General features: G+C 40.8%; 4 protein-coding genes across 13 annotated transcripts; 3 read left to right on the top strand and 1 right to left on the bottom strand.

The window, feature by feature from the left end:
• Positions 1–9,619: 9,619 nt before the first annotated feature.
• MED31 (mediator complex subunit 31) lies at positions 9,620–15,314 on the top strand. Of its 4 annotated transcripts, XR_011049443.1 has the most exons (6): positions 9,620–9,685; positions 11,081–11,158; positions 11,816–11,912; positions 12,274–12,542; positions 13,394–13,615; positions 15,195–15,314. XR_011049443.1 is itself a non-coding variant. In XM_068415424.1 (4 exons), exons 1-4 carry the CDS (start codon positions 9,676–9,678, stop codon positions 12,464–12,466), a joined length of 378 nt encoding a protein of 125 aa, XP_068271525.1. In that variant the 5' UTR covers positions 9,620–9,675; the 3' UTR covers positions 12,467–12,778. The 4 variants fall into 4 exon arrangements, 1 of the variants encoding a protein (XP_068271525.1); XR_011049444.1 differs by lacking the exon at positions 15,195–15,314 and having other exon boundaries at positions 12,274–12,558; positions 13,394–13,633; XR_011049442.1 differs by lacking the exon at positions 15,195–15,314 and having other exon boundaries at positions 13,394–13,633.
• TXNDC17 (thioredoxin domain containing 17) lies at positions 13,702–16,327 on the bottom strand. The gene is made up of 4 exons (XM_068415425.1): positions 16,137–16,327; positions 15,001–15,082; positions 14,636–14,711; positions 13,702–13,992 (listed from the first exon to the last, which is right to left on the bottom strand). The coding sequence occupies exons 1-4, from the start codon at positions 16,276–16,278 to the stop codon at positions 13,924–13,926; spliced, it is 369 nt and encodes a 122-aa protein (XP_068271526.1). The 5' UTR covers positions 16,279–16,327; the 3' UTR covers positions 13,702–13,923.
• A 42-nt stretch (positions 16,328–16,369) lies between these two features.
• KIAA0753 (KIAA0753 ortholog) lies at positions 16,370–34,322 on the top strand. 7 transcript variants are annotated; one of them, XM_068415421.1, is made up of 17 exons: positions 16,370–16,413; positions 16,819–16,899; positions 17,342–17,485; positions 19,101–19,713; positions 21,050–21,156; positions 21,447–21,509; positions 22,348–22,563; positions 23,737–23,947; positions 24,360–24,559; positions 25,568–25,737; positions 26,532–26,621; positions 26,783–26,870; positions 27,411–27,584; positions 28,395–28,476; positions 29,936–30,056; positions 30,228–30,452; positions 32,738–34,322. In XM_068415421.1, exons 3-17 carry the CDS (start codon positions 17,396–17,398, stop codon positions 32,853–32,855), a joined length of 2,568 nt encoding a protein of 855 aa, XP_068271522.1. In that variant the 5' UTR covers positions 16,370–16,413; positions 16,819–16,899; positions 17,342–17,395; the 3' UTR covers positions 32,856–34,322. The 7 variants fall into 7 exon arrangements, with proteins under 7 accessions (XP_068271522.1, XP_068271517.1, XP_068271520.1 ...); XM_068415416.1 differs by lacking the exon at positions 32,738–34,322 and having other exon boundaries at positions 30,228–30,713; XM_068415419.1 differs by lacking the exon at positions 32,738–34,322 and having other exon boundaries at positions 27,414–27,584; positions 30,228–30,713.
• A 9,383-nt stretch (positions 34,323–43,705) lies between these two features.
• PITPNM3 (PITPNM family member 3) lies at positions 43,706–108,201 on the top strand. Its single transcript, XM_068415616.1, has 20 exons — positions 43,706–43,727; positions 52,816–52,911; positions 57,129–57,236; positions 73,449–73,496; positions 78,172–78,248; positions 80,923–81,158; positions 86,889–87,078; positions 88,356–88,475; positions 93,296–93,477; positions 96,013–96,182; positions 97,367–97,537; positions 100,536–100,730; positions 101,467–101,615; positions 102,911–103,027; positions 103,367–103,483; positions 104,569–104,717; positions 105,522–105,671; positions 106,368–106,551; positions 106,956–107,084; positions 107,471–108,201. Exons 1-20 carry the CDS (start codon positions 43,706–43,708, stop codon positions 107,777–107,779), a joined length of 2,919 nt encoding a protein of 972 aa, XP_068271717.1. The 3' UTR covers positions 107,780–108,201.
• The last annotated feature ends 5,539 nt before the right edge of the window (positions 108,202–113,740 follow it).

Genomic DNA, 113,740 nt, shown 5'->3' on the forward strand with positions numbered 1-113,740 from the left:
TGGGAGCATCCTCCTCACACACACAATTGTCTTTGATGCCTCATTTCAGAGCTCACCTTTGACTGTTTTCATTCATATCTGTCTACAGATGCAAGTCTGATACAGAGCAGATCTGAATGTGTCACCCTAGGATACTGAAAATACGCAAGTTAAAATCAACCCTCTGGGGGCTCATATTGAGGAATAATTTCACCCTTGTTTGAAGGGTGGTCAAATAAGTAAATCTTGAATTTTTTGGCAGGTGATCTTGCCCCAGCTCTTTGGGTAGTGGTGGTTTTTTTTTTTATTTTGGGGTGACTTAAATTGATAATGACCAACATTCTGGGAGTTAATTAGGTGCAGGTGTCCTTCATTAAACACCTCTCAGATCTTTGCTAATTTATATGTCTCACTGCAGCAGGCATCCTACCTGTGTGGATTTCTTCTGTTCCACTGCAGTGCACTTGAAGTGATCCATTGATAGGTTGGAGTCTGCACAATAAATTAAGCTCAGGGAGAAGGTCAGGATTTTCTGCCTCCTGAGCAACATTTAAGGAACAGAAACTACAAAAGGTAAGAGGAATCCAGAGACAGCGATAACAAGGCAGCATCCACCCCATGATCAGAGTTCTGTCCCCTTCTGGTCCCTACAGCAGACCAGTGGAAACACAGCATTTGCAGTTACGCTGCCAGTGTATGTGTCCAAATGTTTCCAGAACCTGCTGGCTAATTTTAGTCTAGTTTCCTGGATGAGGAGAGACTCTTGGGGTAATATGTACCTGGTGAGAAGAAAGAGACCTGGGTACACCCTAGCAATGGGGAAAAACCTCAGAGAAACTCCACAAGAGAATTTTGATTACGCAGAAATAGCAACTAGAAATTTTGCTTATAGGAAATCTGCTTATTTAGTTCTAGTGCTCCCAGAATTACACTTCAAATAAAGTTATTGGTATTTACTGTTCAAAATACTAGTCTTCAGAGGAGATGCACAGATGTTGCTGGTGCAAAGGACCTAGGAAAAATGCTGTGAAGACACTGGATGGCTAGAGAGACGTTCCTAGAAAAGCAGGAGCTATAATACATAACACTGAGGTATCTTAGAGGGCAGTGGGTTTACCCTTGTGTGGGGATAAGGACAAGAAAGAAAAGTAAGCAATACCCTGCAAGATCACCAAGATATTCAGCTGGATATAAAATCAAGATGTGCGTCTCCAGCGAAACAAATGGTGCTCCGTGAGTAGGTGTCTATTAATATCCATCACAGGGCGTTCGTTATGGAGATCATTGCTGCTTAGGGTCAAATAGTGCTTATGCTAAGAGCCTCTCTTCTTTTTGTGTCTTGCTAACTTTAATGCTCACACTGCGTTAACATAGCATCTTCCAGTAATAATGTGGTAATTGTTCACCTGCTTAGAGATTAAAAAGAGCAGCACTGAATCGATTCAGCCAGATGATTAATCCATTACATGGATTGAAAGGTGTGACTCTAGAATCCAGCTGAGCACTTATTCGATGTGTACCCCTTTTCCCTTTCTTTTTTTTAAAATTACCTCAGCCTCCTGGCGAAAAAGGATGAAGCTGATTGATCAAAATTATATGTATTGAGAATTACTGGGCTGAATTTTCTTTCCAACGCCACCAGATCTTTGTGTCTGCAACAGCACTGAAACCAGTGCAGATACGCATATACTAGCTGAAAAGAAGGGTATCTTTCTGTTTGGAAGGATCCTGGTGAAGGGAAAGTGTATTAGGTGATCATCCCAGGACACTCGTCTTGCACAAAAACTTTCAGCTTTTCCCTCTTGAATTTCCAAAGCAAATCTTAGAGTTGGGGTGATGATTCACCCAAAGCCCAGTTAAGGAAATGGAAAGTATTATATTGTTCTCAATATGCTCACGAGAAAACAAAAATAACCTAGGGTCAGATCCTGAGACTTTTTTTTCCCCTTTTCTTTTTGCAATGGTTAAACTGGAGGACTGCAAGATCAGGCACCTCAGAAATTATAATTACAGTGAGAGTTATAGTTTTGCATTTTTCTTAGTTGTGGTGTTCTATATAAAACTGTACATTAAAAAAAAACAGTTTTTTTATTTATTGAGGTTCTTTGTTTGGGGGTGGTTATTGTTTTTTGACACATAAAGTGGCCTAGGAAAAGGAATAGATTGAAAAAACAATGGAGTCTTTTCACTGAGCCAGGAAAAACAGTTAAAGAACAGAGATATTATTAACTGTAAGATATGGGTAAGGAACCAAAAGAGCTTGAAGAAACCATCACAGAGACATTGTGTTTTTATGGCAATTAATCTCAAAATACTTTAATTAAAATTTGAACTTTGAAATACTGAAAAAAATTTGAATGTAATGCAAGTAACATGTCAAGGTGTGCTTTATACTGTTGTGTAATTACTCATAAGGTCTAGGTTACTTCCTATTACTTAAGTTTACGTGTTAGACATAATTCAAACATATGCTACTATAGGCCTGGCATTCAAAAGTTATGGGCCTTGCCTACAAGAGGTATATTTAGATTTGCTTCCTAAGGAATTCAGCACTTTTGTTTGCCTGAATGCTGTATAATCTTGACTATAAGCACTGAGAGGCTGGCTAGCATGCAGCTAAAGAGAGGTTTTATATTCTTGCCAAATATTTATGTAGGCATCCCTGAAACTGTAACTATTTGTGCACCACTTTGCAATGACCAAGAATTAAAGTTATTTTCATCATGAGTGGGTGAGGTTGTGGGTGAGTGTACAGGATATTTAGAGTTTTACTTGCCAGCAGGAAGGACTCTCACTAATCATATTTTCATTATTGGAGACCATGCATTTCCAGCTCTTTTTTCTTAATCTATAAAAGTAACTGCAGTGCTATTTCTAGTATAGTTAGCTGATCCTGTGCAAGAATAGGAGAATGTGATTTCTGTGCTGCGCCCCCACCCTGCCTATTCTCTTAAGTCAGGCAGTTGAGATGGCATTGTAAAAACTAGAAATAAATTGTGTTTTTTCTATTTAGCCCCAATGATTTAATTAACATTACTCATTTTTATCCGAATTTTAATTGCTGGGATATCATAGCTTTGATCCTTAGCTGACATGAAGTGGCAGGTTTGTATAAACTTCAGCTGCTCATCCAGTTATACATGGGGAAGTTAGTCTTGAGTCTGAATCAGTAGTGTACATCAGTACATATTTCCATGCTCTGTTATCGCTAGCATTAAAGCAGCACCTACAAGCCCAACATTTTGAAGTCTGGCTCTCCACGTAATTAGTACTACTTGGTTTTGAGAACTGTGATTTGCCAAGGCCTCAGGTAAGTCTATAGCCCCTTCAGATCTGAGCTTGCAGCTCAGCTTCCAGCAGTTTGGCCCATTCAGCATTTTAGGAATGAGCATGTTGAATGCTCTTGCTTGTCTACCATCAGCTTTCTTTCTCTAGACCATCATGCCAGCCCCCCCTTTCAAAATGTCTGGAAAGACCTGAGGTTTTGACCTCATTCACTACACAAGAACTCTGTCTCTGAGCTGTCAGAGAAGCTCTGCGCCATAACCCACTGCTCATTTCTGTTGTTCATGTTTGGAAATAGCAAAAACAGACAAATAAAAAAAACAACCCCAAAAAACCCTGCAGCATTAACATTTGTGTCAGTTACAAAACATACAAAAAAAACACCCCTACCTGCTAGTCTGGTATAGACAAATCCAAACAAACTAAACCTAGACATCCAAAATCTCCATTTACTCACAGTATCTCTCTGTGTGGCTCATCTGGTTCTTGAGCTTTTAGACTATACTGGAGGAAAGGGTCACATTCTTAAGCCTCTGTTCTCAGCTGTAGTGCCAGAAGCTTCCTTATTTTTTTTTAAATTAAAAAGTACATTCTCGTGTAAGGAATATGTTGCCATGCCAGTTGGCAGAGCTGTTGGTCTGTTCTTGTGATTATTAAGAAAAATGCCTTCACCTGTAGTCTATGTGAGCATACCTATTGGTTTCAGCACCGAATTAACTATTTGTTTCTTGCTGAACACAGTCAAAACATAATCTAAAATAAAGGGGATACATTTTTCATTAATTCCAAATTCATGCAAATGATTTCCTTAGTTTTATACGTAATTCTTCCTGGTGTTTTCCCTACACCCTTATGGTCAGCAGAAGAGCCTAAAAATGAAATGGCACAGAAAATAGATCAAACTACATCATTATTGGACTATTACTGGAAAATTAAATAACTGCCATGGTAATCCAAAATATAATGGAAAATAAGTGAAATTATTCATATTTGCAACCATTATAAAATAGATAACATTCAGTTTATTGTTCTGCAAACTTGCCTATGGATCTCAGATTTGGGAAGTTTTACATTCCTTCGTTACTAGGGAATGAGTTTGTTTCTGGCCTGTTTGGCATTCAATAGGATAAGGGTTCCTGCAGATCAGGCCCCATATATCCTGGCTCACTTCAGAATTCTTTCCTTATAGCACCTTAAGAAGGGCTTCAAACGCCAAGCAATACCTTTGTGAAGATGTTCCTTGCAGACCATTGTTCTCAGGTCCAATGTATATTGCTCCTGGCAAATGGCTGACCTCAAGTTCCTCTGCCTTCCAGATGTCCTAAGAATAGAAGACTGATGTATCTTTAACCAACTAATTAAAGAAAAACATAAAATGGTTTCTGACATTTGACATTTAATCTTGAATTTATCTTTGTTTCTAATGGTTGCCTGAAACTAGAGGAGTATCATAGCCACAGAAGTACACGATCCAGCATCTGTAATAAGCCACAATCTTTTAAGTCTTTTTACACCATTTCATCAAATTTACAGCTTCATTGAATGGTGTTTAACAGTCTTCAGATGAAGATTGTTCTACTATGACTGTCATAGGCTGGCTTTTGAAATGCACATCATCTGCCAATTTCCTGACCTCAAAAAATAGAACTCTGTGAACAGTTAAGCCTTTAATTAAATATGTTCTGACAATTGTTTCAGTCCCTGATAACTATGATCTTGTTTCTATTGAATTACAATTATAACATTGGACTAAAAAAATTGCAGACTTTGTACTGGCTTGTTATAAATATAACATAATGCATACTGTGTTCTCTGTTATTTAACCATATTTGAAGCAGGATACTCTGCAGACTGCAGAATTCTGTCTTGCATTCTATGAGTAAAATCCTTTAAGATGTCATTAGCCATGTCAATACAAGTTTGCACTCTATTCTAAAGCAGATGGGTAAATGTATGAACAAAAGGGGATGTCTTGGGTTCCAAGCACTGGGTATAAAATACTTACTGTTCCACTTGATCAGTTTTCAGTCATGAAGCCTTGCTGGATCTTCTTTTCTTTCTGATGCAAATGCACTACACTATGATGTCAGAGATAAACCCTTTGCAACATCTCACTTCCTCAGTGTCCACCTTCAAAATCTAAGGTCTAAAGACAAGACTTTATTTTCTCCTGTGTCTAATGGAGTTTTGGTGCCTTCACGTCCCAGAAGTGGCTCCATTTAACGGCTGTGTCTCTATGCCAGTCTAATGATGTTATATTGTACTTGTCGCCATAAACCATTCCACTTTCTAAAAAGCATCATTGCCAGGGCAGGACTAATCATCATGACTAAAAATGCTAGAACCTAGCCTATAGCTTCTAATATTCTCTGAAACCCATGAGTGTGAAATTTAAGCTTAAATAAGTAGAAGGCATATCTAGCTAAAAATTATATTTTTGTCAGTTACAAGTATCCATACAAGTGGAAAACACTACAGCATGAGAGATCTTTATTTACAGGAGATACTTTGCCAATTTGAAATGGAATCTCCAAGTCCTCCAAAGAATCAAGTGCCGTTATAATATCTCAAATATTAAAGGAGAGATCTTTTTTGGTAAGATGGAAGATACTTCATTTAATATTAAAAAAAAAATCCAAAGTTGTGTATGGTAGTCAGGAAAAAAAGGTTGAAATTCAGACATTGAGATCAAAAAATTGGTGTTAGTAGAAACATTATGTTACTTCATGGACCTGGAAAGATCTTTCAATATCCTAGTGTCTGTGGTTTTCCTAAATATAGCATTTACAAAGACATGTCACAGACTTGATTTTATTGTCACTTAGCTACTATCTGTAATTACTGCTGCAGCCACGTGTCATTTTTTGAATGCAGTTTTCAACTCTCAACAGCTTAATTTGCTTAAGGTAGGAAACATGATCTCATCTATTTCTGTTTGTTAGATAATATACCTGTGTTTTGTATATACATTCACTATAATTTTAGCATACTCTGTCAAAAAGTCTCAGAAAAAAAATAAGGTTCCAGAAACAGTTTTTAGGCAGACAACAGCAGCGATGGCAGTCTAGTCCCTATAAAAGGAGAAACTGAGGCAGCGATGTTGTCCTGGTTTCACAACAATATGGAAAATTCCTGGCTCACAGTCATATATGTTAACACTTACACTCTGCAAGTTTGACTAAACTGATATTTAAAAACAGAAAAAAAAAAATCCAGCTTTCCTAGAGAATGTTCTTGGTTATTATACTACGATCCTGACTTTCAATTTTGTTCCTAGTTTTGATGGCCAAGAACTGAGATGTTTGACTTAACTCTGGCAAACCTACATAGTAATTTATTCCTGTGACCAATCCTTTTTTAGGATTCTCTCCTCTGAAGTGAGTCTTGGGAGAGAAATCACATTCCAGAATAGCAATGCAGACACGTGGGATCTGTTTGATCTCTGCTTTTAGCCCAAAGTCTGTGTTTACAGGGGAGTGACTTATGTTTTGATATAGTAATGGTAGCATTCCACAACCGCTAAAACCTTGTCTAAAAACAGCAATCCTATTTTATTAAGAAAAAACTATGCATAAATCCTTTTTAGATGGATTTTGTAACCCAATTCCCAGGGAAAAAAAAAATCACGCTGCATAGGAAAAGATAGTATTACAGAAAATTGCTAACTAAGACACTGAAAATAGTTCAACAAATGAAAATAGCAAATGACTGGAAAAAAAAAAGTCAAAAAAAAAAGTCAGTCAGGTTTCAGGTAAGTCTACATACAGTGTACTGTTGCACAAGTGCCTGATAATACAATTGTGGTAGCAGTGAACCTAAGCTAGCTTGATAGTGCTAAACCATTGGGGCTTTTGTTTCAGCCAAGTTCTGAAAGTTTAGTATGTAACACCAGGCAGAACTGCAACTTCTGGAATAAATTTACAACCTCAGAAGCTAGGCTCCTCTCCAGGGTGCTGATGCAACAGTGCAGTTCTGCTCTGTGCTCTTGGAGCTTTTGCTTATTAACTGGTTTCACTCTGATACAATTTTTTTTAAATGAATGAAGAATTAACTGCAGAGGTTGACTGAAATCTGCTTGGCTCACTGTAAAGTTGCTATGAAAAACAAAACAAAGTCCAGGCCCAAATCTCTGTTCAATCTGCAGAAAGAAAAAAAATAAATCAAAACATAGTTTAATGTTTTAGAGTTGAGTCTCTCCATTTCCTTCTGCTCTGGAAGTGTTCAACAATGGCTTGTCTAGTACAAAGTTAAAATCAATGTTCTGCAAATACAAACACAAGATCAACTTTCGTTTTACACTTCCCGGCTCAAGCATTTATCTATCTGGGGAAAAAAAAACATGACTAGAATATTGACCCCAAAACTACCTTCTAATGGAACGGGAACTGAATTGCCTATATGGTAAAATCTCCCTTACATGACAGAACAAATCATTACTCCAACATTAATTTTCTTCAAAAGGCTTACTCACATTGTACATAATTAAATATGTGATGTTAGAGCAGGAACAGTTCAGATTTGGAACACGAGGTCTTCTTGAGAAACCTGGAGGACTGATAACTCACTAATGGCAGCAATGATATAAACATAAATGCAAAGATCCGTGGCAAAAATGAGCACTTCAAGCCATGTCACTGCCTCTCAGAAGAGCAACAACAGTGCCAGGTAAGTAGAATGAAAAATTCTAGCTTTGAGATATTCGTTGCAGGTTAAGGCAGACTGCTCTCTAGGTAAAGACTCCATCTAGAGACAGACCCTCCTACACTTCCACTGAGCGGGGGCTCTAACATGAGCTCTGTTAGTTTTACACATTATAACACTTCCACAGAAAGAAGCCTCAGAAAAACAGATTTCCTAAGTTTGGTTGTTCATGGATTTACTTGGCTTAATTTAATTTCTGTTGGTACATGCCAGCTCTAATAAAGTGATTTTTAAAATCGCTTATATTGAATTCTAACTTAAAATATTTTGTACAGTTAGAAAAGCAGTGATCTCTTAATGTAGATCATAAAGAGATCAAAATGTCAAATAATCATTTCTGCCTGATGTTTAAGTACAGAGCACTTGTTTTATATTGTAAGCACCAAATGGTTTACTGAAATGAGTAGTTCTTAAGGCTTTTCCTCCAACCAACTTTGCACTGTCTCGGTCCAACTGGATTCTGCATTTACAAAAGAATTCTGCATCCATTTTATAACGAGTCCACCATTTCTGGAAGATCAGTTATGTTTAATCTACCGACCTCCTCCAGAAACCCTGTTGCTGTTGCTTTGGGGCAGTACAGAACTATGAGGAAAGCACCCTTAAAACGTCCTCCTTACTTACCCACCAGAGGGCAGGTCACATGGCTGGTTTGTAATATCCAGGTAACATCGATGAATTGCTAACCTTTCCAGCCATATTACTATTAGAAGGAATATTCTTTTTTTGGTTAGGCGAAAAGCCTATAAAATGTAGTAGTAAGGATGTTATCTTTATGCCTACACTGCATCACATCATTTCATATGTGACTCTCTGTCTAGATGGTGAAAGCTTGCAGATTTTTGGAGACTGCTGCATAAAGGTGGTAAGTGAAGTGTTCAGAGGTTCATTTGTTTTGCTTGCAAAGTTTTCAGAGCAAAGTGATTGATGTAAAACTGAACTTTGGTCGTTTAAAAAATACAATGGAGTTTGTACTTTGGTTTATGAGTACTTTGATTTTTGACTTCTGCCGCTTTGAAGTGAGCTGCAGATTGCAGGACAGCAGAGCGACCTGAAAAGGGAGGATTTTTTTTCCTTTACTGTATTCGGTCTGGGTTTTTATTTGAATATTGAAATCTATACACATTCTTTCCAGCTACAGATATTATATGCCCTGCTACTTTAAAACAAGCAAGAGATATTCCCTTACCTACAGTGGTAAATGGATGGTGCCTGTTATACTCGAAATCCAAATTCCTGTGTGTCTTATCTACATGTTTCTGTGTAATATTGATATGGGGAAAATACTCCCTCTGAGCAGTGTACGAAACTGCTCATGAAACTAATGGAACTAATTTTTTAGGAAACTGAATATTTAAAATTATCAGCATTTGTCCAAGGGATTTCGTCAGTATCTAAAAACGAATGTTTTAGGAGCGGCCTCCTCTCCCAGGCCCCCCCTGCCGCCCGCCCGCGTGCTGCCCGCCCCTCACCCGCGTGCTGCCCGCCGCTCACCCGCGTGCTGCTCGCCCGCCCCGCCCCTCGCCGCGTGCTGCCCGCCTTCCCGCCCGCCCCGCCCCGCGGGCGGTGGCACCGAGCGAGGAGCCGCGGCCCGGCCCGTTGCCGGGCAACCGCCGCCGCCTTCCCGGCGTGCCTCAGTGCTGCTTTCGGCCGGGCTTCCGCCCGCCGCCATCTTGTGCCTGGGCGAGTGGCGCAGCGCGGCGGGCCGCTATGGAGACAGGTGAGGGCTGGCGGTTGCCGCTGCCTCCTGGGCGCTCGGAGCGCTGGATCCGGCGGGACAGCACGGCGAGGGGCGGGCCGAGCGCTTGCGGCCCGGGAAGAGGCCGCCTGCGGCCCTGCCGCACAGGGACCGGCGTGGCGCGGCCCTGGCGGGAGGCAGGTGCTGGGCGGGTACTGAGCCCGCTTGCTCGGAGGAGGTGGCTCGGGGCAAGCTCCTGCTGCCCCACACGCCCGCGGGCCCTCCCGTTTGTGCCCCGGTCAGGCCGGCTCCGGCACCCCGTTCGCGCCGTTGCCGCCGTCCGTGGCGCTCCTGGAGGTGCCCGCGGCCCTCATCCCACCAGAGGCCGTGGGAGGGGAGGTGGCGGAGGGCATCAGAGGGCGCGTGCGTGGTTCTAGGGCTAAACCCCGCTTTCCCAAAACTCTTACATAGCTTTTGTCACGGATGACACCTCGACCTCATTTTTAACGTTTGCCCTTAATTCAGGAATCAGAGCTGCAAATCCGGGAGCGCAAGGCCGCCTGTCAGTCCCAGTCTGTCCTTCATCGTTATTCCTGTGGAAAGCATTGGTTTTCACAGTCCTCCACGAGCCATGGGCTAGTTGCTATGCCTGGGCAGCTTTTTAGGAGAAGGAAGATGTGTTTAGATGCAGCCTTTTAGAAGCATGTGTATCCTGGTGTTAAGGTCTGTCGATGGCTGCAGCTGGGAACTGAAAGTTGGCCTCACAGTCCTGTGAGTGAGTGGAGAGCTCTGAGGATTGAGAGCCAGTCTTCCGTTAGTAAGGGTTTGCTGTGTGTTCATTATGGTTAAGATTTATGCATTCTCCTTATCATTACCCATGTTCTCAACTTGCATTGTACTTCTCTTGCATTCTTTGTTCAAGTTTCTCATTTTTTTTAAGGACATAGCCATTTCTGCAGTATGGAAATGCTCTGAGGTATGAGATGGAGTCACTAAGGAATTAGAGACTTGTCACTAAAATATAATGGCAAATAGAATTTATCAAATTACTATCACCTAATTTTTATGTCATAAGTTTTATAAGTATTACATAAATAATTACTTGAAGTATTTTGTTTAGTCTTCATTGATGCTGTAGAAATTAAAAGAGCTAAAGGCAGTGTGGACTATTTTAAACAGATTAAAACTCATCCACCAGGATCCTTAGGTCCTTTTCTGCAACGCTGCTTTTCAGAAGGTGCCCCCCAGCCTGTACTGTTGCACGGGGTTATTCCTCCCCAGGTGCAGGACTTTGCATTTCACTTTATTGAACTTTATTATGGGGAGTTACTGCTTGTTCTCCCATTTAAACACATTATTTGTATGGCTCAAACTGAGATTACTTTCAAATCTATTGTGTGGGTGTTAATTCTTACTGTTTTTCTTGTGTATCATCAGATGATACAGGAAACCGACTTCGGTTCCAGCTGGAGTTAGAGTTTGTTCAGTGTCTGGCAAATCCAAATTACCTCAACTGTGAGTACTTAAAAGTAAATATCAGGATCCTGAGGAATGAATATAGTTTAATGGTGTTTATTATTGCTGGTAATGTTAGGGAGAGAGAGGGCTAAACAAAGAAAAGGGAGGGTCTTCCACAGCATGCAGGTAGTCTGTAAATAATTTAATTTGCCTAGATTTCTAACAGGTGTTTTTTTTAAAAAGCAAAATGTTTTATTGGTTTAAATGAAAAAAATACGCATCTATCTGGTGGAAAAAAAAATAAGTTGTTCAAGTCTGTAGTTAAAAAGTAATGTCAAGGTAACAGTATTCCTTTATCTAAAACCAGAATTTTACTAATGTCAATTATAGTTTCAGGTACTATACTTAATTCCCTGCCAATTTTGATGCTACAGTCAAAATTTCCTGTTTCAGAAAGCTGTTCTCTTCCTTGCTTTTGCATGAAAGATACATACCATAAGGGAAATGAGACTAGTTTATTATGCCTAATATGTTGATATAAAATATATTTTTCCCTGTGTTTTTTTCATTTTGAATTATCAAAATTTGATTGTTATGATAAAGTTTTAACTAAAGTGCCTCTTTGCATAGTTTTGTGAATACGTGTTCTTCAAGTTTGGCAGATTCTTTTTGTGCATCTGTAACTGACAATTTCTTACTTGTCATTTATTTCAGTTCTTGCACAAAGAGGCTACTTCAAAGACAAAGCTTTTGTAAATTATCTTAAATATTTACTTTATTGGAAAGAACCTGAATATGCAAAATACCTGAAGTAAGTATTAAAATCACTTAGGTTTCTACATTTTAGTGATTTAAAGTTTACCTTCTGCTATGTACTCTATAGCAGCGTGTCAGTAGTTGCTTTCTGCCTGTAACCTTACCTTTATCCTCCCCACTGTGTTTATATGCAGCATAAATTTTCCTGTTTCCAACAGTCCAGATGTAGCAAGAACAGACAAAATTATAAAACTTGTCTTTCATGAGTTGTGCATGGAATCTTCCTTTTGCAGCCTCTATCTGAACTTTACCATTTGTTTAGTGGTACAAAATAATGAACTGCAGAATTACTGGAGACTCCAGTTTTAGTGTACCTTGTAAAAACCTGTATTAAAGTAAGTTTATTTTTAATCCAGGTATCCTCAGTGTTTGCATATGTTAGAGCTGCTCCAATACGAACATTTCCGCAAAGAACTGGTAAATGCTCAGTGTGCTAAATTTATTGATGAGCAACAGATTCTTCACTGGCAGCACTATTCACGGAAAAGAATGCGCCTCCAGCAAGCACTTGCAGAGCAGCAGCAACAAAACAACACCTCTGTAAAATGAAAACTGCTTGGAAGAGTGATGATAAGGTGTATTTTCTGTCAGTTGAAGTATTTACAAGAGAGGAATGAACCCTTTTGTAAGTTTGGCTCTGGGTGTGTACATTTAATTTTTGATTTCTCAAGTGCTGGGGTTTTTTTTTTTCTTTCATCAACTTTTTTAAAGATACAAGACTGATGAACACCTACTTCTGCAGTTTGTTTTGTAGCATGGACAACTTTGTAAGAGCATTACTTACTGTAGTTATTGATTCCTCTTGATTTTGAAAACAAAACATAGTTTTGAGTGCACTGACATTAAAGTATCTAACAGAAAGTGTAGAAGTGTTCTTAGGAGGCATTTTCCCTGGAGAATAATGAGGTGTCTCCAAGTGTAGCTAAGAACTCCTTCATCTACTTTTTACAACTGCAGGATGAACAAAGTTGAAGTGATGGTATTGTACAAAATTTAAATCGTGGATTTTTGCCTTGAAACCGAGCTGAGCTATTACTTGTAATTTCTGTTTACCTGGTAATCATTGTTGCTGGGGGTCTTATGAGTTTTCCTTACAGCATGTTCTAGAGAGATAAATCAAAGTGTGATGAGACGAGAACTGCAGGAGTGGAGCAGACATACGTAATAATGAACTTTGCAGATACTCAACAGAAGGAAATAGGCTGTAGCTCTATCTATTCCATTGAAGTCAGCTTACTTTAATCTAATGAAATAGTGTCTGCTCTTAGGCTTCTCTACAATCAGTATGTGTAGTGAAAACAATTTGTTACAAAAAAAGGTATAAACACTTACTTGCAGTATTAGAGAAGCATTTGCCATTTATTCCTGGATAGTTTTTATGGTAAGAACACAGATCTTGGCAGCTGTCAGGGATTTAATTTTTGTATTTTAGATTGTGTTTGTGCTGTATTCATGTTATATTTCATATCCTTGTAGGAGCAAGTACTGCAACTGTTAACCGTTAACCTATGATCAGTGACACCAGCACAGCCAGCCTTCAGCTTATCGTACTTAGACTGAACAGAGAAGCCATTGAACATCTCTGGCGCTGAAAACTTACCTTAACAGCTTCAGTAGCTGTGTGAAGTCAGATTTAGGAAGAATAAGAAGGTTTTTCTGTTTCTCCTACTCCTCCGCCCCACTGATTCACTATTAAAGGTATAACTTAGCAGTTAAGTCTTACTCTTCAGTAATTGTAGGGTGCTCGCTCGGTTTGTAACATGATCTCAGCTCCTTCGAAAAGAGACTGTTTGCAAACTCAAGTTTATTTGAACATGAAAGGAAAGATACAGTTTTTTGTTGCAGGATTTTAGCGGAAGATTTGGACCTAGAATTTAATGACATTTATCTTGGCTAGTCTGAAGTAATTAACCATGGAAGTTTTAAAAAAAGTTAAGGATTCCTTGAAAGGACACTGCAAATAACTTGAGATTAACATCTTCGTAAATGATTGACTACTGGAGGATTTAGTCTTCAGTAAACAACATACGCACAAGCTCTGCTTTAAAACATTCTTCTTCAACCAGCTTCTGAGGCTGAAAGAAAAGTTTAGATGTTTTAGGGGCAATTCAAAAACCTCTTCTAGATTACAGCCATTTGTACATACTAACATTAGCCATACTCCAGCAATTGTTTTTCCAGGGAGCGAGAGGTGGAGCAAGCAAGGTTAAGAATAATTGAAAAATGCCTGAGGGTTTTCAGGCCTTGGAAGAGGCATTTCTCAGAAAGTAACTGCTAATTTAAATAATATGCACAAGTTAAAACTTGAGCTGTAGTCTGTTTGAATCAAGAGTATATTGCATATAACCTTGTTTCACTCCCATAAGTCAGCATTTGGATTTTTTTAAATTTGAGGAGCTGCAAGTCAGGAAGCTAACAATATGTTGCTAAGAATTTTCTCTACCACTCAACCGCTACATGCTATGTGTACATATTTTCTTTACTATATGTTTATTATAGACAACATTATACAGAAAGCAGAGTGGTCCTCTCTTGAGGAACTCTTTGAGCCAGGAAGAGTGCATGGGTGGGAGCAGAAGAGCTGTTCCTAATTGTTGTTCTTCTTAAAGAAGAGAGTGTATCAGAAAACATGCATGACTAATTCATTTACAGCCATAAGCTCCTGCCAGTTTCCCATTTGAATGCCTGTAGAGCCAGAACATACAATAAATCACTTACTGTTCCATATTTAAGTAGTGTAGGCACTCCTGTTAGCTTCAGATTCTTCCTGAATTCATTGTTGGGATCTTTCCAGCTGTTCGGGAAGAAAGGGTTAAGCACAGCTTGTAGAGGTGCAGTTTGCCTGTTTAAAATTCCTTCAAAAGGATGATTCAAAGGTCTTTGCCTTGCACCTCCCTAACCCACTTCTCAGAACAAGCATGCAGATAGTTCACTTCAGGGATGGTGCAGACCTCAAAACTCAAAAATATGCTTCATTCCTTGCAGAAAAGGACAGTTTGGTCAGTTGTTCCAACAGGTTAGTTAACCTCTAGTCCATGAATAGCAAAGTTATATCAGTTGTTGGCATTAAAACAGTTACTTACTAGGCTCTGTCTCCTACTAGGCAGTAGATGAATACAGACTCGTCAGGCATGTTATGAAGTTCCTTCCTCACAATTGGTTCAGCTAGAGAGTAATTTTAAAAATCTGTTAGTAGCTAATACTTTTACTGTGCTACAGAATCACACAGCTTTACTTTGACCAGCAAGGCTGCTAATTAATGTTTTGTCTGCTTCAGGTAGAACCTGTATTTTGTTCATCTGGTTATCCACAAGCTTTGCAGAATTTACATGCTCAGCATTGAAGGGACTGGTCTTTGAGTAAAGGCCAATGTCTGCTTTAACAAGTAAGAAAAATAGTCATTGTCTCCTGTCTTGTGTGAGAGCCCATCAGAACAGCGGTAAGAGTTGCCATGTGTACTCTGGCATATACGATCTATAAAGTTTAGTGCAATGTTTTCTGAGGAACTGCGTTCATATTCTACTGCCGGACACTGACTGGTAGGTCAGTTCTGCCTCTTGACATAGAAAGCAAAGATGAATTAACTGATTCACATTAGCTGTTTGCTGGGCCTCTGCACCAGTCACTGCTGAACAACATGTTACATTACATGCCATTCAGTGGAACGTGGCTAGCAAAACCAAGAGCAGCACGGACAGCTCGCTAGTGAGTCAGCGGCTGTAGCCCGCTCCTAGCCACAGCCTGTGCTGCCAGTGGGAGTCACGAGCGTGGTAACTGCAGCTGGAGCCTCAGACCCGGACCTGCCCGGTCCGCCCACCACCCTCGCTAATGGCGGCCGGGTGCGGAGGCAGGGTGTTGCGAGGCCGCTCGGCACCAGGAGCTGCTGGTGGCCCACCTTGCGCGTTCCAGGAGGGGCACCCGGGGCCTCTCCGCCTCCCTCGGGCGAACGGGAGGGAGACGGCGCGTACCCGCGGGCAGGGGCACCCCGCCGCGCAGCCGGCCCGAGACGGGGGCAGTGTGCCCGGTCCCCGCGGGGCTGAGCGCCGAGGGGGGCCCGCCACCCGGGTGGCTCCGCCGCTGCCGGGGGACCTGCGAGGGCCGAGGGAGAAGGGCGCTCCCCGCCGCCCGGGGCGCCGCCGGCCACGTCTGCCCGTGCGCCCGCCGAGGCCCTCCCCGCCCAGCGGGGAGCGGGGCGACCCACCCGCCCCGCGGGCCTCACCCGTCACGCAGTCCGGGCACCAGCTCCTGCCCTCGGCATCCTTGTCACCGCAGAAGAGCGCGAAGATGGGCCGGCCGTGGTAGCGCTGCGCGGTCTGCACGAACTCGGGGTACCCGCGGACCTGCTTCTCCTCCCACCCCATGGCGCCCGCGGAAGAGGGCGAGCTCCGCCCCTGGCCCGCGTCGGGCACCGTAATTCCGCGCCGCTGCGGCCGCCTCCCGCTTCCCGGCGGCCTCTGCGGCGGCGGATGCCCGGAGCGGGTTTGAACAGCGTCCCGGTAGGTCCCGGCCCAGGCCCGCCCTCAGTGGCAGCGGGCGGGGCGGCCGCTGGTGCCGGCCTCGCCGCCCTCGCGGGACGCCGTGAGGGGAGCGGGGAGGAGGCGGGCGGGCGGCGGGGTCGGGCCGCGGGCTGTCGCCCACAGGGCCGGGGCGCGAGGCGGGGCGGCCGGAGGGAGGTCGGGCCGCAGGGAGGTCGGGCCGCAGGGGAGGCCCCTCGCGCGGGGCCGTCGGGACCAAACGCTGCCGGCAGGCACGGCCGAGCAGGCGTCCGGACTGCGGGTCGTGTGGGGCCAGAGAGGTACGGGCAGCTGAGCTGAGGAGCAGAGCCAAGGCCTCTAGTTCAGTCGCGACAGAAAGTTTTCACAGCGTTACGCGTTACATCCTGCTCATTATTTAATTCTCAGAGGCAGATGAAGGAGACGTAAGTTTCTGGCAGTCTTCACACATCGCTGTTATTTTAAATCCTTCTCTGTGAAGAAGTTCAGGTATGAGCATGCCCTTGATGTGTTTTCCTTTGACACTAACATTTTTGTGCAGACCTGGCTGCCTTGAGCAGTGCCTTAGGCTATCTTTCTAGTCGGTTTTCTTTTCTTACCGTTGCAGTATACTACTTCTCTTTTAGGTGAGTAATAGCTGTAAAAGTTCTGCAGCAATCTTCTTATGGTTCATAGTGTGAGCCTCGTCGTCTGAAATGGTGCTCATCAGCTCTCCATGAGGGTGTGTAAAAGAAGGCTATAAATTGTAAATTTTGCCTTAAAGGGTGGGATTGTACTTTCCATTTCATGTACAACCTGTATGACTACACATGATCTGTCTTCCATTTCTGCACAACTCCTCCTCAGGTTGCTTCTCTATCTGTTATTCACATCAGACCTGGGATTGCTTTTGAGAGGCAGAAATAATGTTTGATTCTTCTTATGTTCATAGTTGTGATTGTAAGCAAAGAACAAATAACTGAATTTTCAGCATTAAGCCAATGCGATGGGACCCAGCAAGCCGACTGTGTCTGAGACTACATTTGCATTCACTACCCAGCTATACAGGAATGAAGCAAAGGCTTTACAAACACAGGTATTATTTGACTTTTGCAGCAATGATGAATTTGTTTTCATTTGTGATCGTTACAAAAAGATGATAATGACCCACTTCCTGAGATAGCCCACTAGTGAGTGTCAACTCTTCATACTTGCTTTCGTGATGCTGTCATATATAATCTTGACACTGGCCTTTTGTAAGGGTGTAGATTAGAAACTACATCTGTAAATGTTATTTGCCTGTCTATTGTGGCTTAATCCCAGTAGGCAGCTAAGCACACAGCCGTTCGCTCACTCTCCCCCAGTGGGGTGGGGAAGGGAATCAGAACAGCCTCAGGCTGCGCCAGAGGAGGTTTAGATTGGATATCACGAAAAATTTCTTCACTGACAGGGTTGTCAAACGTTGGAACAGGCTGCCCAGGAAGTGGTTGAGTCACCATCCCTGGAGGTGTTTAAAAGTTGTATAGGTGTCGCGCTTAGGGACATGGTTTAGTGGTGGACTTGGCAGTGCTAGGTTAACGGTTGGACCTGATGACCTTAAAGGTCCTTTCCAACCAAAACAATTCTATGATTATATTCTGTGGTTCTATAAGGGTAAAAGTGGGAAAACTTATGGGTTGAGATAAAGATATTTTAACAGGTAAAGCGAAAGCTGCGTGCACAAACAGAGCAAAATAAGAAGTTCATTTGCTACATCCCATCAGCAGGCAGGCGTTCAGGTTCATCATGTGCAACAGTTACTTGGGAAGACAAATGCCATCACTCCCAACGTCCCCGCCTTCCTTCTTCTTCCCCCCAGCTTTTATTGCTGAGCATGATTTCGTATGGTATGGAACATCCCTTTGATCAGTTGGGGCCAGCTATGCCAGCTGCGTCCCCTCCCAACTTCTTGCCCATCCCTAGTCTACTCACTGGTGGGTTGAGAAGCAGAAAAGGCTTTGAGTCTGTGTAAGTGCTGCTGAGCAGTAACTAAAACGCTGGTGCACTGTCAAAACTGCTTTCATCACAAATCCAAAACATAGCACCGTACAAGCTACTATGAAGAAATTTAACTCTATCCCAGTCTAAACCAATAAACTATCTTAACCTTTTCCTTTACTACATGGAAATAGAACCTAGAAACTTTGTTCTGGTACCACGTTTCACCTTTCCATTTCTCCTTCATCACACATCTCCTTCATAATTTCTTCTTCTGTTACCTTTGTAAATGTAGTAATGCCATACTAAATCAGTATGATATAATCATTCCCATTTATGTTACTAATGTTAATCGTTGTTATAGCTCATTCATTTAATTGTCAGAACTCTTAAAAAAAAATCTTTATAAGGACATTTATTGTCCATTGCCCAGTCACTTTGGAGCAGATTTTTCAATGTACGTATCCTCCCTAAGGTGCTCGCCCTAAGTTGCAGATAAGTGCCTAACGTTATTTGCAAGATGATCTAAATGCTTAATTCAGAATAATTTAATTCAGAATACTGGCATTTGTCTGAGTGGATGGAATGCCTTGCATGCATTGAAGAAGTACCATCATGACAGAATGCATTCTAATATGAAAGAAGATCCATTTTCCTCACTGTTACATACTAGAGGTACATCACCTGTGTAAAGTGTTCTTTGTAACATCGGCGCTTTTTTAATGCTTTGACAGCTCCAGTTCAATAGACATGTTCCTGCAGTTCCAGAGAACTTGGGTCTCATATTCTCTAATCCCCGTCCAATTATAATAGAAAAACTGAAGGCATCCAATGATCAGAGAAATCTAGCTGGAAGTGAGGACCCCAGCATAAGAAGCTCTGGCATGTTTTCAGTGGTATCTGAAGAGAGACTAAAATTGGCTATTCAGCTAGCCAAAAGGGACATAAAACGAAGACATCTTGAAGAGCAAGTGAAACAGCGAGTGTTTGGAGATGCTGTCAATAAACCATTGTTGGCCCATAAGTCAGAAGAGCAGAAGACTGAAGTATCTGAAAGTCCAGAAAATAAAAACGCACTGAAGTCTGAAACTCGCTTGAAATATCAGCAGAAACTCGGTCAGCCTTCCAAAGTGGAGACTACCACCTCTGGCGCTAAAGTTTATCTCTACACGTCAAATGAGGGAAGGCTAACACCGGCTGTTTTGGGCTCTCCACCTACCCGTGACACAGGACAGGGCCCCAAGCCAAAAGTAAACAAAAAAGAAGGTGAAAATATTCAGGAAGTCCGACGGCTGCAAAAGGAATTGAGGAGCTATGTCCAGAAAATTGAAGAACTGACTAAAAAAGGTGTAAGACTGAACAATAATTGTGTTATATAAATGTACACTAGTTTGTTCATTTGTTTTTCTTTCTGTTTTTTTTTGACTTGGATTAGAATCTGTATTTAGTTCTGGATTTTTGAGAACCATCTACTTTTTTCAAAAGTAGATAAAAGCTAGAATGACTAGCCAGTTTAAGGAATAGCAGGGTTTAGTATCTGTGAGTGTTTGTGGTAAGTTCCAGTCTAATCTGCAACGATCGTTAGTGGTAGGCTATTTAATAATGTGGGTGAAAAAGTTGGTGTCTGTAGGCCTATTGGCTAGATATTCAAACTGCAAAAAACAGTATCATAATTAACCACATTCTTATCAGTGATGAGAAAGGGGACAACAGCTGGTAAAATTTGATTTCACAAGTCTGACTCACCTCATTTATGGCTGCATAGTAACATGAGTAACGTGCTTTCTCACACTGTGTTGTGGGCTAACCCTGGTCAGCAGCTAAGTGCCACGTGCTTGTGCTCATTTCCCCTCTGGTGGGACAGGCGAGAGAATAGAAAGATTAAAAGCAAGAAAACTTATGGGTTGAGATGAGGATAGTTTAGTAAGGGAAGGGAAGAGGAAGAAGAAAAAGGAAAAAAAACAAGTGATGCAAAGGCAATCAGTCACTACCTCCCACAAGGACACCCAATGTCCAGCCAATCGGTGAGGAATGTCTACCTTCCCCCAAAAAAATGAATTTTTTTGCTGAGTATGGCATGGAATATCCCTTTGGTCAGTTGGGGTCAACTGTCCTGGCCATGTGCCCTCCCAGCTTCTTGCACGCCCCCAGCCTACGCGCTGGCAGGCCATAATCGAAAAAAGAGAAAGCTTTAGTGCTGTGCAAGTATGGCTTGGCGATAGCCAAAGCACTGGTGTGTTATCAACGCTGTTTTAGTCATAAATCCAGAACAGCACCATACTGGTGACTGTGAAGAAAACTGACTCCATCCCAGCCAGCCCCAGTCAGTATACACTGCACTGGTTCTTTTGTGATAACTAGCCAGAGGTTTAACCGTTCCTAACTTTGAGTGCTCTACCTGCAACTTTGTCATAAAACTAAGGGGTCATGTGATTTTGTAAGCTATAACTAATAAGCTATATTGTATACGAATGTTTAGTCAAGTTCTAAATAGAAACATGGTGTAGAGTTAAAATAACTAGCTTGCATTGCTGCTCAAGGGAGCCCTGCAAAATATATGATACATTGTGTATTGGTTCTGCATGAAAGAGGCTTATTGCTAAATTATATTTGTTATCGTGGCTTAATCGTGATTTTCACAGGTTAAATTAAGACACAATACTTTACATTTCTTGCTTTTTAGGGAGAGAGAGAGAAATTTTAGATCCTGATGAAGAGCAACGAGTTTACACTAGGAGACAGAAACAAGCTGCACGGTCAGCTCGGATGCTCTATGTACTCCAGCAACAGGTAGGAACCAGCGTTTTAAATCGGGACGTATAGTAGCTACTTTATTGTGATGAATTTGACAGAAATGAACTGAAACAAGATGGATTCAATCAGGTTATCTCTGAACTTCCATGGCATTTTAGTTTAGATCTGAATGGTGTGACTAATTTCTCTCATGACTGGACAGAGCATAACCATTGGAAAATCTGGACTTTGAGTCAGATGTTACAGTGAAGATTAATTGTTCATATATAGACAAGGAGCTATTTCTGACTGTCTTTCCCCTCTCCCCCTCCTTTCTTGATAAACAGGTAAAAGAAATTCAGGATGATTTAGAGAAACTGAGTCCTCATAAAATCAAACATACTAAAAAGGTAAGATGTAATTATCCTTCAGGCTGTGAGTAACTTATTGACAGGAAGTTTTCTAGCTAATTGGGTTTAATTGTCTCGGGTACACCTGAGCCCTCACCAGAAAAGAGATTTTCTTTGTGTCTTGCACCTTTCATCTCATTCTAACAGAAGGACGTCTCACTTGGTCTGATACTGCCTTTGCTGCTTCCCTCTTCTCCTCAATTCTTACCTGTCTACAGTAAACTGGGGAGGAGGGCTGTTGGTCTTCTGCTTTTATGTGACTTCTAATTCCTTCTAAATTCCAATTCCTTTTCTGAATAACACTGTGTTCTACTCTTGGCTACTTTTTTAAACGTCCTGTGGATGTCGCTCAATCTTATCAGCCTCCTTTCTGATTTTCTTCTCTGCCCAGCATCTTTCAGAAAGATACTACTGAGATCATGCCTCCTGTTTGGCCAGTATTGTCCTGTTGTTCTCTTGTGTTTTTCCATCATTTGTATTTTCTTCTGTAACAAAAGCTGGAGGATGGAGAATGTTCTGTTTGTGGAATAGTTTCACATTAGGGTCAAGCCCGTGACTACAGTACTCTGTTGGCATAGGTAGTAGAAACATCAGAATATGTTATGAACAGGCTATTTTATCTGAAGCTAGCATGATACTTGGTATGAGTACTGTTGTGTAGTACCTTTAGTAGGTTACTTAAATGCCTGTTTTGTTTTATCTCACAAATAACCTCATATCCATCAGAATTATCCCAAGCCTGAGTGTTTCTCCATGAAATTTTGGCAACAATTCTTTGAATAGTATCAGTGTTCGTAGAAACTATAGCTATTAAAGCATTTATTTTTCATTTTTCCAGTCTCGAGCAGTATCCAGATTGGCGGCAGCACACAGAGGAGCTGTACGAGCCTTGCAGGCATTTGCAAATCAGTTTACAGATCAAACAGAGCAGCAGATCCCTACCCACTACAAGGAACTGGGCAGTCTTATTCGACAACTGTCTCTCTGTTCTGCCAAACTAGAAGTGGATTCTTCCATTTCTGACATTATTATAGATATTTTGCTACAAGTTGAGGTAGGAAAAAACATTTTGGTTTTGCTAAGGCAGAAAAGATGTAGTGAAATATGAGACAGCAAACTATATTGTGCATTCATGAAATGGCAGAGTATCTTACTGTTGGTTTGGGGTTTTTTTTGTGTTAAAGGCCATATTTCCTAATGTATCGATATGTTTCTATTGTTCCTAAATAATGGTGGTCTAAAATAGAGTTGCATCCTAAACACAGAAGCAACTTGCTGCTGTTCTTCTTGATGCTGTTCCTGTCTTTATTGGCTCTCCTGGTAGAATGAGGACTGGTAGTGATAGTGGTAACAAAGCACCAGTTTCTGATTTGTTTGCCATTTCCAGGACTGAAAGGATGGCATTTTATCTGTTGGTGTAAGTTATGTGTTTATTGTTTTGTGATGCATGCTTTAGTCATCAGGATTAGTGATGAGCTTCTGAGCCTCACACGTGGTGGTGGGTGCGGAATTGTCCAGGCAGAAGATAAAGTTGTAGCTACAAGAGTTACTTAAGCTCTGTGCCCTTCAAATGGCTTTTGTTAGTGATATCCGATGTCTTAAAATACGTTGTTGGTATAATATAAAAGTTCTGATTCACGTTTCCTGCTGCAGTTCATACCTACAAGATGTTTTTCTTTTAAGTAAGAACCTATGTAACCTGAACTAATTTGAAACCAGTATTTAAGTAATTTGAATAAAAGCATCTGATGCAGTAGCCATAAGATGTTTTATTTTCCTTAAAATATTGTTCTCACTGTAAGAGCTGTGTTTTTATTTTTACTGTTCTGAACTGCCTATGAGAACAGCAACAGTGCTAACTGTTTGGGAACAGGAAAGGAGGTAGAATTGTTTAAGTTTGGACTTAGCTTTTGGAAGACTGTCTGTCTGTCTTACCATAGTGATGCGGGCACTTTTTTTTTTGTCTGTAGCTTTTGTATCCATTTCTTTTTGAACAAGCTGTAAGCAGATACTTTTTGTAAATACAAAAATGCAAGCCTTTTCTGTAAGATTTAAGTTAATAATATGAAGAAGCTTCTGCATGAACAAGCTATCAGGAATAATCACTACCACAAAAACCAAAACCACACCAAAAAAGTTCCAACTACTTAGAATCTCTTGAATTTGTTTCTCATTATTACATCAGGTTTACTGAGAGAGTAATTAAAATTCTAAATATTTGGTGTAGGATCTGGATTCACTGCTGGAAAAGAAACAAACACCCAAAAAAGTGAAGAAATGTATTTCAGCATCTCAGGGCAAATCTCCAAGAAACACTGAGACATTTCCAGCCAGAAAGCAGCTTTCATCTCCAAAAGGAGAAAACAAACCTCTCATCTTAAAGGGACAGCATGGACAAGAACCTAGAAAACCTCCAGCTGCCAGGAGTCTCTTGACTGGTTTGTATTTTGAATTATTAAATACATTTTTATCAGTTAACTTAACCATCTGCAGTTCAATTTTGTAGTATGTTACATACTGTTGGTCAGAAGTGTATTACAGCCCATATGTAGTTACCAGATTCACATAGCTTTGTTCTGCATTTTTTTCAGCTGTTCCCCTGGGACGATAGACTTGCAGGTTTATATGCCTCTTTATAACTATATTATCATCATCATCATATTCTTCCTACTTTTGTCCATTTCTTTTACTGTGGGCTACACTTGGACTGTTTTTTTTTTGCAGTGTACACCTAAATGGCAGTTTACAAGTTGACATTAATGGTGCATACAGAATATTTCCAAATATCTACCTAGATAACACTGTATAACTGTATTATTTATAAACATTGACATGTTGCAAATATTTCAGCAGGTCAGAAGGCAAACAGTTGTGCTCATATATTGCACGATAAATTCCAAGAAGAAAATGACCCACCTACTGCAGAGAGAAATGTCACTTTACAAGGAAGCATAGATGCATTGGTGAGAGCTAGGGCTGTAAAAAAAGATCCCATTCTTGAACGTGGCCCTTTGAAGAAGAAAGGCATGCTATTACCTGCAAAATCACAGGTATAGAGATTATGCTTTCTTCTGCTTGTCCTCTGGGATTTGTCATATAATGTAAGACACTGTCAAGCTTTGCACTTTCTCACAATTTTTTTATTCTGAGCTAGGAGGTAAACTATGTCATCTGCCTTCGTTATTTCTAGTGGTTATGACTATTTTATCAAATGTTTTTTGAAAGTAGTGTTATTGTTCCTTGTAAATGCACTGTACAACTAGAAACAGTGAATAACAGAATTAGCAAGGAAAACTTTCACCGAAACTAGTTTCATGTTTGAAATTGGCATGGTTATTTTTCAACTTGAAATTAAAGCTGAAATATTTTCCTCTTATTGATCATCCTCTGTAATGAAAAATGCACTCAGCAGTAGTGTTGTGCTAATGCTACTGTTAGTAGGAGGATATAAGTTAGGCAGATTTACTGCATTGATTACAGAAATTATAAAACTTCACGGTACAAATTCTGGTTTCTGGTAAGTCCTTCTTGCAACCAGCAAGAGGCTTCTGTAATGCAAACGGACGAGTTCTTTAAAGAATATTTTGAAGTGCCAAATTTTGCAAATAGTTTTTTTTATTAAATGCTTTTTTTCCCTTTCCTCGGAGTATCACCTTCAGCTTGAAAAATCAGATCTGATACAGTAACATAGATACACGCATACGTAACTTTTACTGCTTCCCATATCTATCTGTCAGTGAGGATTGTGAGCAGGAAGGTTAAGCATTTCAATATTTCATACTGAGGGGACTAGTCTAAGTGCCCTTGTAGCAAACACAAATATGGCAATATTATAGCTTCATGGCTGAATAAAATGTTATCTTGGAAACCTGTTTGGATTTATTAAGAGTTAACATAGAGTCTAATTCTGAAAATTTCAAAAGAAGTTTTTCCCCATGAAGAGCAACATTGAAAGCCAGCAAGCATGACAGCAGACAAATTCTGAAGCAGAATGCAATATACTTTAAAAATTCAACAACTGGAATATATGTTTCTAATATGATTGTGTTAATTTTAAGGGAATGCTGAAATCTCTAAAATCAAGACAGGCACAGCCTCAAGGAAAGCGTGCCCGATTTCAAGAGACAACTATAGCTTTCCAGCAAAAAGAGAACAAACGACTTGTTAAGGAGAGCAGAATACCCTGCGTGCCTCCAAATCCTACCTCTCCCGCTGTTTCACCTATGCGGTATGTTCACAGTCTAGTGGAACCCATCTCTACCCTGCTTTCCTATGGAAGTGCTGCTGTATCTGTACTAGTAAATAGGATGGATTTGGCCTGGCTATCAGACCATGAAGGCAAGTGGCACAGCACAGCTCGCTACCAGATAGCTGTATTCTTTTCCCACTTGGCACAAAGTGGCCTCATTCATACAGCCTGGGAAGAGCCACTGCTTTATGCTTTTTCCTAGATCTCAGGTCCAAGTATTGTCTGGGAGTCATAGGCCAAACTGTGCTAGGCAGGGCATTGACAAAACACACAGTATGCAGAATGGATATTCACACTGCATTAAGAAGGTAAATATTATCTTCCTGTTCCAGAAGAACAAAATATGTTCTTTGTCCTAGCCAATAATAGAGTGCAGGTTTATTTTAAACTATATTCAGCATCCTGTAGACCAGAGCTCCCCAAATTTAGTTTGCTTTGGGACTGCTGTTTGTGGCAGTTGAAGCAGGAGCTTCAACTGCTGATCCAGCTGCTGGATCTGTAGTAGGCAGTGTGCATGGTAAGGTAGATACGGAGCTCATCTCTCCGGGCAGTATTTGTGGATAGCCATGAAGTTGCCTGTTTGCCAGTAGCAGAAACATAATTGAAGATTCCTGGTTTTCAACACAATTTCCTGGCTCATACGGTCTTAAAGTCAGTATTTCTAAAGTTTTTTGCAAGTTTTCTAAACTAATACTCCAAATCACATTATTTCATTCTTCACTTGTTAGAATGTGCATTTTTTAACCCTCTATATTACTGTTTTATTGATGAAGACTAGCACGGCCTGAAGCAGAAACTTCAAGAAGAGTGAAGGTTCTAACTGACTTTAACAGAGGAGAAATGAAAGAAATAAAAAAGTTAAGGTAATGACTTGCTTTGAAGAGCTAATAAATGGTGTCAGATCTGATATGGTCTTCTCCCCGCTCCCACCAGTCCCCCAAAAAGTACATTTATGTTTTTTTTTAAATTATTGTTGTCATATCGAGTTTCAGAATGGCATTGTCATTTGTTCTTTTTTGTGTAGGTCACAAAGTTCTTCTCCAACCCAGTATGCAGACAAAGTTGAGAAGGCAGTACGGGAGCGTTTAGAACCTCTAGTAGATAGGACACAGGTAGTACAGTCAAGCTCATGCCACTGTTTGAAGGATGCCTTTAGAGCTGTAAAACATTTATAAAGGGGCAACACACAGTTTCTTTTCAACTTAATGCAGGTCATATTTATGTAGTCAACACAGTTTTGGACGTTTGGAGAGTGTATTTCCATTTCAGTATGTGGGTCTTGAGTTATTGTAATGAACTTTGGCAAAGCTGCATAAAATTTTTTTTTGTTAGGTTTTTGTCAAGTGGATGCATTTTGAAGTTGTTTTTTAATGGTCATAACAGTTCCACACGGAACACGACTGGACCTTATAAGATTATTTTAATAATTCTTATAATACCATATTTAATGACTAAATAAATTTGGGCTAGCAATATTCATAGAATCATAGAAGGAAAAAGTTGAAATGACAATTGGATTATTTCCATGAGCTGCTGTAAGAAATGCTTGATTTGTAAGCATTCTTTCCCCCCAGTTGTTTTTGGGTTTTCTTCTTTCTTTCTTGCATTGTCTGTGTGTGTGTTTGTTTGTTTGTTTGTTTGTTTTTTAATAGCAGGTTGCAGCAAATGCAGATATTCTGAGTGAAAAGCTATTGGATGATCTTTTGGAAGATACTGCTCAGGAACTGTGGAGTATGGAGCAGCATGAGAGACTCCAGACGGAGGCTCTGCCTATAGCTGGCACTCATAGTCTAGAGTCAATGTTGCAAAGAATGGAGGAAATTGAAGTAAGGTTTTCTCTCTTTGTTGGTCTCATTAGTCCCAATTTCTTGTTTACTGTCCATAAATTGTAACATCTGTAAGTATCTACGTTCTTAAATGAAGCAAGGTCTGACAGGATCAGTATGTAAAATGAAAGACTCGGAAAGAGTTTGCACTTCCAGCAAAACGTAGTGTAAGAATAGAAGAATGTTTACCCTAATGGTTTTATTGCTAGCTTTAGAGTTGGTAGGCCTGAGTTTGCTTCCCACCTCAAGACTTTGTGGCTTAAATAATCACATGTGAACAGGAGAATCAGTATTGCGATTATGTTGATTGTCTCACAGATTGGAAAGTATTTGAACATTTATGCATTTTTTTTTTCTTTGTGATCTAGGATCCTAGCATTCCAGTAGCATGAGCTTCTCAAGGGAGTACGCTCTGGCAATCCAAAATATTTTACAGGGCAACATGGGGAAGTCAGACAAATACATGGTTATCTGTGCCCTTATTTATCCATCTTTCTATGTAAATATTAATGAGGTTATCATTTACTTAACTTGAACTTTCTCATACATTGCTTGCTTAAAAATTTCTCTTTGATCAGCTTTTCCATAACTTTTTGTTCTGTTCCAACCTTCCTGTTCAGTGAAATTTATTGTAACTTAGAACTATTGGTTTAGTGCCGTTTACTTCTAGAGATCTATTCATATTAACTAGGCAAAATAAGCCTACTTTGACCAAGGAGGATCATGATCTGCTTTCCTATTAGGTGATAAGTAGTACAGCTGAACTGCTAAGTATGTGTTGATTGATTAATTTTGTATGTTCAAAACCAGAGGTACCAGGAGGCTGTACGCAGGAGATTCACCCAGATTGTGTACAGTGATGTGGAGTTGTGGGCCCAGGAAGACAAAATGGGTAGGTGCCTTTTTGTCTTCCCACACCCGGGGCTAAACAATAAGCAGTTGTTCTCTCACTCAATATCCCTTCCCCAACCAAGGAAGGGAGTTGGGAAAAGGAGGGAGACTCGTGGGTTAAATTTAAACAGATCTAATAAAATAAAGAAACCAATAACAATGGTAATACAAAACACACAAAATTACACTTAGCCCACAGAGTTGTGGCAAGTTGCTCCAGGAATAGCAATCATTGAGAAGGAGCAAGAGGGAGGAGAGAAGACAAGAGAGCAAAAAGAGCCCCACCCCTCCCCAGCAGTGAGCAAGCAGATACTTAATCTTCTAGTTTGCTTCTCAGATTTTCTTTCCTCTGGTTTTAATAAACTATCAGTTTAAATGGCTTAGAGTTCAAGAGTAAACGTTAGGTAAATATTGGTGTAGCGTGAATCCATGACAGTTTAAGGTTTTTCTGGCAGTACGCAGAAGATAATATCAAATCACTTAAGCTTAGAAGATTTTTCTCTTTCCTTATTCTTTTCAAGTGATGGTGATATTGTTTTTAGGTCTTGCAGCATATATGCATGTTTAATTTTTATAGCCTCAGAAAATCTGGATTTTTCTGTACAGAATTCATTATCCCATGTGATTCAGCAAAAAGTATTTAATCCTTGGAAAAAAAACAGTTTGGATGCTTCCAGTTCACACTAATCACATTTTTCCTGCTTGTTTTTATTGGATAGAAAATAAGTGAAAGAATGTAGAGTCCTTCAGATGGAAGATATAACTAACTTTTCACATCAGATTAAATTTTTAATTGAGAGGGACCTAAGTAATGTTAGTAGGAAACTGTTCACTAATGAAAGGTAGCATTCCAAACAATAGTTTGATGTTTCCCATACGTAAGTGTACATACTTTAATATTGTTTGCCACAGTGGCATGCTAGTAAGGATGACTTACGCTTGTTATTTTTCCCATTGCCCTGCTCTGTTCTTTATCCTACTATCTGATTAAGTACAACAGTGAGGCTACACTGATTTTCTAAGCTGAGTATCTGATCACATACTGACTTTAATGGAACTGTGTTGTTTTACACCAGTTGAAAAATCTCACAGTAAGACTGGTGAAGACTTAGCCCAAATCTTGATGGATTTTTTTTCCATGTCTTGGATTTACTGCCAAGATTAATAGATTACAGTAGTTTTAGAGTGGTATTTTCTCTCTCTTCTCTAGAAGTACCCACTGACACAACAAACTATTTATACTAAAGGTAGGATTTCTAAAATGCTCAGCTTTAATACACTGAGCTCTTGGAAATATGATATTGAATTTACATTTTAGGGGCTTATCACCTTCAATACTTTACTTACCTGAAGGACGTCCCCTTAAAAGAAGCAAAAGTCTTTGTGAGGACTTACCTGCAGAAAATGTAGTTTTTTCTCTTCCAAAGAAACAATTTTAAATGTTTTCTTCTTCCTCCTAGAACAACAAATTTCATCAATAGCTAAAAGACCTACATCTCCTCATCCAATTCAGATAACCAAATTAATCGGATGCACAAATCCAGAAATGGACATTTTGTCTGAAAAACTTTTTGATGGCAAGTAAGTAGAATATTTGACCCTGCACTAAACTGTGGAGCATATGAGCTGTGTGTCTTCATTATAGTGTTTTCATTACAGAAAATTATGGTTACTACTTGAAGAGATTTTCTGATCCTTCAAAAAGGTGCTTGAAAATCTAGTTCTGGCTTAATAACTGTTTTATCTTTCCAGTGATATTGACGAAAACAAAGAAGCAGAGGAGAAATTGCAGACTGAAAATTATATTCTGCAGCCCTCGACTCGAAATTCTCTACAGAAAGAGTGCTCTGTGTCTCTCTCTGTGCCAAAGCATATGCTCCAGAGCATCTTGGATTATAACAGCAGATACAAGCATCACTTAAAGCTTATTTCCCATGAGGTGGTAGGCAGTTTCAATCCATGGCAGATTGCTGAGAGGTATATGAACTCTCTTTGTGTTTTTGAAGTGAATGTATCAGCTGATGAACAGGTTTTTCTGTCCTTATTCAGGAAAGGAGTGGGGAGAAGGCTGTTTAAATTCCAAATTGAAAGCCAGAGCAGTCAGCTGTTGGACTGTTTCTCTACTGGTACTCAGTGTTCATGGATTTTTAAGGTAGTTGGATAAAACAAAAGGGTATGGGAGGAGAATATTCTGGAGGAGTGATTATTTTTCACATCTTTCTGTGGTGTTACCACAAAAACAACCGTGTGAAATATAGGGTAGCTTCAGAAGACTATCATCAACAGGTAAGTTGAAGGAAAACAAAAGTAACTTTTTTTTTTCCTGAGTGAAAAAGAAATAAAGCACTGTAAATAACTGTGCAAATTTTAATCTTTGTGATGAGGGATTATGAAGTTGATGTTTCATGGAACCATGGAACAACAGCAGATACTCTTTTAAAAAGAGTCCACTGGCCTTAGTGCAGATTTCAATGCTTCTTCTTCCACAAGTCTTCATGCTTCATTACTGTCAGAAGCGTGACATAGGTGGCTTACCATCCCTTAGTACAAATAGAAGAGGTGAAGAAGCAGTAAGTAACAGTCTCTCTGCTGTTCACTTCCTGTCAAACAAAAATTGTTTATCACACTCAATGTCTGCTAAGCAAAGCAGAGCAATGTAAGATGAAATCCCCACCCTTGAACTGAAGCTTGAAGAAGTGTTTTGATTGCTCAGTAACAGGTATAGCAACTAAATTGTATCACTGGTTGTCGTTTCCTTGCACTTCTCTTGAGTGATTGCCTACAATTGCCTAGAAATCATTTGCAATATGTATGACAGATTTCAGAAATCAGTTATTGGTCTTGTAAAGTCCCAGCCCAAAAAAAGCATGGAAATACAGGCTGAACTTGTACCTTGCTAGTCCTGTTCTATCAGAACTGAAGAAATACTGAAACAACATCAGCTGGCATAGAGGGGCTGTTAATTCCCTGCAGAGTGGAAATCAGAAGGCTTCTGACTGGGAGGAGAGAAATGAAAGAAGAAAACTCTGGAGTATTAAGAAAGAATTACAAAATCTAACCTCAGTGGTTGTAGATGGAGTGGTTTGCCATAATAGTCTGTATTGGCAGACTGGACATCAGGCTTAATTGCCAAGAGTTTTTAAACTTCTGCACACATTTGTAATGTAGTAGCATTGAAATCAGTGATACAGCTCATTTGAGTCACATTTGGCATCTGCATCAGTGTTTCCAGGAACGGGTCCTGCAATATTTGAGATGACTTGCATGCGTGAAGGTAATCATGCGTGTTGATGGTTTGCCCAACTGTGGATAAGTGGGCAAATGTTTTAATAACTGTGGTTAGACCACTGTATTTGAATCTACTGAACTAAACCACTGAAATACGCCTTGTCGGTTCTCTGTACTGTCATTCTGCCTTGTGAACTGTACTCCTTTTTATAATTGGTGTGAGGCTGGATAGTTTAAAGACTGTCACCTTCTTGGGATTGGCGGATGGATTAAATGGCAGTGAATCTGTCCTTCTGACAGCTGAATTCCACTGCTGCCACTTGCCTGATGCATGTTGTTACTTGAAATCAAACTACAAACGCGATCTGGTGTCCGGCATGCTTCATGGACTTATTCTTACCACCAGAGGGCATTACAAATCCTTTTATATAAAATAGTATCTCACAGTGTTTAATAGAAGACACACTCCCGTGCTATGCTCAAAAGGTCTTTCTAAAGACTAACTTTATGATATTTTAGAACTTACGCAAAAGTGAAGAGAAGTTTTCAATAAATTGTTTTCCCTTCTGTAACATCTGCTGTGGTCTAGAGATCACTGAAAATTGAAATTTCTCATCTCACTTTTCCTTAAACTTTATTGCTCTCAGTAAGGCCTGATTTAGTGGCAGCTAAAATCAGTAAGAAGCTTCCCATTTACTTCACTGGCTTTTGGATGAGCACCGTAGTATGTAAACTCTTATTTCCAAAGCAGGAATAAGAGTTTGAATAAAGGAGCAACTCAGATCTCTCAACACTTTTAAGCCTGAAGTATGTCCTTTGCTGTGGACAGACTGAGAAAGAATTTCTCATGTCTTGTACAACACATATCAGAACACATAGCAGATCTTTTCTTGGGTTAAGCAGTAGAAAGAATGAAAAATAATGAGTATTTGCCTTTTAAAATCAGAACATTAATATCAATGGAATGAATGATGGGAATTTGAAATCTGACTTTCTGAACCTTTTCCTTTTCTGTTTCTCTCCCGCTCCCTTAGTCTTGCAGAGCAACTAACAGAAGAAGCCCTGTGTGATGTGGCAGCAGAGCTGCAGGATGTTTGTGAAGATTATGCAGAAGCTGTGTTCACGTCAGAGTTTTTGCAGCCAGTGCAGTAAATGCTTTCAAATCTGCCCCGTTATCAAATGAAACATCAGCCTCAGTCTAACAGTCTTATCAGATGATCTCATTTTTCATGTTTTTTTAAAAGTCTCTGAGATTCTGTTCACCAAATGAATTAAGTCCATCAAGGATTCATCTCAGGTTTTTATAAAACCATTATGATAATGTTTTCCTTTTCAGACTTTATTATACTGCATTTATCAGGACTTTTTTTATTTAGTCCATGTTTCGATAGAATGAAGTAAACAGTTACAGGTAAAGTTTATATATTTTTATAGGATTAATGATCCATTTGTATACCTGCGTTACTTCATTCATTTTTATGTGTGATCTTCTTACTAGAATAGAGTACTGGGAGGACTGGGATCAAGCAGTGTCATGGACTTAGCTGTACTGTGCCTCAATTTTCTGCTTTAAAATGGAGAGAATCTGACTTACTGACCTCATAAGGGAGCTACGGGTTTTAGTTTATTCTTCTTAGTAAAATGCATTGAATATATCTGATAGTTGTGTCGGAAGAATGAGGCATTGAGATTTCTAAAGCCAAGATGGAACAGTCCAGAGTAAAAGCTGTTTGGTTTGCTGCTTAGGGCTTTCAGTATCATATAAGAAAGATGTTGTCTGACTGCCATGCTTAGCATATATACTAGGATTAGCTCTTTTGGGGACCTGGCTGTCTAAAGGAAGGATTCTCATGGCACAGCATTAAGTAGATGTAAACACTTAGCATTGGCTGTACTCATAGGCCAACAGTCTGCTTGGACTCTTGCAATCTTCTTCTGAATGTAGTACCTCTTGTGTTGGTTTCTGAATATCACTAGTACATTATGCACAGACAAATGAGACCTTTCAATAGAAGCATGTGATGGAGATTCTCTCCCTTTTTTTCTTAAACTAGTCTAAAATTTTCTAATTTTTATCAGCATTTAGTGATCCAACCCACATTCCTTTTAAGAATCCCATTGAAATCAACAAATAAACAACTGGCATTTCCGCAATATTCAATTAACTTGTTCATTTCAAGTAATCAATGTACTTGTTTGGGTTATGTCTGGAGCAAGCAATGAGAAATAATTATTTATCATAGTATTCTAGGGAAATGCAAATTCAGCCTTTGAGGTAATCCAAAAACCAATATGGCAGTCTGTTTCCTTTGACAAATTTCTTTTCTCCAATAGTGTTCAACCTATAACAGAATCATTTTTAACCTTCTAAGATTATTTTTGTTTCCTCTAATTAGAACATAAATTTTAAAAATAATTTTGTTTTTATTGAAGCCTAGTTTACTGTTTTGTTTGTCTTGAAATTTACATCAAATGTAGTGATGTAAATGTTACTGCTGATGTGTGGCTTTGCTGATGTGTGATTTCTGTAATTTAAAACACTATTTTTTTAATTTCTAAGATTATAGAGATAAGCCTGGTTTTAAGTCCAAAAGATTAAAGCCATAGTGTCTGTATGTATGTGTATATATGCTTGTGAAAGTATTTTCAAGATACTTTTTTAATAAACAACACTTGTTTCTTAGGACTGAACATGGTTTTAATTTAAGATAACTTCCATCTGAACTCCTTTGGAATAGTCAGCACTCAACAGGCAAGGGAGTACCTGGGAACATTACAAGTCAGACTACCATACGCCTCGAAGTAATGTGGCCATCTGTCAAGGTAAACATACTTTCTCTCATAAGTCCCCTGGTGCTGTGAGTGGTATCCTCTGACTGATGATGCCAAAGTAAACTTTTATTCTGGATGAGAATTGTGTGGCATTTGGTGCCGCCTTGGAGCAGAAATGTGTGGAGAGTGAAGGCTTTAGGTAGGATCCCTGACTTCACACTCTTCAGCCCTTCCTAAGGAACTTAGCTAAAGGATTTCGTAATGCATTATTTACACATGCAAGCTAGGCAGTTACAAAGTTTCTACCCTGAAAAATTTCATAATTGTGGGGCTTCATCTTAAAGTGACTCTACATGTCATTGTTCCTAAGGGACAAAGTGGCATCAAGCTGGATAAACATTACACATGTGCATAATTCTTGTCACAGAAGGTTGATAGAGACTATATATGGGCCTGAAAGGTGCAACCATAATACCACTGCAATTGTTAACTATGCATCTAATGAGCCATGTTTATTTAAAGCCATGCATTTATTTAAAGCACTGTCATGCCTCTGAGTCCATATTTTAAAGCTAAGTCATGGGGGCCTACCAAAAGCAGTTTCAGATTTTAAAAGTATTTTAATGGTATAGGTAGTGAAGAATACATTTTTTTGGACACTGCGCTGTTTCTCATTGCTGAAAGTCTTTAGGAACAGGTTAGATATCCAAAACATACTATTCTACCTGGTATTGCAGAGGATCCACTGCCATGGATCTGGACTAGATTTCATTGTAAGATCTTTGCAGGCCTGTTTTTTTCTTGATTCTTTATATGCAAGTTTCTTCAATGTCAGAGCTGTGGGAGGGATGAAGCAAAAAGAGGATGAAAGAATTCAGTGGTTCTACAGATGTGTGGACGACTCCAACAAATATAAATTGTTGCAGTCATATATAGCTGAAGTAGAATTAAAGTTTACAGGGTGGTTAGGAGTGATTTAGGTGATGGCTGGTAGAAGCATATCAGAGCAGTTTGGTGCAAGGGCAGTGTCATACCGTGGGCGCACCAACACGCATTAATTGCCTTGACTAGCCTTACCTGGACCTCTGCCCGTGGCCAAGAGCCCCCCTTGCAGTAGGCAAGTCCCTGGTCCTTGCGGAAGCTGTGCCACAGGTACAGCCATGTCCCCCCACCGAGGGTGAGCACCCTCAGCTCCTGGCTTGTCCTCCCACCTGGGGCAGCCGTGTGCCTCCTTCCTGATGGATAACGAGGTGTGGAGGGAGGGATGAAGCAAGGGTGTGAGGGGTGACTCTGGAAATCCTCTGGGAGGACCGCAAAGACAGGACTGCACATTTGGATTCTACGAGCAGCTCCTGCAACTCCTGAAAGCATGCAGTCTACTCTGTAAATATTTAACTGCAGAAATTAAATCGGCGTGCTTCTGGGAGTGAGGTAGTTATGGCAACAGTGTTTGCTCTACCAGTGCTTTGGAGAGCTACTTTTTTCCTACTAATGCTGGACCTAATTCAGCTTCCATTAATGTCAGTGTAAGAACATAACTGAACTCCTTCCTTCTCTTTGGCTTGCTTTGTCTCTGGGTTACTCCTGGAGGCTAACTTTCTGCACATCCTGCTTCTCTACGGATTACTTCCCTTTCACCAGGGAAAAAGAGGTGGGGTTTTTTGGGTTTGTGGGTTTGGTTTTTTTTGAGAATTGATTCACCAGCAATAGCAAAAGAGGCTCTCTTCATGATGTGCATGTCAGTCAGTTATCAGCCAAATAGAAGATCTACTTCAGTATATCTGCTCAAGGTATGTCCTGGAAGAACATAATAGTTTTCAAGTATATTTTTTCTCAGAAGACCCCACATTCTCTCTTGCAGCGTGCTTGAAGTACTAGATTGCACTTAGGGTTTAGGATGGAAGTCTGGTCTAAGAGAAAAGAAGCAGTGGTCCCAACTGGTCATTTGTCATCTGTTTCGTGCTTCACCTGTGTGTGTTTGTGTCTGCCTGTTGTCTCTTACATAATAGAGGCTGCAACGTGTTGGTAAGAGGGCTGCCTTGGTTCCCACAACTCCTAGCACATGCAGGGAAGCGCTTTCCTTTTGCCCCATTTTCCTTCAGCGGAGATTTGTATTTTCAGTCTAGCTGTGCCAGAGGAACACACACAAAAGACAGAGTCACCCTGACAAACTGGGGTACATGCTGCGGGCGATACCTGAAAGGGTGCTGTTGCTGTGGCTAGTGGCTCAAGGGGCCAAGACGAAGCAATCTCATAGTGGCCACTAGGAAGCAAGAGCCCGTGGTTCTGTGCAGGAGCAAAGGAGCCAGATGGATTAGACTGGTCACACCTGCAGTGACTCTGGTGTTGCTGGTTTTAGCCAGTGTGAGAAGGTAACCAGCGTGAAAATGCTGCAGCTTTGGACCGCGTGGGGCTATGTGCTTGCTGTTTCCACCTTGCTCTGTAGAAGGCGTTGCTGGAATACTTTGTCTGTTTCCTTCTGGGGCTGGGAAAGCTGCCTGAGTCCCAGATGGAGGAGTGAGACTGGTCCCTGCTCTGAGGTCGGGTTTCTGGAGCAGGCCAGCTCTCTGGAGGTTAGTGTAGGTAGACTTCTGATGGGGAATACATGGTGCACCAGATTGTTTCATTAGTGTGAGAACTGGGGGAGGAAGGGATGGGAATAAAGAGAGAGAATGAATTATGTCTGAGTAGCTCTCAGTCATGCTCAGTTAGCTGTTTAAAATAGGGAGGAATGTAAGTAAGTTATTAGTCTGAGGCAGGGTGTGTAGAGTGACATTTAACATCAGCATGAAGACTTCCCTAACAAGAGGTTATTAATAACAGTGGGAAGGGGGGGTGCATGCATGGAATTTCACCCTCTTGAATGCACTGGCCTCTTCAGGGTGTCTCTACTTGTGGATTACTAACTTGCTCTACTGCATTATACTGATGGCATTGCCCTGGCTGATATGGAGGCCTGATTTTCAAACTGAGCAAAGCTGCATCAGCTTCGTTTGTGGTTCTAGGCAGCATGTCTTAGGAAAGCTGAGCCGGGAGCATTTACCTGTTGAATAGAAATTATGTGAGTGGAACAAAGCTCCACGTACATGCATGGGAGGAAAGCTTGCTGAAGTCTGCCTGATGCCTGCAGAGCAGTTTCAAGTCTCCAGAGCATCAAGTAGCATTGTCTTTCCAATGCACCGTGTCAGTGTGTTTTGATTTGGGTAATAAATGTTTTTACTTTTCCATTTTGACAGATGTTTAGGAAAGTGGATAGATTCATATGCCCAAGGTGTATACCTTCTTGCTTTATTTGGAAACACTCTAACAATGGAAAATGGCTTTTTTAATCTTCTTAATAGCACTGTGCAGCTTTTGCTGAGATGGTAACCTAACTGGATCTGATCCATCTTAGCAGGATTGAAGGGCACGTATCACTTCTTCAATCCACACCTTCTTACCATGTTGAAGAAGCTAAATCCTATCACTGCTGGTACCTAGTAGAGCTATTGCTAGTAGTATCTCCAGAGGAAGTTGAGTCATTGTGCCTTCACTGCATCTCAGGTGCGTTATTGCATTAAATTGTTTAAATAGACCCTTAGGACAATCTACTTGACAAATAGAGCACTCTTAGCCAGAGTTCTGCCACTAGAGTATCAGCTTTGTCCAATCCCCCCCAGTCTGTGACTTCTAGGGAAATTTCTAATTCCTTCTCCTTTGCACAGTGTTTTGTGACTTTGCCTACAGGTAGAGAATTTTTTTTTTTTTTACTCCTCTTATTGGAGACAAAGTGATGTTGAAATAGCCAATGCCTAGTGTGTGGTCTCACTCTGTGTATCAGCAGGACAACGATAATTGTCTATTGGCGGGAAGCTGTGAATACCTTGGGAGGCTGTTTCCTCAAAATGTAAAGTGAAGATCAGATACCTTCTAAAGAAGGCAGAAGCTAGCAGTTTGGGAGTTACAGCAGGTGAATCTTGCTTGCTTCAAGAGAAACCATTGCTGGAAATATTAATAGATCTAGAATTGTATTACAGGCGAGGAAATGCATCACCTGCCTCTCTTTACAGACAGGAGGAAATGTGGCTCAGGGGAATGAAGTGATGTGCATGGAGTCACCCAGCATATGCACAGCAGGCTGTGGAGTCAGTCTCTTGACTCAGTCTGGGCTTTTGTGGGTTGATGGGGTAGAAAAATATGGGTTGGGGGGCTTTCCTCCCATCCACCCTACATCTTTTTAACAAATTATTAACTGAATTTTGTAGCTGAATTTGGAGAGTAACCAGCACTGAGTGAACTGAGAATATTTGTACCTTCTGAATATGCAGCAAATAAAAGAAAATAATTTGCATTTCTTTGCCTGTGAATGTTTTTGTGAGCTTGTTCTGAATAACTTGTGTACCAGCAGAAACCAAGGTGCAAGTCCTGGGGGAAGAGCTTTTTTAGGAGCATTGTGCATTTCCAGTTCATCTATGATGGGGGTTTCCAAACTGTTAACTCTCTAAATATGGTAGAAAGAAATGTGTATGATATTGTCAAGCTGTAATGGCTGTTTATAGCTGACAGTCTTACTTGGTTATTGACTGCAATATACCTACAGTAGTGGAGAACTGGGAGGGGCTAACTACACAAGTAACTCCCTTGCTTCCTGCAGATGCTTTGCAGCGTCAGATAAGGTGTTTGATACCACAGCTATATTGACAATATCAGCCTAGTTGTGCCACTCTGAGTTTCTCAGCTGTAACGGTCACATAATTATCAAGGGTAGGTCTAACTTCGGTCAAAGTTACATGGGTGGCATGGCAGGATGGTGTGAAAGTCTCTGTCCTGCTGAACGGGGTAGCTACAACTTCTTTCCCTGATCCCTTGGGCTCCTCTGCCTTACCTCCCTCCTAGTATGACTGGAGTGTGAGCATGGTGCATGCAGGTTTGTCTGTCATGCAGCCAGCCATCCACAAGCCTCGCTGGGTGCCATGAGCTGTGGACCTGTGGCAGAGTTCAGACGGTTTGCAGTGTCATTCCCAGAAGCAGGACGAGCAGCTTGCCCTAGTTGAGGTTGCTCTGTGCCTGAGAAAGCCAGTGGAAATTGAGGTTGGGTATGTCTGTGCAAACAGCTGCTGCACTGCGGAACAGGAACGCTCCATAGATGCTTCTAAAAATCCTGGTATCACGGTCTCTCCCTCTCCCCTCAGCATTTCAGTTAGGAAACAGATGACTAAAAATAGCCTACTGTCTAAAGCACCCAGAGAGCTGTGCTGTCTGATTACTCCTTTAGCATTTAATTTTTGTTCTCCTGAATGTACCCGGATTTTTTTTCAAATACTCAGTCCCTCATTTAGTAAAAAGAAGACGGATTTAGGATCAAGCTGATATTATACAAATCTTCTTACATTTATCATCAGTCCTTCCTCCTGCTGATATTTCCTAACATTCTGCTCTGCTATGGACCAGCAATCAGTCTCTGGGAAGAAGGCTTCCTAGCAACGCATTAAGCCACTATAACAATGTTTTAGAAAAAACAGTCTGCCTTTATGAAAAATAACATTGGGAAATTGATAGATTTTTCCACGTGGAAAGAACAGATGACCTGTGCTTATCCACAGAAATGGAGAGACCACACAATTTTATCATTTCCTCTTTTTTTAATGGAAAAATCAGAAAGGGCTCAATAAAGCAGAGCAAATATCAGTAATATTAGAGATTGGAGAGTCTGGGTTATTCTTTAACAGTGAGATTGGGGAGGCAAGAGAGGAAAAAATGTGAGCTATTCCATTATTGAAAGAATGAGATATCTAACCAGAAAGATTATAGTATGAGCAAACCAGTATGTAGGCATGGCAGGTTTTAGCTTCTGTTTTTAATCAGTAGATGCTGGTTAACTTAGGCTTTTTCTGTGTGTCTGCAGCAACCTAGATAAAAATTGTACCTCTAGGTTTGCTTGCTTCTTCCTCCTTTCCCTCTCAATGTGGTGTTTTGTCACTGTCCTGTCCTGATTTTTGAGAGTGGAAAGCTTGACTAATGCAAGCTGTATTCTAGCACTTTGAAAATTAAGACATTGCCCTCCTTTTCCAGCTTCCTCCCCTCCCTGTGTCAAAACTTGACAAAAAAACCTCCCAAAATTGCCCTGAAGTAACAGCATAAAAATCTATAGCTGCCACAATTCCATACTATTCCGTAAAGTTTTGATTCATGCATTTCTGAACACTTGGGTTTTTTTAATCTGTGGAACTAGTCTTCTGAATATTGCTAAGGTCACTGTCCTTGACATGCTCTTTAGAGTGGACAGGGAGGATTGCTTCTTCTAAGTAACTCTTTCTGCAGCACTACAGCCTCTTCACCAAGCCACGTACCTTCCTGCTAGACAATTCCCTGTACCTGGGAGTACCATGAAGTCTTTGTTGGGACCAGTTGCCCATCCATTGCTGTCTTCTGTTCTGCCTCTGTGGATTCTGATTTTGTTCCCTTTGGTGTTTGGCAGAATGCTGCTCTCTTCTGAAGTGCTGGGCTCTGACATATCCTGCCTCTTTTTTATTTTGGCCGTGGGTGACATATAAACAGTGTGGAGAGGCCTCTCAAACTATTTGAAGTTATGTTGCCAAGAGTTGCCATCTCAAGGCTTGTTCTTGGATCCTGGACAGCTGCTTTGGCTGTTTCACTGGCATGAGCAGCTACAAAGCAGGTGTATCTGCTGCCAGAGAATTTCTCAGTCCTTCCAAGTAAAACAGCATAGTGCAACCCATTTCTAGTGGGTGGCTGACGTGCAACCCTTGGCTGTGAGCTGCTTTACTGCCTGCTGATTTCTTTGACTCAGTGTGGTGTCTGCTCCTTAGGGCTGCCTCTCAAATTCTGTGGTGACTTCAGGGAGGATATAGGAACTGAGCTTAAAGGGTTATCCTGACTTCATTGCACCCTCTTCATCAGCTGCTTTCCTTGAGTCCCACAGTGCTGTAACACTGAAGCCCCACAACTGCTGAAGGAACTGCACTCAGCATCACCCCTTCTTGAAATAAGCAATTATCTTCTGACTTTGGACAAACAATGTTGGCTCTAGAGGACAGATCTCCCATTTCCCTTACTTCCTCAGCAGTCTCCTGGTTTGTGAACCCAGGGTGAACCTAGTGTCAGCAGGCACAGCTCTATAGCAGCCAGGCTTGAATTCAGTCCTATGTAGATTTCAGAGATACTCCACTGGCGTAACAGGAAGCAAAGCTGAATGCAATGCACATTTGCCCTTGGTGAATAGCAGGGAGAAGATAATTGCTGTTTGTCCATCACTTCCTTGCATGCTGTTGTCATGACACCCTTTACAGTAAACTGAAAATGGGTTTGTCATACATTTGATAGCTGTGGATAATCCTGCATTTTCAACTACTTGTTAAAACTATGTTTTAGTCCCATCATCTGTCTTTTGTTCTGTTTCCTACTCCAACTCATACTGAGTTAACATCCAATTAAAATAGGTTGTTTTATCCCATTGATTAGCGACCTGCTCTTTCCCAGAAGTGATGGTGGCAGGTCACATCTGTACAAGACAGGAGCTGTTTGGAAGGTGCTGCAACTTTCAGAGTAGGAAGCAGCACAGACTAGGGAAGACACTACTGTCCGAACATATCTCTGCCTTTCATTTTCTCCTGAGCCAGCACAGCCTTTCTCTAGGATTGCTTTATTTGGTGGCTTAGTAACACTGTAGCATCTTTGGGAAAGCAACCATGTGGTCAAATACTTTAAATGGGAACTTCAAGTGAAACAGTAGAGACAATGTGTCTCAAGGCCAAATTTTCCAGCACGTAGCACTGTCACCCATAGCTGGGGGAAGGTGAACTATAGTTTAGTTGTTGCTGGCTCTGGGGGTGAGAACTGCTGGGAGTTGGCGCTATTCCACTTGAGCCTCAAACCAACCCACTTAACTCACTCTGTTCTCTGGGGTATTTGCTGTGGCTTCTTGAATGAACTGCTTAGCAACACCCAGAGCAAATCATGTGTTTATTTTTATACCTACACCAAGTTGGTATTGGCACAGAGCCTGTAAGTTGCTTTAGGACTTGGTTGCATTGTGTTTGCTTGGCTCTTTAATTGTATGCTTCCTTGGGCAAAACTTGTTTACTGCGCTTTACTTGGTGTTCTGACATGCTGTAAATAAAATAAGGCCTCATAGGCTCTCTGCCTGCCTCCTCCCTTTGTTCCCACAAAATGGGCTACCACTTAAGATGTTTCTTAAGGTGAGTTTCTCCCAATTCTTGGGAGATCTGGAGATGCTGGCTACTCTACTTTCTTCCTTGGCGGTGTGAGAGAAATGCTGCTAGTGAGGCTCTTGAAGAGGTAGGAAGCAAGTCTTGCCCGGAAAGTTCCCTACTTCAACTCTCCCAGCAGACTGTAAGCTGCTTGCCTACTGCCGACTTGAAAGGCAGTGCGTTGCAGCAGTTCAGCCACTGCATTGACACAGGACTTGGCAATGGCCAAAGGATTTTTGCTGTTAAAATCCAGAGGAACCACTTGTAGGAACAGTTTGCACGGGCAGTGCTGCTGCAGGGGCTGAGCCGTGTGCCCTCTGGCACCCCGGGCCAGGGCAGCAGGCCAGCGCCAACTCACTGGAGCCGGGCGCGGTGCGGCGCAGCAGGGGGGCGGCAGACCCCACCCCCTTTCCTCTCCTGACCACCCCGCGCCCGCGGCTCCGAGGAGCACCACGACGGCAAGGGAGCCCCGACCCCTCCCCGGCGGGCGCGCCGTGGGGGCTACCGGGCAAGACGAGCCGGCCACAGCCCTGAAGGGCCTCCGCTGTGGGCCCTGCCGCCCGCAGGAGCGGGTGGTCCCGGCCTGTGCCTCGCACCGGCGCGGGTCCCTGTCGGCAGCGGCGAGGCCGGGCGAGACGAGGCAAGCCCTGCGGGCGGATCTGTGCGCCCCTCCCCGCACCGCAGGACTGCTCGGACCACAACAGCCGCTCTCTCCAGGCCGTTTGTGAGCAGCCGCATCCCCACACTGGCCCGGCCCGGCCCACGCTCTCAGCGGAGCCGCTCGCTGCGCCTTTAGCGACGGCGGCTGCGCCGCGGCGGGCGGGCTGCGCGGCGGGACTGAGCGGCGCGGCGGCGTCTCCCGGCCGCGTCTTTCAGCGCCGCAGGCGAGTGGGCGGTGCGGGGCCTCCGCCGGGGGCACATGGGGTGGCGGAGCGCGGGGTGCCGGCGCGCCGGGAGGGTCCCGCGGGCGAGCACCTGACGCGGCTGGAGACGGCTTGGCTGCGAGCGGGCAGCACTGAAATGGCGAAAGCTCCGCGGTCAGGTGAGTGCGGAGCCCGCGCGGCGGCATGGGGCAGCCCTGAGGGAGCGCGGGGCGGGGCGGGGGCAGCCCTGAGGGGAGCGTGAGGCAGCCCTGAGGGAGTGCGGGGCCGCGGGCCGTGGGGCGGGAGCAGCCCTGAGGGGAGCGCGGGGCAGGGCGGGGGCAGCCGTGAGGGAGCGCGGGGCGGGGCGGGGGCAGCCGTGAGGGAGCGCGGGGCAGGGCGGGGGCAGCCGTGAGGGAGCGCGGGGCCCCGCGCGGCGGGACGTGAGGCTCCAGCGCGCTCCCGCCCACCGGCGGCCTCGCGGGCAGTCCCGGCTCCGTGCCCGCCTCGCCGGGCGGGCCCCGCCGCCGGCCCGCCGGAACGGTAAACGCAAACTTCTGTGAGCGAGACACAGGTGCGTTTGTCTTTCACGTTTTTCCGAGCGGGTCCTCTCTGCCTTCGGCGCCCGCATCCGCCGGTGCCGCTGGTCACGGCAGTGCCGTGCGGGGCTGCCGGTGCATCGCGGGCGTCCGCCCCGGTCGCCGCTGTCGGGCCGCCTCCTGGCTCTCCTCCCCGGTACCGGGCAGGGAGGGGTCTCTCCCGGCTCGGGGGAGCTCTGTGGCTGCCGCCTGGTCAGGAGAAACAGAGTGGGACGCAGCAGCCGTGGGCTCCTCTGGAAATGATAAGGGTGTGCTCGTTGGGTAGGACTTGCTGAAAGGCAAAGGCGAATGCAGTCTCTCCTGCGTCGTGCAGGTTCACATGTTTGAACTCGTGCTTCCTCGAGCCTGAGTGATTTGGCGGTCGGTCGACTGGGGCTGGGGGTACTCGGCAGCAAAGCCCTGATGCCCCACGCATGGTGGCAGTGGCAGCCCCGCAGCAGCTGGCATACGCTCTGTGTGCATGAATGACCGGTGCCAGCTAGCAGAACGGATGAGAAACCTCTTGCTGTTGCAGAAGTGGTTTTTTTCTAGGTTGCACACAGAGCCCATTGCTTCTGAAGGTGAAGGCCTAACTGTGCTATGACTGAATGCCTGCTGGTCTGTATGTGAAACTTGCCTGGTGTTTGGTGCTGGTTTGTGGCACAGCTTTGCAGCAGCATGGTAATATTAAAGCTAAACCCAAAGTTTTTGCCCAGCAGTGTTTATTTTTTTTATTATTCCCCCAAAATATGCATGGATTTGTGGCAGACCAGAGACATAGCACTCAGGAACATGAGAGTATCAATAATTTCAGAAGATGTAAATATAGTATTGAACTAAATGGTTGTTTTCTATCTTTGGAAGGTGAAGGAATAAATGGGGAAAAAGTCTCATTGTTTTTTCCTTGCTGTTGGTTTGCAGACCTTTTAACTTTCATAGGAAAATAAGGGAGCATTGGTTTCAATTTCAGTAGTACTTGAGTAATGTAGCCTGCATACATAGCTTGCTTGTTCAAACCCAGCTTTGCACAGGAATTTTAAAGGCTGGTACTTCTCTTGGCTGTGATTCCACTCACTTCAGGAGACAAAATATGACTTGATGTTGGCTTTATGATGTTGTCACTACTTATTGTAAAGAAAAGCAAGAATTGACCATTCGCAGAGGAGCTCTGGCAGAACATATCTGGGTTAGGAGCAGGGGAAATGTGCTGCTTTTGTAAATTGAACCTACTGAGTTTATCAACGTGAACTGGAATATGCACAAATATAGAAATGTTGTGGCTATTCTGCTTGTATGTACCCTGCCTTGCAGCCCCTGCCAGTGCTATAGACTTACCACAAAGACAGACCATCATTCTAGTAGCCGTGAAATGTGCTGCTTGATCACTGTTGAATGACGTGTGCTTATAAAGGGCTTTTAGAGGTGGTTGACTTGACTTGTTTGATTAGCCAGATCTCACCTAGTGGTTTCCAGATCTGAAGCGCTTCAAATAGTCCCTGCGCAGAAATGCTTGGACATTTGCAGGACTGTAGGTTGCAAAACCACGTAGCAGCAACTGCAGATCACTACCTGACATGTCCCTGTGGGGGTGGTGTGGTATCTGCTCTTCATCTCCTACTTCATTTTTTAACAGGCAGCAGTGACTCAAAAATGCCAAATCCTCCTCAGGAAGCCAAAATCTCTGCACTGTGAAAGTAGAGTCTTTCTGATGTGGTGCAGGCAGTCCACCTACAGTCGTTGCAGGAAAAGGTTAGAGAATATGCATATCTTCTCTGGTTTTGGGGAGTGAGTTTGGAGGAGGTGATGATAACTGCTGAGAGGGAGGGTGAAGTTAATTTCTGCTGTGGGGAAGCTGGCACCTAAAGCATCAAGAAACGGCTCTAAGAGATGTACCACATTGACAGCAAAGCTTGATCTCACATTTGGAGCCTGAACAGCCATGTTAAACCAGTAATCTCATGAGGTGCAAGACTGGAAATGTTACTGGTACCTTAAAATAGGGGCTTAAAGGCCTGCATGGCTTAGTTTCTCGATTTGTTTCCTGTACTCAATAAGTGAATATATGCCTGTCCTTATCATCTGCTGCAGAACTGCCAGTTGAAGGATGTACAGAGTAGGTAACCAGGGACTTGTCATTGCTGAATTGCTGTGAGATGAAAGACACTGAGTGAGGAATGGGGAGGGGAGTTGGTTACATTGGATACTTCTGACCATGGTGGTGTCTGGACTGTTCCTTTGTTCAGCTCTTTCACTTGACTTCTTGACAAGGGAACCTGCATTTTGTGTGGACTTTCTTCTGCCTTTAAACGTCTCTCTGGCTTTGTCAACTGTGCTCTTTGCTCTCCTTTTGATTTTTATTTAGGGACTGATGCAGCCACAATGAGAATAAAGGGACCTCCTGACCCTTTCCCCTTTCTAGCCTTTCCCTGTATCTGCTCGATCTTGCTGATTGTCTTCAAGCTACTTCTCCTCTCCGCTTCCTGTGCCAAGCTGCTTTCTTTCCAAAACTGACCATTTTTTTCTTCCCTTAATGCCTCCCTTCACTTCTCAATTTTTCCTTTGTACCTGTCAATCCTTTTTCCCCTTCTTAGAAATCCTGTCTCAGTACACTGCCTCTGTCAGCCCAGGACTGCTCTCAGAGGGAGTATTGTAACATCTCTTCTCTGGCCTGCAGCTTTTCTGGTAAACTTAGTGACTTTGTTCACTCTAAGACCCTGCTTGCTTTATTGCCCTTTCAGGATTACCTTTCTTGCCTTTTCTCCCACTCATATGCTCCTGACTACTTGTCTTTCATCTCGCTGACTCTTAAACCAGGATCTTTCTCCTAGTGCTTGTCCTCAAAGCTCCCACTTCTGTCCCTTTTAATTCTTCCTCCTGTCCTTTTTCTGAAGTGCCAGCAATGCTTCCAAGTCTGCAGTTCACAAGACTGTAAGCGTACACAGATTTCAGCAGGGCAGGACTCAGCCTGCACTGCAGGTTCGTGAATGGAAGGTATGGTTTGATGATGTGGTGGCTTGCTGCCAACAGTAAGAGGAATCTTGTGTGTTTCCACCTCTTTCCCATGCCAGCTCCCAAGCTTCTGGGAACCAAACAGGTGGAAAACTTCATTATCTTAAATTTTTAGAAATTTTGTTTTCTGCTGGTTTTGCAGTCTTTACCAGCTCAACTGCTGGGTCAGGTGACCGCCCTCCCTGGTGGGAAGAAGGAAACGGGATCACATCCCTCATAAGCAGCTACCAGTTAGGCTGGTTGGACTCCTCCCTGCCCTGCATTGGCCTCCTGCTCCTTTATTTGCCTCCCCTCTCTGGCTCTATTCACCCCACCGCTGCCTTGGTCTGCCACTCTTTTATTTTCCTCCCCCTCTCTCCTTTGGGGCTCCCCCTTCCCCAGTCTGGCTTCCCATTTTCCTCTGGCCTCACGCACTCTGCCCCTTGGCCTCCCGTTCCCCGTCAGCCTCCTCTGCCAGCCAGCCACCCCCTGTCCTGGTGGCCTTGTGCGTGCCCTCCCCCTTGGCCTTTGGCCTCCTCTTGTCTCCCATTCAGCCCACCCGTCCCCCTTCTCACTCTCGGTCTCTCCCATCAGGTTCTCTCTCTTTTCCTCCTTCTCCACCTCTCTGGCCTCCCACTTTCCCCTCTGAGAGCTCTCCCCCTTGGCCTTCCACTTTTTTCTTCCCTGTCCCCCTTGGCCTTGTGTACTTGCTCCCTCTGGCCTCCCTCTTGCCTCCCACTTATTTTTCTCCCTCTCCCCCTCTGCCCTCCTCCTCTCTCCCTTTGGCTTCACACTTCTGTAGGCCTCCAACTCCTTCCCCTCAGCCCCTTCCACTTGCAGTGGATTTAATTTCAATTTCAACTGACTTCATTTCAGTTCCAGCCTCTGCTGTGACTTTGGATGAATTCTGTGTGGCCCTGCTAACAATAATGGCATATATGGTCCTTCTTTTCTGGTGGTCTGTGCACAGATGAGGGCTTACTCTGACCATACTTTAGTTTTCACTCTGGAATAATTGGAGGGGAGGATCAGCATCTCCCTCTGTCTTGCCTGAGCTCCTGAGCCTGAGGAGTGCCTCCAGTAGTTAAATTCATATCTTTTTCAAGTACATCTTCAGCTTTACGTTTGCCAAGGAAGAAATAAAACATAACTAGAAAATAACAGTGGGTAATTTTGGCGTCCAGTAAGACTTAACTGTGTAGTCACTAGGTAACACTGTGTGGGTAGCTCAGTTAAATCACTTAATGGGTAGGCAGGAAGCATCTGAAACTAGCAGAACAGAAAGAAGCATTATTATGCAACAGCAGTCAATGGCAACAGCAAAGGTCATTCCTTCTACCTAGCATCTCTTTCCAAATGAAAAAGTGAGTTGTGCTTTTTAAATTTTATTAGGAAAACCTTCCCTGAATTCAAAATGGTCACAGTTCTGAAACAAGTTTTGACAAGTGGAAATGTTTTAATCTGTGCAACAGTCTATTTTTGATGATTTTTTTAATTGAGATTAATTCAGTCTTGAATACTTTGCTATGTAAAAGACTGAGTTTTCAGTAGCTATGAGAACATTGTGTGCTATTTTGTCTCTGCTAACTAGGTTGGTGTGGTAGTAGTATTTAGGCGTGCTTTTTTTATCGTTGCCCATCTGTGGCATGAGCTTATGTCTAGGCTTGATCGGCAAATGCTTATTAACAAGCAAAAAATGTGTCAAACTGCTGGGCCTGCTGCAAAGCTTGAAATCTGTAATATTATGACAGTGACGTGAATCATATTGAATTAGTTTTTCAGGAAGGCCCACTGCTGTAATCCCATCCAATGAAAACTGCTGTTCTTATCCCAGGCTGCTTGAATGCATCTTCCTGGAAGGTCTGGTACAAGCACACCTGAGCCTGGATGGTCTGTTGGACTAGCCTGCTGCATTACTGATACTGCCAGTGCACATGAGGGGCTGGTGTGACTGGCATTCAGATCAGCTTGCTTTCTTTCGGCCTGTCCCATTTGCCTGACAAGGTCACCATTGATTCATGCATTGTTAAGGAGAAGAGGGCCTTTAGGAGGTGCTGGAGTGGTTCTTAAACTGATGCTTCTGGACTGTGCCTGCTGTTCTGCTACTCTGTCCTCTCACAAATACACTTCAGGTATAAAATCACTGCTATTTCATTCCCAGTGTTTGTGCTGATCCTGCTGGTTAAGTTCTGCTGTAGACAGTCATGACTCAAGTCATGGTTTTCTTTTTCAGCTGCAGACGGTGTTTGTAAAAGCTAATTCAAGCTGAGGAGAAGGCAGAACCAGTGAAGAAAGGTAACATGACTGTGGTTTAACAGCAGGGCTAGGCTTACTTCCCGGTGCATCTGTAAAATGACTTTTCAACTAATTAAATCCAATGGCAGAGCCCTCTATCTTGTCTGTTTTTCTACTTCCATTTCCTTAGTTCTGAGAATGTTGGCTACAGACCAGTAAGGTCACTTTAATTCCTTTTGTGTGGTTTATTTTTTTTTTTCCCTCTCATTTAGGAACACCCTCATATGACATGGAATGAAGTCCACTTATGCACTGCTTAATTTGTCACATTTCTTAAAACAGAAAAAAAAAACAACAACAAAAAAAAACCTTTGGAAAGAATTTGGGTTTATGCCTCCTGACCAGGAGAAACTAGATCTAATTATTCTGTCATATACACTTTTCAACTACTGTTGATTTTGGCAGGATAATCTGCTCATGTAACTATGAGACAATGAGCTCTGCTGGTGTTTGTGGGTGAAAGTGGAAGTGGAACTGGCCTTTCCTGTGGCTGTTCTGCTCCTTAGGTCTATGTGTGGAACATATCACAGATTGCATGGTCATAGTGGGTTTTTTCTTCTTCTTTGGATGGATAGCATTAGAAGTGGCTGATACATGAGTGGGAACTATTTCTTCTGCAGTTTGCTGGAACTATGCACAGTCACTGAACACCAGGGATGAAATTTGCCTCACATCTAAATTTGGATGACATCTACAGAGGTACAGTCTGACTTGCCCTCAAACAGAAGTACGAGTGTCACATAATAGGATGTGGAATTATTTCTCTAGCAATTCTTAGTCAAAGAAGATTGTGGATGTGCCTGGGAAGAAGATTGATTTTGTTGTTGTTGTTGTTGTTTTGTAAATGAGGGTCAGAGCAGCTGAGCGTTCCTCAGGGATTATTTTAGGTGCTCATTCAAGTGTGGCATCAGTTAGCTATTTTACTGCCTGTCGCAAGAGGATGCAACTGGTGGTGTCTGCTGCTCTCACCCTAATGGAAGCTACTGCTATACAGGATATAGGTTTCAGTTGTGATCCTTATTTATACATATTAGTGCTAAGGAAATCAATATCTAACATGAGTAAATTGGCTAATTAGCATATTATAAATCTAAAAATCTTTATTTAACTGATTCTTCTTCAACAACACTCAGAAGTCACTTTGCTTTTAATTAGTAATTTATATAATGAGACCTGCTGTGAGGTTGGGGTGTATGGTGAAGTATGGTGAGTCACAAACCCAGATCTCCCTGCCTGTGGCAGGGGGGTTGGAACTAGATGATCTTTAAGGTCCCTTCGAACCGAAACCATTCTATGATTCTATGATCTAGTCTATCCATGATGTGGAAAGTTGTTTTCTGTAAGTCCTGCAAGAGTTGTCTTAATGCAGATACGTGATAGCATCAGCCACAGAAAAATTAAAATGTGAAATGATTTAGTGCAGGGAAAATCAAGTGAGTGCTTTTCAGAGTTGCATTTTACTCGTGCATCTTATCGCCTCATCTCATGTCACCAGATCACAGGTGCAGCAAAGTACCAATGGAATTCCAGCTGTTGGTTGAGGAAAAAAAGCAAGACTTTTTACAGAAGAAAATCACTGATTGTAATCTTAGTTATAATTAATCTTAATTACAATTAATTACAATTAGTGCTAGCCTAACTAGAGAATTCAACTTCTGTGCATGGTGCTGCAAGATGGCTCTGCTTTTGTCTTCTCCCCCGCCGTTACCGTGGCTGTGCACTCAGGGCAAGCCCCCAGTCAGCTCCCTCTGTAACAGGTGAGTGTAGCAACCAGCAGTACTATGCAAAAGAAAAAAGTTTAGGTAGGAAACTTTGCTTCCGCTTCTCCTAGAAGAAAAGCACCTGTGCATTTCTGTGATCTCTCCTGCTGCCACTTGGAGATGTATCCTTGTATCCTACTGTCAGTCTGTCATGCTGCTTGAACAGCCTATGGGAACTACACGTGCTTCTAGATCAGCTATTGCGACTGACAATTAGTGATGTAGTGGGTTTCTGTTAAAGGCATTGCATTTCTTCGTGGTTTCCCCTTCTATCCTCAGAAATTGTGATACTGCACAACTGAAATGAAATATAAGTTGTTATCCTGCTTGCAAAAATTGCTGAAATCTGGCTGCTAAGAATCAGTCAACAAATCTGGTAAAGAGAAAGCTCGCTGACACAGAAACATCAAGTGTCATTACTGAGGAGTTAGCCTATATTTTGAAGTAGGGCTGGTCTTTTCATTCTCTGAAACAAAATGCTAAAATAAAATATGCAGGAGTTGACACTGTAAATCAAATCAGTGAGTCCAGGCAATGCCAGTGTCTAATGCAATCAAGAAATGTTAATAGAGTCCTATTAAGGTGGCTAATGCTAATCTGCTGGCACAGAAGGAAGCAGACTCAATAAGACTAATGTATTAGGGCGATGCAGTGCAGTCCAGCCAGCAAATAAATGTAGATGTGAAGAACTGCTGCAGTGAGCTTACGCAGACTTGTGCTGCTGACTGTGGCTATGTTTGAACAGCTTCTAAATCTAGAAGCATTCCTCATGCAATAATAATAAAACTGATGCTTCCAAGGGCTTTTCTCATAGCCAGATTTTGTGCCTGGAGATTTGGGACGCTTTTTCCTGACCTCCCTTCACAGTTAGCATCAAACTTCAAGGTCACTGGAAGCATGAGCTTTCTTTGTGGGACCAGCACTTTTACTGATTTCCAGCCAGTCTAGTGGCAGTTCATCTCCAGGGAGCTGCTGTTTTCTTTGGAGTACTTGTGAAGTCTTTTCCGTTTTATGGAGACAGCTTTTATAAACATTGTGTTAGAACCTGTACTGCCCAATGACTGTGAATGTGGTGAGGTTTTTTTGTTTTGTTTTCTATTTTATTTTTCTTTTAATTGTCACTCTAATGAGTAAGAAATGAGTTAAAAGTGTTTTATCTTCGTTTGGTGCTTTTTCAAGTGTATGGTAATGACTTTGGAAACTTATCTCAGCATGACTCATTAAAAGGAAGGCATTTTCCCTCTTCTGGCACATGCATGATACTTGACATCCCTTGACAGTAGAAGGACATGAGAATGAGTTTTTGCTCTGAGACAGAAGAATGAGGATTAATAAGATCTTTTCCAAGAGCTATCTAATGGGACCAGCTTGTAGAGTTGGCTCTTCCCAGGAGGTTATGAGCATTTTAGCTTGCTTCTTGGCAAGAAGAACTTGTTTTAGTCACTTTTGTTAGGTGGAAGCGAGAGGTGTAATTTTTGCACCATCCTGAGAACTCTGGCTCACTCTCTGTTGAGATCAAAGTACGTGTGCTGACCAAAATGATCTTCCTGAGCCATTTACACAAACTGTTTATTAATGTATTTTTTTCCTTTAAGCCTGGAGCAGAGGAGACTATTCCTTTCAGTTAATATGAGTCTCTGTATTTCCAGCTGACCCGCGCCAATTCAGTGGTGCTCAGTGGCACATGCAGAACGTCCTCAAAGACTCTGTGGAGAGCTCCGATGACGAATTCTTCGATGCGCGAGGTCAGTACATGTTTTTGTCCTCCCCTCCTTATTCTTTCCCCAATTTTGCAGCAAGTAACTAAGCTCCTTTAGGGATGAGCTGACATGCTTGTCCTCGTCAGACTGGGATCTGAAAAAACCCCATCAGATCTTCTCTCAGGGATTTCTGAATGGGCCTGAATTTATGGGAGGTGGGTGAAGTGCTGGGGTGGATGAGTGAGCGGCCATGAGCTGGATCTGGCATCAGAAGCAGCATCACTACAACAGTACAGAGCTTCATGGGGTCTCTTGGGCCCAGCTTGTTTACAGGTCAGGTAGTATATGATATTACAGTTGGAGTGCTCTTGTTAACAGTTCCTGATGAAGGCCATGAGTGTCTGTGTTACTGATGGCCAACTTTTAAAACCAATTGCCTAGATTTTCCACTCTGGCAAAACTTTCACTGAAGTGACTGGGACCTCTGCTTGTTCAAGAAGAAGCAATATCTGAATGCTTGTGGATTTAATCAGGTGCAACACTCCCTACAACATCTGATGAGACCCTGAATCTTGGCACACTCTTTAACATGCCAAGTCTTGTTCTGAAGTGGGAGTAAAGTTTGTAGATTGTGTGCATGCACACAGCCTCCTACCTACAGTGGGAGACAGGAGCTCTGTTTTTTGTTTTGTTTGCAGGAGCCAAACCTAATGCTTTGCTGACATGTTTCACTTGCTTTTTTGAAGAGAATAACCAGCAAGGGAGGATTAATTCTGCTACTACTTTGAAATCCAACAGTAGGATCTTTCATAGTGTAGGCTCTTGAGGTCAGACTGAGCTGTCTTTATGTCTTCTTGTTACCTGGAAGTCAGGAGTGAAGGGTGATGGAATAAACTTGTTGAATGTTCTTTGACTTTTGTAGCAAACTGGATTCATTAAGTACAGAGCAATCCTTATGGCTTTGAGCAACCTGATCTAGTGAAAGATGTCCCTGCCCGTGGCAGGAGTGGCTGGACTAGATGATCTTTAAAGGTCTCTTACAACACAAACAATTCTATGTTTCTATGAAAAGGAGATGGATTCCCCTCCCCCTAAATATTTGTTGAGACTTCTTTTCTAGTTTAAAGCAAACCTAATCCGAAGTGGAAAACTCAACTGTTGATATTTATCAACAGTTAAGGTACAGAGAGAAAATCCCCTCCCTTCCCAGCATTCTGTTCTTCTTGAATGAGACCTGTTTCTGAGCAAATTTGTTTTCTTCTATAGGACTGAATTGGCTTCAGTCTCATTGCCGTGTGCTGATTCGATGTCTGGAGATGCATGGTGGTATTGCAAATGGCAGTTGGTATTTTTAGGGCGGTATTTGGCATTAAATTTCTGCTGTCTTGCAGTGAACTTTGTATTTCAGCATGTTTTAATTTTCTTTGTGGGTGGAATTGTTGTGGGAATGATTGGTGACTGACTCTTGTGTTTTCATGCTGGTATAAGCTTTAGTTGAAATTCAGCATGAAGGAGTTGTTACGTCAGGAGCTTTTTATTTGCTTTAAAAATGCAGAGGGTAGGAGGCAGGCAGTGAAAATGAAACAGCTTTTGGGGGGCGGGGATCAGCTCTGTGCTCTGAATGGTTTGGAAGCTCTGAAGTGACTTCACTGATAACTCACTGATTTGTTTCTGTGAGGCTGAATTCGCAATATTATTTTCCTAAACAAGCTGTTTTTGCAGAGGCATAATTAATATTAATCAGATTATTACTGTTTATTATTCAAAGTACAGGTTTGGATCCAGGATGCCTCAACTTAAGTTCATCTGCCAGTTGCTCTGACAATGATGGTGACTGTATCTGATGGTGAACCACTTAATTTTCCATTTTCCTTCCTGTAAATTGCCTACTGTAGCTGTAAAATTAATGACAACTTTAAACTTGAAAGACAAGCTGCTTACATGCGAGTTAGATTATTTTTTTTAATTCCTGCCCCCCGCCCCCCCCCCGCCCCAGGCAACAGCCTTAATCAAACAGGGGAAGAAAATTTGAAAAAATAAAATGGAATTTGAAAACTTGGCACAAAATTCTGGCCTTGCCTAGAACACTACAAGTGTCTGTTGAAATCAGGCAGTTCTAAATGGAGATAGGTATTGGAATAATGTTTTTATGAAAGTCAAATGATTTGTATTTGGTTGATCAGATATAGCAGGATGAAACTATTTGAGGTGATTTTTTCAGGAAGTCTGGTGAAATGATTTAATAGATCCTTCTATCTCTAGAATCTGTGAAACAGGCTGTGGACTTCATGTTCTTTCAGAAACATGCTTGCATCCTCTTGATTTACCGCAGCTAGAAATGAGTCCCTGGCTGTACAAGTATGCTACAGCCACTGTGCTGAAAAAGAGATGCACATCTTCTTTCTGACAATTTGAAAGGATGTCCTATGGTAGGTTGGTTTGTTTGGATTTTTTTGTACATTCTGGGGAACAAAGTTCCCTCATTTGTTGCCTGTCAGTGGGTAAGCACACAGACACTGCAGCTGGTACCAAGATGATCCTTGCACCTAGATTTTTTTTTTTAATTGTTTTTTTCTTTCCACAGATAAATGCTTCATTATTATGGGTCTTTAACATCAGATTATGAGTGCTGTAAATTGTCATAGGTACAAAGCTGATGTGGATGTGTAACTGAGATTTTGGAGGAGAAGGCTGTGTGTGGCATATGTGTGTAGATAGAGATGTTATTTGCTTTTTTAACTATAACAATGGCAGCTAGTCATCTTGTGTTTTGGAGGCAAAACCAAAATCTCAAGGTATTTGTGTTATGTCTCATGAAAATCCATGCCCTTGAAATCCATCTTAGTCTGTGAAAGTCTGCTTACACTGAGAGAACTAGTAAACAATAAATTAATTCACCAGTACAGAAAAGCTTTCTACATTCTTGTTGATCAGGTCACCAAGCTTGGTTTGGCTTTGCTGGTCTGCTCTTTTGGGAAGGGGCTTTAGCTACAGCAGGATTGCATGCTTCTACTAAGTAGCTGAAGTGTAATGTGATAGAAGCAGTACCAAAAGGTAGGACTTAGGGGGAGATAAGATATGGTGATGACTATGAAGTGATTTAAAAGCCTTTATATAGATCCACTTTCCTCCTCCTCAGTACCAAGATCTCTCTAAATGAGAGGTACATATGAAAGAACATAAATTTTTAAATCACTTAGAGGCCCACTGCAAGACCTGGTTACAAACAAACTCACATTTGTGGTTTTGTTTGAAAATCTGGATCATTTTAGGCAGAAATGTTCTGGCCAAATTCTTCTGTGTTTACTCCCATAATAGAGCCCATCTCTACAAAAGGCAGTAAGAGAGGGCAGAATTTGACCCATTCTCTGAATCTGCCTTAACAAGTGAAGAACCATGATTATTCATTTTGCGTTTGTTTTTTTTTTTTTTCTGTGCACTCACCCTAGGTACAAAGACCATTCTGGGGTGTATACAGCCAGGCTAAAATGCTTTTAGTAAGTTTATTCAGAAAGGACTAATGCACTCTTCTTGCCAAACAGCTGTTAAATTGAAGGAAAATGTTTTTCTACAGCTTCTAGGCCTTTTTGGTTTTGGGTGTTTTTTAAGAGAGAGAGAGAAAATACCTACGGTTTGTTTTGTGCTTTCATCTTTGCCCACCCCCCTTCCTGGATGGGATCCCAATAAAAGAGACGGTTCTCTGTGCTGTCGGCTTGGTGCCATTCCATTATGTCTCTGTGGCCCTGGATGAGAATGTAAAGGTTTGTGTAGCCCAGGTAGCTTTGATAAAAGGGGAAGAAACATACTTGAAAAGCCTTAAACTGGTCCGTGTGTCCATTCTTCCCTCTGTTCTGCCTTTTGAATGTTCTGAAGGAAAAAAAAATAGTAAAAAAAAATATTAATTTTTTCCAAGAGGAGGGAAGAATTTTGACTAATTTTATTACTTGATATTAAACACTCAAAGTGATTTATTATAAACTTTGTTTTTAACTGACTGCTCAAGGTAAGAGCAAAAATTCAGGCAGTCCTCTCTTTGCCATGGTTTTCCTGCACACACTATATGAAGCATGTAGGTATGCTGAAGGGCATTATCAGTAAGCAAAAAGCTTTCCTTGAGGAGTCCTGCATATGCTAACCTGTTACATATTCCCATTAGGGATCATGATGAGTGTTTATTTCTCTCTCAATTACTAGTTATCACTCTGTCTTTCTTATCGTGTTCGTCCCTGCAATTTATTCTGTTCTCCTTTTCCCTCCTACAGAAGAGATGGTGGAAGGAAAAAGTGCCATTCTCATAGGCATGAGCCAGTGGAACTCAAACGACCTTGTTGAGCAGATAGAAACAATTGGAAAACTGGAAGAAAATCAAGGTAATGTTTAGCTTGCCTTACATATTAAATTAAAGTTAACAAGAAAATCTGACTACTGAAGCAATTGGTTATCAGATATTATGTAAATACTCAGCAGAAATACCGTTTACAGCATCCCATAGTTAAAAGATTTACATAGACATGTAAGTAGTATTTTAGTGCTGGGAAATGAATTGCAATGATCTCTTTCAGGAGGGAACAACTTCTCTGGCAGTCTAGCCAATACAAATTTATTGATTTCAGTGGGAAGTCAATGTTGGACTCCACTGAACAACTATGAGATAGATTAAAAGACTACAACTTATGTTTTGCGTGTTTCCTGTAATCAACGTATATGAGAGACTTGTTGGTCATTGTCACTGGGTTATTTTGCTCCTTAAAGTCAGCAAATCATTATTTGGAATTTTCGAGGGGATGCGTGCTTTCAGAAGTATTTGGGGCCAGTTTTAGGTAAGCATTTAGGTAACTATGTGCCACTGAAATGAGTGGGAAATGGGTACTGATACACCAGTAAGAATCTGGGACCTAGGACAAAAGCCTAAGCAGTCTTCCTTTAATTGTTACTTTGGCTCCTAAATTGCCTAGCCGTTTGAAAATTAAAATTACATATTGACTTTAGGGAGAGAGAAGAACCTAACTTCCTTATCCATCAGTGGTATGGGGCTCATGTATAATGGTGCTTGTTAATTAATCTAGCTTTTTAAAGAATTTGATGAATTTGTCCATTTTAAGAGCCTTTTCAGGAGGCTTTTCTTTATGGATTTGCTACATGTAGTCAATCCTGAAGATAGCTGTGAACAGGTCTATTTTAGTATACAGGTATATAAAAGTAATATTTATCTGAGTCACAAACTTCTTGATTACCGACCATGAGAATTATTTATTTTGATAGTATTTAAGTGACAGGTAGACACAATACAGACAGTGTATTTACAATTGTTAAATAGGTACTTAGAGAAGAAAAAACTTCTGTTTTGCATTTGCTCTTAATTATATCAAGGCCTCACTTATGTTGCTTGGTAACTTCATTTGAAGCCAGAGATTCAATGGCAATTTGTAAGAGATACTATGTGTGTTGTAAATATGCCATTTTCTCTGCTACAAATTAGCAAGAAAAATTAATAGAGTATTGCATCAAATATGAGTTAGTCTTCTAAATGACTTTCCAAGGACCAGCTATCCTTACATTCTTGCAGATATTTCTCTGTTTCTTCTAGGGCTGGCAAAGATTTAGAATGCTTATTTTCATTTTAGCACCCATTATATAAGGATGGTTTTGTTTGGCTTTTTCATAGTGCCCTTGGTGTTGGGCACTAAGGAAAGAGTTGTAAGAAACTTTTTTTAAAGGTTTCTGCTGTTAGGAAACAAGGCTGGTAAAAGGATTATTGTTTTCATTATGCAGTTGAATAGCTGCGGCAAAGAGAATGTGAGACCCAGGGTTACGTGGAAGATCTGTGCAGAAACAAACGAAGCAGTCCCCTGAGTTGTAGTCCGTCCTTCTTCATACAAAGAGTTTCTATTTTAATTTAATCTAATTCTCTGTGATGTTTTGTAAAAGAAAGAATTCTAATCCATTCTCTTCTTTTACTTCATTCCTGTTCACACACAGCAGTTAGAAGAGGCTTTAGAGCCAGTGTACGTGACTCAAACCATTTGATGAATTGACCTATGTCTAAGATGCGTCTACATTCTGATATTGCTTCACATACGCTGCAAGTGTACTATGGCTTTTAGGTCACGGTTCATTGTGTTGATTTTGACCATTCTTGAATGGAGATGTCAGGCAAGGACTGAAGTCGTTAAGAACTGGGCTAGCACAAGTCTGAGCCAATATGACGTGTACAATATCTCGTTATGCCACAATGGGATTTCACTGCTTCAGTAATGCAAAAGAAGTTGAGAGTTCTAGCTGTAAGGCACAGTGCCAGTTAGAAATTTTCCCTGATGCACCCCTGCTAAATACATTGGATTTCTAAATAGGTGAGACAATTATGTGCATTTGTCCTCTGCCACCTTATACTCTCAGATTTAGTCCTATTGATTAGCTGCTTGTTGATTTTTATTTTTTTATTTTTTTTTTTTTTTTTAGTTACTATTTTTTCTTTTTTCCTTTCATGTGCTCTTACATCTGTATCTTATCCTCATGGAATTACCTGCCAAATGCTGATAGGTTGTATTGCAGTGTTTTTAGTGCAGATAATTGTCCAATGCTTTTGTTATAGCTTAACAAGACTGTAGTCTTGTGTTACTGATTCAGCAATTTTAGAAAAGTCTGTGATTAGCAAGCATCAGATACAAATGATAAAGGCAAAGACAGAAGGAGGAGGATGTTTGAATGAAGGCTATGTTGTCTTCTGTGCCACAGTAGAAAGATATTTCAGCCTTAGCCCGATTGTTTATAGTAAAAAAATAAAAGTTCAGGTAAAGCTGGATTCTCTCTTTAAAAACATTATGTAGAAAAGAGAAAGATGTCCTATATGGCTTCTTTCCCAGGGTGCTTCACTCTTTCAATGGAAAGATGTGAGGAGTATGGCCTGCTGATTCAGGGAAACTTTATTTTTTTCCCCCACCCAAACTGGATTTAGTTATGGCTCTCAGAGAATGATGAGTTCATTGGCTTTGGTTGCAGAGAGCTTCGTTACAATTCAATTGGTCTTTAGGGCTGGTAGTTTTGCTAGGTGCCTGTGCAGAGAGCAGAGCACTGGTTCTTTTTCATGGTTTAATAAATTGATTAATAAAGCACATAATTATGGGCTCTTTCAACAAATAAAGATGTATGAGAAGATACAGTATTCTCTAGGCAGAGCTGAAGACTCACTGGACACTACTTACTTAAGTAATGCTGCAGTTCCAATGTGAGACAGACAAGGTCCTCAGGAACTTTATAAATGACAAATATATAATTTAATTCAATCATTGATTCTCAGTAAGTATGACTGAGAGTGCTTGACCAGCACAACCTTTCTCATCAGAGGAAGAAATGAGGCTTTGGGGGAAAACTGGCAGCAGCATTTAAATTTATTAAGTTTTCGTTACAGAAGATAACACAAACAGCAATCAAGCTGAATTAAAAACTCATAGAGCTGCATAAATTGTGTTGATGCGGATGCCTTCCCTGTTGTGGAACAGAAGCATTTTCACACATCATAGTCATACATTTAAATTCACTCCTGGTGCAAAGGATCTGTCGCTTACGTTAAGGAAAATTGCATGTACTGAGCACTAGGAACAAATTCAGCCTGTTGGATTTCAGTGCTTTGTATTTCCTCCAGCTATCTTGAGTTCATATCCTTACTTTAAGTATATATTGTTAATGTTTGTAAGGTTGAAGTTGTTGGTTTGTTTTTGTACTCTTGACACAGTGCAGTGAAGGTGAGGTGAAGAAGTCTTTGCAAATACAGCAAAGACTGTTTGTATACTTTGAATTACATGTATGCTTTATATTTCATTACTTGAGTTTCTTAATAGCGGGAAATGAAGTTACTATATATTTTAACCACAAAACCAGGCAAATACTTGTTACAGAAAAAATGTCATTCAATCCAAGATGGTAATTGACATGTAAACTTAAATCCGTGTCAGCATTTCAAAGGGTGAAATCCTGGGGAAAAAAATGCCATAGCTGGAGTAGACATACCCATGAGGTCAAGTCATGTTTGTTTGAGACCAAACCTCATAAGATTTATATTAAGGTCACATGAATAACAGAGATCCTCTCTCCCTCAGTTGCCCATCTCTTGTTATATTTGGCATTTTTAAAATGTGGACTTGAGAGCTGGAAAGTGTAATAAGAGCTTATCATACCATTTCTTTTTTCTTTTCTCTCACACACGCAAATTAAAGTATGAGGGAATCCAGAAGCATCTGAAATGGATGACGAGCCACAGAGCTCCATAGGGAGATAATAAGTGCTTGCCATTGCAGTTGGAGATAAGCAGTCCTGCTATGACTCAGTCTCCATATACAGACAGCAGGCTTCACTGCTCTTTGCCCTTCATTTTGTCACCTCCTTCCCCCCTGCCCCAATCCATCTTATTTTTCTAAAGAGCAGAAGAAACATGCAGCTGTCAAGGAATGGGCGATGCAGTTCAATGCCAATATATCTGGGCTTTGCCAGCTGACCAGCATCGTACACCCATGAACATGAACCAGCTTTAATTACACTGAACAGCAGTGAGAAAAAGGTTGTGTTGTTCTGCAGCTTCAGTAGATCAGATTGCCCTCCCTGAGCTGGTAACTTCCACGCTGGGGAATTTTATTCACCTCTGCCTTCCTAACTGGTGAGCAGAAGCAGCTGGCATTTTCTGGATCATTGCCACAGACAGAGCTGCTGTGCATAAATTTGGCAAGCTGCATTGCAACTTCAGGCCTCTTTTTTGGCATCAGATCTAATAAAACATGCAAGTTTTATGGCTTTCTTGTGTTGAGTTTTTGCTTTTGCCTGTGGCTCTCTGGTTTTTTGCCTGTCCTCAGTGAGCCAACAACCATTGCTGGACAACCCTGATTCCTGGCCATCTTACCAGAAATGCCAGAGAGGCTTCTTCTAGGCGAAGGCTGCTAGACTTTGCTTTTCATGTACTGCCTTCTTTCACCGAGACATGACGTAGAAGGTGTCTGGAAAGGGGAAAGGTGTTCTGTACACCAGCTGTGTATACTGTAAGTGTCATGCAGCAAGGAAAAGAACAGAATTCCACATATAATTGTCCTTGGTACAGTTGCAGAAAAATGACACAATTGCTAAGGTGCTTGCATAATAATTGCACCAGCAGTTGAGCTTGTGATGCATACAAAGCTATGCATCCTTTTCATGACGACAGTAACATTCCTTCCGCTGCAGGCTGCACTCTTGCTGCTGTTTCTTGGTATAGAGAAATACTGACTGATCATGGCAGGATGGGAAAGGCAGCTGTGTTGAAATGGAGTGGTCTTTTTAGCATTTCCTATTTACTGTTTGTTTTCTGCAAATTTTGTCTGGAGAAACAAAAAAAAGTGTTTTGTTCAAGCCTCTGAATGGCTCTAACATTGAGGTAGTGCTGTCTCTATCACTACGTGTTGCAGTTAATTGGTAGGATTTTTGATTTGCTGAGCTCTCTGCTACCCTCTGACTGCTGGTGGTGTCTCTTCCACAAGAAAAGCAAGAACAGTCTGGAGACTGTGCTGAAGGTATCCAAACTCTCAGTTCATTAAGGACTGTGTTGTCTTGTTACTTGTGCTGCTACTCTCCATTCCTTTCTGTTATTTCGTCCATCTGTTTTTTCTGTCGGTGGCATTTTTTAGCACAGCCGGTTCCCTTTTGAACAAAAGGAGACTGACTTGCCTTTTGAGCGACATTGGACTCTTCCTCTTGCCCAGAGGCTTAATTTTTCATGTCTGTTGTTTAGCTCTGTGCTTTTTATAAAACAAAAACAACCTTAGAAACTGTAAGAGCAGTGGATTTCCAAGCTCATTTGTAGCTTTTATGATGCAAGTGAGTTTTGGGACTGTGTTGTCCCTTGGCTGCTGTGTAGCGGTTTGGAGGCGGGAACAGTGTATCTATTCAGTTGGCTGGCTGACAGCAGATCTCACTTCCAGCCCTTCACTGAAGGGACAGGAGCCCAACACACCAGAAGGTCAGGACAGGCCATATTTCATTACAGTTGCTGAATATTCCAGAACTAAGTTTGCAAAGCCAAGATTTCAGAATTTAGCAAATGCCAAACTTGATCTTAATGCAGTCTTTATGGATCTCCTTTGTTTATTTGCCCTGTTATATTGTTTTTACTTACAATGCATTCCTATCACATTACTGAGTATGTGTAACAGGTTTTCTTACTGATCTTGACATGGGTAGAAAGTTAGTGATGGTGGGAGAGGTCCTGAAGGAAAGTTGGCCTGGCAGTGAATGGAAAGTACTTGTGCATCTTTGTCGTCTGTGAATAGCTTTTTCCTATGAAAACTTTCCTTAGAAATTTAGAGAGATATGAAGATGATCTCCAGAAAGATAGATGAATGTGTGAGTAGGAAGGTTGAAATGGTCTATTTTAGATTATGTATTAAAATCACAATAGCAGGATATTTGCAGTGATGTGAATTCATGGTGTAGTTGTGGGATAATAGGTAATTGGCATGTTCTTGTTTGGTCGTTATTTCTTCTAAGGAAAAGAAGTATACATCTTTGTAAAATATGATAAATCAGATAACATCTGAAAATGGCTGTGTGCAATTTCTGATTCTTTTGACTGTCTATTCTTGCACAACTCGTGGTTCTCAGGAGCACACAATTTCTGGCTTTCACCAGAAGACGTACTTAATATCCGAGAGCAAATACACTTGGGGGTAAAGTTTGGATGCTCATTAAAATGGCAATAGGTGACTTTTCTTGTTCTGAAACTTTTCAAAGTTATATTGCAGTAAAGCTATGAAACCTTGACCTCAGTACAAAAAGCAAAAACAAATCTGTCTGGCTTTGCCTATCAAACAACCGTGTTGTACGACAGGACATGTGTTGACCTTCGATGTTTTAAGTAACAGATGATGATTAAGAGCTCATTTGGAAAGCAGTCATGTTTTATTGCTCTTCTGGTTCATAAAGAACTTATTGGAGATGTGTAGAAGTGCCTGCTCGCTTATGCACATTTCCTGCAGGCTCTGAGGAAAATGACTTTAACGTTTCCTTAAGGGGTTTAGCTGGGTCTGGGGCCTGGCCAAGTGATACAGAGAACTGAGCATCTAGAACATCAGTTAAAATTTTAGCTGCGTGAGTGCCAACAGTTACACCATTGACGTAATTTTGTGACCTCTAAGAAACAAGTGGAGAAGCATTCTCATTGCCAGCTCTTACACTTCCCCCTCTCCCACAGCCCCACACTCCTTGTCCAGCCCCAAATAATTACTGCTTTTTGACACTGGCCAGCTCTTAGCTGGATGTTCCAGCCAGGAGGTGATGGACTTCAGAGTCTATGAAGTCTAAACTATCATCTTGTTTGTAAATCTGCTTTGATAGGTGTGGCTGTTGTTGAAGCAGGGGAAAAGATGCTTACGTCATGTTTGAGAACTGGTGTGTTTAACGCTCTGGTTACAACAGGACCGTTCTGCAGATTTCTGTTCCAGAGACAATCCCTAGCTACTCTGTTAAAGAGCCAAATTCTGTGCTTGGTTACGGCATGAAGTCCCAGTAAAGTGACTGGTGCATATTATTGCACATAAGGCAAAACATAAAATTTGGCTCCTTATTGATGGAACACTTGTGATCCTGACAGACATTATTTGTAATTAATTGCAGCAAAAGGAAAATGGATCATGACTGAATAGTGGCTACTTTATTAATAATTAGACCCTTGTTTTCTAACTGTAGAGTCAATGCTTGGCATACCTCACAAAATACTATTTTTTACACTAGCAAGAATGTAGTGAGTCCTCTGTTGCCTTTTAAAATAGTCTAACTTAAAAGTTGATGAAAATCAGAATGACTAATACTTACCTCTTGTGAAAACCGATTTTGCATGTGCGTGTTTTTAAGCAGCTCCTGCTTAAGTGCAGTGGTTTTAATCACCTATTACCTTCTGTGTGATTTGTTTCATTCTTGTTCAGGTGCCTGAAGCTCCTCTGTTTTAAGGTTTGTCCAATTTAAGTGAAATTAATGTGCCTATAGTTGGTGCAGAGTAGGTTTGTGTCCTAGGCAGGAGTTTGGCAGTCAAGACTTATTTTCTTTCATCTCTTCTGACAGTCTGTGGTCTTCCATGCAGCTCATACTCAAACGTAGTGAGACATATACTTTGCTCTGCTCTGGAGTGTGGGGTACTTCCTCCTCCTCCTTCATCACTGACTTTGGTGTCTGCACAGTTGTTTCTCTCACATATTCTCTCTTCTCTCGCTCACAGCTGTTGCACAGTGCTTTTTACCCCTTCTTAAATATGTTATCTCAGACGTGCTACCAGTGTCACTGATGGGCACAGCTTTGGGCAGCAGTGAGTCCATCTCGGAGCTGGCTCTGGACATGGGGGGCAGCTCCTTTTGTCTTCTCACAGAAGCCACCTCTGTAGCACCCCCACAACCAAGACTTTGCTCCAGAAACCAAACACAATTACTTAACTTTTCTGTAAAATGGTTTAAATTCCAGTTCTACCAGATTTGTAGCAGGGGCTTGAACTTGGGCTTCTTTTAGAAGGGTTCTATAAACACTTGTCTGTTGGCTGTTTTGCAGTGGGTTTGTCTCTTTTGAAGTCTTCCTAGGAAAAAAAAGTCACGTTTCTGTTGATGGTTTTGGTTTTAATACATTTGCATTTTCCAAAATATAAACATTAAAAAACTCAGAAATGCGCACACACAAACAAAGAGTGAAACAGGCAAAACTCCAGTAAACCTTGAATGTTTCTTTGTTTTGAAACTTAATTTGTACAACAGGCTTAAGGCAGTTATCTTTAGTTCCCCAATCACAGCATCCTTAAATTGGTAGGACTGGAAATGCCAATATGTTTCTCATGCCTGAAGCCAAGAAGACATTGTAAAATCTGCTGCATACCCTGGGCTTGCAACCTTATTTCTGCAAGGTGAAGATCTTTTTTTTTTAAAAAAAAAAAAAATAGTAGCATTAGTGATATTTTTGTAGAATTTAAAGTAAACAAGGAAGCAAGCAAGCAAATGACAATGTAATTTCTGTAACACAGCTTGTCACAAAGGATGGCTATTGATTTAGTACACTATAACTAAATTTTAAGAGCCATTAGTCAATTTTGTCAGCAATATGCTACTATTTTACTCTGCAAATCCATCTAATTGAATTAAAATGCTTCAAATGAGGATGAATTCTCAAGTAGGCAATTAACAAAACGCAATTTAATTTTTAGTTGTTTAAAACATAACTGACTGTAAAATGCCTGTGAAATTCACTTTTCCTGTGCTTCATATGCCACACATACAGACTGATGGATTGCTTTACTGATAACCAGCAAAATAGATGGACATGATCAGCTTTCACAACTGGAAATTTTCATATCAGGTGAGTGAAAGGCCTTTCTTGGTCCCATTGCACAAGACCGGGTTACTCAGATCTTTTAATCTTTTAACGCATTGATTGTCTATCTGCAAAATAGTGCTGACAGTAATATCGCTCTCTTTCTGGGACTCATTTGAATTGTCGATTTAGATTAAACTTTTATTCTTCACATCCAGCCCATTACAAGGTAGTGGTTTGGAGCTGGGACGTGCTACTGCCGAGCAAGTTGTGTTAGGCCTGTGTATGGAAACCTGCAATTCCTGCCCTTTCTGCACCACCTAGGATTGAGCTGTGCAATGCCTAATGACAAATTCTGTGCTTCTCACCTTAAAACTTACAAAGAATTATTCTCTAAAGACTCTGGCTTCTGAATGGTAGACTATAAAGTTCTGTTGACTTCATGGCATGCGCTATCACTCCCCTACCACTCCAGCTACTCTCTGTAACTCGCCTTTAAACAAAAAATTCCTGAGATCTTAAGTACAGTAAATACATCACTGAGTGATGATTTTTTTTTTTTTTTTATTGTCTGATATCATATCTTTTGGATCTCATCTTTTTCCATCTAGCATAAGGGGGGGAAAAAGCCTGTTTTATATGTGAAGCAGCACATTTCTAAGAGATGACAAGGGCAATTTCCTGTTGATTCCCTCAACTGCTGTCTCTGTTCTCCTGTCATAATGTCCACAAAGCACTGAACAGAACTGAAAGATTAGAATAATGGTTTTGGTTAAATTTAAGTTTAATATACATCTGTGGAGTAAGCTAATTCATAGACTCTTAGAATATCTCAAGTTGGAAGGGAACCATAAGGATCATCAAGTCCAACTCCTTGCTCCTCGCAGGACTACCTAAAACTAAACCATATGACTAAGAGTGTCATCCGGTTATACCATTGTATTTTACACTAATTTGAAACAAGCATTACTACAGCATATTTGTGCTTCCAGAAAATATGCAGCAGTGATCTCTCAATTGCAGCGCTTTTTGATGCGAGTGCCTTTTGATCCTTTGCAAAGACTACTGTAAAGTGTTACCCTGCTGAAGAAACTGGACTTACATGGAGAGAGCAGAATCTGTCCTAGTAGCTTTTAGCAGAGACTTACTGCATTGAAGGGATGGTCAGTCACTAGCTACTTCCACAATAGTACGTTGGGCACCCTTGTGTTTGGTGCTGCCATTGCAATTCTGAAGCCCTAGGATTCGCGACAGCTTTTGTTGCACTACTTGGAATTAATCTTTTCTGTTGTCTTGTGTGCACAAGGCTGCTATGAAGACTTAACTCAATGACAGTGAGTCTTTTTCTGTTTTGAGAAAGTTTGGTTTGGTTTTGAGTGGACTGTTCACAAGGGCTAGCTTTTCAAAAAGTGCACCGAGCTACCATAAATTGTATTGGGCGTTCAAGAGCATTAACCACTTAAGAAAATCCCTTTGTCCTTGTCCCAGACCTCTTCAATCTCTGCTCAGACTAACGTGATGCAACACAGGGTAAGGTGACACCAGACAGAAGGATAGAATACGCTTGACAGCTGCTACAAAAATTTACCCTAATCTCACGCTGTAGTGGAAGGTAGAGGTAGGGAAGTGAATGAGAAAGTAATTACTGTTTTATTACTTCATAGGGCATAAGCAGTTCTTAATTTGGCTGTGGAACAGTATTGCTTTATCTTTCCATCAAATTAAGGGTCTAACCAGTCATGTATTATGTAGAAACATTAACATGAGAGAGAAGTAATTCATCAACTTCAGGAGACTGGTCACCATCAAACTTTCAACTGGTAGGTAGGTACCTGCCAAGTAGGTACAAATCCTAAGTGTAAGAGGAGAATTTAGCTACATCACTCTCCAGATTGATGATTTTGCAGAAGGAGAAAGACTTTGTAGTCTGGAAAACATCTATTGTTTCTCGTAAAATAAAATTAATCTCAGTTTAAGTCAATGCTAAAGCTCGTACAGTGTTTAAATCTGTATATATGGTGCTTGTTTAGGACTAAAGCAGAGCCTGCAGCTCCCTGTGCAATGGTTAAATACACCTTTGGCAAAGAACACCGCCAAGGTGCTAGGAATCAGCTCTGAGTTAACTGCAAAGTATGACAGGAGGGCAGCTGTTAATTTGATTTTTAAGGTCAGTTTTTTCAGGCAAGATTGGAGTGTATTATATTTTTTTCTCTTGTTTTCTTTCTTTGTATAATTTGTGTATTTGTATAATTTCCTTGTATAATAATGTGAAACATATATATATTTCCTTCTCACTTGATTCTTTCCTGCATATAAAACCTGTAGAGATGGAATCAACTAATTTCTTTTCAGCCTAATTATATGTGGGTCTTAATTGTTTTGTTGAATTTTGCATTTTTAATGTTTAAAAAATAAAGATTTGATGATTAGGTCAAGACAATAAAGAGAAAATGTTGCAGATACGGCAACTTGGCTGTGAATTAGCATTTTCCACTTAAATGGGAATGGTTAATTTTTTGCATTGAATGGTTTAGTCTTTTTGTTAAGATATTTGTCAGTTGTGATGTGAATACTAACCCATAGTATCTGAAATTATGAGCTATGTTGAGTTGGATCCATTAAACTCCTACAGGAAACTAGTGTTTCTGTGCAAGACTGGGTGCACATGAAGATATTTTTAGCGAGCTCTTCATCTGGTCTCATTTTCCATTGGCTCACTGATTCAGTCTCCTTTGCTACATCTGCCATGTATCTCAAGGGTTCTCCAACATTTATGCAATGGTCAAAACACTCAATATAACAGAAAAATCTCTATACCCTCGTGACTGCTTTCAGTATAGTGATTTTTACCTTGTACTAGTGTTTCTCTCTCCCTCCTCTGAAGGCTGCCTTGCCTAATTTTGTCCACGGTGAATGTTCTGTGTAAACAAACTGCTCTCTTCCTTCCCCCCAGTAGGATGTGATCTTCCCTCTCCTTGTCATGTCATCCTAGAGTCATATAATTAATTAAAGGGTGTTTGTACATAGGTGACTGTAGTGTTTACACTGCTATTAAATATATTGCAATAGCATCTGCCACTGCCTAATAATGTGAAGAATGGCAAACAGAAAATTTGCCTTAGTGGAGTGAACAGTGGAAGGGAAGGATGGAAACTAGAATAGCCAACAGCATTCCAAAACACAAAGGTGGCTTGTATAAAGAACAGATTTACTTATAGCAGCAGGTTTTAGAGAGAAGCAGTGAACTGGATTTCTGCAAATCATCCATGGTAGCAGTTTATACTTGGGCAGGTTACCAGTGTTCTGCAACTGCCGTCATTTAATTTTGTGATGCTGTATGTTCTAGAATACAGCTCAGCGAATGCATGCAAAACGGAGGAAGCTTAAACTAGCCGCTAAGATATTTTTTAGCTGAGAGCTGAGTCCTGCTGCAGAGAGTATCGCTTTCCTTGCAGCCCCTCCACAGATTCCCTTTTCCTTTTTCGACCTGTATTAAAATCTGGTCCACATGCTGAAAACAGCATGTGTTCTTGCATCAGTTTCTTTGGGCCTAGAGTTTCCCTGGCTGCCATTCCCATCCAGAGGGTCATACCATCTGTAGGTATATTACTCCTTCCCTCTCCTTCTACGTTCCCAAGTTTGACATAATTATGCTCACACCAGTGTTACATTTGCCATGGCATTAAAAAAAAAAAATTAACAGATTTTTCTATTCAGAAGTTAAATTTCACAGTATTCTTGCTGGGGTGAAAGCCACGTTCTAAAGTGGAGCATGAACATTGTTTGTTCCAGTGGTATAGTTACGTTGTTAAATGAATTCAGGTGATTAGAACAGAGAAAGTCATGCATGCTATGAAGCCTACTGGCACTCCAGTAGCTAGTGCTGCAGGACTGGAAGTGTGGGGAAGAAGGCAAAGAAGAATCCCCCTAATATTGCACTGGTGCTGAGGCACACAGCTCTGTTCTGCTGTGCTGTCTTCTGATGCTGATCCCATTAGCAATGTAATCCCAGGGGAGAGCAAAACAAGAGACAAGAATTGTACAAAATGCCCTCTGACATCTCAGGAGCACAGATTTGCAGAGATACGTGTGTGTGTAATGACTGTGTACCAGAGCATGACACTAAAGGTAACTTTGTGAATCTTGTTTTTACCTGCAGCTGCTTTCTCCGGTGAATAGATATGTTTATTTCTACTGGTGTTACCAATCCGTTATGGGAAAGTAAGGTGGATTCTATTATGGTTTCAACACTGCCCAAAAAACTGCTCACTAATTTTTTTTTGTAGCATTGCAATAGCTGGTAGCATGCAACTAGAGTAATTGCACATCATCTTTTAATTCCAGGCTGGAGAAGTGGCAATTTTTTGCAGATTCTGTGGAAATTGCTGTGTGATGAAAATATCTGGACTCCTCTGATGAGCGTAGTTAACACTCCTTTAGAGCATAGAGTTCCCACTGCCTTAATTTCACTAGCATGATTTCTTTTGATCAAGTTTTTTGAATTGGTGAGACTCCTCATAAACTAACCTGTCATCATGAGTTTGTCTCTAAATTTAGGACTAACATCTCAGCCCTTTGGTAGTCTAGTTTTTAAGGACCATAGTTACACAGATGAAGTAGAATGCCCTCAAGGGGTTAATCAGGCACAACATTTTCCCATCAAGTTTTTTTCCCCAAGTTTTTGCTGTCGTATCAGAGTAAATGTCTTCAGAAGGGTAATTTCAAATATGCCACGTCTGCATTTCAGTCTGTGTTCATATACCTTGAACCTCTTGAGGGCTGACTATGTGAAGAGAAACATAATGTGATTTAGGAGACCTTTAGACTTGCATTGTAGTCTGTGCTGTGGCTTGTGTCCTGAAGCTGGAGAATGTTTCACTCGTGAGAAGGAGGAGGAAATGAGAACAGAACCTAAGTCTAGGAACCTGTGGCTGAAAGACGTTATCAACGCTGTTTTCATCACAAATCCGAAACGTAGCACCGTACAAGCTACTATGAAGAAATTTAACTCTATCCCTCCCAAAACCACTGCAATTTAAAAAACGTTGAGAAATATCTGTGCCCCTCTATCACATTTCCTTGCTGCACTTGCTCTTTAAGAGTATATGCTGTGCCTGCAAAGTGATTGTTATTCACCATATCCTGCACAAGGCAGTGGCACGAATGTGATGGGAGCTTTTTACAGAAAAAGAACTAGAAAGCGTGCATGAAAACATAGGGCAGATCTAGAAATTATTGACTTTCATATACTGCTTAGCATCTAAAAACAGGTGTTTCCTTTCTGGTGTTTTTGTTTTGCTTTCATGTTTTTGTTTCATTTTTTTGCCTGCCATCTGCTTATTTTTCTCTTTTAAACTGTGAAAAATGCAGGACAGGCACAGTAACGCATACCAAAAGACCTAAATCTAGATGTTAAAAACGTATATTCAAAGTTGAAATTTGTTAGTAAATCTTTAAAAAAAGTAATTGTCTGTTTTTGAAATCTACCAAATAAAAATGAATTTAAATTCTGTAGTGAAAGTGGCTTCACTTTCTGTCAAGAGCTGTTCTTTAGAGATGGAGAATTTCCATCTGCACAGCCATTTAAAGCTGTTATGGGAAGAAGTCTTCTTTATGAAACTCGTTGTTTTCCAGTCATGTCGTAATTCACAGAACTGTGTATACAAGCCCTTTGGAAGGCTGGTCTGTGCTCTTGACATGGAGGCCTGGTTTTTGCTTTTAGCTCTCACATTCTTGAGCGCTTCACAGATTCTTCCCAAGGCAACGACTGATGGCTGCTTTGCCTCAACAATTACTCTCCCTCTGAGCTATTGCAGATAGTACTTCTTCCCTAATAAGCTGAAAGCAGATAACAGTTGTGACCCAAGCTCTTTGGCAGAACAGCAGTCTGTGAATTGCCCTGGTGAGGAACTGAAAATGAAAGAGATTGTATGTGAAGTTTGGAAAGTGGTTAATTCAAATAACTTTCATTCCTCAAAAGTCAGGTACCGAGGTGGTCTCTTTGCTTGCAGTTTCAGCACAAAGAATGGAGAAGAGCAGATTTCTGTTCTGTGTATTGAAGAGCCTGTCATCTTTTCTTTTTACTCCCTTTAAAAGCCAAGTTATCAATTGTGATAGCTGGGGCATCTGAAGAAAAAGAGAATTGTGGCAGAGCTCTTACTCTGTACTGCTGCATCCATCAGAGGAGTTAAAAATTATTATTATTATTCATCATATATTCTCTAGTGGGGTTTAGTGTAACAGCATGTTAATTCATCAGATGAGGAACAGTGCATACAAGTTCTATAGTCTTCTTTAGGCACTGGGCAGACGCTTCCACTGAACACAAGAAAATCATTGGTCAGGCGATTGCAAGATGTGCACGGTTTTATTCACAAATCATGTAGTGCCACCAGCTTCCCTGGTCCTTGTCATTTGACCAATCTGTTTTTTGTTTCCAAATACATAGAACATCATGTTGCCGCTGTTTATTCAGACTGTGTCTCAGGGGAAAAGTGCTGTCTCTATTGCTTATTTGAATATACTCAAATGGTAGGTAGGCTCCAGGAAAAAGAGTAAATTTTGCCTAGGCCTCTGAAGAAGGAATCTAGGGGAGGGATTGAGAGACCTGTGTTCCCATCCCAGCTCTGATGGTAGGTGTAGGCTGGTACCATTGAGCTTTCATTTCTGTAGTGATGGAATGATGGCAAAGGTGTTTACCCTCCATGGTAGAAATGGCCTGAGTGCTGTAGGAGGCCTTTATCTATATGCACAAAATAAATGAAAGGCCCTTCTATTCCCGTATCCTTGTGTCTCTGTATTTTAGGTTTTTCTATTTAGATCTGAGAAAATCCTTTTGTACTTGCAACTTTCCTTGGACAGGTGGACTGTGGGAGGGAATGGAAGGACAGAGACATTCTTAAAAACACTGGTCTTTAAATATTTGGAATAAGAATCTATTTTGTGTTGCTATGTAAGTTATGCTAATTCTTATTTAGCGATTCAGTGGCTAATGCTACAGGTAATCAAATAGATTCCTAGCTATAGTTTCATTGCTTGTGATGCATTTCTTGAAACAAAGAGTAAAATCTGGCTTCCAGACTAACCATTTTGATGAATAGATTAGAGCAGTTTTCAAGTGTGTCATATGCTGAGCTATTCCCGCTGACGCCAATGGGAGTTTTAGAAATCAGCATAGTGGTCAGCTGCAAAATATTTACTGCAATACAGTAGAAAAAGTAAAGAGCTTGACGTTCATGTAAAGCAATCCTGTTTCACATTGTGTTTTTTTCCTTTTGCAGGTGAAGAGTCTGCATTTTGCTCACCTGGCTTTCTACAGGAAAAGCAACGTGAGTTGAAGTTCTTCTCATTTTTCTTTGTACCAAGGCTATTCAACAACCAGAGATAATAATAGAATAGAAATGTTAACCAGCACAGCTCTTGTGTTATGTTGAGAAGGGAAATGGGTGTGGAGAGACCAGGATTCTTTTGAGTTTGTTTTAAATGTATTTATTTTTAATGTGGATTATGAAAATGTACCAAGAAAGTCCCTGTAACATTATTTAATGCATTAGATAGTGCCTTATAGCATTGGCTAGAGTGGCAGAGGTGGAGCATTGGAGGGTGAAGCTGCTGGTATACGTGATAGTTCATACAGGACAGTACAATATGGCTCAATTTGGAGCCTAGAAGCCTTCAGTGCTTTGTGCTCTGGACTTCTTCTCCCATCTCTGCTTAAGAGGTGCAAGAGGTGTTGCTGTTAAAGTTCCTGAGTGCTGTAGGAATGAAAAGTAGTGCCATGCCTGGCATTGCTAGGGTTCCTTTGCTGCTGGTGCCCCACTTTGAGGAGTGTATTCACGTGTCACTGTGCTGTTGATCTTTATGTGCTTTTGCATTGCTTGCTAAAGAGAGCAAATTGACTTATAAAAATGGGTAGTGTTTATAAGGGTGTTTTCTTTCATCACAGTTCTCTCTGGGAGCGCTTGTCGGTTGCCCTCATTGAGTTCACAGTGAAACATCTGTTCGCTATTCCTGCAACTATGTTCATACGCACATGCTGTCACTCTGTGCCAACTGTTGGAAATCGTGCTTTGCCCAGCTCATCTGGCCTTGTCTGAGAACTGAAGCTGAGGAGCACTTGGAGTCTACATCCTTGGCTAAACCCTGTGTGTTGCTTCTACTCCAGTGCTCCGTAGTAGTCGTGTACAAGATCTGGTAGCATGTAAGACTCACTTAATGAAGAAACAGTGTGGAAGTTAATACAGGCACTATCTCATGTTGTGGCTTCCAGAACAGGATTGGGCTCAGTGATGCGTGCCATTATTTTCCTCTAAACAGTGCAGTTTGCGAAACTGCATCTGCAGTGTATTACAATATTCTTTATCATTTGTTAATAGAAAGCATATGTTACAGCCTTCATCTGAACATATTTAGCATGATGGATTTGTCATTATAAACAGCTAGTAATAGTGCAGCAGATGGCAAGAAATGGCATAATTTCTCATGGGAGTGCGATAATGGAAATAACAGTTTTGTTTGGGAACTATCACCTTATGCTTTGTACCTAAAGCAAGTTCTCTTGTTTTTATTCTAAATTCCTCCCAGTTAATATGCTAAAATATTAGGGATGTTTGAAATCGTCTGGAAAAAAAAAAAAAGAGGACCTGGCTTGATTCTTAGTACAGGTTTGAACTGTACCTCATGTTCTCAGAAGTTTGGGAATGATTGTGTGAACTCTTTTCTCCTAGATTCAGGGTACTTATTTACTTATTTTTTTGTCATGGATTGAACTGATGCTTTTCATGGCTGATTTGGGGTATTGAATCACTGTCTGAGCTTTTCCTTTCACCTGGCTTTCCTCTCATGCTGATGGCTGATCTTCAGATCTGATGTACTTCACATGAAGAGACTGTTTGGGCAATGAGTTATTTCAGTCAAGGCTATAGACACGCAGCTTCCTTGACGTCTCTGTAAGTCACTGATGAACATGTGCTACGTGTATTATATACACCAATTCCAGTGGGAATTGGAGTCCAAAACAATGCATGCCGGAGATGCTGGCTCATTGGTATCTGTGGTAGCAGGGTATGTTTCTGTCTCCAGAAATACTTGGTAAATCTATTCCCTAGTCATTAAGTCAGTTGGCTCAGATGGTAGCCACTGTTCCTGGATATTGACTGATAGACTGAAAAGCAGTATAATTTCTGTAATGTGGTTGCATTTAATTTAGGACTGTGTGCTGTCTTCCTTGTAGTTCAGCAGCTGATCAGCAGTAAATGTCAGTTCCTGTTTTTACTCACCTCCTTCACTTTAACTTGTTTTGGTACCGCATATTGCTAAGAGCCATTTAACTACTTGTGGTAGTTCTCAATGAACTGATACATGGTCCAGTGGCTGTCCTGACAAAAAATGCTTAATAGTTCCTGCTGTTTTTTGTAAAGCAGCCTTATGTTTTAAGTGGTATCAATTGATGATCTTGCAAAAGATGGAATTTTTAATTTCATACTGTTGACATAGTTGTTTAATAATGAAGTCACTGTTTCCACGTGATAGTTGAGCACCTACTATGATCTCAGCCAAATCAAATTATTCGCAGTACTTATATTTGGCCACCTGTTTTAACTAAGGTTACAGGTATTCCAGGTTGGCCGAGTTAGCCCAGGATTTCAGGATGTGTCTCCAGGATGCTATTTTGTCTCAGATTTTCATCCAGACATGGGATTCTCTATTTTCAGTTTTAAGATTGAATTGAGAGGGTTTGCTCTTTCTTCAAGGCTTCAGCCTCTCTCTCTTGCCTTTTCTCCCCCTAAAGAGAATGGGAGACTTGTATTCTTTTCATTTGACTTGTTGCAGCTGGAATATAATAGCATTAATTTTGTTCTTTCCATCCCTGATACTTCTGTTGCTAGTGTCAGACCGCAAACCTGTAGAAAGTTATGAAAGGCGTTTGTCAGAACCTGGATTACAACTCCTGAGCAGAACTTATATTAAAATGTCAAGAAATTTCCCTGGGGAGGAAATGGGAAATTGAACATTTTAAAAATGATTGTTGTTATTTTAATGAAAGTACTCTTTCCCCTTTCCATATTTCAGCTGTCGCTGTTCCAGAATGCTGAATTATCCAGCCCTGTGCTCACACTACTCATCTGAGCTGCCCAGAGCTATCTGGGAGGCTATTGCTTAGTGCAGAATGGCAGTGCCGCTTCCCTGTAATCACTTCAATTGATGAAATTACATGAATGCATAAGCCAAAAATTTGGGAGAAGCTGCACCCGAGAAAGGGATCGCAGAATTACTCCTGCTTGCCTTCAGTGTGTGGTTTTGAAACTTTCTGCTATTGAAGAAGCAATAAAGATTTGAGAGCTAATAAATATCTGCATCTTTCTGAATAAAGAATAGGCAGGGCTGTGCTTCTAACAAGTAATTTTTGACCATGCATTTGTTGATCAGTAGACTAGTGAGGTTTTGAATAGCTAGACAGTAATTACTTTCTTAGCATTTGGCATCAGTCTTCTTGTAGCATTGGAGAATTACTGAGTACTAAGGTTAGCTTCTGCAATGTGTAAAAGCATTCTGATTATATGCAAAACCTGTACCTGTACTTCTGTTTCGTTTGTATTCCAGCTTGTTGATTTTGTGTATTGATTTTCTGTGTTTTAAGATTCCAGTGTGTAATCTAGAAAAGGACAGCTCAGGCTTGGGGAAGGCCAGATCTGAGTAACACCCCTTTCACCCTACAAGAACCCTTACTCTGGTCGAGATAGATCTTCAAGTAGGCAGAGTGTTCTGGGTGCATTTCCTTTTTTTCTGTTCTAGCTGTTTCCTAGGTGACTAACATATGCAGCTGCAGAAAAAAGACTGTATTATGAAGAGACCAGAAAGATCCTGTAGCAGTTCTCTTCAATGACTGAAGAAACATGGGGGGGTTGGGGGGAAGTGGATAATGCTAGATCATCTCCTTCTTTGTCCTCAAGGATGTAGCCAGCTGCTATTCATAGAATGGAATAGTTTCCATTGGAAGGGACCTACAATGGTCATGTAGTCCAACTGCCTGACCACTTCACGGCTGACCAAAAGTTAAAGCATATTATTAAGGGCATTGTCCAAATGCCTCTTAGACACTGACAGCCATGGGGCATCACCTACCTCTTTGGGAAGCCTGTCCCAGTGTTTGACCACTCTCTCTGCAAAGAAATGCTTCCCAAGGCCAGACAGTGGACAATTTTTATGATCTTAAAGCTGATATTGTTAATGTTCCACCCCTTACAGCAGGTTGCTGTCCAGCCAGTCTGCCTAAGAAGTAGTCACAAGTGGGTCTTTGTGTCTGTTTGGTCATTCTCCAAAATCAATGCAGAGACTTTCATTGTTGTGTTTGTAACAGGATATTGTATGCACGATGCTGTTGTGAAAAGGTATTAGCAAAGCACTGTGTTTCTCTGCAATGTCACTTCCTATTTTTCACATTACAAGGTTTTTTGAGGAGAAGCTGTCTTTTGCTCTGTGGTCTGTTACTACTATTTTGCATCCTGATAATGGAGCACTGCAGTTACTTCTGGGAGTTTCCCAGGTAGTCACAGAGGTTTGTGGAAGAGGTAGATCCTGAAGGTCTTTGGAGAACTTTAAAAGCTTAATTAACTTGCCTATATATAGGTGTTTAGTGCCATTTAAGACATACCAGAGTATCTAAGATACCTGTGTGGGACAAGCAGAGGGGATGCAGAACCTTGGGTGACCTCTTCTACTGCTGCTCCACAAAGGCACAGATGACCAAGAGCAGCTATACCGGTACTACACACCTCTGTATAGGGACCTGAATCCTGCTCTAAATGTTGCTGTTAAGAATAGAAGAGCCTGTAATACGTAGGGCTGAAAGAAGCCTTGTCTATTTTTCTGTTTGTCCACAGGATTTCCTGTGAGCAGATCTTTCTGTTTTGAAACTAGAAATGTGCCTTACCTCCATAGGTGTCCGTAAAAGATGAGGCAGCCAAATATTTATATGATCAATTAAGTCTCTTTTCCTTTCAGGTGAATTATATAGAGCCTCTTTAAGAAAACAAAGGTTCCCGGCACAAGGCAGTATTGAAATACAGGAGGACAATGAGGTGAGATTGTTTCTCAAAGCAAGCTGTGCTGATTTCACAGAATCACAGAATCACAGAATGTCAGGGATTGGAAGGGATCTCGAAAGATCATCTAGTCCAGTCCCCCTGCCGGAGACTGGACCTAGATCATGTCACACAGGAACGCGTCCAGGCGGGTTTTGAATGTCTCCAGTGAAGGAGATTCCACAACCTCTCTGGGCAGCCTGTTCCAGTGTTCAGTTACCCTCACTGTAAAGAAGTTTTTCCTCATATTTATGTGGAACCTCCTGGGTTCCAGCTTTCACCCGTTGCCCTTCCTTGTCCTGTCAATGGATGTCACTGAGAAGAGCCTGGCTCCATCTTCATGACACTTGCCCTTTACATATTTATAAACATTAATGAGGTCACCCCTCAGTCTCCTCTCCTCCAAGCCAAAGAGACCCAGCTCCCTCAGCCTCTCCTCATAAGGGAGATGTTCCACCCCCTTAATCATCTTCCAAGTAGTAGACATTTCCAAGTAGTAGACATGTGGAAATACTCTGATATTGTATTATGGAATTATAAACCCATTTGGTGGCTTAGTGTGTCTTTCTCTTGTTCAGTAGGTGCACATGCAATCACTGAACATCATCACAAGCTTTTTAGATATTGCATCATTAACTTAGATGGAAATATGACCCAGTTCTCTGAAGACAGATTGTTAAGTCTACTTAGTACTTCAGTGGGAATGCAGGTTTTGTGAAGTAGATTCAGCAGCAGTTGTGAAATTGATAGTAACAGAATTGCTTTTTTTCTAGAAGTAGCAAGGAATCTAAACAAGTTGTGTTTCTTCTAGTTAACTGGTTAAGGTCCTCTGTCCGCACATAGGACAGGCATCAGAAACGTCTACTTTTCCATTTTCGAAGAATTCCAATCCTACAGCCCCCTGAAAATAATGACAGTCTTTGATTGACTTCAGATGTCTTTTTGATTAGCCCTTGAGCCCCTTGTCTCAGTCATGGATGAACTACTGCTGAGAGGCAAATGAATTTAATTCCCTCTGAGTCTTCCTGTGAAGGATACCAGTTAAATCCAGCTGAGAGACTTTTTTGTAACAGTGACTTTAGGAATGTTGACCTGCTTGAATTTTTCCCTCTGTTCTGAGGCTTTCAGTTCCACTAACCCATCATCAGTGTCACTTACTTACAAGCTGGCATAGGCTGTGGAAGAAGCTGCTCTTAGCTTTTAAAGGAAATTAAATTTCTCTTCTGAATAACTGGAATGGGACCACATGAAGAGGGAAATGGTAAATTAGAGCAAGGAAAAGTGGAACCTTAAAAATTCTTCTAAGATCCAGTACTTAAGCAGATACAAGGCAGGTCAGCAAAATGCCTTCACAATAAATACTTCTACTGGATACTAAAAATCCTGGGCTGAACAGAGATAGTGGCTTTATGGAACAACTTATAATTCTATCGCTTTCAACCATTTCTCTATCACCATTATATAGGTGCTAAAGTTACCAATTTCTTTGTCTTATCCATGTCAACAACATTTGCACCCTTGCCCCTCACTAAACTACAGCCTGAAATGTGTGTGTTTGTTTACTTGTCAGCTTTTCTGACAAATGTTGTTCTTGTTAGAGCAATTCTCTCATTTTATATTTACTGTTGAAGACTCTGGCTTTTGTTCTAGAGCTTAAGAATAAAGTGTCCAGAACATTGCCTTATTCTCAGTAAATCACCTGATCTAGCAATTAACAATCCTCAGACAAGTACAAGAAATGTTACTGTTATTTTTATTCTGTTCATATTTGGTCATGAACTAGAGGTCTCCAGGAATCACGTGATCCAAAGCAAAGAAGAAAATGTCAGTCAAGATGTAAAAACAAAAAATTCTCCTAATCTTATAACGTGTTAATGAGTTTTTCTTTGAGTGCACATAACTCTTAAGGGGTAAAGAAGAAAAAAGAAAGCGGAGTTGCGAGACGCTCAAAATGTTTTTCCAGTCTCAAGTAGATAACATCTAGTTTATTCTGTGGAGCACACTGATTATTATTGTCTGTGTATGCACATATTCACATATTCATAAATGTATTTGTGAGGTTTACGGGTATCAGCAATGATACATTTTTTACTCTTTCAGTAAATGACAAGGTACGTTAGCCCCATTTTTCATTTTAATAAGAAGTTGCCAATCTCAAAACGTTGAGATAACTCTATCATCTGCTTTTGCTGGATGCTTTCATTGGCAGAGAAATTTGTCATTTTAGAACCTGTGATGATTTGAGTTAGAACCTTTCCAGTAAATGCAACAGCCTCGTTCACGATACCTAGACAGATGTTTGCTTAGGCTATCTGTGGATGTTGGAATTCTTCTCCAGTCTCAATATATTTAAAATAGCTTTTTATGTACACAAAACTATTTATAATCTTTGTTGATCTGAAACCTGCATCTGTGCTGCAAGGGTTTTCTGGCAGAGCATAGTGTGCTCTACCTGGTTCAGACATACTTGAATTAAATGGAACACAGGGCGCGCACGCACACACACACGCAGACCCCCACCCACACACCCCACTTCCCCCAGCGAAGGCAAATATCGCAAAAAGGTGGGAGAAAAAAATCACTGCTAACTGCTTGTGAATGTTGACACCAAGTATACCAACACTGTCTGTAAAAATGCTTCCTCCCTTCTTATTCCATGTTTTTCTTACAGGAAGGAGTTCAACACCAGAACTGCAAAACTCATGTGCTAATTTTGATCCTACATGGGGGGAACATCTTAGACACTGGAGGTGGGGACCACAGCAGCAAGCTGGCAGACATCAACACCTTCAGTTCCGTGTTTGAGAAAGTGACCCGAGCCCATTTCCCTGCCGCTTTGGGCCACATCTTAATCAGACTGGTTCCCTGCCCAGCAATCTGTTCAGCAGCTTTCTCTCTTGTTTCCAGGTAAGGTGATTTGCGTTTTCTAATGTTTGGCTTTGCAGTGTAGTTTTGAATGGCTTTCGGTGACCTGTCTTTCATAATGAAATGTTGCAAATCCTTCTTGATCTTTTTGCTTACTGCAAGACTTGGAATGATCTTTCATCCTTTTCTAAGTGGATGTATTTGTTTTATAAAAAAAAAAAAGGAAAACCCACCAAAACCAGAAAAACAAAAGCCATGTTCATTCCCAATAGCAGCTACTGCACTTTGAGGTCCTGTAGCGTTTTGTGGTAGACCACTCATTTATCATCATTAACCTATAAGGATGCTGTATACAGAGGTGTCTTGAATGGGCTACAAAGGATGTATCTCTAGGAGACAGTGCTTTTGGCTAACAAAGGCTTCAGTTCGCAGTACAGCTAGGATTTGGTTGCACGCATAGTGGGAGGGGTCTGTTAGCTTTGATGGAATTTCCTGTCTGAGCAGATCCATTTGCTAACTGATGTAAATGGAGATGGTGCTCACGAGGTTGCCCTTACTAACATGAGAGATGGTGGTTTGCTTTAAACAATTTGGTAATTCACTTACATAAAGGTAGACAGAACCCAGTTCAGGGCTTCTAGAGAGCAACTGCGAGAGAATGCTGTGCATTACAGTAGATACTGGATCAGCTCTTCATTGATGAAGAGCACTAGGCAAGAATGCCTCAAACATCTTGTCATTCATAAAATTAGTAAATTTCAAAACTAGCATGACACTTCAAAATTACATGACACTGAGCTATAGTATGGTTATGCTGCATGAAATTCACATTTACATTTGTAGCTGTCAGGTCCTGTTTCTGTCTGAGACCAGGTCCTGCTAGGAAACACTTACTAGTTGCTATATGAAGTAGAGATAATGATTTCATTTTAGAAAGTTGCTTATTAAGTGAAAAAAAAAAGTTCGGTGAGTTTGGGATTTAGGGAGAGTTCTGGGGATCTTGGGATTTTTTGGGGAAAGTTGTTTTTTGGGGAAATGGGGTTAAGATAATTCTCACAAAAATGTTTTAGTATATGTCTCTCGGTGTCTGGCTTAAAGAGATAGTTCATCAGATCACGTTGGCATTAATTCTAGTGGCTTTCTGAGATTCCTGGTAGTCACTTCTGCATTTGAAAATCACTGTTGTGTAAAAAGCTGTGTTAATATTTCAGTACAAAAACAAGTCACTATGAAATACTAAATGCAGCTTTCAGAAAAAGAGTAGTTAACAACTGCATCTCGGAGACCTGCTTAGTCTCATATTTCATAGAATCATTTAGGTTCGAAAAGACCTTTAAGATCATCAAGTCCAACCATAAACCTAACACTGCCAAGTCCACCACTAAACCATGTCCCTAAGTGCCACATCTACATGTCTTTTAAATACCTCCAGGAATGGTGACTCAACCACTTCTGCACTCAAAACAAGAACATAACTCTGAACTGTTAACTGTGCGTCAACAATGATACGTTTTGAAGTTCCTGTGTGCATGCTTATATGAAAGGTATTGTCACCTTGCAAAACTGTTACTACTATTAATTTTAACAATTGTTTTGTGTATGGCAGTAACAATTTTGATATGCGCTCTTTTTGACAATGCTGTGAGATATGAAAACTGACATGTAGTATCTCCTTCGGGAGAGGAAATATGACTCTAGTTATAGTTTCCACTTGGGGATCAGGAGATTTGAATACTGTTCCTGGATCTGTAACAAATTTCCTGGTTGATGATAAATGAGAAGATCAGTCTGTTGGTGCCTCACTTCTCAAATTTGTTGAACAGAAACAAGGCTAAAATTATAGAAGGAGGAATTTTTCTGTCATTAACCAAAGGCCTAACATAAAGCCTGAGAAAGAAACAGGAAGATTTCTGCTGTCTGGATTGTGCCTCTAGCCTAGGATATATGAGAAAAGCTTAAGGGATGTAGGAGTGAGAGAGTACTGTCGTTAACGTGTGGTCCCTGAAAGCTGGAAAGGAAACAGCTATGCTGAGACTTTACTCTGACAACGGGTACCTTGTTAAGCATGAGAGGAGGTGATTTGTGAGGGAAGGAGAGTGACCTGGGTGTTTCTTTGTCAGATTATTAACACCAAGGAACAAAGGCTGATCTTAGCCTATATGATTGAGGAGATGTTACACTTTCATTCCAAACCTATTAAATGGCCAGGTAGCCTTACAAGGTTCATGCAGAAAGGAGGACCATAGCAGCAATGGTGTAACCAACTTAATTTTACTTTTTTTCGCCCATTGAAACAACTTTTCCTTGCAGCATTACTTGCACGCTACATGAATGAAAGTTTTAGCAGGTGGTGAGCAAACTTTCCACTGAGTGCTGTATTATTGGCTTCCACATTGTCGTAATGATAATTGATGATATTCTACCAATTCTGGTAGCATAGTTCTAATTGCGCTCTAGTTCTGGTAGTAGCCCAAGCAGTATTCTAGAGGATAGCTGAGCAGATACAGAATATTCAGTAAGAGAAAGGATTAAAATCTTAAAGTCTTTGATGTTCTTATTTGTCCCTGTGGCTCTAGTGAAATGAATTTAGAAATAACAAATGCAATTTTCTATTGGATATATCTGCTTCAGTAGCTGCTTTTCCTCACCCACTTTTTCAGTCTTGAAATTCACTCATTAAATGAGAGAACCTTTTCAGGTAACATTTCTTTCCTTAGTGATATTTTCCTTGACATAAATATTTTAAATGGCATGATAGAGAAAGGAGAAAGAAACACATGCTGTTGGAGCTGCTTCAACTCTTCTACAAGTGTAAACCAGGAATAACTAGTGAACTCTGTAGTGATGGGGAGGAGAGAATTAGACTTGCTTGATTTCTTCTTTTCTAAGCAAAGCAAAACTTCTTTTGGTTTTGTCTGGGGCTTCCCCTAAGTGATGGTTGCTTTTATAGTCTTTTTGTTGCAGTATAGTGCCCAAGGTTACTTCTGAACCTCATGTAGAGCAGAAAATCCTGCAGAAGAGTTGAGGAGGTCTACAGCCACGTTTTGGACCATAAGATGTGGGAATGATGTTGCCTGCTGTCCAGATGACAGAGTTAGAGAGGAGAGGTGGGGAATACATTAAAGTTCTGAAGCACTAGCTGGACTTACAGCTGTGACAGGCATATAGGAAGAAGAGGTGGCAGGGTGGAGACCAGACTGGTGGAAGTGTGCCTGACTGTTCACATCGAGGGGAAATACACTGAAACAACCAGGAAAGGAGAAGTGAGTGTATGTCCAACTTGCTGTCCTGTAGAGCAAGAGGACTGATAGTAGAAGAGGAGGTGAAGCATCAAAGAGTGTTCGGGAGATCATCCTTGCCCATTTGGGCCATTGATTAACACAGGGCTCAATAGTGTCTCTTAGGTATCCCATAATGCAGTGCCTACAGGTCTCAACTGTCTGGAAGAAGTGTGGGTAGAGTGGAAGGAAGAGTGTGTGCTGGCAGCCAAAATGAACAGAGCTCCCACTTTCTCTGTTTTTTGATTCCCTCGTGTTGCAGTGCACGGTATTCAGCAAGACTGAAAATAGCCAAGCTGGATGTTTGAATATCCTATAGAATCATTCACAGCACTGACATAAGATTGGTATTGCCTTGATATGTTCTTGCATGGCGATGCTTGTGATGCACCGATTTGGGGCTGACAAAAGGAGAGATGATTCCCTGCTCTCACATTTCTGCAGCTTCATGCCAGCAGCTTTCACAGCTGAAACTGCAGGATGGAGTTGTGGAACTTGTGGTAAACATTACATTTAGCAAACTGTGGGGGGGGAGGAAGTGTGTTTTAAATTACTGTAATGTTTCCTTGAGGGTGAGCCAGATGACTGACTAAGCAAGGGCACAAGATTTCTTGTTTGGTTTGAATGTATCCTCCATTTTCTGAATGTGCAGGCATAGTGCGTGCCAAGGTCATACAACCCTCCGTTTACCTTGGCATAGGTTTTGAACTATGCTGTGTCTGTGTGCTGAGTGCCTGGGTTCAGAGGAATTCCACTGGGACTTTTCATCTGAATGCACCTATGTGGTTATCCTCCCTGCCTTGCAAATAGTGGCTTAAAGGAAACGGATCTTTCAGGGCAAAATCACTCCATCTAATGTTTCAGATTGCTTAATCTGGTCTGCTCCTATCTACTCCCGTCACTTTCATTTTCCTCTATCTCTCGTACAAAACAGAAAGACACTGTTTATGCAACCTATGTAAATTTATAGTGCATGACTGATCTTCTGTTATCTCCGTGCTGCTAAGGACAGATAAGAGTTAAAACTAAGGCACATTCTTGTTCCTTCTGGATGACTTGAGACCCATCTTTTCCCTTTTCAGGGAGAAGAATATCCCAGAGTGGATCAACAGTTATGCTTTTTAGAGCATATGATTTGATGAGCATGCATTGATTCACACTTTAGACTAGAGCTCCTAAATTTCAGTATTAGCCAAACTGGAGAATGGTAATTGTAAATTTAGGGGGCAGGGGAAGGAGAGAGAAGGAAAAAAAAGGCCAAAACAAAAGTTGCATTTAGGAAGCAAACACTTAAGTAGGAAAGTAAGCATATGAATAATCAAATGGCACGAAAGTGCTTTATTGGATGAGTTTTGGAGTGCGCAGCCCTTTGTGTAGTGCACAGCTTGGCAGACCAGCTGAGCTCCAAGACATAGAAACTGTTATACTGCTTTGGACGAAGAATACCAAGTCGTTGGAGTGCTTCAGCAAGAGTCAAGTGTGGAAATGTCTAGTGAGGTTCAGGACATGAACACAGACCAGCTTCCATACTTGAGCGTTGCAAATCTTCTGTTTTACTTCCATTACCCTGGTAATAGTCTCAAGGATGCGGGTTTCAGCAAAGATGGAGACTTAATTCCATTTCAGGCAGCTGGCTTTTTAATATTGTGATAGCCCACCAAGTTCCTAAAGAAAGTGACTACAAAATAGTGTTGAATTTGCCTGCCTCCAGCTTTGGATGAACTTTGGATGAGCTGAATTATCCAAAATACTTCTGACCTTCCTTTAATCTCTGAAGGACAGTCAACTTACTGTAAGAGAATCTGGCACACACTAACGTGCCTTGCATCTTTGGCTCTCTGTGAATTGTTTTCCCCACTCATCAATAAAAATCAGTCAAGACACAGTTGGCAGATTTACCAAGAAACTTGCAGGGTGCACATCCAAGCTAAAATAAAGCTGACATCCTATCAAGTCTAAGCTTGTGTTTTCAGTCAAGCCACCTCCTTTTTGCAAAACGTTATTATGCAAACATTTACATATGACTTCAGAATGTGTGCAGCTTTGTTCTATCTTTTTGAAAGGATAGGACACTGGGAAAAATGTTTTTATATGTTTTTGAACAATACATCTGTCACACTTGTGTTCTAGGAAACAATATCCCATTGTGATGATTGAATCCCATTTTTTAATGTAGTAAATTGTTATATGGGAAAAAAATGCTGAAACAGAATAATCTCTTTGTTGTTCTAAATTATGTCTACTTGTATGTAGAAAAATTGCACCAGGTATGTTTAACTGCAGAAATGGCTTCTAGCATGACCTCATTCACATAAAGCAGTAACTCCTTGATTTTTTTTAAACAGTTGAATTCTGTGAGAAAACAATCCCTCGTGTATTCTCTCATGGTGAACTGCAATGGCCCAACATATTTCTGTTAATAAGTAACTGTTCATTCTCTGATGCTGTGTGCTGCTTCTTACGTCTTTCCTGATGATAGCATGTCCTTCTCTAGCCTAAATCCCTACAGCTATGATGAGAGCTGTCTCAGCAGCAGTGAAGACCACATCCCACTGGCTGCCTTGCCCTTGCTGGCTGTTTCATCCCCTCAGTACCAGGATGCAGTTGCCATGGTGATCAGTAGAGCCAATCAAGTCTACAATGAATTTCTCAAATCTACAGATGGGGCTGGTTTTAATGGACAGGTACGACTGTTTTCTCTTACATCAAAGTAAAATTCCTTTGGAGCAAGGCTGTTTCTTTTTAAGCCATTTTGTTGAGGGTTTTGAGTGTGGGACAATACTGCAAATATGATGAATGAATGTTATCATGGGATTTCCTATGCAAAATGCCTTCTCAGTGCCCAGCATGAGAAAGACGTTTCTGGAATCCTGTGCAGTATCTAATCCGGACTTACTCAGTTGGTAGAAGATACTATACCTTCTCCAACAAGCATTTTGACCCCTTAGCTCTTCCTAAGTATTGCTGTGAACTCTGGTTATGTATAAGAGCCTTAGTTGTGCGGTAAGTGTGGTATGCTAAGCAGTAAACAAGCATGCCCGCCCAAGACAAATGGTAATCTATGTTACCGAGTTCCTCACACACCTGCTATAGCCGATAGAAAAGTTGGGGCATCTCTGAGTAAGAGCGTAAGGAATCCAGCATTTAACTATTGCTATTTCTTTTTTGCTTCCATCACAGTAGTAATAAAACAATTGATAGTAAAGAAACTTAGAAGACAAATAGTTGCCAGCAGTGTTGCAGATTTCCTGTGTAACTTTGGCAAATCATGTAATTTTTCTGGTGTGACCCACTCCCCAGTGAAGTCACTTGCAGACTTCTTCTGACTGGTGTCTCACAGTTACTGTTCCTGCTTCTCCATCTTTAGACTACAAAACTGGTACTTTCCTGCTTCACATAGAATAAATATGATACTGCTACCCTGTGTGAGTTACTGAAATTCTTTTGTGATGGGGCCCTCTACATAGCTGGAAACATGCACTTCCTTAAAGTACAGTGACCTCCAGACTTCATGAAAAGAAAAAATCCCCATCCTATGGGATGGGGAGGTGTTCAGTGGAAATCTGGTTTTAATCTGTTGAGATCCTCTTCTCTTTATGACTCTGAAGGAAATGTTAAGTGGCTTGAAATCTTTATGAGACTGGTTATCTGGTGATCTGGACTTTTCGAGCTGGAATCTGGCTGCAAGCAGCTGGAAGAATTCTAGCCCATTTGGCAGAACTCCCATCTGGTCAAAATAGTCCCTGGGACAGATGTTCTTGGCATAGGGCATATGTCTGGAGATAAAAGGAAGTGAAAGAAAGTGGCTACAGATTTTCAGCTGCAATAGGAACCAAGGTGGGAAAAAACCAGGAACAAGGGTGTAAAGTAAGACAGCAACTGCTGTGCAGTACTGCGATACTTTTTGTTTTTTTTAAAACACTTGCTACGTCTCCCCAAAAAAATCTTTTTATTTCCTCAGGTGTGTCTCATTGGTGACTGCATTGGAGGAATTTTGGGCTTTGATGCCATCTGCTGTAATTCTAATACAGCTGAAGAGAGTCGGAACAGTAGCAGGAGAGGAAGCAGCAGCAGCATCCAGGTGAAGAGAAAAAATCCACACAGCTGAAACCCTATAGATTCATTCCCTGGAGGAAATCAGCTCCATATAAACCAGAGAAAATTTAAGAATTGGGTAAATTGCCATGATAGCGTGAGCTTTTGCTCATATATAAAAAAAATGCTGTTCGAAAATGAAGTCTGCAGCTTCAGTTTTATGTTATACAGAAATCACTAGTGAAAGCTTTATCTGTAAATCTTAAAAGTAGGGTTACCAGGTGCCCTTTATTGTATTCCTAACAGTAGATGCAAACATGTCCTCTCTCAGTAATCTCTGGTAGACTCCTGTTTTTCCCAAAATATTTTCTCTTCCTTTTTATAATTTTTTTATTTGTTCACATAGGGTCTGGTATTCCTTATGCTACTGCCTGGGGGGTAGTCTAGCATTAAGATGTGTTCGTGAATAAGTTTTAGTGACTGGTGAAAGAATTTCAGTTGGTTTTTTTCCCCCTTCCTTGGTGTCTCCAGTAGAAATGGATCTCATTGGAAGAGTTTGAGATGCAGAAATATGAGAGAGTTTTTTACTTGACCATTTCACAAATGTCAGGGGCATTTGTGAAATGAAACTAGTTGGAAAAAAGGATGAGACTGAGGTACTCTAAACCACTGCATTTTATGTTCTGGTTATAAACCATGAAAATAGAGTAAATTAGGTTTATATAGTTCATTTCTTACTCTATTTCAAAGTAGTTTATAATAATAAGCTAGGTTGGTGATGCAGTGACCATTACATTCTCTGAATAGTTCACAGTTTTAGGCACTAGAAACTTCCTTTTAGAGAGAGAGGGCCTGTTAATTGAATGAGGCAATGTAAATAAGGAATTAGAGTGGTACATTCTTCTACTACCCCAGGTGAGTATTTGTTGGTTTGTGTGTTATAATCTGTTTTCTGTATTTTAGTTTCCAATATACACTAAATAATCAAGTCAGGACTATCCATAATAGGTAGTGGCTGCTACATTATAGGCAGAAATGTAAGTGATTACTGAGATTATCATGATTGTTGCCTGTACATGCTTGTGCAGGGCAGTATTTGAAAATTTACCTTCATGTTTAATAAAATAATCTGCAGTAGAGCAAATGTCACTCTGCTCAGACCAGACTAGTAACTCTTGCTCTTTAAAAGTCAGTTACATTTGTAAATGTCAAAATACTTCACAAAGAAAGCTAGTGTTGTCGTCATCATCATCATCATATCACTCCTTGGGTTATTAAAGGACAGAAGGATGAAGTGAACTTGGTCCATCACCAGAAGCAGAAACCCAAAGTCTTATATTAGCAATCACTGTACTTGGTCAGGAACACTGTCTCTCCGAAGAGGAAGATGGTTCTTTTTTGTTGCAACTCATCTGCATAGTTCTGGAGAACAGATTAGATTCTTCAACATCTCTTCTTGAAATCTCACCTGACATGCACAGGGCTGCCAATGTGCTCCAGTACTGAGTGAGGTTATGGGAAATACCTTTCCTATGAACTTGTTCTGTCTGTAGCTTCAGAGAAATAGATTCAATTAGCATGTTTTCCATAGACTGTCTGCATTACTTTGGCCAAGTCTCTTGATGTATCATGCTTCAGTCCTCATCTGTAAGCCTTGCATTCTTTCTCCCATCCTCTGTTTTGTCTAGTTGGATTTTGCACTCTTTGCAAGTTGCTTAAAAGTACTGAGCATGATAAAGTCTATTCTCACTTGGGGCATTTTCTGTCAGGAATTTTGAAGAGTGTTCCAATGACACTTCAGCAGTGCAATGCAGTGGCATAATGCTATGTCCAAGAAGACAGGTGCAGGGAGCAGTGGTGGAGAAAATGTAAATGAGTGCAGGGAGAGAGTTGTATGCAACAATGAAAAGAGAACAACTTCGGATCCTGCTCTCCTGTACAATGCCTAGCCCATTTCCCAGTGACCTTCCCAAGGGCTGTCTCACAGACATCTATTCCCTTGTCCTTCTAAAACTACTTTTTTCTTCCCTCATTGAACTGTTTGTGGCATGTATGCTTTGGAAGACCTGAGTTTTACCCATAGAAAATCAAGTTTAAAATGTGTTGATTTTGGCCGAAGAAAATGAAGGATTTCTTCCGCAGTGCAATAATAGCATGCCATGTCCTGTTAACTTGCTTTAGGTGATAGTTATTGTTCTAGAGTTTAACAAAAAAAAAAAAAAAAAAAGTAGCTAGCATTCTACTGTGTCTCTGACAGAAACATCGTGCCCAGTAAATCAGCATGTACAGCTGAAATGCTAGGTATGCTAGGTTAACCTTAATGATAGCAGTGCAGAGGAGGGAGCTTGATGCTTTTCCCACACAGTATTGTTCCGAGACTGTCAAACTCCTACAAAATTTGACCTGAGATTTTCTCATGACACAAGAGAACACACCCTCTGCAAGGAGAACCTGTTATTGAAGCTTAGAGGACAAAGGTGAATTGTTGCTGGCTTTCAGGGATGAAGCTATTAGCTTCCATTACTGAAAAGTCATCTTAGCTTGTTCTGTGGTGATATAAGCTAGTTTTTAAATACTGTGGAGAAGCACGTGTGTGACTAAAAGAAAAGCGTTTGGTGTTAGTTCCTGTCAGCTCTGCGCCTTTCCAACAGCCAGCCTTCTTCCTGAGGCCACCAGGAAGTCATATTTAATCACGTTGGGTTCCTTGCATCTGCTTTCTTGCTCTGGCACCTTCAAGGATTCCCATTTTTCTCAATCTGCTGACAGGAATTCCTTTTTAAAAAGTAATGGGAGCTGAGATGCTGACACATCTGCCGTGCGATTGTAATGAGGAGAGCCTTAAAATGTCACCAGGGATTTGATGAAACTCTGATATCGTTTTTGGAAGTCACTGATGGTATGATGTTTAAGCGCTTGACCTACAGCCCATTTAAATGGGTGGATTTGTCAGTGCATTTCCTAGGCTGTGGTTCAATCTCTAAAAATTCCCTTTCAGCTATGTGTATGTGGATTCACCTCCATTTTGCGTGCCACCATGAATATTCTTATGCACTCTAATAAATTTATTCATAGTAAAAACACCAAATTGGAATTTTAGGCAAAGGTTGCAGAATATTTATAGCATGCAAGTTACAATTTAAAATCAGAAATATCTTGCATTTTCATGGCACTGTTACTTGGGAACAAGCTAGAGATCAGAACTTATTACAAAGGCTAAGAGGTAAATAAATACCTTTGCTGAATCAGTTTGAGGTAATCATGAGACACGAGCAGATGAAGAAATGTTCACTTATGTTCTTGAGAATTCACCTATAAAGAGTTACTCTGTAAGAAACTGTCAGGAACACTGTAGTTATAGGAATTTTGGCTTTGGAAGGTTCTTGGTATTCTGGAGAATAGATACAAGTTCCTAAAAAGGATTGATGTTATTAACAGAGCTTCAATGTAAGGTTGTAAACTGCAGGGCAAATCAAGCTACGTAGAGCCAGTGTCAGGCTGAAAAAAAAGTTACTGGTTACAAAAATACAAGTGGGGCCTGTAGTTGGTTCTGGCTTGAACTCAAGGGAGGCACATATTTTAGGTGGAGACTTTATTTTGGTTTTACATCACATTAGCACACAAAACAGTGGGTTAGCACACAAAGCAGTCAGCTGCCAACACACAGCAGGAGCCCTCACCTCCTGCCTGGCCCTGTGAAATAGTTCTCTGTGCTCATTAACAATAACAACCACAAGAAGTGAGGCTTAGTTTTAACGTTGTAGATACGTGAGTATTATGCCAAGCAAGGTCCTAAATCTTACACAACTTTCATATTAAAGTTGGCATGATGTTAATTTTGCTACGTTACTATGAAATACAGAAAGAGATTCCTGGACCCGTGTTGTTTTTTCATTGTACCATCACAGGAATAATTGTGAACATGCTGGTCCTAAACTAATCTTTTGCAAGCTATTAAGATGCTAATGCTAGTTGCATCATATCATTCCATGAATGCTAGTACTGCATTGCAAGAGTTAGTAGAATATGGATGAAAACCAATAATTACACAATTAGAAGGGGTTTAACTGAATCTGTTCTCCCGGTGTGCCTTGTTGATGTTCGTATCTTTGAAGTTTTGTAAAAATAGATGTCAGGCATTTTCACACCATCTTATTTTGTTGATCTGAATAAGAGATTTCCACAGAATTGGATTACACTGTTGTTAGAAAGAACTAGATCTTGCATGCCTCATGCACCCAGATCTCACGTGTGAATGGGGGAATTCAGTCCAATGGCGTTTGTTTTGAAAAGCAGCATTTGCATTGGCTACTGAAATGGATGCAGGAATAAGTCTGGGGGTAATAGGGATGCTCGTGCTAGCTGCAGAAGTGCTGGAGGAAATGGACAATAAATCTATCTTTCCTATTTTAAAGGGTACCTTAAAGGTATGGTACCACTAGTCTCCTCTTGCATCTGCAGAAGTTCACATTATTAAAAAATCAGGTCCTGCATCCATGGAACATGAAGAGCAAGACCATTAATGTTGTAATGGGCATTTTGTGTGCTCAGGTAAAACCCCTTCTGATTACCTTGTGATATTTATAGTTCTCTAAGAACAACGAAGTCACGAGGGATAAAGCTTTTATGTTACTCCTCCTACTCCCCCCTAAAATTCCTGATTCTCCTTCCAGCTTTTAGGCTATACATCTCAGGGAAATTTAGTCTTCATCTCTTTCCTTATTTTCTACTGCAGAGGGAAAGTGTAACCCCTTCCACCCTTTCTTGGATAAAGTGAGGTCAAATGTGTAAATGCAGCCATTTCATATAAGCTCTGTTGTATTTTGGTCACTGTCTAAATCTTCCTTTTACTCTGTTCATTCTCTGAAGGATAATCCCCTCTTAGCAGAGGACTCGAGTCTGAGTGGCAGCAAACGCCTGAGCAAAAGCAATATTGACATCTCGGGAATCATGGAGGATGAGAAGCCAAGGCAGCCGTTGCCTAGGAAACAGAGCGACTCATCCACCTATGACTGTGATACTATAACCCAGCATCATGCTTTCCTGTCTAGGTAACTAGTGTTTGATGACTGAGTAAAAGAAATAGGCTTGCCATTGAATGGAGCCTGTCAGCACCAGAGCAACAGAATCATTTTTCTTGTTTGCCCTGTGTTTCTGGAGGTTTGCTTAAAGTCCCTGTATACCCTTCGAAGAAAACCACGGATATAGCGGGTCTATTATGAACTTACTCACACGTGGGGAGTTTTTTATTTAATCTTTATTCAGTCGTGAGAGTTGTGCATATGCAAAACAGAATGCAAGTAGTTCCGTTTCTTCAGTGCAGCCTGCACAAATCATGATGGATGAATGCTTTATAATTCTGAATTTCTATTACGTTTTTCTTTTTAAAGATCTCTCTGACTTCACTTACAGGCTTTATATTATTCTATAATGAGTGAGATAATTGCTTTAGGTGCTCCCATTGGTCTATGAGCTATTCACATCAACTTTAAAACAAAAAAAAAAAAGCCCTTGAATAAACATTTGGCTTAAATGAGGAGGTTGGGGGAGAAGAGTTAACTTAATTAGCTTTTCTGGATCCCAAGAAACCTTTAAAACTCAGATTTGAAGGGAAGATGAGCATTCCCTTTGTCTCATTGTTTCTGCCTGTTCTAAGCTATTTTTTTTTACTTAGCTGAATTCTTTGTGCTTTTGTTCCTCTATCCATCATCTTATTTCCTTTATTTCACTGGGTGTGATGCAGAGGGAGAAGTCTTACTGTGTGTTGAAGTTTCAGTTCTGCTACAGTTGAGCATAGTGCAGGCTTACTACTGTGCTTTTCTTCAAGTCTGGCAGTTTTGTTAGTCACAGTTTAAGGTAATTTTATCTTCTTGCTTTGACTAAATGTACTTTGCTTTGCTGTTGTTGGCTGTTCTGCTTTTATTTTCAAACCAGTGGGTTTTCTGGATATCGATACGTTGTAAAGTGTCTTCCGTCTGAGGCAGAATGGTTGTTTCTTGCTTGTCTGTGACTGAAAACATGAAGATTTTTTTCGTCAGTCACTTTTAGGTCCTTATATAGAAGGAGTACTGTGTTATGTTTAAAGCACAATGTTGGCTTGTATAAAGCACTTCAGACTTGGGAGATAATGGGATAATTAAAAGACAAAGATAACAGTTTTCTTCCAAGCCTTTTTTTCATTTTCCTGTGTATCTGTGATTTTAAACTGAAAGCTTTACATGCAGCTGTTCTTAAGCAAGCAGATAGAAAAGTGTTACCTTCCATTCCCATTTTGGACTCCTCGAACTTTAGACTGTTGCAGAGTTATTGAGGAATAGTTGGACAAACATAGGCTAAAGACAGCAGAAAAAGTTCCTTGGAAAGGTAAAGAGAGGGGGGAAAAAACACAAATCAAACCAAACCATGTTATCCTCTGACCCACCCTGTATATAGAGAGAGATTCCAAGCCTTTGTATTTGTCTGTGAGACTTGTGTAAGATCATTAAGACTTTTTTCCCCATTAGGTCATTTACTGCAATTTAGAGGTGGTGTGTCAGTGTGAGTAATGAGATTACAAAGATTGCTCTTTCACACAGAAATGTCCTTGTCCTACACACTGCGTTTGTGTTTCAGTGTGTCAGCTTGTGCTTTTTGTATGAGTGCTTTTGGTATAGAGAGGTAACTCCTAACAGCTGTGCCGATGATGGATTTAATTCTTGGCCTTTTTCATTTCTACCCAAAAGGGCCCCTAAGCTTGGTCCCTGGAGTTTCAGTTAATAATAACATAAGGTTATAATTTGAGAATGTCACTAGGTTCTCAGATTGAAAGAGAGGCCTGGTGTCTTGGCTTGATTTGCTATCAGTCTTCAGGGTTTTTGGATTCTGATCCATGCTTGGCCACTGATGCAGAGCATAGTGTGCGGATACCTCACGAGGTCTTCAGTTACAGCTCTGGTTGAAGTCAGCATGGTCAGCATCTCTCAGTCAGGCTCTGCACGCTCTGGAGGCATGTTCTGCTCTGTCTCATGACTGGACAGCAGGTGTATGTGCTACTTTTTTGCTTCTGAAGGTACTTATTTCATCTCCAGCACAACTAAGTGAGGGGCGAGTCTTTTCTCTGTCAGTGAGGGATAGGTAATCTGTATTTACCTCATGCATGTATGACATACAAAATAAATGAAAGTGGTTAAATCACTTAAAAGATTAAAAGCTGTCTATAAGCATCATTAATTTTAACCTGTAGTAAATAGTTGGAAAGTAGTGAAATTTGTAGCAGAAATTTCAGAATAAGCTTATGTACATCTGTACTGCTAAAAGGGAGGGAAGGTAAACTTCAATCTTCAGAGTCCTTGCATAACTTACCAATAAGTATTCTGTAGAGTAACTGAGAAAACTCTTGCATGTTGAACATAGTAAATTTACTGAATAGCAGTACTGGAAATCATGATAAGAGGCTGTTATACTGCAATATCTGTCTACAATTTAAGGCATATTGCTTGAATCTAGATACAGATGCTAGAGCTTTCTAAGCAGCCTGTTTTGGGAATGGATTTTTTCTCTGGATGCCCTCTTCATTATTGTTGAATCAGTGCATTTTCTTTGCTCAGCATCCACTCATGTGTGTTGAAAGGTGGTACAGACCTTCCTCCTGTGAATTCCAGTCTCTCAGAAGTAAACCTGGGCCGGTTTGAATTCGAGGTGTCTGATTTCTTCCTCTTTGGATCGCCGCTTGGTTTGGTGCTGGCCATGAGGAGTACTGTTCTGCCTGGCCTGGATGGTAAGCTCTTTCTGGGGTTAGAATGCAGGCTGCTTAATGACCTTTGTAAACAAAGAGACTCATATAAAAGGAGGTAAATAAAGGAGCCTAGAGTCCTTCCAGCAACACGGAAAGCACTTGAGAAAACCTATAAGAATGTAGTGTTTTCTGATGTAGCTCTTAGTGACTCTCTTTGACTGCAGCAGAGGAAGATGTACAGCATCAAGTTTGATCATTGTAGTTTTGCTTATGTACAAATACCTTGACTATTGCTCTTGAAAATGAGAAAGAACCTAAGTAGTGTGGTTTTGATTTATTTTTTTTAATTCCATGGTGGGTGCTCTGGTGAGATATGTCACTTAAGATAGACTCAATTAGATCTAATATTCCATGACACCTTTTATTAAAAGTCTAACATCTTCATGGTTTCGAGTTAAGAACTGGAACTGTACTAAGTTTAATGAGCCTATAATGAATTGATTTGCTCACGCTGTCATTGAGGTGTGGTGTGGTGAGGAGTGACTACACCAACCATTTTACAGACCTTAGCAGTCTCGTGTGATCACCCATCTGAACAAACGTTGTGTTTCGGTGCTGTGTGTTTAGTCAAAAGAATGCCTTATTAGCTGAGTAAGTGATTTTTCAGATTTGCATTTACAGTTGCAGCCCAAAAACCTCAGGGGCTGCACTCCTTCAGCAAGAATCATAAACATTGCTTTGCTGTTATAGTATGACCAACCTCATTTCTATACATTAGCTTCCATAAGATGACTTCACAAAGTGCGGTGCTTTCTGTCACCTAGCTGCTCCTGCTGTCACCTAGATTTAAGTCCGCTGGACGTAACAGGCCCATCAAACCATTTTGCTGGTAAATATTTGAAAGGCTGAGCATTATAGTTGTAATGCTCAGTAATATATTTACAAGATTTTAAACTTCTTTTTCCTTCCTTCTGTATATTTCTCTGGCTGGTCTTCACATCTGCTACATGCCTGCATCTCAGATTGTGATGTCTCTGTAAACTCCTTTGCAGTGAATTGTTCTTTACATATGAAATAGCAAACAATTTAGTTAAATTTCTTGTGGCCAGATGTATGCTAGTCTGGAGTTTGCAGAAGACCATATTAACCATGTTTCTGTATAGACTCCTTGAAAATTGTAAAGGGACAATGCTGAATTCTCTTTCTCTGTCTCATTCTCATCCAAGTATGCCAGGTCCGCCCAGCCTGCAGTCAAGTGTACAGTTTCTTTCACTCTGCTGACCCCTCTGCCTGCAGACTTGAACCGTTGCTGGACAAAAGATTCCATCTCCTGCCGCCGTTCAGTGTACCGCGATACCAGAGATACCCACTAGGGGATGGAAGATCTCACCAGTTAGGTACAGTGCCTATTTTCATAGCTCTCCTTACCTGTTGTTCTCTTAAGCATTCTCTCCTTACACAGCTCAAGAGGATTTGAAATACCGATGTGCTAACGTGCTAAAAACAAGTCATCTAGGACAGAATGGCACAGACGTATTTAACAATCGTGGAACCAAAGAAGATTACCAAGAAAAAATTATTCTTATGTATGAGCTCTGTGATACTAGTTGTGTTAAAGAGAGGTTGGAAGGTGATACCACTGCTTTAGTTGAAGTGTCACTTGCAGACTTCCATGTCTGACTGTCATTTTAAACAATTCATTTTTACAATTAGTTGACCTTTGCCTAGATCTTCAGATATTGTTTCACTTGGTCACTTGTAGTTGGTTCATTGCAGAAATCTACTAGGACAAATCAGAGCATTGGGCAAATTGCCTTTTGATTGCTCTTTTCCTCGGCAGGCTACTAAACAGTAGTTATGTTGGGTAATAAATATTGGAATCCAGGAAAAACAGAAATAGACTGATTTGTGGGGAGGAAAGAGGAAGACATGGATGAGCAAGGTGCTAGTAGAAGGAATTGTGCTGTTTTGACTTTATAGAAAATAAGATAAAATCATGTAGGTGTGAAGTACCTTGACTTTTGTCATATTATGCAAAAAAGGAATTGATCAGTGTGTATCTGTAAATGCATGCTCATTAGATCTATTCCTTTTGCTGCAGATTCAGAAATTAATTCAAGCCTCAGCAGGATATTTCAAAGGCTGCTCAGGATTCAGAGTTTCAGGTTGGAGGCTAATAGAGTAAAACGGCAGTGGTTTCCATTTGTTGGAGCTGGGAGTATTATTGGGAACCTGTTCTGTGCAATAGGATACACACAACTTTTTTGTTTTATCTGCTCAAATATGGTGTACATTGGATGCAAATCAGTTTGAATCTGATTAAATCAATGTTTGAAAAGCAACAGTTGATCTTGATTCGCAGAAGGTTGGTTTCTAGATGTTGGCTTCACTGAAGCATGAAGATCTGACTGTTCCTCAGGAACTGGCTTAAGGAACAGCTAAGGTGAAGGACAGTCCCAAACTAGGGAGTATGTGCTCTCTCGTCACCCCCATGTCTGAGTTTTCTTTCAATGGAAATATATACCCTGCTTTGTATTCTGACTTGGAGTTATTATAAAGCCTGACTGTGCACTTGGAAATCCTACTGATTAGTTAGGCACAAATTCTGCCACTGAGACATATCTATGGCTATCTTGAAAAGTTGAACACTCCTTTAAATAACTGTCATAGCAAGAATAGTTCCCTTAGGCTGCTTTTCAAATTGAAAACCCTGCATAGGTACATTTTACCAGCTTTGTTGTGTTGAATTAAACCCTTCAGATACAGTGATTCTTGAAGCAGAGGCTTTATAAGTGATTTGGGAACAAATGGTGTTCTTTTTGAGTTCATCTAAGGCACTGAGTCAGAAGATTGCCCTACAGAGCATGTAAATCTGAAAACCCTGTCTGTTGGTTGTATTATAAAATAAAAATTCCTGAGTGCTAATGAACAGCAAATGTTCCGTGGTATGATTTTGTATTTAAACCTCTGTGCAGAGTTAAATCATTGCTGTGCTTTACACCTAAGCTGCATTATATTTCAATGAATGTGAAATCCCCTCATTTAAATGCAAGTGCTCTGAGATCCTTTTGGAATTTAAGGTTCTTCATTCACAAAGGATTAATTCTAATGACTGTATATTTTTTTTTTTTCCCGTTAAGATATTCAGGCTTATGTCAAAACAAGCCAGAATCTTTCTAGCCATGTCTGCTTTTTCGAAGGGAGGACATAGTAGGGAGCTATGCTGATATTCCTTTTCATTTAATGGTGACATGACATGTTTTACCAGTTCTGATGATCTATAGGCACTTACGCTGCCAGTGTATTTTTTTAAGGAATGGTGTCCTTGAAAGCAGCAACTTGTTGTGTTCTCCTGGGTGTGCCATTGAGATATTCATTGCATTGAGAGTTGGTAAGACTTGAAAAGTTGAAGAGAAACTTATTCCAGGCCTCCACTACATAAAGAATCATATGACATAATCCCCAACCCAAGACCATGCGAAAGATGAGCACAGCGTGATTACAGTTACTTGTCTGAATGGGACTGAAATATGCTCAGAAATAGAGCAATAGATCATCAAGGGCCATCTGCTTTCTTTTGTATTACTTGTATTGAACTGGGTTTCCGTTTTCTTTTGTTCACTGTTTTATTCTCTCCCAAGAGGTTTGTTCTCTGTAACAACACTGAGGAGTCAGCTGCTTTTGATATGCGCTTTGCTGTTTGTGCTATCTCTCAGTTGAAGTTCTGCCTTTCCTAGGTACAGGAGGGATGTGATGTGCAGGCTGCTTCAAGCAAAATCATCAGTACTACTTTTATTCAAATGCATGTCTGTTCTTACATGTTTCAGAACACCTCAGGAGGAAGGCTGTCTTTTGTTTCATTAAGTAGAGGTGTTAGGCATGGCCCATAGCTTTGTCAGAGTGGCATGAATAAATGAGAATTCTGTTCCATTTGGGAACACACAAACCAGTAGATAGCCTTGCTGAAGGTTCTTTTTCTGAAGTTATTTTGCTCATGTCAGGAGGAGTACAAGAGAAGTATCACAGACTCCCAGGGCTGTGTAGCTCTTCTCAGAGAATTACTTTAAAATGGATAGGGCTGAGTGTGAAATAAAATAGCCTCCCAACATCACTACCCAGTTTGGAAGATCTTGGCCAAAAGCACCCAGCTGCCATTGCATTTTGATGGCAGTAGGGTGTGCTTTCTCCATTTAGTCATGCTGTCTCATGCTGCTCTTCTCACTCTGAAGGAGTTTCACCCATGGTCATTAAATCTGATATTATTCAGGGAAACGCTCATTAGCTCTGTATTTAAAAAAAATAAATGAAAAAATATACACACACGCACACGTTTCAAAGCCATGTTGTTCATCCTATTGTTTTTTTTTTTATTATTTTAATTTCTGTAACCTGCAGGTGATGCTATCCACAACCACAGTGCTCTGTTCCTTGAGAACGGCTGCTTGAACATACCTTTCTCTCAGGAGAGTCCTGAATCTCCGAACGCATCTGATCAACTGCAAGGCAAAACAAGAAAGTTGAGCTTGTCCAGCACAAACAGTGAAAACTCAGGGTCAACAGAAAGCTTGCCTTCAGCATACCTCACCAACAGTGAGTGAAGCCTGGTGCTATGTGCTGTCTGATATGGCAACAACCCTTCCCTCCACATCCTTTCTGTGGAAAAGTTTATTATGAAAAGGAAAATTACCTGCCTGGAAATTTGGGGACAATGAGAACAGCCTAAGTTGCTGCAATTTTAAATAACACAATTTAGGTTACTCTTCTGCTTGTAATTAAGTAGATAAAGTAATAGAAGTGAAGTCACCATTTTATGTTAAGGTGCCACTCATAAATAGTCATTAACGGTTTCATACTAACAAGGTTTTAGAAGCGTATTCCAGGCTTGAAGAAATATAGGTAGCTAAAATTTGTTACCCGTAATTAAAAGTGCTATAAATCATATTTTTCTGTAGTCATATATCAAGATTTTTTCACTATTTGGGAAGCATTTGCAATTCTTACTCTATAACATAATTGTAAAAGTACTATTCTTTCCCTGTATGTTTTCTGTGGACCAGGAAGCAATGAGAATCATGCTGAGGTGATTTCTGCTTACCAAAGCTTGGACCCAATAGAATTGTTTAGATTGCAGGCATTTAAGTGACTATGCAGTCAGTGAAAACAGTATTTTTGTGTTTGATAGATACCTTTAACAGACTCTAAATATCAAGATTAAAAAAGCAGAAGAGTTCATTCAATTATCTAGCTTAAACATAAAGACAGCAAGACACTTCCTAAGAAGATATCTTATAGAAATATGATGCTATTTTGTTTGGGTTTTTTGTAGTTACTGCGAAGTGGTGGGGAACAAAACGAATAGATTATGCCTTGTATTGTCCAGATGTGCTGACAGCCTTTCCAACAGTGGCCCTGCCGCATCTCTTCCATGCCAGCTACTGGGAATCAACAGATGTTGTGGCCTTCATTTTAAGACAGGTCATTGATCTCTATTTTTTCTCTATGCATCAAATAACCTTGTGATTGTTAATTGCATCTTCCAAGAGTTATCAGTCTTTTAATCTTTAGTTCCGTTAGATGGCTAACTGTGGTTGCATCGCATACGACTGGACGTAGGAATGACAGATGTGGATATACCGGAGAGATGAAGGGGACAGTGAGCCCACCATTAGCACTGCTAATGGAACTCCTTGTTATCTCTGTGCATTCATATCAGGTGGCATTGTTGTGTCTTACCTAGCATGTGCATTACAGCTTTTAGAATTTAATAAGCGCTTCAAGCATTTAGAACGTGCCTGTAAAGCAATATGTGAGCTTAGAGCACTACAAGGGACTTTGTATGAGATATCTTTCAAAATTATTCTAGGCTACTCTTCCAGAGAGGGCACCCAGGGCAGAAAACTTCAGCACAGAAAACCAACTGTTCAACTTGAATAATTTTCTGCTAGCTTGTGAAAGAGACAGACTAAGCTATTTCTCATTCAAAATGAAGTAGTCTCACACTATCCATGATCCCAGGGTGCAATGCACAGATTTTGGTAAGACAGAGCTTGTGGTTTCAGTTGAAACAGGGCAGTTGAAACAGGTTTCAGTTGAAACGGGCAGTTGAAACACAAACAGTTGTGTCCTGAAATCTGGGTTGGACATGGAAGTTTCTTGGTAAGTGTGTGATAATGAGGTTGTAAGAATATGTAGCTTGTATGACATATTAGGGTTCTGCATGTTCACAAGTTATAGTCCTCTTATCTTCAGTTGTTACTAGCCACAAGCCAAATCCTGAGCCTATCACCTACTGTAGTGGTGAGTAATAATCCAAAAGGTGGTAAGAACCATTCTGTCTGGGTATATGTATAGAATATCAGTACAGATGGAGTCAGGAATCTGACCTCTGCCCCATAAAGGACATTAAAAAATACTTCTGTGGTCTTAAGCTGCTTTACTAACTTTGCAGACCATGAGCAGACAATGTGACTGTCACTTGATACCATCCTAATGTTTTCACCATTTTCTCTGGAAGAATGTGTGAACTCTATTGTGAATGGAAAAGCTGTTCTGTAAGTACTTGAGATTAAGTGTTGGCCAGCAGAGTGAAAGCAATTTATTTGTCTGTACAATTAATGTGAACATATGGCCTGTACCTCTTTCTACTTTCATTGTGCTTTTTTCTCTGCAGTGTCATTCAGCTGGGGCAGCAGAGTACTTATCCTTTCTTTGCCAAGTACCAGGACTCCCCAGGCCACACATGGTTTATTAAAATATTAATATAATTTCAGGTGATGAGGTATGAAAATGTAAATTTCAAGGAAAATGACAGCCTGGATCCAGCAACACTAAGTCCATCCAATCCACGAGAAAAATGGCTACGCAAAAGGACACATGTAAAATTGAGAGTAAGTATAAATCTGAACACATATGGCAGCTATAGAACTTGGGTTTGGCAGCAATTTGAGTTTGGCCTCCCAAAGCATGTGTTTACATGTTCTCTCTTATTTGGTCATCTTGAGCACTCTCACTAGAAAGCCTATTCAGGAACCCACCATTGCTGGAAACCTGGCTCCAGCTGAGACAGGAATGCAATTTTGCCGGGTGCTCTAAGGTGCACTGTGACGTGCCTCAAACGCACTGTCTAGGACTGTGTTTCTGTGTCACTGTTCATAATAACATAATAGAGACAGTAGCTGCATTACAAAAGCAAACACTGCCCTTTCCACCTTCTGCTTTTATTTCAGAATTTGACTGCTAATCACCGAGCTAATGATGTTATTGCTGCAGAAGACGGTCCTCATGTACTAGTTGGGCGCTTTATGTATGGACCTCTGGACATGGTAGCTTTAACAGGTGAAAAGGTAAATTCTGAGTCATCTATTAGGGTACAAAGTGAAGCTTTCTCCTACTTATACCATCCAAGACTTTAAAGCAGCAGCTGGTACACATCTGTATTCAAACTGTGAATTCACTTTGCAGTCAAAAAGCAGAAGAAAGGAGTAAACCCATTGTTTGACCCTGATAACACTTCTGGTTCAGCAAAACCTGTCATTTCTTCCCTTGCACCAAGGCTCATCCCGTAGGAAAATTCAGTTCTGAATTTTATCAGTTCAGAATAAATTCAGTGTTATTTATAGTTACATCCCAATGTCATGTAACATCATTAAGTCCAAGAAGAGCGTATCTGCACAGTCATCAAGGATATCCACACAAACAGTGTGATCTCGTAAGCTGCTGGCGAATCTTGTAGAGTATCTGGCTGCATGTTGAGCACTGAACAAGTCCACATAAACCTTGTATGCCTAAGTTCTGTAAAAAGTGAGTACAGAAGGAGAGCTTGGCAGATACCTCCCTCAGATTTACTAATGTACTTATTGCTAAAAAGTGCCAGTTCAAGTCAGACAAAGTATTTTGTACTCTTTATGTTAATTTTGATGAAATATTTCAGTTGAAGAAAGCAATATTGATGAAATCTTTTGAAAAAAAAATCTTGATAATTTGAAGTGTTTAGATTTTGCATTTGTAGGCAAGGTTATGATTTTAGAAAGATTTCATTTTGCTAATAACCACATGAAATTTTCCATTTTGTAGGTTTAGTATGCAAAAATGTAATATACATATGCAAGCTGAAATGACCTTTTTTCTAGTTCAGGGTTCTTGCCAAATTTCTGAGCTCTGTGCCCTCGCTTGACACCTGCAGGGCTAAGCTGAGTGCTTTAAATGATGAAGGCAATAAACTCTTGTATTGTGTGTTAGGAAGAATTTTCTAATTGAGAGGACACTCTGTGAAGTTTCTACTGAGTTTTGAAGTTCCTTCAAGTTTCCTTGTAAGCTTTAAGTACAAGCCATAGTTGGAGATACTAATGTGATCTAGGCTTGGCAGACCTTGCAAATGGGGGCGTGTTGCCTACTATGACACTAGATGACTGTTTTGTTGTTTTTGCAGGTTGATATCTTCATAATGAGCGAGCCATCTTCGGGTAGGTGGGTGTTCTTTGACACAGAAATATCCAACAGCAGTGGCCGGATATCCTACAACATACCCAAAGAGAAGAGACTGAGAGTTGGTGTGTATCCCATCAAAATGGTGGTCAGGTAATAGCTCCAGGCTGGAACTACAGCTGTGATGGGTTCTTGTGATCAGGAAGACACTGAGGTGTGTAAGATTGAAGGGGATGCAGAGGGAGATTTTGATCAGTTAGTTATCTTTTCTTGGTCTTGTTTTGGGGTGGGCTTTTTTTTTTTGTGGTGTTTTTTTTGGGTTGTTTTTGGTGTTGGTGTTTTTTTTTTTTTACTTTTCTGGATTGGCATTCCCATTGTAATTGGCAAGGGTAGAGGGATGGGTGATGCTAGTATTACCGACTGTTTATCTAATGGAGAAAAGCTGATCTGTGTAAGTATGTGCCAATAAAAGGTGCTATCAATTCTTCCCTTGTAATTTCTAATAAATTGCCAGTAACTGTAGACTGACAGAAAAAAAAGGTAGCTAATTTCTGTGTGCTATGTGTGTATGTACATGTGTCTGTGCATATATATAACATTTATGTCTTATATGTGCACATATATAGACATATATACACACATATAGGCGGATAGCATGTTTGAGTAGTAGTGTGAGTACTTCAGGGTGGTTTGGGGTTTTTTCCCTAATTCTTTTAGGTATTTATACACATGTGATTTCTTATTAAAGTCAGCTTCCAAATTTCTCTTCAGAAAGCTATTTCCTAAAAGTGTAAGTTTTAATTGCCCCACGTAGAACGGAAATCAGAAGCCTTATTTTACAGTGTTTTTTGAAGCTGTAGATCCAGACAGATCTAATTTCAGGTCTTAACTAGAACGTGCAGAAAATACATTCTGACATTTTGCTTTTTAAAAGTATTTATTGCTTTGACTCTCCAGAGGGGACCAGAGCAGTGCTGCAAGTTATCTGACTGTGCTTCCCCGAGGAATGGAATGTGTTGTGTTCAGCATTGATGGTTCATTTGCAGCAAGCGTTTCAATTATGGGAAGTGACCCCAAAGTCCGAGCTGGGGCCGTTGATGTTGTCAGGTAAGTGAGGTTTGCACACTTTACTTTTTAAATCTCTGTCTTTCCTGTTTGAACGCAATAGGAAGGAAGAGGACAGAATAGGGTTTTTTTACTAAATAAACAACAGTTCTCTAAAGGCCAGGATTCTTTGCAGATACACTTGTATATTTGCTTGGACGTCAGGTATGCCTGATTTTCAGAGGAATCTTAGAATTCTGTGGATGAATTAATAATGATTCCATGTGTTACTGTGGTTAGTAAAGAGTGTATTTTGTGTTTCTTGCAAGTCTGTTAATGTCGCGCTGGACGAGGAAATACAGCTCCCATTTTGGAACTTGCATGGGAATGGAGGGATGTCAATTTTCAAGGGTTTCCACTCCTTACAGCTGAACTGGCAGGAAATCTTGTTAAAGGTTTCAAAGGTAGCAGGACTTGATGTGTAACAAGTCTATCCTAAATACATTTTTTAATAGCTCTCATATTTTATATAACATATTGTATAAGAATCTCTCTTGCTTCCCTCTATCTCCCTCAAGGTGTACACATTATTACTTAATTTCTCAATAGGAGCAGAGACTTAGGCATGCTGCTTTCCACTTGTTGAAGGGTAACATCCGACTTCTAACTGGGTCTGTGCTGAGCAAAGAAACACTGACCTGACCTGTGAGTACTGTTTCTCTTTCTGCACCTACATAATTTACCTGCTGTTTCTGACAGGCATTGGCAGGACCTGGGATATCTGATTATCTATATTACTGGCCGTCCAGATATGCAAAAACAGCGTGTGGTTTCATGGTTGTCTCAACACAACTTCCCACAAGGGATGATCTTCTTTTCAGATGGACTTGTTCATGATCCACTGCGACAAAAGACCATTTTTCTCCGGAATCTCGTGCAAGAGGTACTAGAAACCTGTTTATAGCCGTAAAACCTTATTCCAGAGAATGTCGTTCAGTGGAGTTAGAGATCTCCCTTCCTTTTGAACAGTAAATCTCACTGACCACCACAAAGTCTTTTTTCCATTCCTCATTTCTTTTCTCACTTTTTAAAGAGCAAGGCAGGCTGATAAAACATCCAAAGGGGCCTCCTGGCATGACAAATAAATAAATGAACTGCTTGTTCTTTCCTGTGTGCATATCTGTAGTTCTTGTTGGCATGCAGGCAGACCAATTTAGCTTTCTGTGGTTTACAAGATGAGATTGTTAACAATGAGCTCATCTGCTACTTAAGTTGCAAAACAAGTGCCATCCTTGTAGCACATGGTGTTCAATAGTGCGTTCACTTTGGAAGTAATATTTGTTTCAGTGCCACATCAAAATCTGTGCTGCATATGGTTCCATGAAGGATATTTCTGTGTACAATGTCTTGGCTCTGTCGCCATCCCAGATCTACATAGTTGGACGATCAACAAAGAAATACCAGGCACAGTGTCAAGTAAGTAACTCTTGCTGCTAAATTGGGAAGTCTTAGGGGGAACAAGGAAGTGCGTGCATGTGAATGCATGTGCAAACACACACACACATAAAAAAGATAAAAGCAGAGACAATGTTTCAGAGAAAGATGATGCAGATGAGGCATTTTCTGGCAGGGTGAATAGTAAAAGAATTGAGTGGTCATACGTTGTATCTGCAAGTGCATGCATCGCATATTGCTGAATGACAAAATAGAACAGGTCACTAAAAAAAAAATTGAGGGGAGAGGAGTATTAGTACTCTGTAGGTATCTAACTGGGATGCCAAAGATAGGAACTTAATTCCTCGTAGAGCTCATAGGTCGAGGCAGCAGTAATTTGTCACTCACTTTTTTCCTTCCTATTTCAGTTCCTCAGTGAAGGTTATGCAGCCCACTTGGCCTCGCTGGAGTTCAGTCTCCATTCACGACCCAAAAAGAACAACTCTCGGATGATCTTGAGAAAAGGCAGCTTTGGTCTCCACTCCCAACCTGAGTTTTTGCGCAAGAGAAACCATCTCCGCAGGACTATGTCTGTACAGCAACCTGACCCACCTTCTTCGAACCCCAAGCCAGAGCGTGCCCAGAGCCAGCCTGAATCAGACAAAGATCATGACAGGCATTTGCCCTCCATTGCGTGGGTTCGAGGTGGAGTTCACAAATTTGAATCTGTCCCCTAGGAAGCTTGGGAATATAGATCTTGGGTGCACCCCATTAAACTTGTAGGCATGCCTCAAAGATAATATTTAGGCAGCTTCAAACTAAGAGGTGTAACTGGGAACCTGTACCTCGGAGTCTTCCCTGCTCTGGAATCTGCCTTCTTACACCAACTGGGAACTTCCAGTCTGTTCCTCTTGACATGTTTATTGGGAAATTTAAAAAAAATCTAAAACTATCGCAAGTGCTTATAACATCAAAGCAACAGGAAATATCTTTGGTTATTTTTTACAAGAGATATAATAAAATGTGCAATAAGAGAAAAAGCTGTAACAGGCTGATTTTACTCAGAAGAAGGATTGTGGTATCAGCTAACTAGCTGTACCCAAAACAGTATAAAAGTAGACCCCATAGGTTAGAGAAGGTTTACACTTTAAACATTGAATAGTGCTATCTGTTTCCACTTCACTTTCAATAAAGCTATACACTTGCAAGGGAAGCAGAGATGGGAACTACAATAACGGGTGGTCAGGATTTGTACAGCAAGATGCTTTTTGGGTGCCTTAAACCCAAGATTTCCTTTCAGCTTGCAGTGTTGGTCAACAGACCCCAACATAGCACTCGTGTTTGTGTGAGGTGCTGGACATCAAGTAAATGGGAGAACTCCACTTGTGAACCAAATCATAAAAACTTCATGTTAGAAATAAATGTGTCTGCCACAGTTTGAAGCAGTTAGTGTTGCTGTATACAAAGTAATGTGCAAGTATACAAAGATCACATTGTTTTGTGGAACTTGGTGACTGTGCAAAATGTGTGGATTTCTCCGAGGAAGAAGATGGCTCTGACCATCTCAGTCTGAGACACAGATCCTAAGATGGTAAGCTAAAGAGAGCCCTTATACTAAGGGGTCTGCAAACTTCAGAGCAATCACTTTTTTCATTATTCTAACTAGAATCTTTACACTGAAGGAGAAAAAAAAGTAATGGAATTCCTATGGGTGAATTGTTTACCTTCTCATGCTATATAGCAACTGCTGTGTTAAGACAATCTGTAGCATTCAGAATTACAGCATTTGAGCTTCAAAGGAGGGACATGCCAAATTACAGGTGCCAAATAGATGTATTCCTACTGATTTAAATTTCTCCTGAATCTCAATGAGCTTCCTGGAAGTAGAATGTGTGAGATTTTCCCTAAGTGGTAATATTTCTAAAGTATTGTAGTTAGTTTAACATAGTAGCAGTTTGCAGATTCTTCATGCAGATTCTTCATGCAGATACTTCCACTGTACTAAATTCACCAAGAGAACTTTCATGACAGAACTGAAGCATGTTTTAAAACCTGTAATGAAGTTACAAGTGCACATAAAAACCCTTTTCTTTAAATTAAAACCAGACTATTGACATTGAGAAAGCTTGAAGTCAACAGGAGATTTATTTTTCATGTTGGTTGGTTGGTTTGTTTTTCATTTCAGGGAGGTGGGGGTTGGGGTGGAGAAGGTGTCATGCCTCCCCCCTGCCCCCGCTTACTTTCAGGTTTTCCTAGTCTGTAGCTTGACGAGAAACAGTCTCTCAACAACTTTGTTAGTTAATGATTTTGAAAGTTGACATGTAAAGCAAACAAGAAATGCAGTGGAAAACTATTAAGACAGTGCAGAAGTAAACCTAAGTCTATACTCCCTGTTCACCCAAAAGTTTCAATGTGCTTTTTGAAGGGCATAGTAATGTGGCTTTTGCCTTAAAAGGCAGCAAAGTAGCTTATAAATGGAGATCTTTTGAGTTATTTCTTTAGATGTTACTTGGCAAGATTGTTGGTTATCTATTGAAAACTTCCTGAAAGATCTCTGGTGCATCAGTAATTTGTTTTTTATAGTGCTTCCTTTAAGGGAAGGGGTGATCCTTGCTCAAGATGGAGGGAAGGTACCAAAAGTCTGGTAGCTCCCACTAATTGGGAGCAAGTAACTACATTACAGGGGGCTGTTGCCGAGTCAGCCAGCTACAAAAGCTGAATGAAAGATATTCACAAACTACATTGAAGCAGTCTTCAGTTTTACAAATGCTTTCCCAGTAGTATCACACCTAGTTCTTTAACCCATGAACATGGAGGAATTATTCTATGTTCTGTCTTGGCCCACTATGTGTATTAATTCTAAGCACACAGTCCATTTCTTCTGTCCTCTGCAGCTAGGAGGAGGTTGCACAGGTACACCAGACTCCATCTCCAGTGAGTTCACTGCTAGCATGCTCCTGCTTGTTAGTTTTACACAGGCGTGTGAATCCAAGGCTTGTGAGGGAGGAACTCACTGGGCAAATTTTAAATTTGCTGAGGGGACCTAAAAGCAACATTGACTGATCACAAAGGTCTGTTTAAGCACAGGGTGTTATGTAGCATGTCTCCTGACAGTAATCACTGTTCCTGCTATAAAGTTCAAAGCTAATGTTATTTTAGCCATCTGCCTCTACCATTCATTTTAAGTTGCTGTAGTAGAAAGGCCTACTTCTTGTCAAAAGAGGGATCTGTATGTAATTCTGTGACTGTGTTAAAGGAACTAACATCTGAGCACAAGGTTCGAGAAATCTGCTAGGTTGTTAAGGTCTGTCTTTTACTCTTGCAGAGTGCCATGTCATGAAAACTCTGATTTTGTGTATTTCTGTTAATAACTGGGTCACCTTTACAGTAGTCACTGTGCTGGCTTCTCTTAAGAATATTATGAGCTAATAGTAGTAAAACAAATGCGTGTGTGTGTGTGTGCATGATTTAGAATGGTAACGATTTCAGTGTTTCTGCACATGGTATTGAAATCAAGCTGAAAATATTTTCCCTAACTTTATTTCCTACAATATATGAGAGCTCATGGGGCCTTTGCATAATTCCAAAACTACTTATTGCTCAGGGATAGAATGGTTTATCATCTCCTGATCTCGTGCCTCCAGCTGAGCACTTTGGCAAACAGTGATACAGGCATTAGCTTGGAGGTTAAGGCTCCACGTTAATTAGGAGCTGATCTTCTGAAACATCAGATGCCAGATGAATTTGTTTTGAAAGCACTAGCCAGTTGCCAATAAGATGGTAAAGCAGCTTCTGTTGGAGCTGAGAGTATGAATAAGATGAGTGTGATTTTAGACATCTCACAATTGGGCTGGCAGTTCAACAAATATTCTGTGGCAATGGTTGAGGCCCTCATGCATGTTGAGCCACTAGCTTTTTTTTTGTTGTGTTTTTTTTTTTTTTTCCCCAGCTATGCTTGGGGTGATCCCTGAGGTTTGCTTGATGAATCACTGTTTTACAGCATAATTTTTCAATTGTGTTTTCTGTTAAAACATTTCCTTCTGGTCAGAATTTTAGTTATACACTTTGTCCACATGAAACTGCATGCAGTGGTTCATGGGCATTCAGTTTGCAATTGGATTTCAGTTTTACTTGTGTTTCCACAGAAGGATGCTGTCCTCCTAAGCAGGCCATTTGCTGAGCTTGATCCTACAGTTGTCTGATTGCAAGTCCTCATTGCTGCAGTCTCTGTGCAGTTAGCACTTACTTAAACTTCATAGGCTATGGAAGTGTTAAAGCATACACAGAAGGGAAAGGGACAGAGAAGTCAGGCAGGACTGGTGGGTGCCCAAGGAACACGGGTTACTCATCAGTAGTTCCAGCACCTTTAGTGCCTCCGTCTGTTACAAAAAGCACATTCTTTTAACCTGCTGAATGGAGGAAGCATTAATGAAACTGTAAAACACAAACCTGTTATTCCAGTGGGTGCTGAGGCAGCAGTACAAGTCAGTGCAAAGTAGGCCACAGTTGGAAGCATTTAGTTCTTTGCCTTGTTGATATGGATCCAGTTTTAAATTACTGTAAAAAAATGGCTGTGATTAATAGCAGTGGTAGACTTACCTGTGATGTTGTGACCACACACCTTCACAACTGTGGTGTTTTGGTTTTGTGTGTGTTGTGCGTGTGTGTATGTGTGTGTAGCTACTGGAAGACACCTTAAGTGAAGTTTTGGTTTTGCTTTCACAGCAAATTTGTAACCAATATACTTTTTCAAAAAAAACCCACAACAATGGCTGTTTATTCAATTTTGTTGTCTAGTTAGGTAAGTTTGAAAAAAGATATCATTGTATAAAGAGTGCAGATTATTCCACAGACCTGAATAGTGATGTTGATCCAAATCTGCTTATTTTGAATAACTTTTTTTTTTTTTTTTTTTAAAGTGTTTGCATACACTAATGCTCTTGGAACAGATTCTTGCTTGACCAGAGTTTGTGGTATGGTTTATATCTATTCAGCATAAAATTTTGTTAGATGTAAAAATGACGTGGCATTGATAATTATTCTTGTTCATTGGGGTTCATGAGAGCTGCCATTTTGATTTGTTCACATGAAAGTAGTCTTAATTCTTACAGATTACTTCACCTGTTCCCTTAGTACCTAGGGAAATCACTTCTAAACAGAGTTAAAACTTTCACTGGTTATGTAGAAGTGGATCTATCAGTAAGCTAGAGAAAAAAATTACACACCTTAATCTACTATTAAAATAAGCAGAACAATGACACTTTATCTGGAAGCTCCACCGTTCTGCAAAATAGCCTTTGCCATTATTAGTGAACAAGTTGTCCCATTTATACATTGCAGTCTTTAGGTCAGGGCATTACTAATGTATGTATTTAAGCAAATCCCCAATACTTTGATCTATAGTATCATCATGTACACTTCACGGAACACATTTAGAAGGGAAAAAAAAGACATTTTTTTCCTTCTTTCTATATTGTTTCCTGTCTTAAATTTGCTAAAAGCCTTGTTTATAAGCATTTTTAATAATACCTGAAATCAATAGGTATTTTCAGGTTTTAAAATTTGTAAGTGCAACAATTGTTACTGAACAAATATGAGATTTTCCACAGGTTTTTTCCCCCCCTCTTGCATCTAAGCCACAGAAAGGTGAGTAAATCATAAAAGTACTAGATGATTGGAGTATGGACACCTTTTTAATAAGCTCATTGGCTTAATAAGGGAGAGAAGAAGAGATTGTATACTGCAATTTCATCATTTTTCTGATTAGAGCTTGAAATGTGGGATCTGAACTCAAGATTTCTGCATTGAATTGTTCATTTCAGGCATGCAGGGGAGAAAGTGGCACTTTCCATTCTCCTGTGGAGCTGGTACAGGATAAAATTCCCGTAAACACAAAACTTTCCAACTTACCTCTTCAGCTTCTCTAAGAGCAGTGATTCCTCATGGCCCATGCTCATAGCTTCAGCAGAAATTGTGGGCTTAACAAGGTAATTTGACTTCCATGATGTTTAATCATTCAAGTGTAAATATAGGTTCCTACAGATGATCCTAAATTCAGTCCCCCGTAAAAAATGAAGGTAATAACACATTTTTCTGGATGAAAAGAGCTCTTTTTTTCAGAAATAAGAAATGGCCTGGAGCAGCTAGAATCCTGTGTCATGGACTCTGGAATTGAAGTCAGGTGTTGGTACTTCCTCTTTCCCTCATTTTAGTTCAAGCCCAAGGTAAGGGGGTTACAGTTTATCCTCTATTTGTATTTATCTCAATAAGCTACCTTTGAAACGGGATATAATTGTGGGGGATGGGGGAACATGAAACAAATTTGACAGTTCATTTCTCATTTGTAAGGATGTACAGAACTTACAGGGGGGAAGAGAGAGAGGGGCAGGTTTACTGTGAGTGCTGGGAGATGGTATACCAGAGATTACAACGTTGAAACATGATTTACAGATTGCAAGCTTTAAAGATAAGGTTACTCTGGGAGGACTGGTGTAGGGCCCAGAATGGCAGTCCTCTCACAGAACCCCAAGCCTTCTGCATAACTTACTTATTTTTCTATTTGTGGGGGAGGGAAGGGGGCAGTCTGCTTACAACTGAATTCATACAAGGGAACTTGAAATTGTACATGTTCTTTCAGTCTATAATTAAGTGCATACTTTTAAATATTGTTTGTCAGTGAGAAGGTTCTATCTGGTGAC

Source organism: Nyctibius grandis, chromosome 18 (genome assembly GCF_013368605.1).
Source record: "Nyctibius grandis isolate bNycGra1 chromosome 18, bNycGra1.pri, whole genome shotgun sequence".
NCBI lineage: Eukaryota > Metazoa > Chordata > Aves > Nyctibiiformes > Nyctibiidae > Nyctibius > Nyctibius grandis.

Excerpts from the sequence above, each read along its gene's own strand:
- MED31 (XM_068415424.1), top strand. Across the intron at positions 11,159-11,815 it reads AAATCCAAATTACCTCAACT|TTCTTGCACAAAGAGGCTAC; the intron begins GTGAGTACTTAA and ends CATTTATTTCAG. Across the intron at positions 11,913-12,273 it reads GAATATGCAAAATACCTGAA|GTATCCTCAGTGTTTGCATA; the intron begins GTAAGTATTAAA and ends TTTTTAATCCAG.
- PITPNM3 (XM_068415616.1), top strand. The coding sequence starts at position 43,706 with ATGGCGAAAGCTCCGCGGTCAG. Across the intron at positions 103,484-104,568 it reads TAGCTTTAACAGGTGAAAAG|GTTGATATCTTCATAATGAG; the intron begins GTAAATTCTGAG and ends TTGTTTTTGCAG. Across the intron at positions 104,718-105,521 it reads CCCATCAAAATGGTGGTCAG|AGGGGACCAGAGCAGTGCTG; the intron begins GTAATAGCTCCA and ends TTGACTCTCCAG.
- KIAA0753 (XM_068415416.1), top strand. The coding sequence starts at position 17,396 with ATGGGACCCAGCAAGCCGACTGTGTCTGAGACTACATTTGCATTCACT. Across the intron at positions 21,510-22,347 it reads AAATCAAACATACTAAAAAG|TCTCGAGCAGTATCCAGATT; the intron begins GTAAGATGTAAT and ends TCATTTTTCCAG. Across the intron at positions 22,564-23,736 it reads ATATTTTGCTACAAGTTGAG|GATCTGGATTCACTGCTGGA; the intron begins GTAGGAAAAAAC and ends TATTTGGTGTAG.
- TXNDC17 (XM_068415425.1), bottom strand. The coding sequence starts at position 16,278 with ATGGGGTGGGAGGAGAAGCAGGTCCGCGGGTACCCCGAGTTCGTGCAG. Across the intron at positions 15,083-16,136 it reads GTGCCCGGACTGCGTGACGG|CTGAACCAATTGTGAGGAAG; the intron begins GTGAGGCCCGCG and ends ATTACTCTCTAG. Across the intron at positions 13,993-14,635 it reads CACTACTTAAATATGGAACA|CCTCAGAAGCTGGTTGAAGA; the intron begins GTAAGTGATTTA and ends CTTTTCTTTCAG.